Source organism: Dipodomys spectabilis, unplaced genomic scaffold, assembly GCF_019054845.1.
Source record: "Dipodomys spectabilis isolate Male_0828 unplaced genomic scaffold, ASM1905484v1 ptg000173l, whole genome shotgun sequence".
Lineage (NCBI taxonomy): Eukaryota > Metazoa > Chordata > Mammalia > Rodentia > Heteromyidae > Dipodomys > Dipodomys spectabilis.
Window position 1 is genome coordinate 7,686,878 of NW_024870850.1, and position 126,172 is coordinate 7,813,049.

Consider the following 126,172-nt stretch of genomic DNA (forward strand, 5'->3'; position numbering starts at 1 on the left):
AGAAGGGAAAAAAAGTTCTTTGATTTTTTTTGGGAGGGGTGGGGAAAATCCTGTATCTCCCTTGTGTCTGTAACCAGCCTTTTGTTGGAGTCTCTGGTCTGCTTGTGTTCCTGTGGCTTGGTTGGTTTCTTAAGTCAGTTTCTTCCAACAGGCAGAAAAATGCTCTGCTTTACCCAGGATTTTGCGATCCTCCTCCCAGGCTAGCTCAATGGGAGGCAGATCTGCCTTGAGAATCACAAAAGAGGGGGATGCAGTGAGGAGGCTAGGTTCTGGGTAGAGTTGAGGCCTTTCAACAAACAGTAGCTTTTCCTGGGGGCTAGTTTTTGAAAAACTCACAGAGCCCAGCCTGGAGCCATTCAAGGGATTCTATTTGCTGAATTTCAATTGATTGTCAAGGCTGCTAGAGGGAGGGGCAGCCTCTGGCTCTGATTACCCAGTGAAGAAAGCCACTCCTAGGGCTGGGACCTGAGCTGGGTGACTTTTCCCTGGGTGGAGCTGATCTGGCAGGTCAGGCCTCCGTTAAGTTCTTGTGACCTGCTAAATGACTTGTTTTATTCCAAGGCTTGAGTTGGAGCTAGCAGCTCCACAGAGCTTTGTTGGTATCCAAGATGGAGATCTCTGGTACTGGGGGGGGAGGGATGGCCTTCCCTCCTCTGTTCCCTGAGAAGGAGTGAGGATGTTGGGGTTCTACTCACGCCGAGTCTTGGTTCCTGGGTAGTCTCTGGTTTGCGAACTGCAGGATGAAGGTGTCTGCTCCTTGTCAGTTCTTGCTGGTGTTGAGTAGAATCCGCTCGCCTGCTGTGTCTGGCTCCTTCGTCCCGGACTCTGTGTGGCTCAGGTATGCCGCCTGCGATCGCCGCTGGCACTGCTGCCGCTGCTGCGGCAGCTGCTGGCAAGAGCTCAGATGTGTCTCCTTGCCTGGATTTTCCCTCTCTGGCCTGACTCTCTGTCCTGTGATGGCATACTTGGTGTGATTCTCTGGCTTAGGACTGTTCACTGGAACTCTAAAACTGCTTTCTATGGGAGAGCTTGTTTAGGGTCCAGCTTCTCCTCCGTCATCTTCCCGGAACTCTCATGAAATTATCTTGTATTTAAAGAATTCCACGAGGGGGGGGAGAGATTTGGTAGAGGAGGCAAGGGGGGAATGGGAAGGGATGGGAAGGGGAAACAAAGGAGGAGGCTACACTGCTTGATAAGAAATGTACTCATTATCTTGCCCATCTGTACAGTATTTTCATTAAAAAAAATAATCTAATGACTCCAATCCTAATTTACTCGAGCTGACTTAAAACATTGGCAAAGTAGCAGAGTATAAAATTAACCCTCAAAAATCAGTGGCTTTTCTGTATGCCAACAATCAGAAAAGCATGGCTGGAATCAGGAAAGCAACTCCATTTGTAATAGCCCCACAAAAAATAAAATAACTAGGAATTCACCAAAAAAGTGAAGGACCTCTATAATGAAAACTTTAAAAATCTGAAAAAGGAAATCAAAACAGAATTTAGAAAATGGAAACACCTTCCGTGTTCCTGGAATGGAAGGATCAACATCTGAAAATGGTAATACTGGGCCTGGGAAGGTGGCTCAGTAGTAGAGCACTTGCCTTGCATGCATGAGGTTCTGGGGTCGATTCCTCAGCAACACATAAGCAAAAAGAAAAAAGCCAGAAGAAGCACTGTGGCTCAAGTGGTAGAGCGCTAACCTTGAGCTGAAGAGCTGAGGGACAGCGCCCAGGCCCAGAGTTCAAGCCCCAAACCGGACCCTCCGCCCCCAAAAAAAAGAAAATGGCAATGATTCCCAAAGTTATCTACAAATTTAATGTGATACCTATAAATATTCCAACTTCATTCTTTAAGGAAATAGAAGAGGTAATCCAAACATTCATATGGAACAACAAAAGACCCCAAATAGCAAAAATGATACTTAACAGAAAGAACTGTGCTGGAGGAATATAAATACCAAATTTCAAACTCTACTACAAAGCCATAATAATCAAAACAGCTTGGTACATTCACAAGAACAGACCTCAGGACCAATGGAATAGAATTGAAAACCCAGAAATGAACTTACGGACATATAGCCATCTAATCTTAAATAAGGGAGCTAAAAAAAAATAGAAGGGAAGAAAGATAGCCTCTTCAGTAAATGCTGATGGCAAAATTGGTAAACTACTTGTAGAAAACTAAAGGTAAATCCTTATATACCTGCACCAGAATCAACTCCAAATGGATCAAAGACCTCGGAGTCAAAGCAGACACTCTGAAATCATTACAGGATGGAATAGGAGAAACCCTAGGTCTCCTTGGCACAGACCGAAATTTTCTTAATAGAGACCCAGAAACACAACAAATCAAAGAAAGGTTGGACACATGGGATTGTATGAAATTGAAGAGCTTCTGCATGGCAAAGGATGGAAAGCTAGCAAGATCGATAGAAAGCCGACGGAATGTGAGAAAATCTTCACTAGCCACACAATGGACAAAACATACCTAGAACTCAAAAAATTAAATTCCCCAACAACAAATCCTCGAAGAAACAACATCCCAATAAATAAGGGGGCCAAAGATTTAAAGAGAAACTTCTCTGAAGAGGAAAGAAGGATGGCCAATAGACACATGAAGGAATGCTCACCCTCTTTAGCCATAAAAGAAATGCAAATCAAAACAACATTGAGATACCACCTCACCACAGTTAGAATCAAGAACTCTAATAACAACAGATGCTGGAGGGGATGTGGACAGAAGGGAACCTTACTGCATAGTTGGTGGGAGTGTAATCTAGTTAAACCACTTTGGAAAATAGTATGGAGGTTCCTCAAAAGACTCTACATAGAGCTCCCCCATGACCCAGCAATCCCACTTTTGGACATTTACCCAAATGATCACAAACCATACCATACTAAAGTTACCAGTACAACTATGTTTAATGCAGCATTATTTACCATAGAAAAGACATGGAACCAACCCACATGCCAATCAGTTGATGAATGGATCAAGAAAATGTGGTATATATACACAATGGAATTCTATGCCTCCATCAGAAAGAATGGCATTGCCCCATTTGTTAGGAAATGGAAAGACTTGGAAAAAATTATATTAAGTGAGGTAAGCCAGGCCCAAAGAAACATAGGTCCCATGGTTTTTCATATGTGCAATAACTAGGATATGTCTAAGACAAGCAGAAAGGTCAGATAAGTTTATGTTAGGTGAAATGAACCCCAAGATTAGTATTCAAATGTTTTTGCTTTCATGCAATTGTTTCTTAGATATTAATAAAATTATTACTTTGTTGCTTTGTATGTCCCTCCCCCACAGTATAACCCCGGCTTTCACTGTATTTGATGTTGGTATAATTTGTGGGGGGAAAGTAAAAAACAAATCGTTTAAATAGGGATACAAGTGGACTCATTGCAACAATGTGATGTACATGTCGCTATGTCAAAAATGAACTTCACAACTTTAATGGGGGGGAGGAGGGTCGGGTGGGGGACGGGGGGAGGATGGCAAGGGATGGGGAGGGGTAACAAAGGAGGAGGCTACAATGCTTGAAAAGAAATGTACACATTATCTTGCCCAGGTAATTGTAAACCCTCTGGATATTATTTTCACAATATAAAAAAGAAAAAGAACAACGAACTTTACAACTTTGCCAGGAGAGGGGTGGAGACCGGGGGAGTTGGGACATGGGAAGGGATGGGTAGTGGAAGCAAAGGAGGAGGCTACAATTCTTGATACGAAATGGACTCAGTATCTTACCTTTGTAATTGTAACCCCTCTGTATGATAATTTCACCAAAAAGAAAGGAAAGAAAAAGAAAGGAAGCCATTAAAATGAAAAAAAAGAAAGAAAGGAGTCATATTGCTTAAGTTTTGGGGAGCATTTTCTCAGGAAGATATATTTCCTGCTAGACAAATATTAATTCTTGGGGTAAGATATGTACCTCACAGGAAGGAATGCACCCTGTTGTCTCTCTTTGAAGCAAAGATAGTGCTTCTGTATTTCTATGTACCATGTTTCCTCAATTTCTCCTGCCTCATTTTCCCCTAAAATGACTTTCTTACCTTAATATTAAGGGAAGTGGGTGGATTACCATTAAGCTTGAGGGTTTTCTGGTCATGTCTGGTAACCATTTCCCATGCCTAATTTTCCCTGGATTATCTTTCATTTTCCCCTGAAATGACTTTGTTCCCTTAATCATAAAAGATGTAGATGGGTAAAACTCTTCTGTATTAGCTACTAGCTTTTTTGATTACTGTCAATCATTTACCCTGCCACAGTTTTCCAAGGTTATCCTGCCTCACTCCCCTCAAATGACTTTGGTCCCTTAATCTCAAAGGATATTGATTGGTGAAGATCTGTTTCTGTCACTGCATTAGGCTGAGCAGGGACTTTAAAAGTCAAGTCTTGTACTATCTTATCAATGGGTGACATGGGAAGTTCTGTTGTTGAATTGTCAGTTTGGGAAAACATTAGGAGAATTCTTTAATCAAAAACTGGAAAGGAAGTCAAACAAGAAATTCTGAAGCATAATAATCCTCAGAAGCTATATAAGGTGCAGTAGATCAATACAACTCCACCTATTAATGTCATAAAGATAAATAACAAATTTCCCCACAAGTCGTTCCAGAGAACCATTAAGCAAGGCATTTGTTAAAACTAAGAGCAGAGTCAGACTTAGTATCAATTTGAGTGTGTAGAACCAGAGGGTCTGGGGAGATATTTGAGTTGTGTGGAATATACACACAGCATTTAACCTTTACAGTTCTGCAGGTTCCTCCTTGGGCTGCAGGAATGATAGCTAAATTCTTCCTGTTCTGCATAAGTATGAGAGTGCTATTTCCAGAAGAGAGAAGTCTTTGAGCTCAATTGCCCAAGAGTGGAAGTTAGCCAGAAATAACTTCCCTTGTAGAAAATTGGGCTCACTGTCAAAATGGGTTACTTACCAAATCAGCCCAGGAAATAGTAATTAGAAATGGTGATTTCTTATACATCCTAAGCTTAATGAAGGAGCTTTAACAATTGTTCTGAGACTAAAGAATGCTATTTATAACTGAGTTTACAGAAATTTAAAATTGGAAACCTGATCACACCATTCAGGCAATGTGGTTAACTCTCCTCTTATTAATCTTGAAGAGGAATCTCAAGTCTTTTAGAGGTTTACAGGTAGAGAAGTCCTGTGAGTCTTCGTGTCTACCTGAATCTGAAACCTGAGATTGGGGATAAAGATATAAAGTTTTTATTCTAGAAATGTGTATCCAAGAGGTAACAACAGACAATTTCACAGCTGTGGGAGTACTGAGAAGAACTGAACAGGGACACTTCCATTTAGGTAAAAGTTGATCTGAAGAAATTTGAGCATAGAAGGTATCCAAGCCAATCTTGGGTGGGGGTTCTTCTTAAAACTTTTTATTTTATTGTAAAGATGCTGTACAGAGGGGTTACAGTGACATCAGTAAGGTAATGAATACATTTCTAGTCCAACATTATTACCCCTCCTTTGTTTTTCTCCTACCATCCCTTCCCTCTCCCACCTCCCTCACTCCTCTCTCCCCCAAATACGTAAAGTGCATTTCCAACATAGTGTCTTGTGAATACCATTGTTGCAATGGGTCATCCTGTGTCCTTCTTTCAGAATTTTCTTATTCCCACTTCCTCTCCCCAAATTAGATAAATGTATATACAAGATTCAAGGTACTTAAGGTACCATTACACTGCATATCAGCTTTCTGTGAAGCTTCGCAGATATCGTTCAATGGGGACAAGATCTTAGATCCATGATTAATTGGGGTTTTACAATACCAAGAAAGAATATTTAGAATGTATATGAATACTGCTTTACATCTGTGTGTGTGCTCTATTAGAGCCAAATGGCCAGATGTCCTATTTTGGGCTTGTGAGAAGAGGCTTTTGATTTACTAACACTCCAGCCTTACCCTCTTTTTCAGACCGGCTGAATATATGTATCTGCTTCCATATCAGAAATTTACTCCAAACATAGCCTTAAGCAAAGAGTAGAGTCTGCCCTTTTGGATAAATTTAAGCTATTCCCAATTTCACAACCATAGCCTTAAAAGCAAAATTTTTTCTTACATAAAAATAATAGGTAATACATATAAATTCCTGCCCAGTTAGAAGGAAAGCAGATATGGGCATCAAATAGACATACTTTTCAACTATTTTCTTTTAACCTCCCAGCTGTGCTCAGTTATGCAAGGACATGCCCAAAGTGACTCCCTTTAGGATCTGACACCATCCCTCTTATGGGTGCAGTTTTCCACTGGTATCGGGATGATCACTCATCCCCAGGATCCCTCCCCACTAGGACAGACTTTTTGTTCCAGGAGACTGTCTTTTTCCTCAGACAATGTCGTTATGGGTGATGATGATGATGATGATATTATTATTATTGTCGGTAGTGGGGCTTAAACTCTGGTCCTGGGCACTGTCCCTGTGCTCTTCAGCACAAGGCAAGTATTTTACCACTTGTCCCACAGCACCACTTCCGGTTCTCTAGTGGTTTATTGGAGATTAGACTCTCATGGGCTTTTCTGCTCCAGCTGACTTTGAACCGTGATCCTTAGATCCCTGCTGCGTGAGTACCTAGAATGATAGGCGTGAGCCACTGGCACGCAGCTCTAACTGCTGTTTTTGCCGAATAGTATCTCAAACATTCCTTCATTTACTTCAGATACAGACCTAATCTTCATATATTTCATACACAGACCTACTTCAAGGTACTCAATGACTTGGTGAGGGAACTAGACATGCTCTATGGCCCAGATATTAGTGCTTTTCATGTATCTACAAATGACAGACAGGAAAAGCCAGCTCACTCCTTCTCTATCTCAGAACAGCAATCTAGTGTGCATTGATCAAATCCTGGTTCAGGAACTCTCCCAATTCTCATTATCTTCCTAACGATCCAAATTCTAATTTCATCCTCTTTGAAGACAGGGTCCAAAAATATTACTATGTGTACAGAAAACCATTCAATTCAACAAAGTATTGAGATTTCAACTTAATCCTTTGTAATACATGTTTACATACCTGAATCTCTGTGACCTCTGTGCAGGTTCAACTAAGGAAATGCCAATGAGTTCTGGACCTGACTCTCCCAGTTGAGGAAATCAATACAATCCCCATCTGCTACCCAACATGACCCCAGGGTTTGAGATCTATATTTCACATTATGTAGAAACTGATGTGTTAGAGAATCCATTGACCTTGCTGTCTGGGAAAAACTAAAACAGCCCTAATTACACCTGAAGGAGATTCAGCAAAGTTTTAGCAGTACTCACAGGAACTTCAAGCACATCTGTCCCTATCTTGACACTACTGGACCTCTACAAGCTTCCACAGGTGAGTATGGAAGGGGAGGGCAGATGTGAAGCTAAGTCCACCTTGAACCTGTCCTCAATAGGTTGAAGAAATTGAGAAAGAGGTGGTATTATGAGCTTCACATACTGAATGGCCTCAAAGGAAAAAAATCCCCACATTGTGTGGGGCATCTACATTATCTTTGTTGGAAGAGATCAAAGGAGAGCTTATAAGAGAGCAAAGAAAGAGCCCAGGCTTTGATTCTGATCCATACAATTCTACAAAAATCTTGGATCATGAGAGAGGATATTACAAGTGGTATAAGCAAGCCAGGCACTGGTGGCTCACACCTATAATCCTAGCTACTCAGGAGGCTGAGATCTGAGGATTGCGGCTCAAAGCCAGCCAGGGTAAGAAAGACCGTGAGATTCCAATCTCCAAGAAACCACTAGAAAACTGGACATGGTGTGGTAGCTCAAGTGGTAGAGCGCTTGCCTGGAGCTTTAGAGCTGAGGGACAGTGCCCAGGCCCAGAGTCAAGCCCCACAACTGACCAAAAACAAGTGGGATAAGCAAACCTTCACTCCCACCACTGCAAGCGGTTGTTGGCTACTCATCAGGACTGTGACCCTGACAATGACCATCCTCTTCCTGCTGTTGTGATTATTTTTCCCCCTTTAGTTAACTTATGGGTCTTTTGATCCTCTCTTGAGTGGCCATGGACAGTTTGGTGTTGTCAATCAGATAGCTGCCAAGGACTCATCTCTAGCCCTGGCCATGGTCTCCTTGATGCTTCAATTTGGCTTCAATTGGGTGGGACTGCTCATAACCAAAGACAACTATGGTGTGTGGTTCCTCTCAGAATTGAGAGAGGAGATGGACAAGAATGGAGTCTGTCTTGCCTTTGAGAATATGATCCTGGCAAACAGCCCATCAGATTTATCAACTGATCTACCAAGATATCACCAGATCATGGAATCCTCAACCAATGTAATAATCATTTATGGAGAATTTGAATTGCTATTAAGCTTTATTCTTAAATTGGGGATTTTTTTATTACAGAGAAAGTCTGGGTCATGAACTCACTCTATGATAATATTACCCTTAGCAAAAGATACTTCCTGCTACACTCCTTCCACGCACCTCTCATTCTCTCTCACCACCATACATTTCTGGGTTCACCAATTTTGTCCCAAGAGATAACTATTCCAAGGACTCAAGAGATATTTCTCTTCCTAGGTTATGGATTTGGGCTGTTCGCTGCATACTGATTAAGTCTGATTATAGAAAATTTGGGAAGTCTTCATCCAATGCCACTGTGGCTTGGTTGCAGGGACACACTTTAGATAGGGCCATGCCACAAGAAAGTTACAATATTTACACCACCATGTATGCCGTGGCCCACGCCCTCCATGAGGTGCTTTTTCATCACATGGAAGAGCCACCAGCACACCATGAGCCACCAAGGGCATTTCTGTCCTCACAAGTAATGACTTTTATGTTAGGTGATATGTTCCAGGCATAGTACTTTCTAGAATCTTTCATAGGAGATGGAATTAGGTAGTCTGCCTCCTTTAGTGAAAATACAAGATACACTTGCCCTGTCATGCTCTCCATGATGTGACATGAAGAACACAGCATCTGTGATAAGGAAGTGCTATGTCTCCTGTCCTCATCCTCACTTTGTGTGATATAAGCTCTCAACTTTTCAATAGTATAAATCCAAAATATCACTCTGGAGGAAGATGGCTGAGGAGAAGCTGGAGGCTAAATAAGGTCTTTCATAGAAAGCAGTTTTAGTGTTCCAGTGAAGTCTTAGGCTAGAGAATCATACCAAGTGTGCCATCAGACTACAGAGAGGTTGGTCAGAGAGGAAAAATTCAGCTTGGTCAAGAAGACAGATCTGAGCACTTTCCAGTAGCCACATCGGGGCTGCTGGTGGTGATGGTGGTGACAGTTACCACTGCCACCATATCAACAGAGATGATCCAGGACAAAGGCGCCAGATACGGTGTGTGAGCAGATTCTATTCACCAGCAGCAAGAACTGACAAGGAGCAGAAATGTTCATCCTGTTTTTCGCAGACCAGGGAAAGCCCAGGGATAGAATCTGGCATGAGTAGAAACAAGATAAACTCAATCCTTCTCAGAGAGCTGCAGTGGGAAGTTAAGTCCTCCCCAACCACGGGAGAATATGTCCATCGTTGTTACTGACAAATGCCCTGCCACAGTAGCTAACTCCAACTCAGGCCTTGAAAGAAAACCATAGGAGCCATTCAACAGGTCACAGGAACCTGACCTGACTTGCCAGGTTCAGCTCCATTCAGAGAGAGGAAGCTCTACTTCGGGAGGAGTGACATTCTTCACTGGGTAAACAGAGGCAGAGGCTGCCCCTCTCCACTGCAGCCTAGACAGCAGAAGGGGTAAGACACAAAGAGTTGAAACTCTGTACTCATAAACCTTGAGAATGGCTCAAGGCTGGGCTCTATGTGTGTCTTAGGAGTTTGCCCCCCAGGGAAAAGCTACTGATTGCTGATAGGCCTCAACTCTACCAAGAACCTAGCCTCAGCACAGCAACTCCAAGTTAGAGGAAACAGACATCTCCAGCTTTTGTGATAGTCCAAGCAGAACTCCCTCCCACTCAACTAGACTGGGAGGAAGAACACAATGCCCTGGGGGAGGCACACCTTCTTTCTGCTTGCTCTAACAAACTTAAGAAAATAATCAAGCCACAGGAAAACCAAACACCACAAGCAGACCAGAGACTCCACCAAAAGACTACTTACAGACAGAGAGGAAATAAAAGATCTCCCCCTCCACAAACAAAATCAAAGAATTCTTTTTTCTACTTAATTTTTTAATTTTTGAAAAAGTTTGTTTTTTATTATTTTTTCTTTCATAATTTTTATTTCAGGAGTGTGTGTGTGTGAAATCTCTTTTAACCATTGAGTCCTTTATTCTTTCTTTTATTGAGTGATTAATTGCTATTCTGCTGATCCCAAAATATATACCTGTCATTGATTCTTACACCTTATCGCTCATTGTGTACATATTTAATCCAGGAATTTATTCCTTAATTCACAACCTCTTAGGCTTAACTTCTTTAATACTAGTATTATTTCTTTATAATTATATATTTTTAAAGATTTCCATTTTTTAATTTTTTTATTTTTTCAAATTTTCTTATCTCTCTCCTCTTCTCATCCTATCCCTTTCCTCACCAATATCATTTCTTCATCCTTCCATAATTTTAAGTAAGTCAGTTTTTAAATTTAAATTTTTGTTTTCCTTATTTCTTGTTTTTTTTTATCTCTCTCCATTCATTAAGTCCTATCCATTTCCTCTCTGAGATTAGGATTTGGTTAAATTCACTCTTTCCTTTTACCTCACCACATTTCTCTAATCTTATTTTCCTCACAATTCTCCCTAAACCTATTAAGGTCTGGTCATCTGAATCCTTCTTTGATGTCCTTAGCCCATTAATCCATTGTTGTTTGATGATGAATAGATTGTATCTGTTGAACTAGATTGTATCTGTAGCCATTTTAATGTGTAACTACAGGACTCTGGTTGATGCTTGCCTTAAAATAGTGTTCTAGCACAAAATTGGTGTTAATTTCTCACCAAATGGACAGAACAAGCCAGAGAAAGACAAGAAAAATGGCTAGTCAGGGTATCTCAACTCCCACTCATGATAATGAGGTGACAGAAGTGATAGAACATTTAATGAAAAATGCAGAAGGGAATTCCCAAAAAGCTCTACAAACACTACTGGTAAACATGGTGAATGAAAGGTGTGAAAATGTGTAGAGGATTCAGTGTGACCATGATAGGGAGCAAGATGAGGGCAACCAAAGATTAATATGGGAACTTCACGAGCATGATCAGGTTAACCAAACATTAATACAGGAATCTCATGAGCATGAGGAAGCTAATCAAAGATTAATACAGGAATTGCATGGCAGGCTAAGAACAACCAAAGAGAAAGACAGGAATTGCATGAGCAGGCTGAGAACAGTCAAAGAAAAATGCCCGAATTGTATGAGCATGAAGAAGCTAATCAAAGAGTAAGACAGGAATTTTGTGAGCAGAATGAGAATAGTTAAAGATCAATAGAGGTATACATGGAATCCATAAACAGACAGCTGAAGAAATCCAGACAGACCACAAAGGGAATGCTAAATGGAACCCAACAGAAGTCCAAGGAAACCATAACCAATCAACTAAGTGATTTGAGAATAAACACTGAACACCAAATTAAGGAAGTAAAGAAGTTCATACAATATCTAAAACAAAGCTCCAACAAGGAATTTGAAGCCATCAAAGCCAAACAATTAGAAGGAAAGGAAATAAAAAACAAAGTAGAAAGTCTTGACAGTAGGTTAGACCATGCAGAAGATGGAATCTCAGAGATTGGAGACAGCCGAGATATTATAGAGAGAGAGCATACAAATATCCAAGACAAATCCAAGAAATGTGATAGATCGATTCAATATTTGGTAGACACCATCAGAAGTCTGAGAATAATAGATGTAGAGGAGCAACTAGAGACAGAAGTTAATGGTCTAGAAATTTATTTAACAGGATCCCATCAGGGAACTTCCCAAACTTGCAAAAAGATAGGCCTGTTCACATACAAGAAGCTTTTAGAACTCCAAATACACCAGACATGGATTGATCAATTCAGCTCAAGGAAACGATTCTTAAAGCTGTCAAGGTGAAAAGATCAATCACATATAAAGGGAAAGCAATTAGAATCACCTCAGATTTTTCAGCAGAGACAATTAAAGCAAGAAGAGGCTAGAATGATGTATACCACACCCTAGAGACAAACAGCTATCAACCAAGAATACTGTACCCAGCTAAACTCTCCTTCATAATGAAGGTCAAATGAAAATCTTCTGTAGCAAAGAAAAACTCAAACAATAGATCCCCACCAAACCAGCCCTACAAAAGATACTTAAAGATGTCCTACACATAGAAAACCAACCAGACCACAATAAAGGCCAGGAAACTGCACGCAAACTGAGAATCCAAGTACCATGTCAAGAACCAAGTTGTTACAGCACCTAAGAAGGTGGATAACATGGCAGAACTACAAAACACCACTCAGTCCTAACTCTCTACATTAACAGACTTAACTCTACAATTAAGCAACATAGACTGGCTACTTGGTTAAAAATGCAAGATCCTTCTCTATACTGCTTTCAGGTGAAAGTGAAAGGCTAGAATAAAATCTACCAAGCAAAGGCCCCCACAAACATTGGGAGTTGCAATCCTAATATCACATAAAATAGACTTCAAATTATAATTAATTAGAGAAAAAGTAGATCACTACATACTAATTAGGGATCTCTCATTCAGGAGGATATCACAATTCTAAATATCTATTCAACAAACAACAGAGCACCCTAATTTATCCAAGAAACACTACTTTCCCTCAAATCTCACATAGATCCAAAGGCATTAAGGGTTGGGGTCTTTAACACACGATTATCTTCACTAGTTAGATCAACTCAGCAAAAACTCAAAAGTGTAATCGCAAATCTAAACAGCTGCATAGATCAACTAGATTTAACAGATATCTACCGAATATTTCACCCTGCAGCATCAAATAATACATTCTTCTAAGCAGCACACAGAACATTTTCCAAAATACACCACATTTTAGGTTACAAAGCAAACTGGTCCAAATTCAGAAACATTGAAGTTATGGCCTGCATGCTCTCAGACAAGGGAATAAAATTACAACTCAACACCAAAAGCCACCAAAGAAGGTCCTGTAACACATGGAGGCTGAACAACACACTGTTGAATCACCAGTGGATCGTGGAAGAGATGAGAAAGGAAATTCAAATATTCATGATGTTCAACAAAAATGAACACACAAATTAACAGCTCCTCTGGGACACAGCAAAAGCAGTACTCATAGGCAAGTTTATAGCTCTGATTTCCTACATCAACAAATTGGAGACATCTGAAACCAACAATTTAATGAGACATCTGAACTTCCTTGAAAAAGAGCAGCAAGATAAACTCCAATACAGTAGACAGGAAGAAATAATTAAAATTAAATCAAATTAAACTAATTAGAATCAAAAAAACATAGAAAGAATCAACAAAACAATGAGTTGGTTCCTCGAAAAAGTTAAAAAAAATGGACAGACCCTGAGAAATCTTGTCAGAAAAGAACACACCCAAATAAACAAAGTCATAGATGAGAATGGAAGCATCACCACAGAATTGACCAAGATTCAGAACATTATAAGGGAATATTTCTCAAACCAGTTTGAGAATCTGGAAGAAATGGAAAATTTCCTAGCAAAAAGCAATATGCCTGAAACCAAACCAACATGAGTTAAGTCAACTAAAAAGACACAAATCAAGCCTTGAAATAGAAAGAGCAATAAGAGACCTCCTATCAATTAAAAACCCAGGACTGGAAAATTTACAGCAGAATTATATAAGACTTTCAAAGCAGAACTCACACCAATACTGCTTTAACTCTTCAATGAAATTGAAAGAGAAATTTCACTACCGAACTCATTCTATGAAGCCATCATAACCCTCATCTCAAAACCAGGCAGGGACTCATAAAAAAAAGAGAACTATAGAAGTGTTTCTTTGATGAACATCGATGCAAAACTTCTCCACAAAATCTTGGCCAAACGAAATTTTCTTAATACAGACCCAGAAACACAACAAATCAAAGATGGTTCGGACATATGCGATTGCATGAAGTTGCAGAGCTTCTGCATGGCAAAGGACATAGCTAAAAAGATGAATAGAAAGCCCACGGATTGGGAGAAGACCTTCACTAGCCATACAATGGACAAGGGTCTCAAATCTAAAATATACTTGGAATTCAAAAAATTAAATCCCCCAACAACAAATCTTCAAAGAAACAACTGCCCAATAAATAAGTGGGCTAATGACGTAAAGAGAAACTTCTCTGAAGAGGAAAGAAGGATGGCCAATAGACACATGAAGAAATGCTCAACATCCCTAGCCATAAAGGAAATGCTAATCAAAACAACATTGAGATACCACCTCACTCCAGTTAGAATGGCTAAAATCAAGAACTCTAATAACAACAGATGCTGGAGGGGGTGTGGACAGAAGGGAACCTTACTGCATTGTTGGTGGGAGTATAAACTTGTTCAACCACTTTGGAAAATAGTATGGAAGTTCTTCAAAAGACTTAACATAGAGCTCCCTTATGACCCAGCAATCCCACTTTTGGGCATTTACCCAAATGTTTACAAACAAGACCACACTAAAGCTACCAGCACGACTATGTTTATTGCAGCATTATTTATTATAGCTAAGATATGGGACCAAGTCAGATGCCCCTCAGTAGATGAATGGATCAAGAAAATGTGGTATATATACACAATGGAATTCTATGCCTCCATCAGAAAGAATGGCTTTGCCCCATTTGTTAGGAAATGGAAAGACTTGGAAAAAAATTATATTAAGTGAAGTAAGCCAAGCCCAAAGAAACATAGGTCCCATGGTTTCCCTTATTTGCAATATCTAGTATATGTCTGAGTCAAGCAGAAAAGGTCAGATAAGATGATATTAGGGAAATGAACCCTAAGATATGTATTCAAATGATTTTTTCTTTCATGTGTTTTTTCTAAGGCATGTATAAGATTATTTCTTTGTTGCTTTGTATGTCCCTCTCCCACAGTATAACCCCTGCTTTCACTATATTTGATATCGGTATAATCTGTGGAGGAGATGGGGAAAAACAAGTCGTTTAAGGATACAGGTGGACCCGTTGCAACTATGAGAAGTGCAAGTTGTCATGTCGAAAACGAACTTTACAACTTTGGTGAGGGGGGGGGAGAGGGAGATTAGGTGGGGGGGCAGGGGAAGGCTGGGAAGGGATGTGAAGGGTAAACAAAGGAGGAGGCTTCAGTGGTTGATAAGAAATGTACTCATTATCTTCTCCATGTAATTGTAACCCCTCTGTACAGTAGGTTCACAAAAAATTAAAATTAAAATTAAAAAAAAGATTACTTCTTTGTTTCTTTGTATGTCCCTCCCCCACAGGATAACCCATGCTTTCACTGTATTTGATGTCGGTATAATTTGTGGACGGGAAGGGGAAAAACAAGTCGTTTAAATAGGGATACAGGTGGATCCACTGCAACAATGAGGTGTACAAGTCGTTATGTCCAAAACGAACTTTAAGACATCGGTGGTGGGGGAGTGAGGGGGAGGGAGGGGGAGGGGGGGAGGATTGGGGGTAAGAGGAAGGAAAGAAAGGGATGGGAAGGGAAAACAAAGGAAGAGGCTACAATGCTTGATAAGAAATGTACACATAATCTTGCCCATGTAATTGTAACACCTTGTACAGTATTTTCCCAATAAAAAAATAAAAATTAAAAAAAAAATCTTGGCCAATCAACTTCAACAATTCATCCATAAGATCACACACCCAAGGTCAAACAGGATCAATTTCCGGGATGCAAAGATGGTTCAATATATGCAAATCAACTAATTTAATCCATCACATCAACAACAGCAAGGACAAGATCCACATGGTTATTTCAATAGATGCATTTGACAAGATCCAACACCCCTTTATGATGAAGGCTCTGGAAAGACTAGGAATCCAGGGAACATTCCTCAATACAATAAAGGCTGTATATGACAAATCTACAGCCAGAATTATACTTAATGCTGAAAAACTAAAGCCTTTTTCTCTTAACTTAGGAAGGACACAAAGATGTCCACTGTCTCCACTTCTCATCAATTTAGTATTAGAATGCCTAGCTACAGAAATGAGACAAGATGCAATCATAAAAGGGATCCAAATAGGAAAGAAGAAGTAAAACTCTCCCTATTTGCACATGACATGATCCTGTATTTAAAGAATCTCACGGACTTCACTCCCAAATTACTCAAGCTGATTCAAAACTTTAACAAACTAGCAGGGTACATAATTAACCCTCAAAAATCAATGGCTTTTCTGTATGCCAACAATGAGAAGAGTATGGATGAAATCAGGAAAGCAACTCTTTGGTAATATCCCAACACACAAAAAAAATGACTAGGAATTAATTAAAGAAGTGAAGGACCTCTATGACGAAAACTAAAAACCTGAAAAAGGATTCCAAGAAGAACATAGAAAGTGGATAAACCTCCCATGCTCCCATATTGGAAGGATCACCATCTGGAAAAAGGCAATACTTCCCAAGGCTATTTACAAATTCAATGTGATATCTATCAATATTCCAACCTCATTCTTCAAGAAAATAGACGAAGCAATCCAAATATTCATATGGAACAATAAAAGACCCCGAATAGCACAAACAATCCAGAACAGAAAGAACAGTACTGGAGGAATATCAATACCAAATTTCAAACTCTACTACAAAACCATAATATTAAAACAGCTTGGTCAGTACACAAGAAATGACCTGAGGAACAATAGAGTTGAATGGAAATTCAGAAATCAACTCACAAACTTATAGCCACGTAAACTTCGATAAGGGAGCTAAAAATATAGAATAGAAGAAAGACACCCTCTTAAGTAAATTGTGCTGGCAAAATTGGTTAATCACCTACAGAAAACTAAAGCTATATTCTTATATATCACCCTACATCAGAAACAACTCCAAATGGATCAAAGACCTCAAAGTCAAACAGACACCCTGAAAAAATTACAGGATGGAATAGGAGAAACGCTAGGTCTTCTTGGCACAGGCCGAAATTTTCATAATAGAGACCCAGAAATAGAACAAATCAAAGAAAGGTTGGACAAATGGGATCCCATGAAATTACAGGGCTTCTGCATGGCAAAGGACATAGCTAGCAAGGTCAATAGAAAGCCCAGGGATTGGGAGAACATCTTCACTAACCATACAATGGACAAGGGTCTCATATCTAAAATATACTTGGAACTCAAAACCTACATCTCCCCAAAACAAATGCTCAAAGAGACAACTTCCTGATAAATAAGTTGGCTAAAGACTTAAAGAAAAACTTTTCTGAAGAGGAAATAAGAACGCCAATAGACACAGGAAGAAATGCTCAACTGCTCTAGCCATAAAAGAAATACAAATCCAAACAATATTGAGATTCTACCTCACCACAGTTAGAATGGCTATAATCAAGTACTCTACAACACATGCTGGAGGGGATGTGGATATAAAGGAACCCTACTACATTGTTGGTGGGAGTGTAAATTGGTTCAACCACTTTGGAAAATAGTACGGAAGTTCCTCAAAAGACTCCACATAGACCTCCCCTATGACCCAACAATCCCACTTTCGGGCATTTACCTGAATGATCACATACAAGACAATACTAAAGCTACCAGCATAACTATGGCTATTACAGCATTATTTACCACAGCTAAGACATGGAACCAACCGACATGCCTCTCAGTAGATGAATGGAACAAGAAAATGTGGTATATATATACAATGGAATACTATGCCTCTATCGGAAAGAATGACATTGCCCCATTTGTTAGGAAATGGAAAGACTTGGAAAAAATTATATTAATTGAAGTAAGCCAGGCCAAAAAATATGTGTCCCATAGTTTCCCTTATTTGCAATAACTAGTATAGGTCTGGGAGAAGTAGAAAAGATCAAAAGCTTTGTACATATGACCAGATATGATGATGTTAAGCAAAATGAACTCCAAGATAGAGACAAAAGTGTTTCTTTCTTTCTTGCTATTGTTTCTAACATATTTATAAGGTAACATGTGATTTTTTTTGTTGCTTTCTATGTTCTTCCCCCACACTATAACCTCTATTTTCACTTTATTTGACCTTGGTATAATTCACGGAGGGGAAGGGTAAAAACAAAATGTTTAAATAGGGATGTAGGTAGACCCTTTGCAGCAATGAGATGTAGAACACTATGGTGAAAAACAAACTTTACAATTTAGGGGGCGTCGTGGGAGTAGAGGGGTATAGTTGTGGAGATGGGAGGGGAGGGAAGGGATGATAGGGGAAAAACAAAGGAGAAGGCAAAAATACTTGATAAGAAATGTGTTCATTACCTTGCTCATGGGACTGTAACCCCTCTGAACAGTATTTTCACAATAAAAAAACATATTTTAAAAAATCCAAAATGTCCTTGTAACTGATTAAAATAATAGGTCAAGGTGACTACTTGCTTGAAAACCTAAGATTATCTGAGCACAACTGTCCCATACCTGTGAATCATTCCAGGCTAAGTACTTAGGAGGCTGGGATCTGAAGATTTCAGTTCAAAGTCAAGCCAGACAGGGAAGTGTATATGACACTTATCTCCAGTTAAGCACTAAAAAGCCAGAAGTGGAGCTGTGACTCCTATGGAAAAGTGCTAGCCTAGAGAAAGAATAAAATTAAAGGAAGTACCCAGGCCCTCAGTTCAAGCCCCATGACAGACACACACAATAAACTTAGTCTTGCTTGAGATAATCATTCCTCGGTGTCATAATGTTCTGATTCTACTTAGTTTATTGTTTATCTATTTTCAGACTGAGTCTCTGATCACATTCATACAGTAAAAGGTTATGTGTGGTTCATTGAAGAGAGGCAGTTAATGTCTATCTTATCATAATTCATTATTCAGGCGGATATAGCTGGAGTTTTAATTTTTTTTTGTCGGTCCTGGGTCCTAAACTCAGAGCCTGGGTGCTCTTCCTCAGCTCTTCAGCTGTAGACTAGCACTCTACCACTTGGACCACAGTGCCACTTCTGGCTTTTTCTGTTTATATGTTGTGAGGAATCGACCAAGGGCCTCATGAATGCAAGACAAGCACTCTACCACTGAGCCACCTTCCCTGCCCCCAACACTTTATTCTTCTACAGGCTTGCATCTGCTCCACTTGATTGGATTCCTATGCTGTGTGGGCACTGTGTGGTGGGAATGAAAGCTAATCAGATCCTGTCCATGATAATGCATTACTATGGTCACTCTGGAAAGCACTTCAACATAGGGTAATGTGGGTCTTTGAGCTGCATCATTTATGAAGCAGATCCAATTTACCAATCCTGTCAGAGAACCAAAACCAGTGTTTTTGGTTTTTGGGGAAAAGAAATTGGGGGCAGAGTGTGACATTATGAGGTTTTGGAATTTTCCAGAAGGTCTAGGACAAAGGGTGAAAGTTGGCAAGTTTTCTCCATCAAAGCCACATATTCAGTGATTGATGTTGTTTGAAATTCTGATAGAGTGGCCCATAGGAATTACCAAAGTGGGATTTTCCATTTGTTTCGCTGTCTTCTTTTGAAATTTTTATATTATTGAGTAGCTGTAGAAAAAGCTTACAATTCCCTAAATCAGACTGTGAGTACAATGATTGTTGACTATGTCACAGCATCCTTATTTATCGCCCAGAGTTGGTTATTTCTGTATAAAAAAGCAATAATAATCTTAAAGGATGTAGATGAATGAATAACTCTGTATTTGCTGTAGCTTACTATATCTCATTTTCTCCTAATCTATGCTACTCCATTTTCCCCTAAATGATTTCATTCCCTTTTATTAGGGAAGTAGATGGACAAGCTTTAAGCTTGAGTTTTTGAATTGCTGGCATGCATTAACCAGGCCTCATTTCCCCTAGTCTATCATGTCTCAGTACGGAATCCTCAGTCCATTGCAATCAAGACCAAACCGCCAATGCAAATCAAAACATCATTGAGATGTTGACAAAACTTTCCATGCTGCTCTGACACATCCTAGTTCTCAATCCCAATTGTCATGAGTAGGACATGGAAGGAAGATGGTGATATTGTCCCACAGCTTAGTGTGGCCCAGGTGATAGCACCAGACCTGTGCCATGACCCTACCATCCCTTCCCTCCCATCTCCCCAGTTAGAATAGCTACAACCAAGAACTCTAATAACGACATGCTGGAGGGGATGTGGACATAAGGGAACCTTACTGCATTGTTGGTGGGAGGGTTAACTTGTTCCTCCACTTTGGAAAGCAGTATGGAGATTCATCAAAAGACTCCACATAGAGGTCCCCTATGACCCAGCAATCCCACTTTAGGGCATTTACCCAAATATTCACAAACAAGACCACACTAAAGCTACCAGCACAACTATGTTCATTGCAGCATTATTTACCATAGCTAAGATATGGAACCAACCCAGATGCCACTCAGTAGATGAATGGATCAAGAAAATGTGGTATATATACACAATGGAATTCTATGCAACCAAAAGAAAAAATGACATTGCCCATTTGTTAAGAAATGGAAAGAGTTGAAAAAAATTATATTAATTGAAGTAAGCCAGGCCCAAAAAAACATATGTCCCATGGTTTCCGTTATTTGCAATAACTAGTATATGTCTGAGTCAAGCAGAAAAGGTCAGATAAGTTGATGTCAGGGAAATGAACCCTAAGATATGTATTCAAATGTTTTTTTTTCTTTCATGCTATTGTTTCTAACACATTTATAAGATTATTTCTCTGTTGCTTTGTATGCCCCTACCATGGGCATACAAACCCCTGCTTTCACTGTATTTGATGTCTGTATAATTTGTGGAGGGAGGGGGAAAAAAGTCATTTAAATAGGGATACAGATGAACCAATTGCAACAATGAGAGGTACAAGTCATTATGTTCAAAAAGAACTTTACAACTTTGGTTGGGGGAAGAGAATTGGGGGAGCAGGGGGAGGATAGGAAGGCATGGGAAGGGAAAACAACAGAGGAGGCTACAATGCTTGATACGAAATGTACTCATTATCTTGCCCATGTAATTGTAACCCCTCTGTACAGTATTTTCACAATAAAAAAAAAGACCAGTCAGCCCTGGGTGAGCACTAAGATCCTCCCAGGTTGTATGTGGTAGAGGTGGGCTCATGATCCAAGATTGCCCTCACCATATGCAATTAGTGATAGCTAGAGTAGAACTCTGATTGTCTGGTGGTAGATGACTTTCCCAGGTACTGAGATGATTACAGAGCTCTGCCAGAGGCTGCCTTGGCTATGGGGTCATGGCACCGGTGTGATGCTATCACCTGGGCCACACTAAGCTGTGGGACAATATCACCATCTTGCTTTTCTGTCTTACCCATGACAAGTGGGATGGAGAACCAGGATGTGTCACAGAAGCATGGAAAGTTTTGTCAAGGAAGCCACAAGCTTTGCAGTGGTGGCAGAGACCTGTAATCCTAACTAATTGGAAGGCTGAGATCCTATGATTAGGGTTGAAAACCAACCCCGGCAGAAAAACTTTGAGACTTTTATCTCCACAAAAACATAAGAAAACTGGTGGTGGAACTGTGGCTCAAGTGTTAAAGAGCTAGCCTTGACCTGAAGGATTCAGAGTCAAAACCCAGGCCTAGAGTTCAAGCCCCACAACCAACAAAAAAAAGAAACAGGGCCATTTCAGTGAACACCACCAAGCACTCAGGCTTAATATCCCATCCAGAAAGCCCAAACAGTCATGTGGATACACTGAGGCCTCACTATAGCTTGTGCTGCTGTAAGACCAATGCTCACTGGATTCCTAGAGCAACCTAAGTTTCAGCCTGATATCATGTTGAGCACAGTCCTTTTAGGGCAATGGTCCCTGAGATGATTCACTGCCCAACAAGACTGGGACTGAGCCACGTGTTAACAGAGTCACACGGCAACAGTGGTTTTACAAGGCTAAGCAGGAAGACAGGTGTCAGCCTACTCCACCCATGGTGGAAACAGATGCAAATGGCATTTGGTTCTGCCTCAGGGACCTTCCAACACCTCCTGAAAGATTCAATGGAAGCTGGGGTGCCAGAACCAAACAATTCCTCTAGTTTATTCTGGATTATTGGTCCAACCATGACATGCCTGACAAACGGTTCTAAGAAAAAACCTGACCCACTCTTATGCCCTCTTCACTAGGAGGTTGGATCCCGTACCTACTGTCATTCACAAGATAGGAAGAGTGAGGCTGTAGCAGTGTCTTCCTTCTCTGTCCTAAACCAGTTCCAGAGGCACAATCTAAAGGTCTGGACCCAAGAGTAGAGACTATAAGCACTTCCCCAGCACTGGTCTCAGTGTATGGGCATGGTGCTGAGATATAACTTTAATTCTCTCCCTCCCTGCAATGTTGGAGGGTTTCTGTCCATAATGAGCTACTAATGCTGTTGATGGGGAGGACATGGTGATAGCTTCTTCCACTTTTTCTCCTACATTCTTTTCTGTTGGTTTGTTCTACTAGAGAAGTACCCTCCGGTCCACACCAGTTGACTCTCATATGTTCTTTGTTGGGTGGTGCAATCTTTATATTCTCTCTTTGTCAGCTGCCATTTGCTCTGCTTCTGGGGAATCCTCTTGAATGATGACATTCTCTGAGTCAGCTTAGTTTGCCTCTACTGCATGATATGAATTGTATTTCTTTGTTTTGTTTTTTTTGCCAGTTGTGGGGCCTGAACTCTGGGACTGGAAGCTGTCCCTCAGCTCTTCAGCTCAAGGCTAGCGCTCTACCACTTGAGCCACAGCACCAATTCCATCTTTTTCTGCTTATGTGTGCTGAAGAATCCAACCCAGGACCTCATACATGCAAGGCAAGCACTCTACCATTGAGCCACCTTCCCAGCTCTTCTTTGTTTTCTTAACTTTCCTCACAAAAGAAAGATTCACTTCTTTGCAGAAGGGTGTCCCATCGGCAAAAGTGTGGCAAGCGAGCACAGACACAAGGCCACCTGCTTTCCTATTTACTCCTAACACAGTAGGCCCTGCATCTCTGCTGATATTGGTTGAAATCAGGTGGACAATCTGCTCTCAAATTGAATTGTATTTCTTGAGAGTTTCTTCATATGCAAATCTAATTCTTTCCACGCTCCTCTCATCTTCTCTCACCATCATAGAAACACTGCTGGGTTCACCAATTTTATTCCAACAGAGACCTTGTGCAAGAACTCAGGAGAAAATTCCCTTCCCAGGTCATGGATTAAGTCTTTTAATAGCCTGCTGCTTAAGTCTGCAGAGACTTGGGGCACTATTCATACAATGCCACACTGCATTGGTTGCTGAGGCATATTTTTGACATGACCATGTCAAAAGAGAGTTACAACATCTATAACGCTGTGTATGCCATGGCCCATGCCCTCCACCAGATGTTTCTTTGTCACATGGAAGAGCCACCAATGGACACTGGGCAACCAAGGGCATTTCTCTCTTCACAGGTAATGGCATTGCTTTAAGTGACCTGCTGTAGGCATGCAGCTTTTCTATTGAAGGTTTCATAGCAGATAGTACAGGGCATCTGGCTCCATTTTGGAGAATACAAGAGACACTCTAGGCCTATAGTGCTGACCATGAAATGACTGCAGAGCTATGAAGACAAGTTCTTGAAGATCGCTGCATCCAAGATAAGGAAATGCTGTGGCTTCTGTCTTCATCCTCACTCTGTGGGAAAAAAACCATCCCCTTTTCAATAGGATATATCCAAATTCTCCTTGTACATTTTCAAAATAACAGATCAAGGGTGACTAGTTCTTGAAAACCTAAGATTGTCTGGACACAAGTGGCTCACACCTGTGGTTTACTCCTGACTACAATTAACCACCAAATAGATAGAGGTGGAATTGGGGCTCAATGGATGGAATGCTTACTTTGAAAGAAAAAGAAAAACACGTTAAGTTAAGTGCCTTGACCCTTTGGTTGAGGCACAGGGTAGGCACACACACACACACACACACACACACACACACACACACACATACACACCATGAACTAAGTCTTGCTTAAGGTAATCTTTCATAGTTGTCATAAGTATTTTATGATTTTGCATTTGTTTATAGTTTATCTCTTTTTCAGACTGACTCTCTGATCACAATCATAAAATAAGTGATAGGAATTCATTATAAAGAGATGATAGAAGACTGTCCTATAAAATGAATTCTAATATGAATTCTAACCAAATAATGATACTTAATTGGATGTGGCTAGAGTTTCATTCCCTTGAAATTGAGTTTCTCCATCCCATTTTGGATAACCAGGTTTTAGAAACTTCTTAACAAGTTAGTCCACTGTGGGTCTGAATTTGATACAGTTGATTGGATTCCTGTGATGTGTGTGAATCATGTGGTGGGAATGAAGGATAATCTGTGTGCATCCATTATTCTGGGGTTCTGTGATAACTCTGAGAAGCACTTCACCATACTGTAATGTGTCCCTTTTAGATGCATCCCTTTTTGAAGAAGATCAAATTTACCAATCTTGTTGAAGACCAAGTGATTTTGAATGAAGAAAGGAAATGGGAGGCAGATTATGACATTATGAGCTTTTGGAAATTTCCAGAAGGTCTAGGACAAAGGGTGAAAGTTGACCAGTTTTCTCCAACTATGCCACATGGCCAACAACTGATTTTGTTTGAAAATCTGATAAAGTGGCCCACGGGAATTACCAAGGTGGGTCATTTACACATCCCCATTCTCTCCTTTTTTTAATGTATTGTTCAGGATGGAGAAATGGAATCATTTATAAGAAGAGAAAAAGATCCTGAAAGAGAGGACAAAAACATTAGATAGGCCAGACTCCATGTCTTTCAGTGTTCTTTACAATTCTATGAGAACAAGAATGATTCAGAAGAGTCCCTTAAGACATCAAAAGTGTTCAGGAGCTTGAAGTGGGAATATTGTCAGGCCACCACTGCATTATACAGTCAGGAGTCCAAAGGACAAGCAAGCTCATATCTCTGAGTGCAGAGATCTTGACATCATTCAATGCTGTAGCTGTGGCTCAGTGGAGAGATGTCACCCACACATGCATGACAGAAACCCAAACAGTGTTGCCTCTAATTCTGCTGGGCCATTGCTGGAAAACAGAAAAATATCTGCACAGAGGTAGAAATGTCTGGAAGCCCAACAGATTATTCCATTTACAATGACTCAAAGAAGAGAGTGCTCACTGATCTGTAGGTGCTTATGTAATGGCTGCTATTGTTGGACAACTATGTATTCAACACAGGAGAGTTGATGAATTTTTCTACAATAAAATTTCAAGGCGAACCAGAACAGCCTAAGTAAATGAAGTAAATGGGTGTTAGAATGCCATGTCAAATGTCTACATCAAACTTTATGAAGTCTCTGAAAACTTGTCCAAGAGAAAAGGAAACTTCAAATCCAATAAATTTTTGCCCTTTATTGAGAATGAACTTACAATTTGGGACTAATAATTAATAGGTAGTTGCCCTTACACATTCATCATACTCCAATAGTAAAGGAAGTTAGTATTAAGTCATTTCTAAGGAAAGTTTCTAAGGTATAAGGCACCTGTTCTTGGATTCTCAGAAAAATAAAATGTATGTTTACCTTGTCAAAGAGGACAACGTACCAGAATGATTCTGATCTCATGTCTTTTGTCCATAAGCAGTGAGCCCAATGCAAACACAGTTGTAAAAGTTTGTGTTTATACAGTTACAAGTTCCATTAAAATTGCTCACACTTAGCTGAGTACCAGTGCCTTAGGCCTGTAAACTTAGTTCCTCAGAGAGCTGATATGTGAGGATCATGGTTCCAAGCCATCCTGGGAAGGAAAGTTCATGTAAACCAACAAAAGTCAGAATGTATACGTGGTTCAAGTGGCAGAGCACTCACTTTACACAAAAACAATGCTCAGAAACCACACCCAGACCTTGGCTTCAACTATCAGAACCAGCACCAAAAAGACAAAACCCATAAGAACATCAGCTCATTTTCATTTCTTTAGGTGGCCAAGATGGAAATTCACTGTGAAGTACAGAAAGATGAAGCATATGAAATAAAAAGAACAACACAGAAGACAGAGATCATAGCTTGGCAAAAATAGGAAGTTCTGAATAATATCATTGATACTGTTATTGTTTTGTCAGTCTCGGGACTTGAACTCTGGGCCTGGTTGCTGTCCCTGAGTTCTTCAGCTCAAGGAGAGTGTTCTACTACTTAAGCCATAGCAACAATTGTAGTGTTTTTGGTGATTATTTGGAGATAAGAGTTTCAGAGACATTCCTGCCTGGGCTAGCACTGAACCACAATCCTCAGATCTCAGCCTGTGAGTAGCTAGGATTACAGGCAAAAGCCACCAGCACCCCACCATTGATGCTGTTTTGATAACTGAGGTCCAGGCCTTTAATATTGTTGCAACAGTTCCTTTTCAGTACTCAGAAAGAGTTTAGACTCAGAAATAGTTTAGAATAATACATGTATTGTAGTTAGAGGAAGACTTCAACAGGAAACAGAGCCAGTGTTCTGTAGGTAGAAAAAAAACATTGGTTACCCATACTGCTAACCAAACACAACTAAGGACGTATAAAACTTGGTGAACTGTGAACACAAGTATGAAATAATTTTTACTGGCTACCCAAAGCAATTATGTTTTAATGTATGGTAAAGAGGTGATATTTCCAAGACTCTTAATGTATCAATTGCATCATTACTTACTAGGTAGAGCTGCATCTGCCTTTATACACAACTAATGGGTAAAGAATCAAAGATCTTTTCAAGCTTGGAGCCCAGGGAAAGCTCTGCCTCCATCCTCAGGACTGACAAACCAGGAGCTGGCCATTGCCAGCCTCTGTCTCAGAGGATACAAGCGTGGAACCTATACCTGTCCAGGAGACACTCAAGTAAAGGAGAGAAAGGATGGGCTCATCATTGACTTCCATAGGACCTTGGTAAAATCAATTCCCAGAGCTCACAATGAGTCAATTTGTGCATCATATCGAACCAAATCTCTAAGGACACCCAAATAGAAATGGAAGAAGAAGAGAAAAGAGAACAACAGAAACACTAGATTTTTGAGTGGATCTCTTTAGCCATGCTGGCAAAAGATAGTGTGTCCTTTCTTCCACTGCTTTATTTTCTACTTACATTTTTCAGATCCAGTGGTGTTCAATCGCCTCTTGATTGGACTAAATTATACATCATAAATGTGTTACTGTTTCACAATGAAATATGACAAAATAAACAAGACACAAGAAACAAAGATTGGCTTCCTAATTTGTTATATAGTTTCTAGATGACTCTATATACTGGACCGCATATATGGTGCATAAGCATGCACATCTAAGCGAAGCTAAAAGGAGCGAAAAGAACTACAGGAAAATGGGTGAAAAAAGACAACAGAGGGGCCCATCAGCTGCACTGATCATTGATGAAAGTGAACTAAACAACTCACGGCTGGTGATGGGAGGGAGGGAAAGAGAGAGAGAAAGAGGAAACAGCTGATACTGAGTAAAAGGAAAGAAATGTACATATCACCTGATTTGGGAGAAACAGTTTTATTGTTAAAGTCTTCAGAGTTCATAAGCTTTGTAGATCAAGACAATGACAAGATGCATTGTGAAGGTTAAAGTGTGTTAGTGATTTTAGCTAAGTATCACTATGCCACAATACTGTGAAATTTATGTAATTACTCTCAATAAAGAAAAGGTGTTACTGTTTTAAAGTACTGACTAAAACATTGAGTCATCTGTATTAACTTTTTCCATTTTGTGGAAGTCTATTATTAAATTCATTATTAATTTTAATATTATACAAGTAATTTATTCAAGTCAGACACCAATGTCTACTTTAGAAGGCTTAGATCTGAGGATCACACTTCAAAATTTGCCTGGACAGAAAAGTGTATGAGACTCCATCTTTAGCTTATAAGTAAAAATATAGGATGGGAGGTATATATCAAATGGTAAAATGCCACTTGTGAATTACAAAGCCAAGAAAAGGAGTTTCAGTCCTGAATTCCAGGGCTGGCAAACACACACACACACACACACACACACACACACACACACACACACACACACATACACACACATACGATTTTTTCCATAAATTAATTTTTCCCTTATCTTCCCACCAACCTACTCTGAAAACAATCAATCCTGTCTTTAATTTTTTTTAAGGCAAGTGATGTCTTTTCTCATGATGGTCTGTGGATGCCACTGTGGGCAGTGCCAATGATGCCAAAGGCTCAGCAGATACTAGGAAATAAAAGGCTGAGAGAGAAAAAATACCCAATATATTAAATGAAAACCAACCACCTGAGGGAGATGGAGGGTGGGAAGATGGGAGTGCAGGGATGGGAAGGGGAAACAAAGGAGGATGCAACTGCTTGATAAGAAATGTACTCATTACCTTGCTCATGTATTTGCAACTCCTCTGTACGGTATTTTCACAATAAAAAAAAAACATATTTTTTTTAAAAAAAGAAAACCAACCAAATCTTCCTGAGCAGGAAAAAAAGAAAAGAGATGCCCATATGTTGCAAATCAGTCATCTCAACCCGGAGAGGGACCAGAATAGCAGGAATAGGCTATGGATCCCACCCGTGCTCCCTGGACCTGCTGCTCAGGATCTGCCCCGAGTTGGTGTTGCTGAACAAACCCTCAGACATGAGCAAGACCCTAGCCACATGCAGCCCCTCATGCTCAGGGCCCAAGTCTCCTTCCTATGATGCTCACTGCCCCATGCTCCAGCATGCTGTAGTATCCTTCCCCTTCCAGAGCAGGACCCTGAGGCCCATCTTCTCCAGAAGTGCCAAACCATGTGAAGGGGCTAAGCAGCTCAGACATATAGCTTATCATGTCTGGGGAGCGCTTGATGCACCCGGTGAGGCCTGCACCCTAGGTTGGTTGGCCTGGTAGGGGTGGATCTGGAAGCTCCCAGAGGCAGAAGCCGCACTGCTGCACTAACAGGTGGTGAATGGCTCATGGACCAACCAGACTGGGTACTGTGATCCGAAAGTCTCTGAGTATGTTCCCAGGAGGATCTGGCAATGTACTGGTAGCTTCCACCAGCCAAAGGGATAGAAGGTAGAAATTTTCTAACTGGTTTTGAAACCATCCAAAGCTAAGAATATTGCCTTGAGTTTTATGGTTTTCTTATTTTTCTTCTCTTATTTTGCCACTTCTTGCCAATATTAACTCATCCAAACTCATATTTGGCTTCTTTCCCCACCCCCCAGGATTCCTTTGATAAAACAATGGTGCAGTGTGTGTTCAGAGATTTTACTTTCTTATAGATATGGGTCAGATAGATAACGTGCAGTTTGCTCTACATACATATTTTTCCCATTGTGGGTTCCTTTAAGGGACAAAGAAAAAAAGTAGAAATTACGTTTAAATTTTCCTGGCTTTAGTTAGATATTTACTTCAATGTAAAACCTAATTTATGTTACTCGATTCTTTTTTTTTTGTCGGTCATAGGGCTTGAACTCTGAGCCTTGGCTCTGTCCCTAAGTTTTTCAGCTCAAGGCAAGCAATCTACTACTTGAGCCATAGCACCACTCCCAGTTTTCTGAGTGGTTTATTGGAGATAAGAGTCTGATGAAGTTTTTTTGTCCCAGCTGGCTTTGAACCATGATCCTCAAATCTCAGCCTCCTGAGTAGCTAAGATTATGGGTTTGAGCCACTGGCTCCCAGCTATTGCTCAATTCTTTTCTTTTTCTTCTTCTTCTTATTGCTCAATTATTTACACACCAAAAGGCCAATATATGAGTGTTTTTAACTAAAAGTTGCTTTCCTTCAAATATTACCTGAAGAAAGTTACAAGAGTGATATGTAAAGTGATGCAATCAGCTGCATTTTGAAAACACCAAGAGATGGTCTGAGATCCCTCAAGTTTGTTAAGTTTGGACTCCTCATGCAATGTCAGTCTACATGTGATTCTCCTGTTCTCCCCCCTTTAAACCAAATGGGAAATATCAATTTACAACAAGTTTGTCTAAGGATTACGACTTTACATCTTTAAAAATGTCATTTTGAGATCAAATGTTTTCAGAGTTAATTAAACATGTAATTTTTAAAAACTCAGTAAGGAATCCAGATGCCAGTGATTCACACCTGTAATCCTAGCTACTCAGGAGGTTGAGATCTGAGAATCAGGGTACAAAGCCAGCCCAGGCAGGAAACTCCATAGGACTCTTATCTCCAATTAACCACCAGAAAACCAAAAGCGGTGCTGTGGCTCAAGAGGTAGAGCATTCTCCTTGAGCTGAAAACTGAGGGACAGCACCTAGACCTAGAGTTCAAGTCCCATGACCAAGGGAAGTTAGTAAATGAAAGTCTTGAGAAAGTGAATTGCTGAAACAAATTGGTTTCATTTGGATAAAAAGTGATTTCAGAAGCAAAAACTGTCTTCAATTTTTTTGGTGGGTTGTGGAGCTTGAACTCTGGGCCTTGGAATTGTCCCTCAGCTCTTCAGCTCAAGGCTAGCACTCTACCACTTCAGTCACAGCACCACTTCCCGTCTTCAATTTTTATACCCACAAAATGTTCAGGTAAGTAGAAGATGAGTACCTCTTGAGTTTCATAAAATAGAGCTTATTATAAAAATAATTGGCAATAAATAAGTTGATTAATTATCAAGAAAATTAATAATAACAGACACTAATGGGGATATGGCCAAAAGGAATATTATAATACCATTGGTAATATAATATGACAAAAGATATAATATTACATACATATTACACACACACTAGTATGGGTGTTTGTTATGTCTATGTTTACATATGATGAGTGTTTAACATGACACTACTTAGAAGCTGAGTTACAGAACCAGGCTCCATTCCAATCAATACATGAATGGAAAAAGTAAATTGAGTCACACAGACACTAGGAGTCTTGAGTATGCAATTATATGTTTGAGTCAGGAATATGGGAGGAAGTGGAGAACATCGTGTTCAGTTAATCACCCTGGTAAATGCAGCAGTGGTATATACTGGACACCGTTTGAAAAATGAAGCATACAACCTGTGGGTGGGGAAGGGAGGGAAAAACTGGGTAACACTGTAAAAACAGAAATGTACTCAATACCTGATTTACACAATGGTAACTCTTCTGTACAACACATTTACAATACACACAGACAAACAGACATACAGAAAGAAAGCACTCAGTTAGATAGAGGCAACACAGATCCCCAAGTTTTCTCTTATTTTTGAAATGTAGGGAGAAGAAGCCTTAGAGTACTAGAGAAGATATCAGTGATAATGAAGTAGAAATTGTTAGCTTCTCCAGCAAGGAAGCCTGATAAATGGTTCAGGCAGAAAAGGCAAACTGGCCACCCTCAGGAGATGGAGACCCCTGGAGAAGACAGAGGAAGAAGAAAAAGAGGAAAATAAAAAGGGAGAGAAGGGGAGCACAGCGGATGTGGAAGTGACCACAGAGGCTGGGGAACTTATCACTGTCCTACAGAGGTATGACCAGGATGGGCCAGGAAGTGACCTCTGTGGATGAGGAAGTGACCTCAGATTGAGGGGTTCTTTGGTGACTCCCAGTCGGGTGATTGTCAGGTGACTACTGGTTTCAGGCAAGTGAAGAGGAAGTGGGGAGAGCCTGTTCTCTTGGGCAGACTGAACAAAAATTGTTAGAGTAATAGTTGAGGAGAATGGGATAAAAGTTTGTCATCTGAGCCAGGCACAGGTGGCTCATACCGATAATCCAAGGTATAGAAGCAACAAAGTTTTCTACCTAAAAACTCAAGTCAGGCTACGGCTCAGCACTGATGTTCTTGCAAGTTCTTGCTGGCTACCATCACCAAATAGCATTCGCATCCCTACTTTTCCAAATTACATTTGCCAAGACCTTCCTCATAAATATATACAGCCAGTTCACAGAACCAGCCACCATGGTGAAATCTGTGCAGAGCAGGACCCTATGCTGTGACCTTGGTTTTACTTCTAGTATAAGGAAAAAATAGAGAAGACAGGTAGGGAGACATAGACAGAGCTGGCACCACACAGCTGTCCAAGTGGGAACAAGAATTCCCAGAGCACTCAGGACATGATGGAGACACAGCAGAGCAAGACCCATCCATACACCCACAGCTACCAGGATCCTCAGTGTGCAGGCCTGCTATGCTCCCATAAAGTCAAAGATCATAGAACATCTCTGTCTAACAATGGACTGTCAATATATTGATAGGTGCAGTCTGATGGTCAACAACATGCAAGCACTGAAAAAGTTCAAGATTCAGAGGGCAAATGTCTAATTGGATAAGTGCATTGACCTTGAAGTATTGATCTGTAATGGTAGAATTCCAGGACACTGTTGGTAATACCTGCAGCAGTAAATAAATACATTGAGCTCTTCTGGATTCTTGTGCATGTGCAGTTGATATAAAAACCTTAATGGGTCATTTCATCAAACTTCTCCCTTTTCCCTAGGTTGTGAGCCTGCCCATCCTCATCTTTGACGGTGCCTTTGCTGGACATGGTGCTCTATGATCATTTGACCTTCACATGGCATCCTCTGCTGTCATCCATTCCCATGATCCCTAGTAACCCTTGATTCGTTGTGCTTCTTTTGTTTTCAACTTTTTGCTTTTACACAAGTTTTTGAACAACTCAACAAGAAGGAATCGATCCCTGGAGTTTCATTATCTACAGTCTTGGATGAAATCATGGTCCTGATGGTGTGGAGAGGAAGATGGTACACATGTTTTGTAACTTCTGTTTTGACCTTGAAGCTGGGCCTCAGATGCAGAGCCAGAGGGCAGAACGGGCTCTGTATTCCTCTAGGACCGTGGAGGCCTTCCATGTATCAAGAAGCCACAAAAACTGAAGATCCATTTAGAAGCCCACCTGACGCTGCAGGCACAGTCTGCATCCAGAAACACAGCTCCATGTCAAAGCAGCAGCAATGTTCCCTGTGGCTCTGACACTGCTTCTCCTCCAGCATCCTCTCCTGATCACTTTCTCTGAAGATGGCAGATGCATTTGCACAGAGAAATCTGTGGCATGCAGCAGGGGAGATGTGGTCATTGCTGGATTTTACCCCCTCTATTCTTGGGAATTTGTCGTTCACGGCTTGAATGCCCCTATCCTGCAGCAACAGAACATTCCGTAAGTGATTTCTTGGATTTTCTTAAATTTTGAATTTTCTCTTTGAGTTACAGTCAGATGTGGGGGAAGTTTGGACACAATCATTGATGTGCTCTGCATCTTCTACACTGCCCTCACTACAACAGCTCTACTTCATTTCAGGTGTTCCCAATGAATATTTTTCTTTCTTCCAAGGGAACAGAGTTTTCTGTCTGTCTTCCATTCCACTCCCCTTTCCAGAGATATCCCGACCACCCCACCATCACTGTGACTCCTCCACTCATCACTGTTACTCAGGGTCACTGGGGTGACTAAGAGTCCATACGGACACTAATGAGCAATGTCCCCATCCATAGGACAAAGGATAGGGAATCTTCAATCCATACTGTTATTTATACTTTTTCAAAACTTTTTGGACCTCCTTCAGGGCAATGTTTCTTAGGATAGATATGCAGTTTCTGCTTCTTCGGTTATTTCATGTAAGCAAAGCTCTGGGAATGGGGACCTGCTGGACAGATCAGTAATAAGAGATGCATGACATATTTGACTTTTTTCCCCTTAATTAATGTAAATAAGCTTCTGTCCTGCTATCCATGTCTTGGCCTGTCTCCTATGTCATTCCCAGAAACTCTGTTTCCATTCCTTGTTCTCCAACATGTTTCCAGGCTTATTTATATTTCCCTGCTCATAACTTCCTAAACTAGATTTGAATTTTTTTTTCATATATATTGTCAGTAATGGGTCTTGAACTCAAGGCTTGGATGCTGTGCCTGTGCTACTCAGCTTAAGACAAGTGCTGGATTGCTGGCGAAAAGTCCCCTTTCCAATGTTTTAGTGGTTTATTGGTGATAAGAATCTCATGGACACTTCTTCCCTGGCTGACTTTGAACCCTGATCCTCAGATCTCAGCTTCCTGAGTAGATTCGAATACAGGCGTGAGAAAAGGTGCCTGGCTTTTTCATATATTTTATACACACTTTCATTCATGCATTTGACCCAGATGAGCTCACTACTTTCAGAGCTATAGAATTCTCTGTAAAGTAGGGAAGTCATGGATGAATCCTCTCAGACAAGTTGTGTGGAAACACCATGTTTGGTGTTGTTTTAGGAGAGGAATACTTTATTAAATGAGAGGTATGTGAGGGATATTGAAGCCAATTGAACCTGGTGAGGAAGTGAGTGAGAAAGATGGGGTTCATATGTAAACCCAGCATTAGAAACGTACCCCATGGGAGGTGGGAGATGTCAGACTATCTTCTTCTCTGTCCATTCTCAAATGAGCTGTGTGTGTGTGTGTGTGTGTGTGTGTGTGTGTGTGTGTGTGTGTGCATGTTGCATGTTCACATACACTCTAGCACTCAGGCATCATCTCAAGTCCTGATGGCTGTCCCTTAGCATTTTTTCTGTCATGGCTGACACTCTACCACTTGACCTACAGCTCTGCACCAGTTTCTGTGGAGGTGCTTGCACATAAAGAATGTCACAGACATTCCTGCCCAAAGTGACTACAAAACATAATTCTCCTATATCACCCTCCTTAGTAGTTATAACTGCAGGCCTGAGCCACCAGTTCCCAATTCGTATTTAGTATTACTGATATTCTAGATGTCAAGCCTCAGTTACATTGTACACAATGACATCCGCAAACATCCATGAGAGTTCAGATTCTCTCTATGAGAATTTCCCTAAAATGATTATATTGAAAGCTAGGAGAACTCATCACTCTGGAACATTCTTGATTCATATTGGCATGTGATACCATCTGGCCTTTCAAATTTCTCCGAATTATACCAGTCTGACTGGTCTGGTTTTGTGCCTGTCTTTCCGGAAATTCCAGGCAGGCTTCAGTGTTCCTGAGTCTGTAGTGACTTCCACAATGTCAACACTAGAGGGAGCCCAGAGCCTGTGAGAAGTCAGCTGTGAGGTGGTCAACCACTTCAATACCAGAGAAAACTAAAGGCAATTTTGGTGACAAATACTCTGTGGTTCTAAAAACCTCACTAGAACCTCAATGAGTCTTGGGTCCAAATATGCCTTCTGCTGGGTACACAGGGGGCCCATATGCCTCATCCACAGGGAATGGCCTTGTGCGTGGATTCTGCCTAGCAATAGCAAGATCTGTGTGCTGGAACAGGCGTTAGACACAGCTGTGGCCTCCAGAACTCTATTACACCTGGAATACCAAACAGCAGGGTCACCAAAACAGATGACAGTTAATGAAGTTTCTCTCTAAAAGTAGGGACTTGGGATCCTGGACTTTGATCACAGAAGAAGAAATTCTAGACAAGTCACAACAGTAAGAAAATGTGGCAGAGCTTTCTTGAGTAAGGCAGCAAACAAAGAAGCAGGTAGACAAACAGGAAACAGAAGGGCAAAGAGACACTCTAACTGAGGAGAGACACACAGCTCTTGGGCTGCCAGGGGTATTCAGATGGTAAAGGCATGAGGTCTGACTTAAAAGTTACACAAACATAGATTTGTCATCTTTGCTCTAATCATTCCTGGTGCTACACTTTCTGAGTTTCTGCATGTTTTGACCATCCTTTCCAGATGATTATCCTTGAGGGAAGGAAGGTGTACTGTTGTCTATATTTGGCATAGGACGTTGCTTAAGTTTTGGGGGAGCGTCTTAGGGGGAAGGCATTTGCCCTGCAAGACAACTGCTAATTCATATGATGAGAAATGTATCTCTCAAGAAGCAATGCAATTTGTTGCCTCTCTTTGAAGTAAAGACGGTAGCCCTGTGTTTCTAAATCACATGTTACTGAGTTGCCTTCTCTAGGACTCATTTGTTTCCTTAATTTATCTAGCTTCTTTTTGTGAATGACTTTGGTCCCTTAATCTTAAGTTATGTAGATGGATGAATAGCTCTCTGTTTGCTGTGAGCTTCCCATACCTCATTTTTTTACTAATCTATTCTTCTCCATTTTCCCCTAAATGACTTAATTACCTTAATATTAAGGGAAGTAGATGGACAAGCTTTAAGCTGGCATTAACCATGCCTCATTTTCCTCAGTCTATCCTGCCTGAATACAGCATCCTCAGTCCACTGATATCAAGACCAATATAGTCCTGAGTGAGTACTAAGATTGACTCAGATTGAATGTGGTAGAGGTGTGCTCATTAGCCAAGTTGCCCACAACAATAAACATTTAGTGATAGCTAATATAGAATTCAGATTGTCTGGTGGTACATGACTTTCTCAGGTATTGAGGTGATTACAGAGTCTGCCAGAGGCTGTCCTGGCTATATGGTCATGGCACAGTTCTAGTGCTATTCCCTAGCCCACAATAAGCTATGGGAAAATATCACCATCTTACTTCCCTGTCTTACCTATTATAATTGGGATGGAGAACCATGCAATGCTACAGCAGCATGGTAAGTTTTGTAAAGGAAGCCACAAGCTGGGCATAGGTGGCTGACGCCTACAATTCTAGCTACTTAGGAGGCTGAGAGCTGAGTACTGGGGTTCAATGCCAGCCCAAGCAGAAATGTCTGTGAGACTTTTATCTCCAGTAAAACAAAAGAAAGCCAGAAGTGGCGTTGTGCCTCAAGTACTGGAGAGCTAGTCTTAAGCTGAAGATTTTAGGGTCAGATCCCAGGCCTAGAGTTCAAGCCCCACAACCAACCAAAAAAAGAAGCAAGCCCCAGGACCATCTTGGTGAACACCACCATCTACTCAGGCTATCTAGCATCCCCAAAGCCCAAACTGTCATGTGGATACCCTAAAGCCACACTCTAGCTTATGCTGCTGAAGACCAATGCACACTGGATTCCTAGAGAAACTTCAGTTTCTGCCTGGTGCCATCTTGAGCACTGTCCTTCTAGGGCAGTGGTCCCTGAAATTATTTACTGTGCAACGAGGCTGGACTGAGCCAGATGACAACAGAGTCACATAGCCACAGTGGCTTCTTAAGGCTAAGCCAGAAGACAGGTGTCAGCCTACTCCACCCATGGTGGAAACTGATGGAAATGGCATGTTTTTCTGCCTCAGTGACCTTCCAAAACGTCCTGAAAGATTCTAATGGAAGCTGTGGTGCTAGCACCAAACAGTGCCTCTAGTTTATTCTGGATTATTGGTCCGACCATCACATGCCTGACAAAGGGTTCTAAGAACAACTCTGACCCAATATTCTGCCCTGCTCACTAGGAGGTTGTATCCCATACCTGCTGTCGTTCACAAGATTGGAGGAGGGAGGTTGTGGCAGTGACTTCCTTCTCTGTCCTAAACCAGTTCTAGAGGCACAATCTAAAGGTCCTGACCCAAGAGTACAGACCATAAGCACATCCCCAGCACTGGTCTCAGTGTATGGGGATGGTGCTGAGGTTTAACTTTAATTCTCTAATCCCTGCAATGTAGGAGGGTTTCTCTCCATAATGAGCTACTAGGGCTGGTAATAGGGAGGAACATGGAGATGGATTCTTCTCCCTTTTCTCACACATCCTTTTCTGTTGTTTGTTCTACTAGAGAAGTATCTTCCAGTCCACACTCCCTGACTCTCATCTGTTCTTTGTTGGGTGAGGCAATCTTCATGTTCTAGCTTCCTGGGCTGCCATCTTGCTCTGCTTCTTGGGAATCCCCTTGAATGATGACATTCTCTCAGTCAGCTTAGTGTGCCTCTACCACATCAAATGGATTTTGTACTTCTGTGATTTCTTTACTTTCCTCACAAGGCAAGATTCACTTCTTTGCAGAAGGATGCACCATTGGCAAATGTGTGGCAAGTGAGCACAGACACAAAACAGCCTGCTTTCCTATTTACTCCTAACACAGCAGGCCCTGCCTCTCTGTTCATACTGGTTAAACTCAGGTGGACAATCTGCTCCCAATTGGAATTGGATTTCTTAAGATTTTTTCCATATGCACAGCTAATTTAAGGTACTAAATGATTTGGGATGTGAGCTGGGCCTGCTCCTATGTCACAGTAGACAGCAGTGTTTTTCACAGATCCATACGGGGCAGAGAGGAAAGGTCAGTTGCCAACTCCCCCCACCCTCTCTTTCTCTCTGAAATCTCAGAAGAATAGTCATCTCATGTATGCTGATCAACACCTGTTCAGGAATCTCCCAATTCTAAAAACTTTTCTTATACTCCAAATTGGAATGCCATCCCTTTGGATCTACACATATTACTGCATGTACAAATAAGCATTTGATTCAACAAAGTCATGAGATTTGTAGTTATTCATTTGTAAAACTTGTATACCTACCCAAATTTTGTGATTTCTGTGCAGGATCAACTTAAAGAAATACCAATTGCTTCTCCCCCTGCTGCTGGCTGTGGAGGAGATCAACAAGAATCCCGATCTGCTACCCAACATGACTCTGGGGTTTGAGATCTATACTGCACATTACTCAGGTACTGATCTGTTAGAGGATCCACTCACCTGGCTGTCTGGGAAGAATAAAAACATCCCTAATTACACCTGCAGAAGAGACAGCAAAGCTATAGCAGCACTCACAGGAACCTCAAGCACAGTTGTCCCTATAGGGACACTGCTGGGCCTCTACAAACTTCCACAGGTGAGGCTGGGAGAGGTGAGCAGATGTGAAGCCATATCCACAGTGACTCTGCCCTCAACAGGCTGAAGAGGATGTGGTATCACAAACCCTTACAAATGCATAATCTCACAGGGAGAAGCCTCCAAAAGTGGGTGGGACATACACATTTTCATTGCTGCAAATAAAAGGAAGGGTTGTTAAGAGAGGAAAAGATGACCCAAAACTCTGAGCCTTATCTGTACATGTCGACAAAGAGTTCAGAACATGGGAGATGACTTTGCAAATGGGATAAGCTAACTTTTGTTTCCACCACTGTACTACCAGTTGTTGTGTCGTTCACATCAGGCCTGGATTTGCCTATGACCATACTCTTCCTGATGTTGTTTCCATTTGTTCCTTGTAGTTCACCTTTGGGACTTTTGATCCTCTCCTGAGTGACCATGGAAAGTTTAGTACTGTCTATCAGATGGCTGCCAAGGACTCAGGTCTAGCCCTGGCCATGGTCTCCTTGATGCTTCATTTCAGCTGGAACTGGGTGGGACTATTCATTACGGAAGACAATTATGGAATGTGGTTCCTCTCAGAATTGAGGGAAGAGATGAGCAAGAGTAGAGTCTGCTTTGCCTTTGAGAACATGATCCCTTACCTTGTCCTTTCAGATTTATCAAATGATCTATTGGTGCAGCACCAGCTAATGGACTTATCAACCAATGTGATTATCATTTATGGGGACAGTAAATTTCTACTAAGCTTTATTCTTAAATGTAGGCACTTTTTAATTACAGGCAAAGTCTGGGTCCTGAACTCACCCTATGATGATGTGACTATTGCTAAAAGACATTTTCTGATTGACTCTTTCCATGCACCTCTTATCTTCTCTCACCATCATAGAAACACTGCTGGGTTCACCAATTTTATTCTGACAGAGACCTTCTCCAAGAACTCAGCAAATAACTCCCTTCCCAGGTCATGGATTCAGTCTGTTTATAGCCTTCTGATTAAGTCTGACTGCAGAGACTTGGGGCACTGTTCATACAATGCCACACTGCATTGGTTGCTGAGGCACATTTTTGACATGACCATGTCAGATGAGAGTTACAACATCTACAATGCTGTGCATGCTGTGGCCCATGCCCTCCACCAGATGTTTCTTCATTACATGGAAGAGCCAAGAGTACACAATGGGCAACCCAGGGAATTTCTCTCTTCACAGGTAATGGCTTTGCTTTTGAGTGACCTACTCTAGGCATGCAGAACTTCTATATAAGCTTTCATAGCAGATGCAACTAGGTTGTCTGGCACCATTTTGGCAAATACAAGAGAGTCTGGGCCTGTTGTACTCTCCATGAAGCGGCGAAAAAGCTATGAAGACAATGTTCTTGAAGAACGCTGCATCAGTGACAAGGAAGTGCTGTGTCTTCTGTCCCCATCCTTACTATGCGTGGAAAAAGCCGTCCCCTTTTCAATAGGATATATTCAAATTCTCCTTGTACCTTTTTAAAATAACAGATTAAGGGTGACTAGTTCTTTTTTATTGTGAAAATACTGTACAGAGGGGTTACAATTACATGGGGAAGATAATGAGTACATTTCTTATAAAGCATTGTAGCCTCCTCCTTTTTTCCCCTTCCCATCCCTTCCCATCCTCCCCCCGCCCTCCCCACCCAATCCACCCGGGCTCCCCCCAGCTCCCACCCCTGCATCAAAGCCTTGAAGTTCATTTTAGACATAACCACTTGTACATTTCATTGTTGCAATGGGTCCACTTATATCCCGACTTAAACGATTTATTTTTCCCCTTTCCCACCACAAATTATACCGACATCAAATACAGTGAAAGTAGGGGTTATACTGTGGGGGAGGGACATACAAAGAAACAAAGAAATAATGTTATAAATGTGCTAGAAACAATCACATGAAGGAAAAAAAAAAACATTTGAACACATATCTTAGGATTCATTTCCCTAACATCACCTTATCTGACCTTTTCTGCTTGACTCAGACATATACTAGCTATTGCAAATAAGGGAAACCATGGGACCTATGTGTCTTTGGGCCTGGCTTACTTCACTTAATATAATTTTTTCCAAGCCTTTCCATTTCCTAACAAATTGGACAATGTCATTCTTTCTGATGGAGGCATAGAGTTCCATTTTGTATATATAATACATTTTCTTGATCCATTCATCTGCTGAGGGGCATCTGGGTTGGTTCCATAGATTAGCTATAGTAAATAATGCTGCAATAAATAGAGTCATGCTAGTAGCTTTAGTGTGGTCTTGTTTGTAAACATTTGGGTAAATGCCCAAAAGTGGGACTGCTGGCTCATAGGGGAGCTCTATGTGGAGTCTTTTGAGGAACCTCCATACTACTTTCCAAAGTGGGTGAACATGTTTACACTCCCACCAACAATGCAGTAAGGTTCCCTTCTGTCCACATCCCCTTCAGCATCTGTTGTTATTAGAGTTCTTGATTTTAGCCATTCTAACTGGAGTGAGGTGGTATCTCAATGTTGTTTTGATTTGCATTTCTTTTATGGCTAGGGAGGTTGAGCATTTCTTCATGTGTCTATTGGCCATCCTTCTTTCTTCTTCAGAGAAGTTTCTCTTTAAGTCTTTAGCCCAATCATTTATTGGACAGTTGTTTCTTTGAGGATTTGTTGTTGGGGCATTTAATTTTTTGAGTTCCAAGTATATTTTAGGTAAGATATCCTTGTCTGTTGTATGGCTAGTGAAGATCTTCTCTAAGGGTGACTAGTTCTTGAAAACCTAATATTGCCTAGACAAGTGGCTCACACCTGTGGCTCACTCGTGACTACAATTAATCACCAAAAAGCCAGATGGGGAGCTGTGGTTCAATGGACAAAATGATTACTTTGAAAAGAACAAAAAAAAAAGTTGAGTCCTAAGCTGTGAGGTGACACCACAGGGCAGGCATACACACACACACACACACACACACACACACACACACACCCACACCCACACCCACACACACACACACACACACACACACACACACACACACACACACACATGCAGTGAACTCAGTCTTGCTTAAGGTAATCTTTCATAGTTGTCAAAAATATTCTATGATTCTACTTAGTTTATTATTTACCTATATTTCATACTGATTCTGTGATCAGAATCACAAAATAAGTGATTGGAATGCACTTTAGAGAGTCTGTTGAGTTCTATCACATGATAACTAATTATTTTGTTAGATGTGGCTGAGTTTCATTCCCTTGAAATTTAGTTTCTGCATCCTATCCTGGATACCCAGGTTTTAGAACTTGGAAACACTTTACTCTGCTGTGGGCCTGCATTTGATACAGTTGGTTGGATTCCTGTGGTGTGTGTGAATCAGAGGATGGGAATGAAAAGTAATCCACTGTTCTGGGGTTCTGTGATAACACTGGGAAGCACTTCACCATACTGTAATGTGTCTCTTTTAGCTGAATCCCTTTTTGAAGAAGATCCAATTTACCAATCCTGTTGGAGACCAAGTGGTTTTGAATGAGGAAAGGAAATTGGAGGCAGAGTATGACATTCTGAGCTTTTGGAATTTTCCAGAAGGTCTGGGACAAAAGGTGAAAGTTGGCAAGTTTTCTCCATCTAGGCCACAAGGTCAACAACTGGTTTTGTTTGAAAATCTGATAGAGTGGCCCATAGGAATTACCAAGGTGGGTCATTTCTACTTTTGTTACTCTCTCCTTTTAAAAAAATGTATTGTTATAAGGAAGTAGTTGTAGAAAGACCTTACAATTTCCTAAGTCAGATTATGATCACAATGCTTGTAGACAATGTCACCACATCCTTATTTCTCCCCCGGGTCAGTCATTTCTAACCATAATTGAATGATCTATGTATAAATGAGCAATAAGCTTATCCTGTTTTAAAGTTTGTTTAATAAAACTATGGCTCAGTGGTGTACATTTCAAAACTTTCTGTTTCTGGAAGTTTCTTACTAACAGATTCATGGAGGGAACATGGGAACATATCATGACCAATATGTTGTTCTATTGTTCTATGTTTGTGTAGTGAATATCATAAAAGTTAAATGACACCTGTGAATCATCATTCCAGCACTGTGACAAAATATCTGAGGGAATCAAATGAGAAGGCAGAAGGGCTTGCTTTGCTTCTGCCTGGAGATTTCAGAGCATGGTTGGATAGATTGCTACTTCTTAGTCTAGTGAGACAGGATGTAATGAAAGGAGTATCTGCCAGTATAATACACCCACTTTGTGACAGCTAGGAAGCCAAGAGAGATGTGAATGGCGCTGGGTAGAGCAGCACCCCCAAAGCAATTAGCCATGCTTTAGAGTGTGGGTTTCAAATTTCCCTGAGTGATCTTCCTCTCATGCTTTTCTTTATCTGTAAACATATCACCTGAATTCAAGAATAGGATGCAGGATTTACTCCCATTTCCTAATTTCGTAGAATTAACATCCAACACTTCAAGGCTCCATGACTTCCCCATAGTATGAGTGCTGGGTGTTGAGGCCCCACATATTCTTCAGCGCATGTCAGATGAAAATGTAAGAAGGTTCAGAAAATTCATTTGGTGTGTGCATATAAAGATTATGTGTTTTGATGATCATTTCCCCTAAATCGCTGGAGTGTCTCAGATGTCAGGTAAAAGGATAAATGGTCACTAACTTTCATCTGAATATTCTCAGACTCCTCAGTCTGTGTGCAGTGAGAGCTGTGGTCCTGGATTCAGGAAGGCCTCTCTGGAGGGAAATGCTACCTGTTGCTTTGATTGCACTCCTTGCCCAGAGAATGAGATTTCTAATGAGACAGGTGAGTCTGTTATTTAGAGAAATTCCCCATCTCTCCTTCCTAACTTTCAGTCCATCCAAGCCAGTGGAGTGATCTATAGTAACATGGCAGGAACACACATGCACCTTCATGCAGAGTTCCAGGGCTACCGTTAACCGTACTTCTCCTTAGAAGAAACACCCACTGCCCCTCCCTTAAGTCTCTGGTTGTATTTTCTAATCTATTACAGGCTTCATCTTGAGAATACCCATGTTCCCCTCTCCTCAATTGCATTTTTTGTATTTAAAGAAAATGTTTACCCATTGTTTCCATTTTTTGTAATAACTACTATATGTCTAGGACAAGCAGAAAAGGTCAAAAGCTATGTACTTATTACGATATAAGTTGAAGTTAAGTGAATGGAACGCCAAGACAGGAACACAAGTGGTTTTTTCTTTCTTTTTTAATGTATTCATAATGACCATGTGACTTTTTGTTTCTTTGGTATGTTCCACCCACATGGAATAACCCCTGTTTTCAATGTGTTGGATTCTGTTGCCCTGCATCTTGTATGTACATTTTCCTAATTTGGGGAGGGCAAGGAAGAAACAAACTGCTTAAATAAGGATACAGGTTGACCTATTTTAGCCAGGAGATGTTCAATACACTATATTGAAAAAGAACTTTACAACTTTGCAATTGTCAGGGGAGTACTTGGGGAGGTGGACAAGGAAGTGATGGTAAGGGAAAAACAAAGGTGGAGGCAACAATGCTAGATAGGAAATGTACACTTTACTTACTCATATAATTGTAACTACTCTGTACAGTATTTTTCCAATTAAAAAAAAACATGAAAAAGGGGGAACAATGCTCGATAGGAAAAGTACTCATTACCTTAATCATGTAACTGTAACCACTTTGTACAGAATCTTTTCAATAAAAACATATATTTAATAAACAAGGGAGAAATGGAGAAAATAAGAGCTAAAGACTGAAAAAAGTAAATATCAAGGACCAGTTATTGATCTTTGAAATGATAGGCAAATCATCATGGAATTGTGGATCTAACACAGCCTTTCATTTCTGCGTGCCTATTGCTGCTCATTTCTAATTAAATTTTATTTTCTATTTAGCATCCACTAATAATACAAGGGGCTTTGTTATGATCACTCCATGTCTGACACTGGCACTGGGTTGACTAGCAATTTTTCAAGTATAAATGATTCAGAAGTAGTTTATCATCTCCATTTCAGTTCTTTTCTCCCTTCTCCAGCTGATCTTTCCCAGACCTTATCTTATCAGTGGAGGATCACTGTTCTTGATAGAGATCAAATGCTCAAAAAGTTTGTGTTTAGTGTAATGAGGAGATTGAGGTTTGGATTAGGTCCTCTTGTACAAAGTGAAGTGGTTTGGCTGAGTCTCTATTCTCCATTATGTCTTGAGTGAGTAGCAGAGAGCCAGAGTGGTATGACCTGTCAAGAATGCAGTACATAATTATATGTGCTGCATTACATATAATTACATATATGTAATTATATGTTACACCTGTAATCCAAGTGATTCAGGCAGTTGAGATTTGAGGATGGAGCTTCGATGAAATGATGTATAGGAAACTTAGTAAGATTCTTTCTCGGCATTAAGCACTCAAAAAGCTGTAATTTGAGCTGTGCCTCAAGTGGTAGAGTGGTAGTTTTGAGCATGAATACTCTGGAAAACAAACCATGGCCATAGTTCAAGCACTGGAGGAAAGACAGACAGATGGAAGGAAGGAAGGAGCTAGAGAAGGAAGGAGGGAGGGAGAGAAAGAGGGAGGGAGGGAGGGAGAGAGGAAAGGAAGGAAGGAAAGGAAGGAAGGAAGGAAGGAAGAAATGAAGAAAGAAAGAAAGGAAGGAAGGAAGGAAGGAAGGAAGGAAGGAAGGAAGGAAGGAAGGAAGGAAGGAAGGAAGGAAGAAAAGAAAAGAAAGGGAGAAAGGAAGAAAGAAAGAGAAAAGAAAAGAAAACATAAACGTAAAAACAGAAAAAGGAGGAGGAAAAGAAGAAGAAATATGAGAAAGATTTGATGTGAAAGCATTTTGATATAGAGTTACTCTATTGGTATTGAACTCAATACAGGTCAACTGGTGAATCAGGGGAAATGAGATAGCTACTTGAATGAAGGGGGTTGAGAGGAAAGACAAATACTGAACACAAACTAATAGTGATTTTCACACCTCACCAGACATGGAGCAGTGTGTCAGGTGTGCAGATCATCAGTTTGCCAACACCCAGAGAAATCACTGCCTGAGGAAAACTGAGGGCTTCCTGGCTTATGAAGACCCCTTGGGTATGGCTCTGACTTGCACAGCTCTTTGCTGCTCTGCACTCACAGCTGCTGTTCTTGGGGTGTTTATCAAGCACCAAGACACCCCCATTGTCAAGGCCAATAACTGGGCCCTCAGCTATATCCTGCTCATCTCCCTCATCTGCTGCTTCCTCTGCTCCTTGCTATTCCTTGGCCGTCCCCACACAGCCTCCTGCATCCTACAGCACACCACATTCGCAGTGGTCTTCACTGTGGCTGTCTCCACAGTCCTGGCCAAGACCATCACTGTGGTTCTGGCCTTCACGCTCACTGCTCCAGGGAGAAGCACGAGGCAGTGGCTGCTGTTCTGGGTTCCTAACGTCCTCATCTCCACCTGCACTCTCATCCAGGTGACCCTCTGTGGCCTCTGGCTGCGAATCTCTCCTCCCTTTATGGACAAAGATGCACACTCTGAACATGGCTACATCATCATCCTGTGCAACATGGGCTCTCTCACTGCCTTCTACTGTGTCCTGGGATACCTTGGCTCTCTGGCCCTGGCCAGCTTCACTGTAGCTTTTCTAGCCAGAAACCTGCCTGACACCTTCAATGAGGCCAAGTTCCTGACCTTCAGCATGCTGGTGTTCTGCAGTGTGTGGCTCACCTTCCTGCCTGTCTACCACAGCACCAAGGGGAAGGCCATGGTGGCCGTGGAGGTCTTCTCCATTTTGGCCTCCAGTGCAGGTCTCCTAGGCTGCATCTTTGTCCCCAAGTGCTACATCATCCTGATAAGACCTGAGAGAAATTCTTTCTCCAGGTTCAGGGAGAGATCACGTTGTGAAAGAAACAAACATTAAGATAAACATAGATGTTGCCTAGAGTTTAGAGGCTCTGAGATCAATCTGTATCACATTTTAGTTTAATGTGAGGACTTCTTTGAACAAACAAGTTACTCTTATTCATTTCTCTGTTATGTTAAAGACATAGCACATGCCCAACAAGACCTCCTAAATTTGCATTCTAACTTGGATATTTTATGATTCCTCCAGTGTAATCTGTCCTTTATGCTATTATACTTCCTGATGAGTACATTATCTACTGTGCTTTTTCCTTTCTCTTTCCTGTCTCAATCATTTTCCTACCTATCCTATATCACTGATTCAATATCACTATATTGCTAAGCTACTAGTATAGGAAGTTACGCTGTTAACATTTCCATGCTTTCATTATGGTAACTCAAGTCCATTCTCTGACCTCGCTGTATATTTCTTTTCACATATTTTCTATTTTGCTATATTACTGAGTGTATTTTACTGGAAAATCTCTCATTCTCTCTCTTCTTTCTTTAAGAATTTTAGAGCAGGATGTTAATCTGTTGCAGTTTCCAATAGGAATCTATGAATGTATTTTTTAGGGAAGAAACACGAGTGCACCAAAACAGCTACAGTTGTCCAAATGAGCAGCTGCAGCAATAGTTTGCTTATTGGTCATTATTTCTTATTGAAATCCAAAAATAAAGAGTACACAATTGGCCAAGCAGAGCCTTGTCATCCCAGTCCCTTAGAATCATTAATATTAATGGATGGAGAAATAGAATCATTTGTAAGAAGAGAAAAAGCTCCCCAAGTGAGGACAAAAACATCAGACATGTTCAGACTTCAAAACTCTCAATGATCTTTACAATTGTATGGGAACAAGAATGATTCAGAAGAGTCCCTCAGAAATCAAAGTGTTGAGGAGCTTGAAGTAGGAATATTGTCAGGCCACCACCACATTGTACAGCCAAGAAGAGTCCAATGGACAAACAAGCACATGTCTTTGAGTCCAAAGATCTTGATGTTATTCAATGCTGTAGCTGTGACTCAGTGGAGTGACGTCAGCCACACATGCATGACAGAGACAGACATAGTGCTGTCTCTAATTCTGCTGGGCCATGGATGGAAAACAAAAGCATCTGCACAGAGACAGAAATGTCTGGAAGCCAAACAGATTATCCCACTTACAATGGCTCAAACAAGAGAATGCTCACTGTTCTGTTTTTTTGTTTTGTTTTGTTTTGTTTTTGGGTCTGGTCGTGGGACCTTAACTCTGGGCTTGGGCGGTGTCCCTCAGCTCTTCAGCTCAAGGCTAGCACTCTCCCACTTGAGCCACAGCGCCACTTCCAGCTTTTTTTTTTTTTGCTTATGTGGTGCTGAGGAATCGAACCCAGGGCCTCATGCATCCAAGGCAACTGCTCTACCACCTAGCCACCTTCCCAGCCCTAACTGTTCTGCATAGGTGCTCATTCAATGATTGCCACTTCTGGTTTTCAGTGGTCCATTGGAGAAAAGAGTTTTATGGAATTCCCTGCCTGGGATGGCTTTGAACGCCAAGCCTCTGATATCAGCATCCTGAGTAGCTAGGATCACAGGCATGAGGCACCAGCACCCTGACATTCATGCTGTTTTGGTAACTGAGGTCCAGACCTTCAATATGATTGTGATAGTCCCTCTGCAGTACTCAGAAAGAATTTAGAATAATACAGGTATTGTAATTTGGGGAAGACCTTAACAGGATCAGAGCCAGTACTGTATAGGTAGAAAGAAAAAAATTTTTGGTTACCCATTCTGGAAACAAAACACAACTATAGGAATGTATAAAACATAGGGAACTGTAGCATTCCCACAAGTAGTGAAATAATTTTTACTGTGCTGTCCTACCTTCTGGCTACCCAAAACAATTATATTGATATTTATGATTAAGAGGTGGTATTTCCAAGACTCTTCATGTATCAAATACATCAGTACTTACTGGTTAGAGAGGCTTGTGTCTTTAGACACAACCAAGGGGTAAAGAACCAAGGATCTCTTCAATCCTGGTGCATAAGGAAAGCTCAGCCTCCATCCTCAGGACTGACAGACCAGGAGCGGGCTAGTGGCAGCCTCTGTTCCAGAGGACCGCAGCTGTCCAGGAGATGCTCAAGTGAAGGTGGGAAAGGATGGATTCCTCATTGACCTTAGGAAAATCAATCTCCAGAACTCACAATTAACCAATTTGTGTGTCTTATTGGACCAAATCACTAAGGACTTCCAAACAGAAATAGAAGAATAGAAAAGAGACGAATAGCCACACTCAATTTTTGGAGGAGATCTCGTTAGCTATGCTGGCAAAAGATAGAGTGTCCTTTCTTCCATTGCTTCATTTTCTGCTTTTTTTCTTAAGATCTAGTGATGTTCAATCTCCATTTGATTGGACTAAATTACATGTCATAAACATATTTTACATTGAGATATGAAAAAGTAAACAAGACCAACGAAATAAAAGACCTCTTCTTACTTTCCATATAATTTCTAAAGCACTCTATGTTCTTGTCCCCATATATGCTGCATAAGCATGCACATCTGAGGGAAGCCAGGAGGAGGGCAAAGAAGTGGAGGAAAATGGGTGAAAAAAATACAGCAGAGGGCCCATCAGCGGCAATGGTCATTGATGAAAGTGAACTAAGTAACTCAACAGTGATGATGGGAGGTAGGGAATGAGAGAGGAGGAGGAAACAGCTGATACTGAGCAAAAGGAAAGAAATGTACATATCACCCAATTTGTAAGAAACAGTTTTATTGTTAAAGTCTGTAGAGTTCATAAGCTTTGTAGATCAAGACAATGACAAGATGCATTGTGAAGGTTAAAATGTGTTAGTGACTTTAGCTAAGTATCATTATGCCACAATAGTGTGAAATTTATGTAATTACATAATATCAAAAAAGGAAAAGTGCTACTCTTAAAATATGGACTAAAACCTTGGGTAATGTGTATTAAATTTTCACATTCTTGTGGAAATGTATTATTAATTTCATTTTGAATTTCAATATTAGACACGTAATTTTTGTGAGCCATACAACAGTGGCTCTCTTAAAAGGCTTGGATCTGAGGATTACAGTTCAAAATTAGCCTATACAGAAAAGTCTATGAGACTCCATCTCTAACTTACAAGTAAATATACAGGACAGAGGGGTATTTGTCAAATCCTAAAATGCCACATGTGTATTACAAAGCCAAGAGAGGGAGCTTGGGGCCCTGACTTGCAGGGCTGATACCCTCACTCACACACAGACGTTTTACATATTGAAAACATAAATTCATATTTAATTCCCTTAAATTTTGCCACCCAACTCCAAAAATCCTAAATCCTGTATTTTAATCTTTTAAAGAAAAAGCAAGTGGTGTCATTTCTTATGAGGGTCTGTGGATGCCACAGTGAGCAGTGCCATTTATGGCAAAGGCTCAACAGAAACACGGAGAAAAAAAAGAGTGAAGACTGACAGAAAGCCAGACAGAATAGCCAATATATTAAAGCCATACAATCATTAAATGAAAATCATCCCAAACTCTGAGAGCAGAAGAAAAGAGAAACCCACGCATGGCCGGTGAGACACCTCAACCCAGAGAGGGGCCAGAATAGCAGCAATAGACTATGGATCCCACCCTTGCCCCCTGGGCTTGTTGCTCAGGATCTGCCCCGTGTTGTTGCTGAATCTGCACCCAGACACGGGCAAGGCCCTACAGTATTCCAGAACAACATGCAGTCCCACATGCTCAAGGCCCAGGTCTCCTTCCTATGATGCTCACTGCTCCATGCCCCAGGGCATGCTGGGAGTATCCTTCCATTTCCAGAGCAGGACCCTGAACCCCATCTTCCCCCAGAGGCGCCAAACCATGCGCAGGAGCTGGGCAGCTCAGACACCCACACACGCTGCTTGTCATGTCTGAGGACCGCTTGATGCTCGCGGTGAGGCTTGTGTCCTAGGTTGGTTGGCCTGGTAGGGGTGGATCAGGAAGCTCCAGAGGCAGAAGCCACACTCTTGCTATAACACGTGGTGAACGGCTCATGAATCAACTAGACTGGGATACTGCGATCCGGAAGTCTCTTGGGAATGCACTGGTACCTTCCACCAGCCAAAGGGATAGGAAGTAGAAATTCTCTAACTGGCTGTGAGAACATCCAATGGTAAGAATATTGGCTTGTGTTTTACAGTTTTCTTATTTTTCTTCTCCTATTTTGCAACTTCTTGGCAATACTAACCCATTCAAACTCATATTTGCCTTCTTTTTTCCCACAGGATTCCTTTGATAAAACAATTCTGGAGTGTGTGTTCAGATTTTCTATTTTCTTATAGACATCTTTCAGATAGATAATGTGCATAATGTGCAATTTAATTTGCATACATATTTTTCCCATTGTGGTTTCCTTTAAGGAAAAAGAAAAACAGCACCTAATTTAAGTTTTCCTGGCTTTGGTTAGATATTTACTTCAATGTAAAACCTAATTTATGTTACTCAATTCTTTTTTTTGTTGGTCACAATGCTTAAAATCTGAGCCTAGGCTCTGTCCCTCTGTTCTTCAGCTCAAGGCAGGCACTTTACCACTTGAGCCACAGCACCATTCTCAGTTTTTCTGAGTGGTTTATTGGAGATAAGAATCTCACCGAATTTTTTGCACAAGCTGGCTTTGAACGTTCCTCATATTTCAGCCTCCTGAGTAGCTAGGATTATCAGTTTGAGCCACTGGCTCCCAGGTATTGCTCAATTCATTTTTTATTATTGTTGCTCAATTCTCAGGGAACAGAGGAGGGAAGGCCACCCCACCCCCACCCCACTGGAGTTCTCCAACTTGATACTGACAAAGGCCTGGCTGAGCAGCTAGCTTCAACAGAGGCCTTGGAAGGAAACAATTGGAGCCATTAGCAGGTCCCAGAACACTGACCTGACCTGCCAAGCTCAGCTCCACCCAGATGAAAGTCACCCCTCCCAGGCAGTAGTCGCTCCACCCCCAGAGGAGTGACTTTCTTCACTGAGTAAACAGAGCCAGGGGATGCACCTCCCTACAGCAGCTTAGAGAAGCAATTGAAACTCAGTAAATATAAACCATGAGAATGGCTCCAGGCTGGGCTCAGTGAGTTTCTCTGTGAGTTTTCCACTCAGGGAAAAGCTACTGTTTGCTCAAAGGCTTCAACCCTACCCAGAACCTAGGCTCAACACAGCATCTCCAAACTAGATGAAACAGCCATCTCCCACTTTTGTGATACTCAAAGCAGATCTCCCTCCCACTTAACTAGACTGAGAGGAGGATCACACAATTCAGGGTAAAGCAGAGCATTTTTCTGTCTGCTCCAACAAACTGGCTTAAGAAACCAATCAAGCCACAGGAAAAACAAACACCTCAAGCAGACCAGAGATTCTACCAAGACACTGGATACAGACACAAGGGAGATACAGGATCTTCCCATCACCCCCCCCCCCCAAAAAAAAAAGCAGGAACTCTTTCTTTGACCTTTTATTAAATTTTTAATTTTTAAAAAATAAACAATATTTTTAATATCTTTTTTCTTTTATAGTTTTTATTTAGGTATATATGTGTGTGTGTGCTTTTTTTAATCTCTTTTGACATTTTGGTCCTTTTTTCCTTCATATTTTCTTTTTGTTCTCTTTCTTTTTTGACTTAATTGTTGTTCTGGTCATCCTCAGATATATACCCCTCATCAATTATTAGACCTTATCCCCCATGTGTACATATTTAATCCAGAAATTTATTACTCAATTCAATACTTCTTAGCCATCAATTCTTTAATAGCAGATTTATCTCTTAAACATATATAATTTTATAAAATTTTTATTGTTTACTTTTTCATGTCTCCTTTCTATCCCTCCACTCTTCTCATTCTATCCCTTTCTTCTCACAATTTCACTTAGATACTTTTTAAGTTTCACTTTTTAAATTTACATTTTTGTTTTTCCAGTTTCTCTTGTCTACCTTTTTTTCTTTTTTTTTAAATTTTATTTTATTTTATTTGAGAAGATACTGTACAGAGGGGTTACAATTATGTGGGCAGGATAATGCATACATTTCTTACCAAGCATTGCAGCCTCCTCCTTTGTTTACCCTTCACATCCCTTCCCAGCCTCCCCCCTCCCAATCCCAATCCCAATCCCAATCCGTCCCCACCTCCCCCACGCCCTCCCCCCCCCCAACCCCCCCCCCCCCCCCGCCCCGCACCGACGACATTGTAAAGCTCATTTTGGACATGACATGACAACTTGTACTTCTCATTGTTGCAACAGGTCCACCTGGATCCTTAAATGACTTGTTTTTCCCCATCTCCTTCACAAGTTATACTGACATCAAATATAGTGAAAGAAGGGGTTATACTCTGGGGGAAGGACATACAAAGCAACAAAGACTTAATCTTATAAATGCGTTAGAAACACATGCATGAAAGAAAAAAAACATTAAAATCCATATCTAAGGGTTCATTTTCTTAACATCACACTATCTGACCTTTTCCGCTTGACTCATACATATACTAGATATTGCAAATGAGGGAAACCATGGGACCTATGTTTCTTTGGGCCTGGCTTACTTCACTTAATATAATTCTTTCCAAATTTTTCCATTACCTAACAAATGGGGCAATGTCATTCTTTCTGATGGAGGCATAGAATTCCATTGTGTATATATACCACATTTTCTTGATCCATTCATCTGCTGAGGGGCATCTGGGTTGGTTCCATATCTTAGCTATGGTAAATAAGGCTGCAATAAACACAGTTGTGCTGGTAGCTTTAGTGTGGTCTTGTTTGTAAACATTTGGGTAAATGCCCAAAAGTGGGATTGCTGGGTCATAGGGGAGTTGTATGTGAAGTCTTTTGAGGAACCTCCATACTGCTTTCCAAATTGGTTGAACAAGTTTACATTCCCACCAACAATGAAGTAAGGTTCCTTTCTGTCCACATCCCCTCCAGCATCTGTTGTTGTTAGAGTTCTTGATTTTTGCCATTCTAACTGGGGTGAGGTGGTATCTCAATGTTGTTTTGATTTGCATTTCTTTTATGGCTAGGGATGTTGAACATTTCTTCATGTGTCTATTGGCCATCCTTCTTTCTTCTTCAGAGAAGTTTCTCTTTAAGTCTTTCGCCCACTTATTTAATGGGCAGTTGTTTCTTTGAGGATTTGTTATTGGGGGGTTTAATTTTTTGAGTTCCAAGTATATTTTAGATATGAGACCCTTGTCCGTTGTATGGCTAGTAAAGATCTTCTCCCAATCCGTGGGCTTTCTATTGATCTTGCTAGCTATGTCCTTTGCCATGCAGAAGCTCTGCAACTTCATGCAATCCCATTTGTCCAACCTTTCTTTGATTTGTTGTGTTTCCGGGTCTCTATTCAGAAAATTTCGGCCTGAGCCAAGGAGACCTAGGGTTTCTCCTATTCCATCCTGTAATGTTTTCAGAGTGTCTGCTTTGACTTCGAGGTGTTCGATCCATTAGGAGTTGATTCTGGTGCAGGGTGATATATAAGGATCTAGCTTTAGTTTTCTACAATTAATTAACCAATTTTGCCAGCACCATTTACTGAAGAGGCTGTCTTTCTTCCATTCTATTGTTTTAGCTCCCTTATCAAAGATTAGATGGCTATAGGTCTGTAGGTTCATTTCTGGGTTTTCAATTCTATTCCATTGGTCCTGAGGTCTGTTCTTATGCCAATACCAAGCTGTCTTGATTACTATGGCTTTATAGTAGAGTTTGAAATTTGGTATTGATATTCCTCCAGCAGTGTTCTTTCCGTTGAGGAGCGTTTTTGCTATTTGGGGTCATTTATTGTTCCATATGAATTTTTGGATTGCCTCTACTATTTCCTTGAAGAATGAGGTTGGAATTTTTATAGGTATTGCGTTGAATTTGTAGATAGCCTTGGGAAGTATTGCCATTTTCACAATGTTAGTCTTTCCAATCCAGGAGCATAGGAGGCTTTGCCATTTTTTTAGTTCTGTGTTGATTTCCTTTTTCAAGATTTTAAAGTTTTCATCATAGAGGTCCTTCACTTCTTTAGTTAAGTTAATTCCTAGGTATTTTATTTTTTGTGGGGCTATTACAAATGGAGTTGCTTTCCTAATTTTAGCCACACTTTTCTCATTGTTGGCATACAGAAAAGCCATTGATTTTTGGGGGTTAATTTTATAACCTGCTACTATGCCAAAGTTTTGAATCAGCTTGAGTAATTTGGGAGTGGAGTCTATGGGATTCTTTAAATACAAGATCATGTCTTCTGCAAAGAGGGAGAGTTTTATTTCTTCTTTCCCTATTTGGATCCCCTTTATGTCTGCATCTTGTCTTATTGCTGTAGCTAGGCATTCTAATACGAGATTGAAGAGAAGTGGAGAGAGTGGGCATCCTTGTCTTGTTCCTGAGTTAAGAGGAAATGGCTTTAGTTTTTCACCATTGAGTATAATGCTGGCTGTAGGTTTGTCATATACAGCCTTTATTGTATTGAGGAATGTTCCATGGATTCCTAATTTTTCCAAAACCTTCATCAGGAAGGGGTGTTGGATCTTGTCGAATGCTTTTTCTGCGTCTATTGAGATAACCATGTGGTTCTTATTCTTGCTCCTGTTGATGTGATGAATAATATTAATTGATTTGCGTATATTGAACCAGCTTTGCATCCCTGAAATGAATCCTGTTTGATCGTGGTGTATGATTTTTTGGATGAATTGTTGAAGTCGGTTGGCCAAAATTTTGTTGAGAAGTTTTGCATCAATGTTCATCAAAGAAATGGGTCTATAGTTCTCTTTCTTTGATGAGTCCCTGCCTGGTTTTGGGACGAGGTTTATGATGGCTTCATAGAATGTGTTCGGTATTGAGCTTTCTCTTTCAATTTCATTGAAGAGGTGGAGGAGAATTGGTGTGAGCTCTGCTTTGAAGGCCTTGTAAAATTCCGCTGTAAAACCATCTGGTCCTGGACTTTTCTTAGCTGGGAGGTATCTTATTGCTGTTTCTATTTCAATGCTTGATATGGGCCTGTTAAGATAGTTTAACTCATCTTGATTTAGTTTTGGCATGTCAATATTTGCTAGGAAGAGGTCCATTTCTGTCAAGTTCTCAAAATTATTAGCATAAAGTTTTGAGAAGTATTCCCTTATAATGTTCTGAATCTTGCTTGTTTCCGTGGTGATGTTTCCATTCTCATCTCTGAGTTTATTAATTCGGGTGTGTTCTCTTCTTTTTCTGATAAGATTTGCTAAGGGTCTGTCAATTTTGTTAAGTTTTTCGAAGAACCAACTCTTTGTTTTGTTGATTCTTTCTATAGTTTTTTTGGATTCTAATTCATTTAATTCTGATTTAATTTTGATTATTTCTTTCCGTCTACTGGATTGGGGTTTATCTTGCTGCTCTTTTTCAAGGAGGTTTAGATGTGTCATTAAATTGCTAGTTTCAGATCTCTCCAATTTGTTGATGTAGGAGCTCAGAGCTATAAACTTGCCTCTGAGTACTGCCTTTGCTGTGTCCCAGAGGAGCTGGTATTTTGTGTGTTCATTTTTGTTGAATAGCATGAACATTTGAATTTCCTTTCTAATCTCTTCCCTGACCCACTCATGATTCAGCAGTGTGTTGTTCAGCCTCCATGTGATGCCGGACTTTCTTTGGTGGCTTTTGGTGTTGAGTTCTAATTTTATTCCCTTGTGGTCAGAGAGGATGCAAGGTATAACCTCAATGTTTCTGAATTTAGACAAGTTTGCTTTGTGGCCTAAAATGTGGTCTATTTTAGAAAACGTTCCATGTGCTGCTGAGAAAAACGTGTATTCTGATGCTGCTGGGTGAAATGTTCGGTAAATGTCTGTTAAGTCTAGTTGATCTATGCAGCTGTTTAGATCTGCGGTTTCTCTGTTGAGTTTTTGCCGAGTTGATCTATCTAGTGGGGAGAGTGGTGTGTTAAAATCCCCAACGATTAATGTCTTTGGATCTATATGGGATTTGAGGGAAAGTAGTGTTTCTTTGATAAATTTGGGTGCTCCATTGTTTGGCGAATAGATATTTAGAATTGTAATATCCTCCTGAAGGAGAGATCCTTTAATTAGTATGTAGCGACCTTCTTTATCTCTTTTCACGAATTTTAATTTGAAGTCTATTTTATCTGATATTAGGATTGCAACTCCCGCCTGTTTATGCGGTCCGTTTGCTTGGTAGATTTTGTTCCAGCCTTTAACATTGAAAATATGTTTGTTTTTACGGGCAAGATGTGACTCCTGCAGGCAGCAGATAGAAGGGTCTTGTTTTTTAATCCAACTTGACAGTCTATTTCGCTTAATTGGAGAGTTCAGTCCGTTAACATTAAGAGATAGGACTGAGAGGTATTTGGGAGTTCCTGCCATGTTATCTACCTTCTTGGGGGCTGCGAAAACTGGGTTCTTCCTATGGTTCTTGGATTCTCAGTTTGGGTGCAGTTTCTTGGCCTTTATTGCGGTCTTGTTGGTTTTCTATGTGTAGGACATCTTTAAGAATCTTTTGTAGGGCTGGTTTGGTGGAGATGTATTGTTTCAATTTTTCTTTGCTATGGAAGGTTTTTATTTGGCCTTCAGTTATGAAGGAGAGTTTAGCTGGGTACAGTATTCTTGGTTGATAGTTGTTTGTTTTTAGGGCATGGCATACATCATTCCAGGCTCTTCTTGCTTTGATTGTCTCTGCTGAGAAATCTGAGGTGATTCTAATTGGTTTCCCTTTATAAGTGATTACCCTTTTCTCTCTGACAGCTTTAAGGATCTTTTCCTTGTTCTGAGTTGATTTTGTGTGGATTATAATGTGATGGTGGGATGTCCTATTCTGGTCTGGTCTATTTGGGGTTCTAAAGGCTTCTTGTATCTGGACAGGCTTATCTTTATGCATGTTTGGGAAGTTCTCTGCTAGGATCCTGTTAAACAGATTTCCTAGACCATTAACTTCTGTTTCTAGGTGTTCCTCTACACCCATTATCCTTAGATTAGGCCTTCTGATGGTGTCTTCCAGGTGTTGGATAGATCTATCATATTTCTTGGACTTGTCTTGGATGGTTGTATGTTCTTTCTCTATAATATCTAGGCTGTCTTCAATCCCTGAGATTCGATCTTCTGCATGGTCTAACCTGCTGTCAAGACTCTCTACTTTGTTTTTTATCTCTTTTCCTTCTAGTTGGTCAGCTTTGATGGCTTCAAGTTCTTTGTTGAAGCTCTGTTTTAGGTCTTGTATGAATTTCTTTATTTCTTTAATTTGGTGTTCAGTGTTTGTCCTCAAATCACTTAGTTGATTGGTTATGGTTTCTTTGGGCTCCCATTCCTTCTGTTGGTTTCCATTCAGCATTCCCTTTGTGGTCTCCCTGACTTCCTTCAGCTCTTTGTTAATGGATTCCATGAATGCCTTTAGTGATCTTTGTGTGTTCTCTACCTGGTCTCTCAATTCCTGTATTACTCTTTGATTAGCTTCCTCCCGTTCATGGGATTCCTGCAGATCTCTTTGAGTGTTCTCAGCCTGCTCACGCCATTCCTCCCTTTCTCTTTGAGTATTCTCAAGTTGTTCATGCAAATCCTGTATCAGTTTTTGAGTAGCTTCCTCACGCTTATGATATTCCTGTATAAACTTCTGGGATGCCTCCTCTCTCTCCCTATCACGCTCATACAGAGTCCTTTGTACATTGTCAAACTTTTCATTTATCATGTTTGCCAGCAGTGTTTGTAGAGCTGTTTGGGAACTCTCCTCTGGATTATTCATTATCTGTTCTAACCCCTGATTATCAGGATTGGGAATTGAGATACCCGAATTTGCCATTTTTCTTGTGTTTTTCCGGCTTACTCTGCCCATTTGAGATGAAGATAGCACCAGTTTTGTGCTAGAACACTATCTTAAGGCAACCATCAACCAAAGTTTGCATTTGTACAGTCAATAGTCTACAGTTACAATCTAGTTCAAGAGATACATCTATTCAACATCAAACAACTATATGTTAAAGGACTTCGAACCGCCGAGAAGAATTTGGAAACCAAAAATTATTAGGGTTAGGGAGAGATGTGGGTAAAAAATAGGAATAGATTGGTGTGGGGAGGCACAGGGAGAGTTAACTATGTCCTAATCACAATGCAGGAAATAGGTTGGGTAGGATGTAAGTAGAGAGAGAGAGAAAAAGAAGAAAGGGAAAGGGGAATGTAAGGAGACCGGAAAAAAAAATAGAAGCGTAAAAATTAATGTTATTTTAGAGATTAAAAGACCATCTATTTATAGAGGAATATAGAGGACATAGAGGAGATGAGAAAAACTTTAAAAAAATGCTTAAAATATTATATAGGTATAAAGAGGTAGTACTGCTATTAATGAATTTAAGTCTCAGAGGTTTTGAATTGAGTAATAAGTTTGTGGATTAAGTGTGTACACAATGGGGGATAGGGTCTACTGGTTAACTACGGGTTTATCTGAGGATGTGCAGGACAAGAGTTAAGTCACATAAAGATGAACAAAGAGGAAAAGATGGAAAGGATAGGAAAGTGAGAAGAAAAGATCAGAAGTTCAGTAGAGCTAGAAAAAAAAAACAAAAAGATAATTAAGAATGAAAGAAAAAGAGAAAGAAGACAAGAAAAGAAAAGAAAACACACATTCACGTATTCCTAAAATAAAAATTATAAGAGGAGAAAAAAAAAATTTAATGGAAAACAATTATTTTTTCAGAAGAGGCAAAAATTAAAGATTAATAAAAGTTTTAGAAAAGCAAAAAAATTTTTATATATATATATAAGGTAACAAAAAATGAAAAAAAAACAAAACAAGAAAAAGAAAAGAAGAAGAAGAAAAAACAAAGTTCTTTGATTTTTTTTTTTTTTGGGAGGGGTGGGAAGAGTCCTGTATCTCCCTTTTGTCTGTAACCAGAGTCTGGTTGGAGTCTCTGGTCAGCTTGAGGTCCTGTGGCTTGATTGGTTTCTTAAGTCAGTTTGTTGGAACAGGCAGAAAAATGCTCTGCTTTACCCAAGATTTTGAGATCCCCCTCCCAGGTTAGTTTACTGGGAGGGTGATCTGCTTTGAGAATCACAAAAGAGGGGGATGCAGTGATGAGGCTAGGTTTTGGGTAGAGTTGAGGCCTTTCAACGAACAGTAGCTTTTCCCTGGGGCTATTTTGTGAAAAAAAAAACTCACAGCACCCAGCCTGGAGCCATTCTCAGGGTTTCTGTTTTTCAATTGATTGTGGTGGCTGCTAAAGGGAGGGGCAGCCTCTGGCTCTGGTTACCCAGTGAGGAGAGCCACTCCAATGGCTGGCGCCTGAGCTGGGTGACTTTTCCCTGGATGGAACTGAGTCTGTGAGGTCACTTCGCCGTTGAGTTCTTGTGACCTGCTAAATGACTAGTTTTATTCCAAGGCCTGAGCTGGAGCTAGCCGCTCCTCCGAGCTTTGTTGGTATCCAAGATGGAGATCACCGGTGCTGGGGGGCGAGGGGTGGCCTTCCCTCCTCTGCTCCCAGAAAAGGAGTGAGGAAGTGGGGCTTCTACTCACGCGGAGTCTTGGATCCCGGGTCGTCTCTGGTCTGCAAAGTGCAGGATGAAGTTGTCCGCTCCTTGTCGGTTCTTGCTGGTGTTGAGTAGAATCCGCTCGTCCGCTGCGTCTGGCTCCTACGTCCCGGACTGCGTCTCAGGTATGCCTCCGCGGCGGTGGTCGCCGCTGCGACCCTGCCGACGCAGCGACAGCTGCTCAGATGTGTCTGCTTGGCTTCCCCTCTCTTGACTAACTCTCTGTCCTGTGATGGCACACTTGGTGTGATTCTCTGGCTTGGGACTGTTCACTGGAACTCTGAAACTGTTTTCTATGCAAGAGCTTGTTCAGATTCCAGCTTCTCCTCCGCCATCTTCCCGGAATTCTCCCGATACAGTCGAGCTCTCTCAATTCTAAGACTCCAATTTAGAATACCATCCTGTTGGAAGATAGGATCTACACATACTACTGTGGGTAGAGATAAGCACTTGATTCAAAAAAAAGTCATGAGATTTGCAGTTAATCATTTGTGATAAGCATATACCTACCCAAAATTTGTGACCTTTGTGCAGGATCAACTTAAAGAAATACCAATTGCTTCTCACCCTGGTGCTGGCTGTGGAGGAGATCAACAAGAATCCCCATCTGCTACCGAACATGACTCTGGGGTTTGAGATCTATACAGCACATTACTTAGGTACTGATCTGTTAGAGGATCCTCTCATCTGGCTGTCTGGGAAAAATAAAAACAGCACCAATTACACCTGCAGAAGAGACAGCAAAGCTTTAGCAGGACTCACAGGAACCTCAAGCACATCTGTTCCAATCGGGACACTGCTGGACCTCTACCAACTTCCACAGGTGAGGCTGGGAGAGGTGGGCAGATGTGAAACTATGTCCACATGGACTCTGTCCTGGACAGGCTGAAGAGGTATTATCATGAACCCTTCCAAATGCATAATCTCACAGGGAAAAGACTCCAAAAGTTGGTGGAACATACACATTTTCTTTGCTCTAAATAAAAGGAGAGGTTTTAAGAAAGGAAAGGATGACCCAAAGCTCTGAGCCTTAACCATACATGTATGCAAAGTGCTTGGAACATGGGAGATGACTTTGCAAATGAGATAAGCAAACTTTTGCTCCCACCCTTCCCAGTTTTTGTTTAGCTTACATCAGGACTGAGACTTGCCTATTACCATCCTCTTCCTGGTGTTGTGTTCATTTTTTCCCTGTAGTTCACTTATGGGGATTTTGATCCTCTCCTGAGTGATCATGGAAAGTTTGGGACTGTCTATCAGATGGCAGCCAAAGACTCAGATCTAGCCCTGGCCATGGTCTCTTTGATGCTTCATTTCGGCTGGACCTGGGTGGGACTGTTCATCACTGAAGACAACTATGGTGTGTGGTTCCTCTCAGAATTGAGAGAAGAGATGGGCAACAGTAGAGTCTGTTTTGCCTTTGAGAACATGATCCCTTACAATGCCTTTACAGATTACTCAGATGATCTATCCACATATTGCCAGCTAATGGACTCATCAACCAATGTGATTATCTTTTATGGGGACAGTAAATTTCTACTAAGCTTTATTGTTAAATTTGGGCACATTTTAATTACAAGGAAAGTGTGGGTCATGAACTCACCCTATGATGACATCACCATTGGTAAAAGATATTTTCTTTTTTTTTTTTTTTTTTTTTGGGTCCGGTTGCAGGGCCTGAACTCTGGGCCTGGGCACTGTCCCTCAGCTCTTCAGCTCAAAGCTAGCGTTCTACCACTTGAGCCACAGCGCCACTTCCGGCTTTTTTCTTTTTGCTTATGTGGTGCTGAGGAATCGAACCCAGGGCCTCAAGCATGCAAGGCAATTGCTCTACCACTGAGCCACCTTCCCAGCCCCCGGTAAAAGATATTTTCTGATCCACTCCTTCCACGCGTCTCTCACCTTCTCTCATCATCATAGAAACACTTCTCTGTTCACCAATTTTATTCTGAAAGGTACCTTGTCAAATAACTTAGGAAATAATTCCCTCCTTAGGTCATGGATTCAGTCTGTTTATAGCCTACTGATTAAGTCTGACTGCAGAGACTTGGGGCACTGCTCATACAATGGCACACTCCATTGGTTGCTGAGGTATATTTTTGACATGACCATGTCAGAAGAGAATTACAACATCTATAATGCTGTGTGTGCCTTGGCCCACGCCCTCCACCAGATGTTTCTTTGTCACATGGAGGAGCCACTAGGGCACAATGGTCAATCAAGGGCATTTCTCTCTTCACAGGTAATGGCTTTGGTTTTGGGTGACCTACTCTAGGCATATAGACTTTCTATAGAAAATTTCATAGCAGATGGAACTAGGTCATCTGGCTCCATTTTGGAAAATATAAGAAACATTGGGCCTGTCATACTCTACATGAGTGAATGTAGAGCTGTGAAGACAATGTTCTTGAAGAACGCTGCATCCATGAAAAGGAAGTGCTGTGTCTTCTGTCCCCATCCACACTATGTGTGGAAAAAGCCGTCCCCTTTTCAATATATCCAAGTTGTCCTTGTAACTTTTTAAAATAACAGATCAAGGTGACTAATTCTTGAAAACCTAATATTGTCTGGACACAAGTGGCTCACACCTATGGCTTACTCCTGACTATAGTTAACTATCAAAAGCCAGAAGTGGAGCTTTGGCTCAATGGATAGAATGCATTCTTTGAAAAGAAATTAAAACCACCTCGATTTGAGTGTCTAAGCCCTGAGTTTGTGTCACAGGATAAACACACACACACACACACACACACCACAATGAACTAAGTCTTGCTTAAAGTAGTCTTTCATAATTGTCATAAATATTTTACTATCCTACTTAGTTTATTATTCCCCTTATTTCAGACTGACTCTCTGATCACAATCATAAAATAAGTGATTGGAATGCAATTGAGAGTCTTTGAGGTCTGTCATATGATAATTCATTATTTTGTTAGATGTAGCTGGAGTTGCATTCCCTTGAAATTGAGTTTCTGCATCCCATCCTGGATACCCAGGTTTTAGAACTTGGTAACGCTTTAGTCTGCTGTGGGCCTGCAATTGATACAGTTGGTTGGATTCCTGTGGTGTGTATGAATCAGGGGATGGGAATGAAGTGTAATCCATTGTTCTGGGGTTCTGTGATAACACTGGGAAGCACTTCACCATACTGTAATGAGTCCCTTTTAGCTGCATCCCTTTTTGAAGAAGATCCAATTTACCAATCCTGTTGGAGACCAAGTGGTTTTGAATGAGGAAAGGAAATTGGAGGCAGAATATGACATTAAGAGCTTTTGGAATTTTCCAGAAGGTCTGGGACAAAGGGTGAAAGTTGGCGAGTTTTCTCCATCTAGGCCATATGGTCAACAACTGATTTTGTTTGAAAATCTGATAGAGTGGCCCATAGGAATTACCAAGGTGGGTCATTTCTACTTTTTTTACTCTCTCCTTTTTAAAAAAAAGGATTGTTATTAGGAACTAGTTGTAGAAAGAGCTTACAATTTCCTTAGTCAGGTTACAATCACAATGCTTGTAGACACTGTCACCACATCCTATTTCTCCCCCAGAGTTGGTTGTTTCTAAGCATAATGTCATAATCTATGTATAAATAAGCAATAAGCTTACCCTTTTTTTAAAGCTTGTTCAATAAAACTATGGTTCAATCGTGTACATTTCACCACTTCCTGTTTCTGGAAGTTTCTTACTAACAGATTCATGTAGGGAATAGGGGAACATTTCATTATCAATATGTTATTCTATGTTTGCATATTGAATATCATAAAAGCTAAATGCCACTTGTGAATCATCTTTCCAACACTGTGACCAAATACCTGAGGGAATCAAATGAGAAGGCAGAAGGGCTTGCTTTGCTTCTGCCTGGAGATTTCAGACCATGCTTGGGTAGATTGATGCTTTTGGATCCGTGTTGACACAGGTTGTAATGAAAGGAGCAACTGCCAGTGAAGTTCACCCACCTCATGGCAGCTGGGAAGTCAAGGGAGTGAGATGTGAATAACCCTGGATACAACAGCACCTTCAAAGCACTTAGCCATGCTTTAGAGTGTTGATTTAAAGTTTCCCCTAGTGATGTTCTTCTTATGAGAGAAAACACATCATCACCTGATACAAGAATGGGATGTAGGGTTAACTCCCATTTCCTAATTTCCTAGAATTAACATCCACCTCTTCAAGGCTCCATGACTTCCTGATAGCGTGAGGGGCTGGATGTCGATTCTCCATATATTCTTCAGGTCATGTTACATGAAACTGTAAGAAGGCTCAATCAATTCATTGGTTGTATGTATTTAAAGATTTTGTTTTTGATGATCTTTTTCCTTAAAGTACTGGAGTGTCTGGGATTTCAGGTAAAAGGATGAATAGTACTACCCTTCATCTGAATGTTCCCAGACTCCTCAGTCTGTCTGCACTGAGAACTGTGGTTCTGGATACAGGAAGGCCTCTGTGGAAGGAAATGCTACCTGTTGCTTTGACTGCATTCTTTGTCCAGAGAATGAGATTTCTAATGCAGACAGGTGAGTCTGTGACTTATAGAGAAATTCCCCATCTCACCTTCTTAACCTTCAGTCCATCCAAACCAGTGGAGTGATATACAATAAAACAGCAGGAACACACATGCACCTTCACCCAAAGTTCTATGACTATCATTAACCATACTTCTCCTTAGAAGAAACAACCCACTGCCCCTCCATTACAATACCCTGTTCCCCTCTCCTCAGTCACATGTTTTTGTATGTAAAGAAAGTATATAAAAAAGAAAATATCAAGGATTAGTTGTTGATGGTTGAAATGACATGCAAATCTAAATGGAATTGTGGATGTAACAGAATTTCATTTGTGAATACTCATTGCCACTCTTTCCTAATTAAATGTTATTTTCTATTTAGCACACCTAATAATACAAGGGGCTTTTGGGCTTTTTTGTTTTTTTTTTTTTGTTATGATCACTCCATATCTGACACTGGCACTAGGTTGACTAACAATTACTCAAATACCATTGATTCAGAAGTAGTTCACCATCTCCATTTCGTGTCTCTTCTCCTTCCTCAAGCTGAGCTTTCTGAGATCCTCTCATATCAGTGGAGGAGCATTGTTCTTTCTTTAATACATTTTTAGTGTTAAAATCCTGTACAGAGTGGTTACATTTACATCGGTAAGGAAATGAGTACATTTCTTATTGAGTATTGTTGCCTCCTCCTTTGTTTTTCTCTTACCATCTCTTCCTTCCAACCTCCCCAACTCCTCCTCCCATAGATCAAATGCTCAGAAAGTTTGTTTGGGGTAAGTAGTAGGTTGAGTTTAGGATTAAAACTTCTTTTTAAATTGAAGTGCTTGGGCTGATTCTATATTTTCCATTATTTCTTGAATGAGTAGCAGAGAGCCAGAGTGGTATGGCCTGTCAAGAATGCAGCAGGATGGCTAGGTAATTATACATTGCACCTGTAATCCAAGTGACTCAGGCAATTGAGATTTGAGGATGGAGCTTCATTGCAATGATGAGCAGGAAACTCAGTAAAAATATTTTCCACAATTAAGCACCAAAAGAGCTGGAATTTGAGCTGCTAGTCAAGTGGTAGAGGGGTAGTTTTGAGAATGAATACTCTGGAAAAATTCCTAGGGGCAGAGTTCAAGCACTGGATGAAAGACAAACAGACAGACAGACAGACAGAAAAAGAAAGAAAAAAGAAAGAAAGAAAGAGAGAGAGACGAGGGTGATGTGAGGGAGTGAGGGAGGGAAGGAAGGAAGCGAAATAAACAGAAAAAAGAGAAAGGGAAGAAGAAAAGAAGAAGAAATGTGTGAAAGAAAGAGAATTCAGGTGAACGTATTTTGATACAGAGAGTTATACTAGTTGGTATTGAGAGCAATACAGGTTAACTGGTGAATCAGGGGAAATGAGCTGCTTAAGTAGAGGAGGATGTGAGGAAAGAGAAATATGGAAACCAGACTAATAGTGATTCTCACTCCTCATCAGACATGGAGCAGTGTGTCAGGTGTGCAGATCATCAATTTGCCAACACCCAGAGAAACCACTGCCTCATGAAAACTGAGGGCTTCCTGGCTTATGAAGACTCCTTGGGCCTGTCCCTGGTCTGCATGGCTCTCTGCTGCTCTGCACTAACAGCTTCTGTTCTTGGGGGGTTTATCAAGCACCAAGACACCCCTATTGTCAAGGCCAATAACCAGGCACTCAGCTACATCCTGCTCATCTCCCTCACCTGCTGCTTCCTCTGCTCCTTGCTCTTCCTTGGCCGTCCCAACACAGCCACCTGCATCCTGCAGCACACCACATTCGCAGTGGTCTTCACCGTGGCTGTCTCCACGGTCCCAGCAAAGATCATCACTGTGCTTCTGGCCTTCACACTCACTGATCCAGGGAGAAGCATGAGACTGTGGCTGTTGTTCGGGGCTCCTAACCTCATCATCACCATCTGCACTCTCATCCAAGTGACTCTCTGTGGTCTCTGGCTGGGAATCTCTCCTCCTTTTGTGGACATAGATGCACACTCTGAACATGGCCACATCATCATCCTGTGCAACATGAGCTCTCTCACCGCTTTCTTCTCTGTCCTGGGATACCTGGGTGCCCTGGCCCTGGCCAGCTTCACTGTGGCTTTTCTGGTCAGGAACCTGCCTGACACCTTCAATGAGGCCAAGTTCCTGACCTTCAGCATGCTGATGTTCTGCAGTATGTGGCTCACCTTCCTGCCTGTCTACCATAGCACCAAGGTGAAGGTCATGGTGGCCGTGGAGGTCTTCATCTTGGCCCCCAGTGGAGGCCTCCTGAGCTGCATCTTTGCCCCCAAGTGTTACATCGTCTTGATAAGACCTGAGAGAAATTCACTGCACAGGTGTAGGGAGAGTACAACTGAAAGAAATAAATCTTAAGATGGACATAAATTTTGTCTAGAATGCTTGGAGGTTCTGAGACAAATCCATACAATTTGGGCAGTCAATAACCATTTGAACTCATTCATTTTGTGGGTTGTGTTAGAGTTAGAGCAAGATTCCAACTAGACTGTCTAAATTTGTATTTCCTCCTGGATATCCTTTGTTTCCTCCAATGTAATCTTCCTTTTATGCTATCAGTCGTCCTTTTAATTACAAATCTACTGTGATTCTTCCTTTCCCTATATGCAGGCTATAATGATGCTTTAATATCACTATATTGCTCAGTTCACTGATATATGAACATTCATTTTGATGAAAGTTTCCATACTTTGATTACAGTTACTTGAGAATATTTTCTGAGCTAGTTGTGTATTTCTGTTCAAATATTTACTGTTCTGCAATATTACTGAGTGTATTTTCCTAGGAAATACCTCTCCCTCTCTCCCTCACCCCCTCTGTACATCTTTCTCTCTCCCTCTCCTCCTCCATACCTTCCTCCCTCCCTCCCTCCCTCTCTCCCTCTCTCTTTCTCTCTCTCTCTCTCTCTCTCTCTCTCTCTCTCTCTCTCTCTGTCTCTCTCTCTTTCACATTCTCTTTCACCTCCTTCAGAAATTTAGATCAGGGTATTAAGCAGCACTAGTTTCCCATGGGAATCTCTATGAGTACTTTTTTCTGGCAAAAAGGGCCAGGGCATCAACGTGACTTAAGATGAACCACTGGAGGAATAGTTTGATTATTGGTCATTATTCCTCACGGGAAGTTGAAGGTATCTAGTGCATGATGGTCTGAGTTTAGCCTTGTCACCTCAGTCTCTAAGGATCCTAAATATTAATAGATAGCAAAAAGAAAGGGATCCCCAAAGAGGGGGAAATACATTAGATCATGCTCAGACTCAATATATGGCCATGATCTTTAAATAGTACAAGAGAAGGAACAGTTCAACCATTCAGAAGGCTCCTTGAAGAAATCAGAATCTGTTGCCTCCTTGTTTGGAGTTGAGGCTCCTTCACTTGCCATTTATCTTGTGTTTCTATGGCTTGTTCTATCCCACTTGGAATTGGCAACAGAGCAGCCAATGAAAAACCTAGAGGATAGTTCTCAAAATGCTCTAGAAACACTACTGGCAATCATGCTGAATGAAAAGGGACCGTTTGGTGACAGAGTGCAAGGGAAAGTCTATAAGGGAAAAAAATGGGAATCCAGAGGTGAAAGAAGTTAAAGAAGGCCAAGAAGGGCCAGATGCTCTTCGTTGGACAGAGACAGGTGGTAATTGAGGAGGTCCTGAATTGTGCAGGGAGGTATAGCTCATCCCTGATGAGAAATAATGATCCCTAGGTGTGACTAAAATCTGGCACAACTGAGTAGAGTATTTCAAGGCTCTGTAGCCCCAAGAAGCAAGAGGGTTAAGAAGGGGAGTGGAATGCTTGGTATTTACTTTTTTATTAATTCTTAAAAGGTATTTATTACTTTTGTCAACTTAAAAAATGTTTATGGTTATTACAAAGGGGATATACAGGGGGTTACAGTTACAGAAGTCAGGTAAAAATACATTTCTTTATCTTTTTTTGTAGATTTTAACAGTAGTCATGATCATCTTTCATCTTTTATTGATTTTTATAAACAGCGAATAGATTACATTTATGCTCCATATTTCTTCCCAATATACTTATAGCACAACTCACCACAGTTCTTCAATAAATATTCATGAAATCATTTTGTGGAGGCATTGGGGCTAAATCTCTTTTGAGTGAGATTTCAAAACAAATATTCAGAGACCTAAATATCTGGCAATTATTTCCTTCATGATAAAGAAAACATCCATCAGGTTTGTCATTTGGAACTATTTTAAAAGTGCAGTCCAAACAATTTAATTGAAAATAAGTCATGTAAAATATATCTGCACATCACGCTTCCCTATCTAGGCACATTCAGAGTCACATTTTTATGTTTCTTAAATAATTCTTTTTAAATGATAACTATCAATATCAAATATCAAACGGTTGAACTGATACCTTTTACAGATTCCAATTTATTTATTCATTAGTATTCATTGGGAATAATGTCCTTAGAGAATAAGGCGTGTGTGTGTGTGTGTGTGTGTGTGTGTGTGTGTGTGTGTGTGTGTGTGTGTGTGTGTGTAAGATGGTAATCTTATTCTTCCTGCTATTTAGTCCATCACTGCCATGCAGCTGATGGAGCAGATTTTTTCCCCCCATTTAAACAAAGCCCTATATTATGAGCCAACATTGAAGAATGAGTCACTTGGCAAGCAAGCCACCATCTTTACATTATTGGTATTGCTTGGCTATCCCTTGGTGCTTAGCATCAGGATGTTAAGCTCAGTGGATCTCTCTGAGTGGATAGGGGCACTATGAGACAAAAGGAGTGCGTCCAGGCCCCGACACCGTGTCCCTGGACCAGTATCTGATATTTCGAGCATGAGGTAAAATGGTGGTACTCATGGCATCTTCCATGTGGCTGCTTCACCAGCAGTACACACCAGGCTGATTTTTAATGCTGATTTTAGGGGGCTGTGTGCAGATTACTTTCCCTTGTTAAAGATCTTCATGAAAACCCGGCCATAGCCTAGTCAGCCTTGGAAGACGCTCCCTGGCGTCCACCGTCACGCTCACCGTTGCTCTCCACGGAGCCGTTGCACTTCCTTCTGCCATCTTGCCAAGTCTTGGATCCTGGGTCGTCTCAAAAATACATTTCTTTTTGGACAATGTCACCTCTTTCCTTGCTCTTTCCCAGTTTCTCCCTCTTTTCCCACACACAAGTTATATAGTTCCTTTGCCACAACTGCTGCATTTGTTCACTTTGTCCCTCCATTTCCTAATCAAATTGGAAAGGCCTCACCTCTTAATACTGCCATATTGGAGAAGACACATTCAAACCACAGCAAGGAAAAAGCTGGAGGAAAAGCTGTAGATCTGAAGAAAGAAAAGTTCAGGTGATAGAAAATCATTACTTTTTTAAAATCAGGTGATAAGAGAAATCAAAGCAATGCTTTAGAAAGACTGATTTAACACTGTAATGCTGGAGGGGAGAATGAAATGAGAACAAACTGAAGAATAATTAAATTGAAGTAGAGATTTTGTATCTTTGCATATTTATTACAAACAATATGTGTTATATATGTAACAGTATGGCAGATTTTGCTAGTTTCTAGAATTTAAGTCTAACTATAAACATACAAATAATTAACTAAAGATGGTACACTTAGGGGAGGATTCAGAGGATATAGAACCTTTGAACAACTAATGATCAGGTTGTTTGATATTTGGCTCAGCTGAAAGGCTGAAAAGAAGGAGGTCATATTGAAGAAGAAAACTAGGGGACAGGTTGTAATTGGTCAAGTCCTATTGTAGGGTTTGGTCAATATAATGGTGGCGGTCTCTAAATCCTTGAGGCAATACTGTCTGGGTTATTTGCTGAGCCTGCAGAGTATCTGGGTCTTTCCTAGGTGAAGGCAAAGATGGGCCTTGAGGTGATGTGTCAGGGGATAATAAAGAAGGTGTCGTTTAAATCAAAAACTGAAAAGACTGGGGAGTTGGAGAAGATGTGGAACACAAGGATAGGATAAATGAGAACAGATGAGATGACTCTGATTATTTTTTCAGGGTCCTGAAGCAAGCAGTAGGAGCCATTAGGGTTTTTTTTATTCCTAATATGGGGTTTTGTGGGAGAGTGAATGGGAATTAGGAGAGAGGCAGAAAGAAGCTGAAGGATAATGGACTTTAGCCCTCAGCAGGTAGCAGGAAAGAGGAGATACTCATTTGGGGTTAAAAAAGGTATGTGAGAAGCTTTAAGGGAAATAAGAATTTGGTCATTGTGGGAGGGAATGGGGAGGAGGTTCTTGAAATGTGCCAAACTAAGGGGATTTACTTCTAGAAGGGGACTTGGGGGAGCAGAGGATTGGGTTCATTTCACCTAACATCAAATCACCTGACCAATTCTGCTTTTCTCAGACATATACTAGTTATTGCAAATAAGGGAAACCCTGTGACTATGTTTCTTTGAGCCTGCCTTACTTCAATTAATATAATTTTTCCAAGTCTTTCCATTTCCTAACAAACAGGGCAATGCCATTTGTTCTAATGGAGGCATATAATTCCACTGTGTATATATATAACATATTTACATACATATATATGTATGTATATATTACATATATACATACATATATATGTATATATAACATATATATGTATATGTATATATGTATGTATATATATGTATGTATATATGTGTATATATATTTTCTTGATCCTTTCATCTACAGAGGGGCATCTGGGTTGGTTCAATACCTTAGCTATGTAAATAAAGCTGCAATAAACATTGTTCTGCTAGTCGCTTTAGTATGGTCTTGTTTGTGATCATTCGGATAAATACCCAAAAGTGGCATCGCTGTGTCATAGGGAAGCTCTATGTGGAGTCTTTTGAGGAACCTACATACTACTTTCCAAAGTAGTTGAATAAGCTTACACTCCCACCAATAATGCAGTAGGGTCCCCTTCTGTCCACATCCCCTCCAGCATCTGTTGTTATTAGAGTTCTTGATTATAGCCATTCTAACTAGGGTGAGGTAGAAACTTAATGTTGTATTGATTTGCATTTTATGGATAGGGAGGTTGAGCATTTCTTCATGTGTCTATTAGCCATCCTTCTTTCCTCTTCAGAGAAGTTTCTCTGTAAGACTCTAGCCCACTTATTTATTCGGCCGTTGTTTCTTTGAGGATTGTTGTTGGGGGCTTTAATGTTTTAAGTTCAGGAATATTTTAGGTATGAGACCCTTGTCTATGGCTAGTGAAGATCTTTCTGTATTACTCTTTGAATAGCTTCCTCACATTCACACAATTCCTGTAATTCTCTGACTGTTGTCAGCTTGATCACACAATTCCTGTGTTTCTCTTTGACTATTCTCAGCCTACTCAGGCAATTCCTGTCTTTCTCTTTGTTCTCAGACTGCTCAGGCAATTCCTGTATTTCTGTTTGACTGTTCTCAACCTGCTAACGCAATTCCTATACTAATCTTTGAGTAGCTTCCTCATGCTCACGAGATTCCTGTTAATCTTTGGTTTGCCTCCTCTTGCTCCCTATCATGCTCACACTGAGTCCTTTCCAGGTTTTCAATCTTTTCATTCACCATGTTTACCAGTAGTGTTTGTAGAGCTTTTTGGAAAATCTCTTCTGGATTATTTATTAACTGTTCTGTCAGGTCATTATCATGAGTGGGAGTTGAGATACCTGGACTTGCCATTCTTCATGTGTTTCTCTGACTTGTTCTACCTATTTGGTATGGAAGTAACTCCAATTTTATGCTAGAACACTATTTCAAGGCAAGCATCAACCAAGTCCTGTAGTGGCACAGTCAAAAATCTGCAGATACAATCTAGTTCAACAGATACAATCTTTTCAACATCAAACAACTATGGGTAAATGGGCTAAGAACAGCACAGAAGGATTTGGCAAAGTAGAAATTATTAGATTTATGGAGAAATATGGGGAAACATAGGATGTGGAGAGGTAACAGGAGAGTGAATTTAACCAAATCCTAATCTCAGAGAGGGAAATGGATTGGACAGATCATAGGAGAGAGATTTAAAAAAAGAAAGAAAAAAATGGAAAAACAAAAATTTAAATTTAAAAAGTGAAACACTTAAAATTATTTAAGTTTAAAGAAATGATATTTGAGAAGAAAAGGATAGGATGAAAGGAAGGGAGGGATAGAAAAGAAACATGAAAAACTAAAAAATAAAATTCTTAAAATTGGTTACTTGAAAATTGTATAGGTTAAAGAGATAATACTGCTGTTAAAGGAGTTAAGCCTAAGAGGTTGTGAAATGAGCACTAAATTTCTGGATTAGCTATGTACATAATGGGGAATAAGGTCTAATAATTGATGACAGGTAAATATCTGGGGGTGAGCAGAACAGCAATTAAGTCACAGAAAAAAGAAAGAAAGAGAGTTAAAAAAATGAAAAGAATTTTAAAAAGGACTAAAAGGTTAAAAGAGATTTTAAGAAAGCACACACACACACACACAAACACACACACACACACACACACACATACACACACACACACACACACACACACACCTAAAATAAAAATTATGAGAAAAAAAGATTAATAGAAAAAGTTATAAAAATAAAAATTAAAAATTAGGTAGAAAAAAGAGTTCTTTGGGGTTTTTTTTTTGGGGGGGGGTGAGGAATGGGAAGATCCTGTATCTCCCCTGTGTCCATAACCAGTCTCTTGGTGGAATCTCTGGTCTGCTTGTGGTGTTTGGTTTTCCTGTGGCTTGATTAGTTTCATGTCAGTTTGTTTGAACAGGCAGAAAAATGCTCTGCTTTACCCAGGATTTTGTGATCCTCCACCCAGGCTAGTTCAGAGGGAAGGAGATCTACTTTGAGTATCACAAAAGAGGGAGATGGCTGTTTCCTCTAGTTTGGAGATGCTGTGATGAGGCTAGGTTCTGGGTAGGGTTGAGGTCTTTCAGCAAACAGTCGCTTTTCCCAGATGGGCTAGCTCCTGAGACACTCACAGAGCCCAGCCTGGAGCCATTCTCAGGGTTTATGTGTACTGAGTTTCAATTGTTTGTCTAGGCTGCTGTAGGGAGGGACAGCTTCTGCCTCTGTTTACCCAGTGAAGAAAGTCACTCTTCCGGGGGCAGAGCTGCCTCTGCTTGGGCAGCATGACTTTCCCTTAGGTGGAGCTGAGTCTGGCAGGTCAGGTCAGTGTCCTGAGACCTGCTAATGGCTCCCATTGTTTCCTTCCAAGGCTACTCAGCCAGGCCTTTGTCAGTATCAAAGATGGAGATCTCCGGTGGTAAGGAGGGGTGGCCTTCCTTCCTGTTCCCTGAGAAGGAGTGAGTATGTCAGGGTTCTACTCATGCCACAGTCTTGGTTCCTGGGCGGTCTCTGGTCTGTGATCTGCAAGATGAAGATATCTGTTTCTTGTCACTTGTTACTGGTGGTGAGTAGAATCCGCTCACCCACTGCATCTGGAGCCTTTGTCCCAAAATCTCTCTGATGGTATGTTAGCTACTGCCGCTGCCACCGCTGCCACTGCTGCAGCCACAGCCACAGATACAAGCAAGTGCCCAGATATGTCTCCTTGCCTGGACTTTCCCACTCTCGCCAAACTCTCTGTACTGTAATGGCACACTTGGTGCGATTCTCTAGCCAAGGACTGTTCACTGGAACACTAAAACTGTTTACTATGTGAGAGCTTGTTTAGCCTCTAGCTTCCCCTCTGACATCTTCCTCTGAATCCTCAACATATTGTCTTTTGAAGGAGTAGTCAGGAGAAGATAGCAGATTAGAAGCACCAACACTTTTTTTTTGGGGGGGGGGATATCGGTCATGGGTCTTAAACTATGGGTTTTGGCGCAGTCTCTGCACTCTTCAGCTCAAGGCGAGGGCTCTACCACTTGAACCACAGAGCCAAATGTGGTTTTCTAGTGGTTTATTGGAGTTAAAAGTCTCACAAACTTTCCTTCCCTGGCTGGCTTTGAACTGCAAGCCTCAGAGCTCAGCCTCCTGAGTAGCTAAGATTACAGGTGTGAGCAACGGTGCCCAGCTGCACCAACACTTTTGTCCCCATGAATGTGAAGAATCAATATACACAAGAAAGAAAGTAGAGCTGTGGTTCAAGTGTTAGAATGTATTCAGCAGAAAAGTTCAGGGACAGGCCCCAAGCACCCAGTTCAAGCCCCAGAACCAGCTCAAAAATAAAAAAAAAAAAGACAAAAAAACAGGAAAGTCTATGCTGTAGGGAAAAAATAGAGGAAGAGCATTGGCAATCTGAACAAGAGCAAGCATAAGATCCACATGGTTATCTCAATAGATGCAGAAAAAGCCTTTGACAAGATCCAACACCAATTTATGATGAAGGCTCTGCAAAAACTAGGAATCCAGGGAGCATTCCTCATTATAATAAAGGCTATATATGGCAAACCTACAGCCAGCATTATACTCAATGGTGAAAAACTAAAGCCATTTTCTCTTAATTCAGGAATGAGACAAAGATGTCCAATCTCCACTGCTCTTCAATTGAGTATTAGAATTCCTAGCTACAGCAATAAGACAAGATGCAAACATAAAAGGACCCAAACAAGGAAAGATGAAATAAAACTCTCCCTCTTTGGAGATGAAATTATCTCCTTTTTTAAAAAAAATTTTATTTTATTTCATTTTTTTGTGAACATATTGTACAGAGGGGTTACAATTACATGGGCAGGATAATGCATACATTTATTATCAAGCATTGCAGCCTCCTCCTTTGTTTACCCTTCACATCCCTTCCCAGCCTCCCCCCCCCCCACCCTCTCACCCAATCCTCCCCCCCTGCCCCCCGCACCAACGTTTGTAAAGCTCGTTTTTGACATGACAACTTGTACTTCTCATTGTCGCAACAGGACCACCTGTATCCTTAAACGACTTGTTTTCCCCATCTCCTCCACAAGTTATAATGACAAGAAATATCTTGAAAGCAGGGGTTATACTGTGGGTGAGGGACATACAAAGCAACAAAGAGACAATCTTATAAATGTGTTAGAAACTAATGCATGGAAGAAAAAAACATTAGAATACATATCTAAGAGTTCATTTTCCTAACATCACATTATATGACCTTTTCCGCTTGACTCATACATATACTAGATATTGCAAATAAGGGATACCATGGTACCTATGTTTCTTTGGGCCTGGCTTACTTCACTTAATATAATTTTTTCCAAGTTTTTCCATTTCCTAACAAATGGGCCAATGTCATTCTTTCTGGTGGAGGCATAGAATTCAATTGAGTATACATACCACATTTTCTTGATCCATTCATCTACTGAGGGGCATGTGGGTTGGTTCCATATCTTAGCTATGGTAAATAATGCTGCAGTAAACATAGTTGTGCTGGTAGCTTTAGTGTGGTCCTGTTTGTAAACATTTGGGTAAATGCCCAAAAGTGGGATTGCTGGGTCATAGGGGAGCTCTATGTCAAGTCTTTTGAGGAACCTCCATACCGCTTTCCAAAGTGGTTGAACAAGTTTACATTCCCACCAACAATGAAGTAAGGTTCCCTTCTGTCCACATCCCCTCCAGCATCTGTTGTTGTTAGTCTTCGTGATTTTTGCCATTCTAACTGGGGTGAGGTGGTATCTCAATGTTGTTTTGATTTGCATTTCTTTTATGGCTAGGGATGTTGAGCATTTCTTCATGTGTCTATTGGCCATCCTTTTTTCTTCTTCAGAGAAGTTTCTCTTTATGTCTTTAGCCCACTTATTTATTGGGCAGTTGTTTCTTTGAGGATTTGTTGTTGGGGGATTTAATTTTTTGAGTTCCAAGTATATTTTAGATATGAGACCCTTGTCTGTTGTATGGTTAGTGAAGATCTTCTCTCAATCCGTGGGCTTTCTATTCATCTTGATAGCTATATTCTATGCCATGCAGAAGCTCTGCAACTTCGTGCAATCCCATTTGTGCAACCTTTCTTTGATTTGTTGTTTCCGGGTCTCTATTCAGAAAATTTCGGCCTGAGCCAAGGAGACCTAGGGTTTCTCCTATTCCATCTTGTAATGTTTTCAGAGTGTCTGCTTTGACTTCAAGGTCTTTGATCCATTTGGAGTTGATTCTGGTGCAGGGTGATATATAAGGATCTAGCTTTAGTTTTCTACAAGTAGTTAACCAATTTTGCCAGCACCATTTACTGAAGAGGCTGTCTTTCTTCCATTCTATTGTTTTAGCTTTCTTATCGAAGATTAGATGGCTATAGGTCTGTATGTTCATTTCTGGGTTTTCAATTCTATTCCATTGGTCCTGAGGTATGTTCTCATGCCTGTACCAAGCTGTTTTGATTACTATGGCTTTATAGTAGAGTTTGAAATTTGGTATTGATATTCCTCCAGCAGTGTTCTTTCCGTTGAAGAGCGTTTTTGCTATTCGGGGTCTTTTATTGTTCCATATGAATGTTTGGATTGCCTCTTTATTTCCTTGAAGAAAGAGGTTGGAATTTTGATAGGTATCGCGTTGAATTTGTAGATAGCCTTGGGAAGTATTGCCATTTTCACGATGTTAATCTTTCCAATCCAGGAGCATGGGAGGTTTTGCCATTTTCAAAGTTCTGTTTTGATTTCCTTTTTCAAGATTTTAAAGTTTTCATCATAAAGGTCCTTCACTTCTTTGGTTAAGTTAATTCCTGGGAATTTTATTTTTTGTGGGGCTATTACAAATGGAGTTGCTTTCCTAATTTCAGCCACACTTTTCTCATTGTTGGCATGCAGAAAAGCCATTGATTTTTAAGGGTTAATTTTATACCCTGCTATTTGCCAAAGTTTTGAATCACCTTGAGTAATTTGGGAGTGGAGTCTATGGGATTCTTTAAATACAAGATCATGTCATCTGCAAAGAGGGAGAGTTTTATTTCTTCTTTCCCTATTTGGATCCCCTTTATGTCTGCATCTTGTCTTATTGCTGTAGCTAGGCATTCTAATACTAGATTGAAGAGAAGTGGAGAGAGTGGGCATCCTTGTCTTGTTCCTGAGTTAAGAGGAAATGGCTTTAGTTTTTCACCATTGAGTATAATGCTGGCTGTAGGTTTGTCATATACAGCCTTTATTGTATTGAGGAATGTCCCATGGATTCCTAATTTTTCCAAAACCTTCATCAGGAAGGGGTGTTGGATCTTGTCGAATGCTTTTTCTGCATCTATTGAGATAACCATGTGGTTCTTATTCTTGCTCCTGTTGATGTGATGAATAATATTAATTGATTTGCGTATATTGAACCAGATTTGCATCCCTGAAATGAATCCTGTTTGATGGTGGTGTATGATTTTTTGGATGAATTGTTGAAGTCGATTGGCCAAAATTTTGTTGAGAAGTTTTGCATCAATGTTCATCAAGGAAATGGGTCTATAGTTCTCTTTCTTTGATGAGTCCCTGCCTGGTTTGGGGATGAGGGTTATGATGGCTTCATAGAATGTGTTCGGTAGTGAGCTTTCTCTTTCAATTTCATTGAAGAGTTGGAGGAGTATTGGTGTGAGCTCTGCTTTGAAGGCCTTGTAAAATTTGGCTGTAAAACCATCTGGTCCTGGACTTTTCTTAGCTGGGAGGTCTCTTATTGCTGTTTCTATTTCAATGCTTGATATGGGCCTGTTAAGCTGGTTTAACTCATCTTGGTTTAGTTTTGGCATGTCAATATTTGCTAGGAAAAGGTCCATTTCTGTCAAGTTCTCAAACTTATTAGCATAAAGTTTTGAGAAGTATTCCCTTATAATGTTCTGAATCTTGCTTGTTTCCGTGGTGATGTTTCCATTCTCCTCTCTGAGTTTATTAATTTGGGTGTGTTCTCTTCTTTTTCTGATAAGATTTGCTAAGGGTCTGTCAATTTTGTTAAGTTTTTCGAAGAACCAACTCTTTGTTTTGTTGATTCTTTCTATAGTTTTTTTGGATTCTAATTCATTTAATTCTGATTTAATTTTGATTATTTCTTTCCGTCTACTGGATTGGGGTTTATCTTGCTGCTCTTTTTCAAGGAGGTTTAGATGTGTCATTAAATTGCTAGTTTCAGATCTCTCCACTTTGTTGATGTAGGAGCTCAGAGCTATAAACTTGCCTCTGAGTATTGCCTTTGCTGTGTCCCAGAGGAGCTGGTATTTTGTGTGTTCATTTTTGTTGAATAGCATGAACATTTGAATTTCCTTTCTAATCTCTTCTATGACCCACTCTTGATTCAGCAGTGTGTTGTTCAGCCTCCATGTGATACCGGACTTTCTTTGGTGGCTTTTGGTGTTGAGTTCTAATTTTATTCCCTTGTGGTCAGAGAGAATGCAAGGTATAACTCAATGTTTCTAAATTTAGACAAGTTTGCTTTGTGGCCTAAAATGTGGTCTATTTTAGAAAACGTTCCATGTGCTGCTGAGAAAAACGTGTATTCTGATGCTGCTGGGTGAAATGTTCGGTAGATGCCTGTTAAGTCTAGTTGATCTATGCAGCTGTTTAGATCTGCGGTTTCTCTGTTGAGTTTTTGCCGAGTTGATCTATCTAGTGGGGAGAGTGGTGTGTTAAAATCCCCAACAATTAATGTCTTTGCATGTATATGGGATTTGAGGGAAAGTAGTGTTTCTTTTATAAATTTGGGTGCTCCATTGTTTGGCGAATAGATATTTAGAATTGTAATATCCTCCTGAAGGAGAGATCTTTAATTAGTATGTAGCGACCTTCTTTACCTCTTCTCACGAATTTTAATTTGAAGTCTATTTTATCTGATATTAAGGTTGCAACTCCCGCCTGTTTATGGGGGCCGTTTGCTTGGTAGATTTTGCTCCAGCCTTTAACATTGAAAATGTGTTTGTTTTTCCAGGCAAGATGTGACTCCTGCAGGCAGCAGATAGAAGGGTCTTGTTTTTTAATCCAACTAGACAGTCTATGTCGCTTAATTGGAGAGTTCAGTCCGTTAACGTTAAGAGATAGGACTGAGAGGTATTTGGGAGTTCCTGCCATGTTATCCACCTTCTTGGGGGCTGCGAAAACTGGGTTCTTCCTATGGTTCTTGGATTCTCAGTTTGGGTGCCGTTATTAGGCCTTTGTTGCGGTCTTATTGGTTTTCTTTGTGTAGGACATTTTTAAGAATCTTTTGTAGGGCTGTTTGGTGGAGATGTATTGTTTCAATTTTGCTTTGCTATGGAAGGTTTTTATTTGGCCTTCAGTTATGAAGGAGAGTTTAGCTGGGTACAGTATCCTTGGTTGATAGTTGTTTGTTTTTAGGGCATGGCATACATCATTCCAGCCTCTTCTTGCTTTGATTGTCCCTGCTGAGAAATCTGAGGTGATTCTAATTGGTTTCCCTTTATAGGTGATTAACCTTTTCTCCTTGACAGCTTTAAGGATCTTTTCCTTGTTCTGAGTTGATCCTGTGTGGATTATAATGTGACAGTGGTATGTCCTATTCTGGTCTGGTCTATTTGGGGTTCTAAAAGCTTCTTGTATCTGAATAGGCCTATCTTTTTGTATGTTTGGGAAGTTCTCTGCTAGGATCCTGTTAAACAAATTTCCTAGACCATTAACTTCTGTTTCTAGGTGTTCCTCTACACCCATTATCCTTAGATTAGGCCTTCTGATGGTGTCTTCCAGGTGTTGGATAGATCTATCATATTTCTTGGACTTGTCTTGGATGGTTGTATGTTCTTTCTCTATAATATCTAGGCTGTCTTCAATCCCTGAGATTCGATCTTCTGCATGGTCTAACCTGCTGTCAAGACTCTCTACTTTGTTTTTTATCTCTTTTCCTTCTAGTTGGTCAGCTTTGATGGCTTCAAGTTCTTTGTTGAAGCTCTGTTTTAGGTCTTGTATGAATTTCTTTACTTCCTTAATTTGGTGTTCAGTGTTTGTTCTCAAATCACTTAGTTGATTGGTTATGGTTTCTTTGGACTCTCATTCCTTCTGTTGGGTTCCAATCAGCATTCCCTTTGTGGTCTCCCTGACTTCCTTCAGCTCTTTGTTAATGGATTCCATGAATGCCTTTAGTGATCTTTTTGTGTTCTCTACCTGGTCTCTCAATTCCTGAATTACTCTTTGATTAGCTTCCTCCTGTTTGTGGGATTCCTGCAGTTCTCTTTCCTCCCGTTCGTGGGATTCCTGCAGTTCTCTTTGAGTGTTCTCAGCCTGCTCATGACATTCCTCCCTTTCTCTTTGAGTATTCTCAAGTTGTTCACGCAAATCCTGTATCAGTTTTTGAGTAGCTTCCTCACGCTTATGATATTCCTGTATAAACTTTTGGGATGCCTCCTCTCTCTCCCTATCACGCTCATACAGAGTCCTTTGTAAGTTGTCAGACTTCTCATTTATCATGTTTGCTACCAGTGTTTGTAGAGCTATTTGGGAACTCTCCTCTGGATTGTTCATTATCTGATCTGACCCCTGATTATCAAGATTGTGAATTGTGATTCCCGAATTTGCCATTTTTCTTGTGTTATTTCGGCTTACTCTGCCCATTTGAGATGAAAATAGCACCAGTTTTGTGCTAGAACACTATCTTAAGGCAACCATCAACCAACGTTTGCATTTATACAGTCAATAGTCTACAGATACAATCTAGTTCAACAGATACATCTATTCAACATGAAACAACTATATGTTAATGGGCTTCGAACCGCAGAGAAGAATTTGGAAAACCAGAAATTTTTAGGGTTAGGGAGAGATGTGGGTAAAAATTAGGAATAGATTGGTGTGGGGAGGCACAGGGAGAGTTAACTATATCCTAATCTCAATGCAGGAAATAGGTTGGGGAGGATGCAAGTAGAGAGGGAGAGAAAAAGAAGAAAGGGAAAGGGAAATGAAAAGAGAACAGAAAAAAAATTAGAACGTAAAAATTAATATAGTTATGGAGATTGAAAGACCATCTATATAGAAAGGAATGTGAATATAATGAGAAAACAGGAGGGAGATAGAGGAGATGTGAAAAACTTAAAAAATGCTTAAAATATTATATAGGTATAAAGAGGTAGTACTGCTATTAAGGAATTTAAGTCTCAGAGGTTTTGGATTGAGTAATAAATTTGTGGATTAAGTGTGTACACAATGGGGGATAGGGTCTACTAGTTAACTATGGGTTTATCTGAGGATGTGCAGGACAAGAGTTAAGTCACATACAGAAGAACAAAAGAAAGGAAAAGGTGAAAAGGATAAGAAAGGGAGAAAAAAAAAGATCAGAAGTTCAGTAGAGCTAGACAAAAAACACAATTAAGAAAGAAAGAAAAGAGAGAGAAGACAAGAAAAGAAAGGAAAACGTACATCCACGTATTCCTAAAATAAAAATTATAAGAGGGAAAAAAAGTTACTGGAAAACAATTATTTTTTCAAAAAAGGCAAAAATTAAAGATTAATAAAAGTTTTAGAAAAGGAAAAATTTTTTTTATATATATAAGGTACCAAAAAAAAAAAAGGAAAAAAGAAAAGAAGAAAATAAAGTTCTTTGATTTTTTTTTTATTTTTTTGGGAGGGGGGGGAAGAATCCTGTATCTCCCTTTTGTCTGTAACCAGCCTCTTGTTGGAGTCTCTGGTCAGCTTGAGGTCCTGTGGCTTGATTGGTTTCTTAAGTCAGTTTGTTCAAACAGGCAGAAAAATGCTCTGCTTTACCCAAGATTTTGAGATCCCCCTCCCAGGTTAGTTTAATGGGAGGGTGATCTGCATTGAGAATCACAAAAGAGGGGTCATGAGGCTAGGTTCTGGTAGAGTTGAGGCCTTTCAATAAACAGTAGCTTTTCCCTGGGGCTATTTTGTGAAAAATTCACAGAGCCCACCCTGGAGCCATTCTCAGGGTTTCTGTTTTTCAATTGATTGTGGAGGCTGCTAAAGGGAGGGGCAGCCTCTGGCTCTGGTTACCCAGTGAGGAAAGCCACTCCAATGGCTGGTGCCTGGGCTGGGTGACTTTTCCCTGGATGGAGTTGAGTCTGGCAGGTCAGTTTGCCGTTAAGTTCTTGTGGCCTGCTAAATGACTCGTTTTGTTCCAAGGCCTGAGTTGGATTAAGCAGCTCCTCCGAGCTTTGAAGGTATCCAAGATGGAGATCACCGGTGCTGGGGGGGGGGAGGGGTGGCCTTCCCTCCTCTGCTCCCTGAGAAGGAGTGAGGACGTCAGGCTACTACTCACGCCGAGTCTTGGTTCCTGGGTAGTCTCTGGTCTGCAGACTGTAGGATGAAGATGTCCGCTCCTTGTCGGTTCTGGCTGGTGCCGAGTAGAATCCGCTTGCCCGCTGCGTCTGGCTCCTTCATCCCGGACTCACTGTCATTAACTTCTGTTTCTATGTGCTCCTCTACACCCGTTATCCTTAGATTAGGCCTTCTGATGGTGTCTTCCAAGTGTTGGATAGATCTATCATATTTCTTGGATTTGTCTTGGATGGTTGTATGTTCTTTCTCTATAATGTCTAGGCTGTCTTCAATCCCCAAGATTTGATCTTCTGCATGGTCTAACCTGCTGTCAAGACTTTCTACTTTGTTTTTTATTTCTTTTCCTTCTAGTTGGTTAGCTTTGATGGCTTCAAATTCTTTGTTGAAGCTTTGTTTTAGATCTTGTATGAACTTCTTTACTTCCTTAATTTGGTGTTCAGTGTTTATTCTCAAATCACTTAGTTGATTGGTTATGATTTCCTTGGACTCCCATTCCTTCTGTTGGGTTCCATTCAGCATTCCCTTTGTGGTCTCCCTGACTTCCTTCAGCTCTTTGTTAATGGATTCCATGAATGCCTTTAGTGATCTTTGTGTATTATCTTCCTGCTCTCTCAATTCCTGTATTACTCTTTGATTAGCTTCCTCCTGTTCATGGGATTCCTGTAGTTCTCTTTGAGTGTTCACAGTCTGTTCACACCATTCCTGCCTTTCTCTTAGAGTATTCTCAAGCTTCTCACGCAAATCCTGTATCAGTTTTTGAGTAGCTTTCTCACACTTATGATATTCCTGTATAAACTTTTGGATTGCCTCCTCTCTCTCCCTATCACGCTCATACAGAGTCCTTTGTATGTTTTCAATCTTTTTATTTATCATGTTTGCCAGCAGTGTTTGTAGAGCTATTTGGGAACTCTCCTCTGGATTATTCATTATCTGTTCTGTCCCCTGATTATCAAGATTGGGAATTGAGATACCCGGATTTGTCATTTTTCTTGTGTTTTTCCGGCTTACTCTGCCCATTTGAGATGAAAATAGCACCAGTTTTGTGCTAGAACACTATCTTAAGTCAAGCATCAACCAAAGTCTGAATTTGCACAGTCAATAGTCTACAGATACAATCTAGGTCAACAGATACATCTATTCAACATCAAACAACTATATGTTAGTGGGCTACGAACTGCAAAGAAGAATTTGGAAAACCAGAAATTATTAGGGTTAGGGAAAGATGTGGGTAAAAAATAGGAATAGAGTGATGTGGGAAGGCACAGGGAGAGTTAACTAAGTCTTAATCTCAAAGCAGGAAATAGCTTGGGAAGGATGAAAGTAGAGAGAGGGAGAAAAAGTCGAAAGGAAAGTGAAAAGAAAAGAGACCAGAAAAAAATAGAAAAGTAAAAATTAATAATATTATCAGGAAACCAAAACAATCTATTTAGAGAAGAACGTGAATATAATGAGAGAAGGGGAGGGATATAAAGAGATGTGAAAAACTTAAAAATAAAAATGCTTAAAATATTATACAGGTATAAAGAGGTAGTACTGCTATTAAGGTGCGACAGACCAGCTCAGCCAGAGCACTGGGACCGACGGGACAGGGATCTTGGGATAGGTGGGCAAAAGAGTCGGCGAAGTGACAGACAGACACAGACTCAAAAGAGTTGCATCTGAGTGTATCTTTATTGAGGAGAATTAACATTTTTATACAGTGTGTGATTGTGACATAGATTCTTTATTTTTTAAGCACATAATCAATTTTTTTAAGGCAAAGCATTGATGAATTACATGAAAATTAATGACTATCCCACCAACTGTTTAAGCTAAGTGGCGCGAAACAAGTCTAGCATATTGTTTAATAGAATACGTCATCTATTCAGCCTTTTTTTATGTTTAATAATTAACAAACCTAAGACAGGGCTGTACTTACATTGTACTCTTTTTAATTTTATTTTTATCCAACTAATTTCATCTTTATAAGCTCCTGTATAAGGAAATGGTTCTTGGTTGGTTCAGGAAACATGTTACTAACTTTATATTTTGTGTGAAAACACCATCTATTCCCTATAACGTAAGTTGGACTAAACTTAATCATAACTGTTGGGAGAATCTTTCTTTTTCTTATATAATCAGAGGTCCCTTCTTTTTTAGAACTCTCTAAACTACTAGGATAACTCTTTCTAACTTAGTTTAATTTATTGATTTTGTCTGTTGGACATATCTAGAAATTTTAAGTCTCTATATTTACTATTCATGAGCTGCAAAACCGCTTGTGAAGTTGTAGGAGTTTCTGGAGGCAACGTCACATCAGATGATAGATTGATTGGGGCATTGCCCACATTTAATCTTTGGCCTTAGTCTTTATTACTTAGAGAAGCCGTCTCTATTGGACTGGAAAAATACAACATGCTCTGTTCGCGGATCAATAGAAAAATAGCCAAAATGAGAATAAAGGCAACGAATGTACAGCCAAGAAGAATGTAGTAAGAATAAAGGTAGAGGCTATAAAGGTGCAGCCAAGTGTATGGGAAGCCTTAAACCAACAACGTGATCTCTCACGCAGACTCCGCAGAAGGTGGCGTGACACCCACTGGTCACAGAAAGATGTCCACTCAGGTGGAGATACTAGGAACCACTGGAAGTGAAGAAACTTAAGCATTTGAACTTGTTTCTCTGGCCAGAGACTATTCATTGAACTTGCAGTTCCTTATTCTGTTGTCGATGTCAAATCAGAAGCCATCTATCCACCACAGGCAGCTTTATGGAAGTGCTCCACTCACCTGCGCTGGCCTCTCTTTGCTGAACCCAGCTAAGAACTCCTTGCAGACACATCTTCATGGCTGCTTTGCCTGCTGTGATCTCTGCTCCTTTCCAAACGCTTGCTTCGGCAGCTTCCTCTCCATTGTGCCTCTTGGACTGGGTTCCCATGGTGGTTGGATACTGTGCTGCTTGTTAGAGGAGGAAACAAGGGTTGTTGTATACAATGGCAGGCCTGAATTGGCCTGGAGGCAGGACAGATGCTCTCCCAGGTGGGACTTGTCAGGGCACAGGGCAGGCATCCTGCCACTGGGCCCTGGGTCACTGTGGTGAGCAGCAGTCACACTGGAACTTCTCTTTCTCAGAGAACAACGGGTTAAGTCTGACCAGATTGTCTTTTTTAGGGAATCCAGTTCTCCACCAACTGCTGGGGGATGCCTGGAGCTTGAGTCTATGCCAGGCTCCACTCCTGTCCAGAACCTTTCATGCCAAAAGTTTCAACCAAGTGTATGTGGCGTGGCATTTCTTCCCTTTTTATTTTTTAATTGAAGCTCATGAATGTCCTGGCGCACAAAAGAGACAGATTTAAAGATCAGCCGGAAAATGATTGGAAATATAAGAATAAGAATTAAGAGAATTGATCCGACAATAGCAATTATAATTATTACATGAATCCAATCCAGAGGATTGAGGGCCTCCAAGTTATGCTTAATTGACTCTGCCAAAGACTGTAAATTTTTTACATCTAAATGAACTTTACTAACTGCTGCAATTTTGTCCTGTAAAGCCTTCATATCATGAGAAATATTGTTATCTCTCCATACTCCTAACAGATGATTTTTGGTGGCATTTTAATTAAAAGAAGAATTATATTTTAAAGGAGTAACGCAGATATAATTAAAACTAGCATGACATTTAACTGAAAGTTGTATTTTTAAATTTTGAACTTCCTGACCTATCGCCAGAACTGCTTCCTCCAGAGCATTTATTTTTATTTCTAACTTTTTATCTATAATTTGTTGTTCTGCTAGGGCTAATGTAACATTTTTGCTTAAATCATTAACAAAATGAGCAGTATTTACTTTATTTACTAAGGCTGCTGTAGAAATTACTAAAGAGGTAATTATTGTTATTAAAGCACTTATTTTTAAAATTAAGGCTGCAACAAAGCGTTTTGGTCACAACATAACATCCAAAGTTTTTAACATTTGTAAAGGGGAATTTTTAAACCAAGGATCATTTTGTAGATCTACAGGTAACAATACATACGAAGGTCTTTTTAAGATCAAAATTACAGTATATGTTTTATCCAAAGAAGAAGTAAGACAATTAGTAAAAATACAATTTTTACAACTAATATAGTATGGTTTTTTTTGATTAATAATGATTACATTATCTGGTTTTCCAGCTATAATCCCCATAGGATAACCCACACATGCTCTTACCCCAATTGCAGTACTCTTAGTTTCTTTGGGCTTTTTTTAATAAAATCATGTTTGTTGCTGCAAAAAGTCTGAACAAAGCCGGCTGAACACCCGTTTTATTGTGTATGGGGGAGTGACTCACCAAAATGGGAGCCACCCATCCTGGAGTGAACCATCTTTTTAAAGGTTCCCCGTATGTATCAGGAACATAGCCATTAAACTTTTGTGAATTTTGTTTTAAGTAGGTAGTATAATCATAATAGGGATTAGCAATAGAAAAATCAAAAATAGTATCTGGTGCCCCGTAGGGTTGTAATAAAGAGGCCTTTTGAAATCCACATTCTAACCTTTTTGGTGAGGTAATTAATGCATCCCAAAATTGATCTTTATCATGATATTTTTGTAAACAGTTATCTAAATGTATATTTTTGGGGGGAATAACAAAGGATTTATTATACGTATGAAAGCCTAATGTCATCATACCAATTTCCCACATCAGTCTTTTTTGGAACTTTTTATCACAAAATCGATCAGGGGTGTCACACATCAATCCTTTTTTGAGCTTTTTATTATTGGATTGATTAGGGGCATCAGTCAAAAATGTTCTGTAGTTTATAGGCAAACACCCGGGGAGATTTTTTCCTGATAGCGTTATACAAATTGGAGTGGTATCTGTCATTCATTCATCGTTAATTGTTTGAGAAGTCATATGAAAATCAGAATAGTCCTCCAACCCCCCTAGCAGGTCATTATTATTTGTCATTACTTTTATTACATCCTCATCCCCCCATCCCACGGGATGTAGAAGAGGAGGATTAGGAACATATGCCCAGTATTGTTCTCCTGAAACAGACATAATGGTAGGCATAGCAAGAAACATATTTTTAACAGTGATAGTCTTTCCTGTAGACACCACAATCTCCTCTGCAGAATGGGTGAGCTTCTTAATTTGTCCCCAGGTTGGTGGTTGGACTTCTTTTGTTGTCTTCGCCTGTTGAAGAGAAAGGTGAAGCCTTTTGAGCTTCTGTATCGCCTTCTTCTTCTGCTTTGTTTTCTTGGTTTCTGTTATTATTGTAGGGGCGCACGAGTCGGTCAGGAATCCAGATAGGTGACTCGGCATCCTGTGGAAACACACATGCATACCCTCTTCCCGAGATGATTAATATATCGGGTCCTTTCCATGTGCCTGTAAGCAAATCTTTCCATTTAACTTTTGGATGAACTTTTAATCCAATTTCGCCCCAATGTTTTTGCATAGGTGTAAGATTTTGTTTATTAGAATTAAGGTGATTTATTACAAATAAAGCATGTTGTAATGCTTGATGGGGGGAGTAATATTGATTGCTTTCTTTTTGTCTCTGTAACTGGATTCTTAGTATTTGGTGACTTTTTTCAATTATTGCTTGACCTTGAGGGTTATAAGGAATCCCTGTAATATGTTTTATATTCCACATTACACAAAATTTTTTAAAGGCTTGTGATGTATAAGCAGGTGCATTATCAGTTTTTAGTCTTTTGGGAAGCCCCATAACTTGAAAGCAAGTCATTAGATGTTGTATAACATCTTTTACTGCTTCTCCTGTACGAGCTGAAGCATGCATTACGTGAGAAAAGGTATCTACTGTTACATGTACATAAGACAATTTTCCAAATTCTGGGATGTGAGTAACGTCCATTTGCCAGAGAACCTGAGGTTTAAGCCCTCGAGGATTAACTCCTAATTTTAATGGATGGTAAACATCTGGACAATAATCACAAGTTTTTACAATTTGTCTAGCCTGTTCTCTAGTTAGGCTAAACATTCTTCTTAAGGCTAATGCATTTTGATGATGCATTGCATGACTCTTTTGTGCTACTTCTAATGCATTACAGATGATGGTTTTTTTAGTTAATAAATTAGCCATCATATTTCCAAATGCAAGAGGACCTGGTAAATTTGTATGTCCTCTTATATGTCTAATAAATATTTTTTCTTTTTTAAGTTGAATTAATTTTTGTAACTGTTGTAACAGTCTATAATTTTTGATTGTCCTGATAAAAGAGCTGTCTCTATAGCTGGAAATAAGTTAACCACATACTTAGAATCTGTGTAAATATTAAGCTGCTGGGGAAATGTGTTTAAGGCTAAAATTACAGCAATAATTTTTGCCTGTTGCGCTGATATATCAGATGCCCTTTTAATAATAGGGGGGTGGTCTGGAATGTATACCACCGAAGTTCCATTTGAGGACCCATCAGTAAAAACTGTTAGAGCATCTTCTAAAGGTGTTGTAGTTACCACTATTGGAAAAATGATTTCTACTTCTTTCACAAATTTTAATAAAGGATGTTGAGGAACATGAAATTTTATTTGTCCTGTATAATTTAATAATGCTAATCCCCAATTATCATCATTTTGTAATAATATTTCTAATTGTTGTTTATTATAAGGTATAATTATATTATGCATTTTTTTCCCAAATAACTCTCGGGACCTACTCCTTGCCTTGACAATGAGTTGACTGCACAAGTATACATAAGAAGCTACCATTTTTGTTTGAGTGTGAGGCAAGTGAAGCCATTCCAGAACTCCATCTTGCCACAAACATCCAGTAGGAGTATAGGATGTCTTTAATATTATAAAATCCCAATCTTTATTATAGTCCAATTGGACCACTTTTGCTTGTTGTAACTTTTTTTTCACCAATGAAATTTTTTCTAATATTATTGGAGTCAATTGTCTCTTAGATTTAGGATTAGAATCTCCTTTTAGGGCTTTAAACAATGGGTGTAATTCTCCTGTGGTAATTTTTAAATAGGGTCTAACCCAATTTATATTTTCTAATAATTTTTGAAAATCATTTAATGTTTTTAATTTATCTAGCCTAATACTCATTTTTTGTGACATGATGTAATCATCATGTATTATTTTTCTTAAATAATTTAAAGGTTTATTATGTTGAATTTTATCTGGAGCAATAAGCAAACCAAAGTTGGTTAATTGTTCAATCATATGTTTTAAAATTTGTTCTGTTAAATGTTTACTTTCAGCAGCTATTAATATATCGTCCATATAATGAATAATATAAGCATTAGAAAACTCTTCCCTAGTTTCTTGTAAAGCTTTATCCGCAAATTTTTGACACAATGTAGGAGAATTTTTTATGCCTTGTGGCAAGACCTTCCACTGATATCTCTGCCAGGGCCTTTTTAAATTACATGAGGGCACACTAAATACAAATCTTTGAGAATTATTAGGATCCAATTTTATTGTAAAAAAGCAATCCTGTAAGTTGATGACTATTATATAATGTCCTTTAGGAACAGCCACAGGAGATGGAAGTCCTGGCTGAAGAGCCCCCATGTCATGCATGGTGTTATTAATGGCTCTGAGGTATTGTAACAACCTCCATTTCCCAGATTTCTTTTTAATTACAAAAATTAGAGTATTCCAAGGACTATTGGATTCCTCCAAATGTCCTTTTTGTAATTGTTCATTTACCAATTGTTTTACAGCCTGTATCTTTTCTTGTGTTAGGGGCTGATCATTTTTCCATGATATTGCATCAGCAAACTTTTTATCAGTGGCCCCTATGAAAAATTTTGTACACTAAAAGAATCTGAAGTAACTAATTTTAATTCCATGTTTTGTATGATGTCTCTGCCCCATAATGTAAAGGGCAAAGAAGATATAAAATAAGGTTGAAAGTTTCCAAATCTATTTTCACACTCCCACTTTAAAATTTTTGAACTTTGGGCAACATTGTTAGCCATACCCAATCCCATTAATGTAGATTCTGTTTTCATAATTGGCCAAGATGAGGGCCAGTCTTTTCCTGCAATACATGTTCGGTCTGCCTCGGTATCCAAAAGACCTTTAATAGGTTTTCCATCTATTTTTATAGTTTTCATGGGTCGATCCTTAGAAATAGATTGTACCCAGGCCACAGTTTCTGTGGAACTGAAACCTCCTGTGCCTCGATCTTGTTTTAGGATTTGCTTTGGAAGATTTAAAATTAAGATTTGAGCTATTCTTTGATTTTTATGTATTTGTATATTTTCTTTTAAAGACCTTACCATTACTTTAATTTCCCCTTGATAATCTGCATCAACTACTCCTGGTAATACCTCAAAATTTTTCTTATAATTTGAGCTTCTACCAATTATCAAGCCCACAGTTCCTTCAATTAAAGGATCATAAACTTGAGTGTCTATTAACTGAATACCATCCATGATAGAGATAATGTAATCTCTTTTTGCTGCCAGATCTAACCCTGCACTTCCTGGAGTAGCTCTTGGCAAATCTCATACTGTAAAAGGAGGAGCCAAGGGATTTAATGAAACTGATCCCTTAGGGAAATTTTGTGTAAGAGTAAGTGTTTCCCCTCTTTCATTTACGGGGCTGAGGGAGCGCCCCTCTTCCCGTTTTTTGTCTCCTTTTCTTCCGCTGTTAGGGGAGTTCCATCCTTATGATATTTTGATCTACACTCATTTTTCCAATGATTGCCTTTCTTACATCGTGGACAAAGTCCAGGCGCTTTACCCTTCTTACTGTTACTAGGTTTACTTTGCTTTTGTTGACAATCTTTACTCATGTGTCCTGACTGGCCACATGAGAAACAGACCCCATTTCCGGCCTGGGGTTGTGTCTTATGTAATTTTTGTACATAAGCACTGAATGATTCTCCTTTCATTGCTGCAGCATATGCCATTCCTTGAATGACTGCTGGTGAGGCATCTATGCATGCTTTAACAAAATCTTGCAATGATCCCGTCTTTCTTTTGGGTCTTATGAGTTCTTTACATAGTGAGTTTGCATTTTCCCATGCCAATTGTTTGAGCAATAGCTCTATTCCTTCAGAGGGGGGAAGCATTCTCTGCAAGGCTTCTTCTAGTCTAGCCACAAATTCTTCATATGGCTCATCTACTTTTTGCTGAATACCAGCTAAAACTGTGGTTTTGCCTTCAGCTGGTGGTAACCTTTTCCAGGCTGCTACTGCTAATTTTGATATTTCTATAAGCATTTCTTTAGGTATACCTGTTTGACTAGAGAGAGTAGTATATTCACCTCTTCCCATCAACATGCCCATGGTTGGTTTAATGCCTCCCCTTTTAACAATTGATTTTTGTACTATTTCTCTAGCTCTATCCTCATAATCAGTTTTCCACAAGATATATTGTCCTGGGCTGAGGACAGATTTTGTGGTTTGGAGCCAGTCATAAGGCGTTAACCACATGCTTCCTACCATGTCTAAAATTTGAAGAGTATAAGGAGAAGATGGTCCCATAGTCTTGACAGCTGTTTGAAGCTCCTTAATAGTCTTTAGCGGAAGAGGCTCCCAATCAGGAGGAGCATCATCATACAAAACTGGAAAGCAAAAAGAGGAATCACCTTGCTGATGAGCCTCTTGTATTGCTCCCATAAATCCTGGCGATAAAGCTCTGGGGTGAGCTCTATTTCTTACTTCCTTGTTAGAGGGAGGAGGGGCAGAAGGAGTAGAGGGAAACACCATAGGACCTCTTTTTATTTTATTTTTCCTAAAACAATCCTCTCTTTCATCATAATCAATTTGCCCTTCATATGTTTCCCAACAAGTAACGTTATCTTCATAGCAATCATCATCAGGTAAAGCTTCTTACAAATTGACACCACCTCCTGCCTCATTCTTGTTTATAGTATTATAATTTTTGTCATTTTTCCCTTTACCAGATGTTAAAGGGGCAGTCTCATCATTATTTTCAGACGGAGCTTGTTCAGGTAAGAGTTCCATCTCGGTCTCATCTGTAAGCATGTCCTTTACCTGTAACCAGATTGAAAAAGCAGGTGGGGGGACTTCTTCAGGGCCATGTTTTTTTATAGTACCTTTTTATTTCCACTCCAACTTTCTTCCAGTCTTGCAGAGACAAGCTTCCCACCTCAGGAAACCAGGGTGAAACCCTTAAAACAAACTCATAAAACTCCACAAGAGCCTTTTTAGAAACATGATTACCCCTACTTTCCAACATATGTTTTAGCACAGAGAGAAATAATTCCTTATTTCTTGACTGGGAATGCCCAATGATATTAAATACCCGCTCGTCGTCTTATCCTGATCAGCCTTCATCAGGGAGCCTGCAGCGCTCTGACGAGGTCCTATCCTTTGCCTGAAAAATAATGAGAGAAAGAGAAGAGACAGCTTACCTTCCAGAGAACTGTCTGTACAGTTTCAAGCTGCATGTGCTTTCGTGCCCCACGTTGGGCGCCACCTGCGACAGACCAGCTCGGCCGGAGCACTGGGACCGACGGGACAGGGATCTCGGGATAGGTGGGCAAAGGAGTCGGCGAAGTGACAAACAGACACAGACTCAAAAGAGGTGCATCTGAGTGTATCTTTATTGAGGAGAATTAACATTTTTATACAGTGTGTGATTGTGACATAGATTATTTATTTAAGCACGTAATCAATTTTTTTTAAAGGCAAAGCATTGATGAATTACATGAAAGTTAATGACGATCCCACCAACTGTTTAAGCTAAGTGATGCGAAACAAGTCTAGCATATTGTTTAATAGAATACGTCATCTATTCAGCCTTTTTTATGTTTAATAATTAACAAACCTAAGACAGGGCTGTACTTACATTGTACTCTTTTTAATTTTATTTTTATCCAACTAATTTCATCTTTATAAGCTCCTGTATAAGGAAATGGTTCTTGGTTGGTTCAGGAAACATGTTACTAACTTTATATTTTGTGTGAAAACACCATCTATTCCCTATAACGTAAGTTGGACTAAACTTAATCATAACTGTTGGGAGAATCTTTCTTTTTCTTATATAATCAGAGGTCCCTTCTTTTTTAGAACTCTCTAAACTACTAGGATAACTCTTTCTAACTTAGTTTAATTTATTGATTTTGTCTGTTGGACATATCTAGAAATTTTAAGTCTCTATATTTACTACTCATGAGCTGCAAAACCGCTTGTGAAGTTGTAGGAGTTTCTGGAGGCAACGTCACATCAGATGATAGATTGATTGGGGCATTGCCCACATTTAATCTTTGGCCTTAGTCTTTATTACTTAGAGAAGCCGTCTCTATTGGACTGGAAAAATACAACATGCTCTGTTCGCGGATCAATAGAAAAATAGCCAAAATGAGAATAAAGGCAACGAATGTTCAGCCAAGAAGAATGTAGTAAGAATGTAAGAATAAAGGTAGAGGCTATAAAGGTGCAGCCAAGTGTATGGGAAGCCTTGAACCAACAACGTGATCTCTCACGCAGACTCCGCAGAAGGTGGCGTGACACCCACTGGTCACAGAAAGATGTCCACTCAGCTGGAGATACTAGGAACCACTGGAAGTGAAGAAACTTAAGCATTTGACCTTGTTTCTCTGGCCAGAGATTATTCATTGAACTTGCAGTCCCTTATTCTGTTGTCGATGTCAAATCAGAAGCCATCTATCCACCACAGGCAGCTTTATGGAAGTGCTCCACTCACCTGCGCTGGCCTCTCTTTGCTGAACCCAGCTAAGAACTCCTTGCAGACACATCTTCATGGCTGCTTTGCCTGCTGTGATCTCTGCTCCTTTCCAAACGCTTGCTTCGGCAGCTTCCTCTCCATTGTGCCTCTTGGACTGGGTTCCCATGGTGGTTGGATACTGTGCTGCTTGTTAGAGGAGGAAACAAGGGTTGTTGTATACAATGGCAGGCCTGAATTGGCCTGGAGGCAGGACAGACGCTCTCCCAGGTGGGACTTGTCAGGGCACAGGGCAGGCATCCTGCCACTGGGCCCTGGGTCACTGTGGTGAGCAGCAGTCACACTGGAACTTCTCTTTCTCAGAGAACAACGGGTTAAGTCTGACCAGATTGTCTTTTTTAGGGAATCCAGTTCTCCACCAACTGCTGGGGGATGCCTGGAGCTTGAGTCTATGCCAGGCTCCACTCCTGTCCAGAACGTTTCATGCCAAAAGTTTCAACCAACTGTATGTGGCGTGGCATTAAGGAATTTAAGTCTCAGAGGTTTTGAATTGAGTAATAAATTTGTGGATTAAGTGTGTACACAATGGGGGATAGGGTCTAATAGTCAACTACGGGTTTATCTGAGGATGTGCAGGACAAGAGTTAAGTCACATAAAGAAGAATGAAAGAGAGGAAAAGGTGAAAAGGATAGGAAAGGAAGAAAAAAAGATCAGAAGTTCAGTAGAGCTAAACAAAAAACAAAAAGATAATTGAAAAAAAAAGAGAAAGAAAACAAAAAAAAGAAAGAAAAATGCACACTCACATATCCCTAAAATAAAAATTATAAGAGGAAAAAAAAGTTATTGGAAAACAATTTTTTTTCAAAACAAGGCAAAAATTAAAGATTAAAAAAAGTTTTAGAAAAAGAAATTTTTTTATATAAGGTATCAAAAAAAAGAAGAAGAAGAAGAAGAAGAAGAAGAAAAGTTCTTTGATTTTTTTTTGGGAGGGGTGGGAAAAATCCTATATCTCCTTTGTGTCTGTAACCAGCCTCTTGTTGGAGTCTCTGGTCTGCTTGTGGTCTTGTGGCTTGGTTGGTTTCTTAAGTCAGTTTGTTGAAACAGGCAGAAAAATGCTCTGCTTTACCCAGGATTTTGCGATCCTCCTCCCAGGCTAGTTCAATGGGAGGCAGATCTGCCTTGAGAATCAAAAAAGAGGGGGATGCAGTGATGAGGCTAGGTTCTGGGTACAATTGAGGCCTTTCAACAAACAGTAGCTTTTCCCGGGGGCTAGTTTTTGAAAAACTCCCAGAGCCCAGCCTGGAGCCATTCAAGGGATTCTATTTACTGAATTTCAATTGATTGTCAAGGCTGCTAGAGGGAGGGGCAACCTCTGGCTCTGATTACCCAGTGAAGAAAGCCACTCCTACGGCTGGCACCCGAGCTGGGTGACTATTCCCTGGGTTGAGCTGAGTCTGGCAGGTCACGCCACTGTTAAGTTCTTGTGACCTGCTAAATGACTTGTTTTATTCCAAGGCTTGAGTTGGAGCTAGCAGCTCCACCGAGCTTTGTCGGTATCCAAGATGGAGATCTCTGGTACTGGGCGGGGAGGGGTGGCCTTACCTCCTCTGTTCCCTGAGAAGGAGTGAGGACATCAGGGTTCTACTCACGCCGAGTCTTGGTTCCTGGGTAGTCTCTGGTGTGGGAACTGCAGGATGAAGATGTCTGCTCCTTGTCGGTTCTTGCTGGTGTTGAGTAGAATCCGCTCGCCTGCTGTGTCTGGCTCCTTCGTCCCGGATTCTGTGTGGCTCAGGTATGGTGCCTGCGATCGCCGCTGGCACTGCTGCTGCCGCTGCGGCAGCTGCTGGCAAGAGCTCAGATGTGTCTCCTTGCCTGGATTTTCCCTCTCTGGCCTGACTCTCTGTCCTGTGATGGCATACTTGGTGTGATTCTCTGGCTTAGGACTGTTCACTGGAACTCTAAAACTGCTTTCTATGGGAGAGCTTGTTTAGAGTCCAGCTTCTCCTCCGCCATCTTCCCGGAACTCTCATGAAATTATCTTCTATTTAAAGAATTCCACGAGGGGGGGGAGAGATTTGGTAGAGGAGGCAAGGGGGGGATGGGAAGGGATGGGAAGGGGAAACAAAGGAGGAAGCTACACTGCTTGATAAGAAATGTACTCATTATCTTGCCCATCTGTACAGTATTTTCACAATAAAAAAAAATAATCTAACGACTCCAATCTTAATTTACTCAAGCTGACTTAAAACATTGGCAAAGCAGCAGAGTATAAAATTAAACCTCAAAAATCAAAGGCTTTTCTGTATGCCAACAATCAGAAAAGCATGGCTGGAATCAGGAAAGCAACTCCATTTGTAATAGCCCCACAAAAAATAAAATAACTAGGAATTCACCAAAAAAGTGAAGGACCTCTATAATGAAAACTTTAAAAATCTGAAAAAGGAAATCAAAACAGAATTTAGAAAGTGGAAACACCTTCCGTGTTCCTGGATTGGAAGGATCAACATCTGAAAATGGCAATACTGGGGCTGGGAAGGTGGCTCAGTAGTAGAGCACTTGCCATGCATGCATGAGGCCCTGGGTTCGATTCCTCAGCAACACATAAGCAAAAAGAAAAAAGCCGGAAGAAGCGCTGTGGCTCAAGTGGTAGAGCGCTAGCCTAGAGCTGAAGAGCTGAGGGACAGCGCCCAGGCCCAGAGTTCAAGCCCCAAGCCGGACCCTCCCCCCCCAAAGAAAAAAGAAAATGGCAATAATTCCCAAAGCTATCTACAAATTTAATGTGATACCTATAAATATTCCAACCTCATTCTTTAACGATATAGAAGAGGCAATCCAAACATTCATATGGAACAACAAAAGACACCAAATAGCAAAAATGATACTTAACAGAAAGAACTGTGCTGGAGGAATATCAATACCAAATTTCAAACTCTACTACAAAGCCATAATAATCAAAACAGCTTGGTACATTCACAAGAACAGACCTCAGGACCAATGGAATAGAATTGAAAACCCAGAAATGAACCTACGGACATATAGCCATCTAATCTTCAATAAGGGAGCTAAAAAAAAAATAGAAGGGAAGAAAGATAGTCTCTTCAGTAAATGCTGATGGCAAAAATTGGTAAACTACTCGTAGAAAACTAAAGGTAAATCCTTATATGCCTGCACCAGAATCAACTCCAAATGGATCAAAGACCTTGGAGTCAAAGGAGACGCTCTGAAAACATTACAGGATGGAATAGGAGAAACCCTAGGTCTCCTTGGCACAGACCAAAATTTTCTTAATAGAGACCCAGAAACACAACAAATCAAAGAAAGGTTGGACACATGGGATTGTATGAAATTGCAGAGCTTCTGCATGGCAATGGATGGAAAGCTAGCAAGATCAATGGAAAGCCCACAGATTGGGAGAAAATCTTCACTAGCCACACAATGGACAAAGGTCTTATATCTAAAACATACCTGGAACTCAAAAAATTAAATTCCCCAACAACAAATCCTCCAAGAAACAACATCCCAATAAATAAGTGGGCTAAAGATTTAAAAAGAAACTTCTCTGAAGAGGAAAGGATGGCCAATAGACTCATGAAGAAATGCCCACCCTCTTTAGCCATAAAACAAATGCACATCAAAACAACATTGAGATACCACCTCACACAGTTAGAATCAAGAACTCTAATAACAACAGATGCTGGAGGGGATGTGGACAGAAGGGAACCTTACTGCATTGTTGGTGGGAGTGTAATCTTGCTCAACCACTTTGGAAAGCAGTATGGAGGTTCCTCAAAAGACTCTACATAGAGCTCCCCTACGACCCAGCAATCCCACTTTTGGGCATTTACCCAAATGATCACAAACAATATCATACTAAAGTTACCAGTACAACTATGTTTATTGCAGCATTATTTACCATAGCAAAGTCATGCCCCTCAGTTGATGAATGGATCAAGAAAATGTGGTATATTTACACAATGGAATTCTATGCCTCCATCAGAAAGAATGGCATTGCCCCATTTGTTAGGAAATGGAAAGACTTGGAAAATTTATATTACGTGAGGTAAGCCAGGCCCAAAGAAACATAGGTCCCATGGTTTTCCTTATGTGCAATAACTAGTATATGTCTAAGACAAGCAGAAACGTCAGATAAGTTTATGTTAGGTGAAATGAACCCCAAGATTAGTATTCAAATATTTTTGCTGTCATGCAGTTGTTTCTTAGATATTTATAAAATTATTACTTTGTTGCTTTGTATGTCCCGCCCCCATGGTATAACCCCGGCTTTCACTGTATTTGATGTTGGCATAATTTGTGGAGGGGAAGGTAAAAAACAAATCGTTTAAATAGGGATACAAGTGGACCCATTGCAATAATGAGATGTACATGTCGCTATGTCAAAAATGAACTTCACAACTTTAATGGGAGGGAGGAGGATCGGGTGGGGGACGGGGGGAGGATGGCAAGGGATGCTGAGGGGTAACAAAGGAGGAGGCTACAATGCTTGGAAAGAAATGTACTCATTATCTTGCCCAGGTAATTGTAAACCCTCTGGATATTATTTTCACAATATAAAAAAGAAAAAGAAAAACGAACTTTACAACTTTGCCAGGAGAGGGGTGTAGACGGGGGGAGATGGGACATGGGAAGGGATGGGTAGTGGAAGCAAAGGAGGAGGCTACAATTCTTGATACGAAATGGACTCATTATCTTACCTATGTAATTGTAACCCCTCTGTATGATATTTTCACCAAAAAGAAAGAAAAGAAAAAGAAAGGAAGCCATTAAAATGAAAAAAAAGAAAGAAAGGAGTCATATTGCTTAAGTTTTGGGGAGCATTTTCTCAGGAAGATATATTTCCTGCCAGACAAATATTAATTCTTAGGGTGAGATATGTACCTCACAGGAAGGAATGCACCCTGTTGTCTCTCTTTGAAGCAAAGATAGTGCTTCTGTATTTCTATGTACCATGTTTCCTCAATTTCTCCTGCCTCATTTTCCCCTAAAATGACTTTCTTACCTTAATATTAAGGGAAGTGGATGGATTACCTTTAAGCTTGAGGGTTTTCTGGTCATGTCTGGTAACCATTTCCCATGCCTCATTTTCCCTGGATTATCTTTCATTTTCCCCTGAAATGACTTTGTTCCCTTAATCATAAAAGATGTAGATGGGTAAAACTCTTCTGTATTAGCTACTAGCTTTTTTGATTACTGTCAATCATTTACCCTGCCACAGTTTTCCAAGGTTATCCTGCCTCACTCCCCTCAAATGACTTTGGTCCCTTAATCTCAAAGGACATTGATTGGTGAAGATCTGTTTCTGTCACTGCATTAGGCTGAGCAGGGACATTAACAGTCAAGTCTTGTCCTATCTTATCAATGGGTGACATGGGAAGTTCTGTTATTGAATTGTCAGTTTGGGACAACATTAGGAGCATTCTTTAACCAAAAACTGGAAAGGAAGCCAAACAAGAAATTCTGAAGCATAATAATCCTCAGAAGCTATATAAGGTGCAATAGATCAATACACCCCCACCTATTAATGTCATAAAGATAAATAACAAATTTCCCCACAAGTCGTTCCAGAGAACCATTAAGCAAGGCATTTGTTAAAACTAAGAGCAGAGTCAGACTTAGTATCAATTTGAGTGTGTAGAACCAGAGGGGCTGGGGAGATATTTGAGTTGTCTGGAATATACACACAGCATTTAACCTTTACAGTTCTGCAGGTTCCTCCTTAGGCTGCAGGAATGATAGCTAAAGTCTTCCTGTTCTGCAGGAGAGTTTTTCCCATCCCATTTACAATAAGTATGAGAGTGCTATTTCCAGAAGAGAGAAGTCTTTGAGCTGAATTGCCCAAGAGTGGAAGGTAGCCAGAAATAACCTCCCTTGTAGAAAATTGGGCCCACTGTCAAAATGGGTTACTTTCCAAATCAGCCCAGGAAATAGTAATTAGAAAAGGTGATTTCTTATACATCCTAAGCTTAATGCAGGAGCTTTAACAATTGTTCTGAGACTAAAGAATGCTATTTATAATTGAGTTTACAGAAATTTAAAATTGGAAACTTGATCACAACATTCAGGCAATGTGGTTAACTCTCCTTTTATTAATCTTGAAGAGGAATCTCAAGTCTTTTTAGAGATTTACAGGTAGAGAAGTCCTGTGAGACTTCGTGTCTACCTGAATCTGAAACCTGAGATTGGGGATAAAGATATAAAGTTTTTATGCTATAAATGTGTATCCAAGAGTTAACAACAGACAATTTCACAGCTGTGGAAGTACTGAGAAGAACTGAACAGGGACAGTCCCATTTAGGTAAAAGTTGATCGGAAGAAATTTGAGCATAGAAGGTATCCAAGCCATTCTTGGGTGGGGGTTCTTCTTAAAACTTTTTATTTTATTGTAAAGATGCTGTACAGATGGGCTACAGTGACATCAGTAAGGTAATGAATACATTTCTAGTCCAACATTATTACCCCTCCTTTGTTTTTCTCCTACCATCCCTTCCCTCTCCCACCTCCCTCACTCCTCTCTCCCCCAAATACGTAAAGTGCATTTCCAACATAGTGTCTTGTGAATATCATTGTTGCAATGGGTCATCCTGTGTCCTTCTTTCAGAATTTTCTTATTCCCACTTCCTCTCCCCAAATTAGATAAAGGTATATACAAGATTCAAGGTACTTAAATCAAATACAGTGACAACAGGGATATGCCATAGGAGAAAGAACATACAAAAGGAACAAAAAATCACATAGTACATTAAAAACAACAACAAAGAAAATCCTCATGTGTCTGTACCTTGGGGTTCATTTTGCTGAGCATCATTTTATATGGTCATATGTACATAACTTTTGAGCTTTTCAGGTCATCTGATAAGATTAGCCTAGACATATACCAAAATTACAATTAAGGGAAACAATGGGCCCTATATTTCTTTGGGTCTGGCATACTTTACTTAATATGATTTTTTCCAAGTCTTTCCATTTTTTAGAAAATTGGGCAGTGTCATTCTTCCTGATGGAGGCATAAAATTCCAGTGTGTGTGTGTGTGTGTGTGTGTGTGTGTGTGTGTTGTGTGTGTGTGTGTGTGTGTGTGTGTCACATTTTCTTGATCCATTAATCTACTGAGGGGCATCTGGATAGGTTTCATATCTTAGCTGTGGTGAATAATGCTTCTATAAGCATAGTTGTGCTGGTAGTCAAGCCATTTTCCTACAGCAGAGCATTACAGCCTGCTTAGCACTCTGGTGTGCAAAAGCATTTCCCTGGTTGACTGGAGATCCTGAACTGTGGTGACCATTACACTGCATATCAGCTTTCTGTGAAGCTTCCCAGATATCGTTCAATGGGGACAAGATCTTAGATCCATGATTAATTGGGGTTTTACAATACCAAGAAAGAATATTTAGAATGTATATGAATATTGCTTTACATCTGTGTTGTGCTCTATTAGAGCCAAATGGCCAGATGTCCTATTTTGGGCTTGTGAGAAGAGGCTTTTGATTTACCAACACTCCAGCCTTACCCTCTTTTTCAGACTGGCTGAATATATGTATCTGCTTCCATATCAGAAATTTACTCCAAACATAGCCTTAAGCAAAGAGTAGAGTCTGCCCTTTTGGATAAATTTAAGCTATCCCCAATTTCACAACCATAGCCTTAAAAACAAAATTTTACCTTACATAAAAATAATAGGTAATGCATATAAATTCCTGCCCAGTTAGAACGAAAGCAGATATGGGCATCAAATAGACATACTTTTCAACTATTTTCTTTTGACCTCCCAGCTGTGCTCAGTTATGCAAGGACAAGCACAAAGTGACTCCCTTTAGGATCTGACACCATCCCTCTTATGGATGCAGTTTTCCACTGGTATCGGGATGATCACTCATCCCCAGGATCCCTCCCCACTAGGACAGACTTTTTGTTCCAGGAGACTGTCTTTTTCCTCAGATAATGTCGTTATGGGTGATGATGATGATGATGATAATGATGATGATGATGATGATGATGATATTATTATTATTATTATTATTATTGTCGGTAGTGGGGCTTAAACTCTGGTCCTGGGCACTGTCCCTGTGCTCTTCAGCACAAGGCAAGTATTTTACCACTTGTCCCACAGCACCACTTCCGGTTCTCTAGTGGTTTATTGGAGATTAGACTCTCATGGGCTTTTCTGCTCCAGCTGACGTTGAACCGTGATACTTAGATCCCAGCTGCGTGAGTACCTAGAATTATAGGCGTGAGCCACTGGCACGCGGCTCTAACTGCTGTTTTTGCCGAATAGTATCTCAAACATTCCTTCATTGACTTCAGATACAGATCTAATCTTCATATATTTCATACACAGACCTACTTCAAGGTACTCAATGACTTGGTGTGGGAACTAGACACACGCTATGGCCCAGATATTAGTGCTTTTCATGTATCTACAAATGACAGACAGGAAAAGCCAGCTCACTCTTTCTCTATCTCAGAACAGCAATCTAGTGTTCATTGATCAACTCCTGGTTCAGGAGCTCTCCCAATTCTCATTATCTTCCTAACGATCCAAATTCTAATTTCATCCTCTTTGAAGACAGGATCCAAACATATTACTGTGTGTACAGAAAACCATTCAATTCAGCGAAGTATTGAGATTTCAACTTAATCCTTTGTAATACATGTTTACATACCTGAATCTCTGTGTCCTCTGTGCAAGTTCAACTAAGGAAATACCAATTAGTTCTGTCCCTGACCCTCCCAGTTGAGGAAATCAACACAATCCCCATCTGTTACCCAACAGGACCCTAGGGTTTGAGATCTATATTTCACATTATGTAGAAACTGATGTGTTAGAGAATCCATTGACCTCGCTGTCTGGGAAAAACTAAAACAGCCCTAATTACACCTGAAGGAGATTCAGCAGTTTTAGCAGTACTCACAGGAACTTCAAGCACATCTGTCCCAATCTTGACACTACTGGACCTCTACAAGCTTCCACAGGTGAGTATGGAAGGGGAGGGCAGATGTGAAGCTAAGTCCACCTTGAACCTGTCCTCAATAGGTTGAAGAAGTTGAGAAGAGAGGTGGTATTATGAGCCTCACATACTGAATGGCCTCAAAGAAAAAAAATCCCCACATTGTGTGGGGCATCTACATTATCTTTGTTGGAAGAGATCAAAGGAGAGCTTATAAGAGAGCAAAGAATGAGCCCAGGCTCTGATTCTGATCCATACAATTCTACAAAAATCTTGGAGCATGAGAGATGATATTACAAGTGGTATAAGCAAGCCAGGCACTGGTGGCTCACACCTGTAATCCTAGCTACTCAGGAGGCTGAGATCTGAGGATTGTGGCTCAAAGCCAGCCAGGGCAAGAAAGACCATGAGATTCCTATCTCCAAGAAACCACTAGAAAACTGGACATGGTGTGGTAGCTCAAGTGGTAGAGTGCTTGCCTGGAGCTTTAGAGCTGAGGGACAGTGCCCAGGCCCAGAGTCAAGCCCCACAACTGACCAAAAACAAGTGGGATAAGCAAACCTTCACTCCCAACACTGCAAGCGGTTGTTGGCTACTCATCAGGACAGTGACCCTGACAATGACCATCCTCTTCCTGCTGTTGTGATTATTTTTCCCCCTTTAGTTAACTTATGGGTCTTTTGATCCTCTCCTGAGTGACCATGGACAGTTTGGTGCTGTCAATCAGATAGCTGCCAAGGACTCAGCTCTAGCCCTGGCCATGGTCTCCTTGATGCTTCAATTTGGCTTCAATTTGGTGGGACTGCTCATAACCAAAGACAACTATGGTGTGTGGTTCCTCTCAGAATTGAGAGAGGCGATGGACAAGCATGGAGTCTGTCTTGCCTTTGAGAATATGATCCTGGCAAACAGCCCATCAGATTTATCAACTGATCAGCCAAGATATCACCAGATCATGGAATCCTCAACCAATGTAATAATCATTTACGGAGAAATTGAATTGCTATTAAGCTTTATTCTTAAATTGGGGATTTTTTAATTACAGAGAAAGTCTGGGTCATGAACTCACCCTATGATAACAATACCCTTAGTAAAAGATACTTCCTGTTACAATCCTTCCACGCACCTCTCATCCTCTCTCACCACCATACATTTCTGTGTTCACCAATTTTGTCCCAAGAGATAACTATTCCAAGGACTCAAGAGATATTTCTCTTCCTAGGTTATGGATTTGGGTTGTTCGCTGCATACTGATTAAGTCTGATTATAGAAAATTGGGGCAGTCTTCATCCAATGCCACTGTGGCTTGGTTGCAGGGACACACTTTTGATAGGGCAGTGCCACAAGAAAGTTATAATATTTACACCACCATGTATGCCGTGGCCCACGCCCTCCACGAGGTGCTTCTTCATTACATGGAAGAGCCACCAGCACACCATGAGCCACCAAGGGCATTTCTGTCCTCACAAGTAATGACTTTTATGTTAAGTGATATGTTCCAGGCATAGTGACTTTCTAGAATCTTTCATAGCAAATGGAATTAGGTAGTCTGCCTCCTTTAGGGAAAATACAAGATACACTTGCCCTGTCATGCTCTCCATGACGTGACTTCAAGAACACAGCATCTGTGATAAGGAAGTGCTATGTCTCCTGTCCTCATCCTCACTTTGTGTGATATGAGCTCTCAACTTTTCAATAGTACAAATCCAAAATATCACTCTGGAGGAAGATGGCTGAGGAGAAGCTGGAGGCTAAATAAGGTCTTTCATAGAAAGCAGTTTTAGTGTTCCAGTGAAGTCTTAGGCTAGAGAATCATACCAAGTGTGCCATCAGACTACAGAGCTTGGTCAGAGAGGAAAAATTCAGCTTGGTCAAGAAGACAGATCTGAGCACTTTCCAGTAGCCACATTGGGGCTGCTGGTGGTGATGGCGGTGACAGTTACTGCCACCATATCAACAGAGACGATCCAGGACAAAGGCGCCAGACACGGTGTGTGAGCAGATTCTATTCACCAGCAGCAAGAACTGACAAGGAGCAGAAATGTTCATCCTGTTTTTCGCAGACCAGGGACAGCCCAGGAACAGAATCTGGCATGAGTAGAAACAAGCTAACCTCAATCCTTCTCATAGAGCTGCAGTGGGAAGTTAAGTCCTCCCCAACCACCGGAGAATATGTCCATCTTTGTTACTGACAAATGCCCTGCCACAGTAGCTAACTCCAGCTCAGGCCTTGAAAGAAAACCATAGGAGCCATTCAACAGGTCACAGGAACCTGACCTGATTTGCCAGGTTCAGCTCCATTCAGAGAGAGGAAGCTCTACTTCGGGAGGAGTGACATTCTTCACTGGGTAAACAGAGGTAGAGGCTGCCCCTCTCCATTGCAGCCTAGACAGCAAAAGGGGTAAAACACAAAGAGTTGAAACTCAGTACTCATAAACCTTGAGAATGGCTCAAGGCTGGGCTCTATGTGTGTCTTAGGAGTTAGCCCCTCAGGGAAAAGCTACTGATTGCTGATAGGCCTCAATCCTACCCAGAACCTAGCCTCAGCACAGCAACTCCAAGTTAGAGGAAACAGACATCTCCAGCTTTTGTGATATTCCAAGCAGAACTCCCTCCCACTCAACTAGACTGGGAGGAGGACCACAAAGGCCTGGGGGAGGCATACCTTCTTTCTGCTTGCTCTAACAAACTTAAGAAAGCAATCAAGCCACAGGAAAACCAAACACCACAAGCAGACCAGAGACTCCACCAAGAGACTACTTACAGACAGAGAGGAAATAAAAGATCTCCCAATCCACAAACAAAATCAAAGAATTCTTTTTTCTACTTAATTTTTTAATTTTTGAAAAAGTTTGTTTTTTATTATTTTTTTCTTTCATAATTTTTATTTCAGGTGTGTGTGTGTGTGAAATCTCTTGTAACCATTGAGTCCTTTATGCTTTCTTTTATTGAGTGATTAATTGCTCTTCTGCTCATCCCCAAATATATACCTGTCATTGATTCTTACACCTTATCCCTCATTGTGTACTTATTTAATCCAGGAATTTATTACTTAATTCACAACCTCTTAGGCTTAAGTTCTTTAATACTTGTATTATTTCTTTATAATTATATAATTTTTAAGATTTCCATTTTTAAAATTTTTTATTTTTTCATATTTTCTTACCTCTCTCCTCTTCTCATCCTATCCCTTTCTTCACCAATATCATTTCTTCATTCTTCCATAATTTTAAGTAAGTCAGTTTTTAAATTTAAATTTTTGTTTTTCTTATTTCTTGTTTTTTTATCTCTCCCATTCATTAAGTCCTATCCATTCCCTCTCTGAGATTAGGATTTGGTTAAATTCACTCTTTCCTTTTACCTCACCACATTCCACTAATCCTATTTTTCCTTACAATTCTCCCTAAACCTATTAAGGTCTGGTCATCTGAATCCTTCTTTGATGTCCTTAGCCCATTAATCCATTGTTTTTTGATGATGAATAGATTGTATCTGTTGAACTAGATTGTATCTGAAGCCATTTTAATGTGTAACTACAGGACTCTGGTTGATGCTTGCCTTAAAATAGTGTTCTAGCACAAAATTGGTGTTAATTTCTTACCAAATGGACAGAACAAGCCGGAGAAAGACAAGAAAAATGGCTAGTCAGGGTATCTCAACTCCCACTCATGATAATGAGGTGACAGAACATTTAATGAAAAATCCAGAAGAGAATTCCCAAAAAGCTCTACAAACACTACTGGTAAACATGGTGAATGAAAGGTATGAAAATGTGTAGAGGATTCAGTGTGACAATGATAGGAAGCAAGATGAGGGCAACCAAAGATTAATATGGGAACTTCACGAGCATGATCAGGTTAACCAAACATTAATACAGGAATCTCATGAGCATGAGGAAGCTAATCAAAGATTAATAAAGGAATTGCATGGCAGGCTAAGAACAACCAAAGAGAAAGACAGGAATTGCATGAGCAGGATGAGAACAGTCAAAGAAAAATACACGAATTGTATGAGCATGAAGAAGCTAATCAAAGAGTAAGACAGGAATTGTGTGAGCAGGATGAGAATAACAAAGATCAGTAGAGGTATACATGGAATCCATAAACAGACAGCTGAAGAAATCCAGACAGACCACAAAGGGAATGCTAAATGGAACCTAACAGAAGTCCAAGGAAACCATAACCAATCAACTAAGTGATTTGAGAATAAACACTGAACACCAAATTAAGGAAGTAAAGAAGTTCATACAATATCTAAAACAAAGCCCCAACAAGGAATTTGAAGCCATCAAAGCCAAACAATTAGAAGGAAAGGAAATAAAAAACAAAGTAGAAAGTCTTGACAGTAGGTTAGACCATGCAGAAGATGGAATCTCAGAGATTGGAGACAGCCGAGATATTATAGAGGGAGAGCATACAATTATCCAAGACAAATCCAAGAAATGTGATAGATCGATTCAATATTTGGTAGACACCATCAGAAGTCTGAAAATAATAGATGTACAGGAGCAACAAGAGACAGAAGTTAATGGTCTAGAAATTTATTTAACAGGATCCCATCAGGGAACTTCCCAAACTTGCAAAAAGATAGGCCTGTTCACATACAAGAAGCTTTTAGAACCCCAAATACACCAGACCTGAATTGATCAATTCAGCTAAAGGAAACCATTCTTAAAGCTGTCAAGGTGAAAAGATCAATCACATATAAAGGGAAAGCAATTAGAATCACCTCAGATTTTTCAGCAGAGACAATTAAAGCAAGAAGAGGCTAGAATGATGTATACCACACCCTAGAGACAAACAGCTATCAACCAAGAATACTGTACCCAGCTAAACTCTCCTTCATAATGAAGGTCAAATGAAAACCTTCTATAGCAAAGAAAAACTCAAACAATAGATCCCCACCAAACCAGCCCTACAAAAGATACTTAAAGATGTCCTACACATAGAAAACCAACAAGACCACAATAAAGGCCAAGAAACTGCACCCAAACTGAGAATCCAAGTACCATGTGAAGAACCAAGTTGTTACAGCACCTAAGAAGGTGGATAACATGGCAGAACTACAAAACACCACTCAGTCCTAACTCTCTACATTAACAGACTTAACTCTACAATTAAGCAACATAGACTGGCTACTTGGATTAAAAATGCAAGATCCTTTTCTATACTGCTTTCAGGTGTCACACCTTCCCGATTAAAACAAACATATTATGAAAGTGAAAGGCTGGAATAAAATCTACCAAGCAAAGGCCCCCATAAACATGTGGGAGTTTCAATCCTAATATCACATAAAATAGACTTCAAATTAAAATTACTGAGGAGAGAAAAAGTAGATCACTACATACTAATTAGGGATCTCTCATTCAGGAGGATATCACAATTCTAAATATCTATTCACCAAACACACAGAGCACCCTAATTTATCCAAGAAACACTACTTTCCCTCAAATCTCACATAGATCCAAAGGCATTAAGGGTTGAATTCTTTAACACACCACCATCTTCACTAGTTAGATCAACTCAGCAAAAACTCAAAAGTGTAATCGCAAATCTAAACAGCTGCATAGATCAACTAGATTTAACAGATATCTACCAAATATTTCATCCTGCAGCATCAGATTATACGTTCTTCTCAGCAGCACACGGAACATTTTCCAAAATACACCACATTTTAGGTCACAAAGCAAACTGGTCCAAATTCAGAAACATTGAAGTTATGGCCTGCATGCCCTCAGACAAGGGAATAAAATTACAACTCAACACCAAAAGCCACCAAAGAAGGTCCTGTAACTCATGGAGGCTGAACAACACACTGTTGAATCACCAGTGGATCGTGGAAGAGATGAGAAAGGAAATTCAAATGTTCATGATATTCAACAAAAATGAACACACAAATTAACAGCTCCTCTGGGACACAGCAAAAGCAGTACTCATAGGCAAGTTTATAGCTCTGATTTCCTACATCAACAAATTGGAGACATCTGAAACCAACAATTTAATGAGACATCTGAACTTCCTTGAAAAAGCAGCAAGATAAACTCCAATCCAGTAGACAAGAAGAAATAATTAAAATTAAATCAAATTAAACTAATTAGAATCAAAAAAACATAGAAAGAATCAACAAAACAATGAGTTGGTTCCTCAAAAAAGTTAAAAAAAAAATGGACAGACCCTGAGAAATCTTGTCAGAAAAAGAACACACCCAAATAAACAAACTCAGAGATGAGAATGGAAGCATCACCACAGAAATGACCAAGATTCAGAACATTATAAGGGAATATTTCTCAAACCAGTTTGAGAATCTGGAAGAAATGGAAAATTTCCTAGCAAAAAGCAATATGCCTGAAACCAAACCAGCATGAGTAAGGCCTACTAAAAAGACACAAATCAAGCCTTGAAATAGAAAGAGCAATAAGAGACTTCCTATCAATGAAAAACCCAGGACTGGAAAATTTACAGCAGAATTATATAAGGCTTTCAAAGCAGAACTCACACCAATACTGCTTTAACTCTTCAATGAAATTGAAAGAGAAATTTCACTACCGAACTCATTCTATGAAGCCATCATAACTCTCATCTCAAAACCAGGCAGGAACTCATTAAAAAAAAGAGAACTATAGAAGTGTTTCTTTGATGAACACCAATGCAAAACTTCTCCACAAAATCTTGGCCAAACGAAATTTTCTTAATACAGACAAAGAAACACAACAAATCAAAGATGGTTCGGACATATGCGATTGCATGAAGTTGCAGAGCTTCTGCATGGCAAAGGACATAGCTAGCAAGACGAATAGAAAGCCCACGGATTGGGAGAACACCTTCACTAGCCATACAATGGACAAGGGTCTCAAATCTAAAATATACTTGGAATTCAAAAAATTAAATCCCCCAACAACAAATCTTCAAAGAAACAACTGCCCAATAAATAAGTGGGCTAATGACTTAAAGAGAAACTTCCCTGAAGAGGAAAGAAGGATGGCCAATAGACACATGAAGAAATGCTCAACCTCCCTAGTCATAAAAGAAATGCAAATCAAAACAACATTGAGATACCACCTCACCCCAGTTAGAATGACAAAAATCAAGAACTCTAATAACAACAGATGCTGGAGGGGGTGTGGACAGAAGGGAACCTTACTGCATTGTTGGTGGGAGTATAAACTTGTTCAACCACTTTGGAAAATAGTATGGAGGTTCTTCAAAAGACTCAACATAGAGCTCCCTTATGACCCAGCAATCCCACTTTTGGGCATTTACCCAAATGTTTACAAACAAGACCACACTAAAGCTACCAGCACGACTATGTTTATTGCAGCATTATTTATTATAGCTAAGGTATGGGACCAACCCAGATGCCCCTCAGTAGATGAATGCATAAAGAAAATGTGGTATATATACACAATGGAATTCTATGCCTCCATCAGAAAGAATATCATTGCCCCTTTTGTTAGCAAATGGAAAGGCTTGGAAAAAATTATATTAAGTGAAGTAAGCCAAGCCCAAAGAAACATAGGTCCCATGGTTTCCCTTATTTGCAATATCTAGTATATGTCTGAGTCAAGCAGAAAAGGTCAGATAAGGTGATGTTAGGGAAATGAACTCTAAGATATATATTCAAATGTTTTTTTCTCTCATGCGATTGTTTCTAAGACATGTATAAGATTATTTCTTTGTTGCTTTGTATGTCCCTCCCCCACAGTATAGCCCCTGCTTTCACTATATTTGATGTCGGTTTAATCTGTGGAGGAGATGGGGAAAAACAAGTCGTTTAATGATACAGGTGGACCCGTTGCAACTATGAGAAGTACAAGTTGCCATGTCGAAAACGAACTTTAAAACTTTGGTGCGGGGGTAAGGGGGAGATTAGGTGGGGGGGCAGGGGAAGGCTGGGAAGGGATGTGAAGGGTAAACAAAAGAGGAAGCTTCAATGCTTGATAAGAAATGTACTCATTATCTTCTCCATGTAATTGTAACCCCTCTGTAAAGTAGGTTCACAAAAAATTAAAATTAAAATTGAAAAAAAGATTACTTCATTACTTCTTTGTTTCTTTGTATGTCCATCCCCCACAGGATAACCCGTGATTTCACTGTATTTGATGTCGGTATAATTTGTGGATGGGAAGGGGAAAAACAAGTCGTTTAAATAGGGATACAGGTGGATCCACTGCAACAATGAGATGTACAAGTCGTTATGTCCAAAACGAACTTTAAAACATCGGTGGCGGAGGAGGGAGGGGGAAGGAGGGGGAGAGGGGGAGGATTGGGGGTAGGAGGAAGGAAAGAAAGGGATGGGAAGGGAAAACAAAGGAGGAGGCTACAATGCTTGATAAGAAATGTACTCATTATCTTGCCCATGTAATTGTAACCCCTCTGTACAGTATTTTCACAATAAAAGAATAAAAATTAAAAAAAAAATCTTGGCCAATCAACTTCAACAATTCATCCATAAGATCACATACCCAAGGTCAAACAGGATCAATTTCAGGGATGCAAAGATGGTTCAATAAATGCAAATCAACTAATTTAATCCATCACATCAACAAGAGCAAGGACAAGATCCACATGGTTATTTCAATAGATGCATTTGACAAGATCCAACACCCCTTTATGAAAAGGCTCAGGAAAGACTAGGAATCCAGGGAACATTCCTCAATAAAATAAAGGCTGTATATGACAAATCTACAGCCAGAATTATACTTAATGCTGAAAAACTAAAGCCTTTTTCTCTTACCTTAGGAAGGACACAAAGATGTCCACTCTCTCCACTTCTCTTCAATTTAGTATTAGAATGCCTAGCTACAGCAATGAGACAAGATGCAATTTTAAAAGGGATCCAAATAGGAAAGAAGAAGTAAAACTCTCCCTCTTTGCACATGACATGATCTTGTATTTAAAGAATCTCACGGACTTCACTCCCAAATTACTCAAGCTGATTCGAAACTTTAACAAACTAGCAGGGTACATAATTAACCCTCAAAAATCAATGGTTTTTCTGTATGCCAACAATGAGAAGAGTATGGCTGAAATCAGGAAAGCATCTCCTTTGGTAATATCCCAACACACAAAAAAATTGACTAGGAATTAATAAAAGAAGTGAAGGACCTCTATGATGAAAACTAAAAACCTGAAAAAGGATTCCAAGAAGAACTTAGAGATTGGATAAACCTCCCATGCTCCCATATTGGAAGGATCACCATCTTGAAAAAGGCAATACTTCCCAAGGCTATTTACAAATTCAATGTGATACCTATCAATATTCCAACCTCATTCTTCAAGGAAATAGAAGAAGAAATCCAAATATTCATATGGAACAATAAAAGACCCCTAATAGCACAAACAATCCTGAACAGAAAGAACAGTGCTGGAGGAATATCAATACCAAATTTCAAACACTACTACAAAACCATAATATTAAAACAGCTTGGTACTGGCACAAGAAATGACCTGAGGATAAATAGAATTGAATGGAAATTCAGAAATCAACTCACAAACCTATAGCCACCTAAACTTCGATAACTTAGCTAAAAAAAATAGAATGGAAGAAAGACACCCTACCAAGTAAATGGTGCTGGCAAAATTGGTTAATCACCTACAGAAAACTAAAGCTATATTCTTATATATCACCCTGCATCAGAATCAACTCCAAATGGATCAAAGACCTTAAAGTCAAACAGACACCCTGAAAACATTACAGGATGGAATAGGAGAAACTCTAGGTCTTCTTGGCACAGGCCGAAATTTTCATAATAGAGACCCAGAAATACAACAAATCAAAGAAAGGTTGGACAAATGGGATCCCATGAAATTGCAGGGCTTCTGCATGGCAAAGGACATAGCTAGCAAGGTCAATAGAAAGCCCAGGGATTGGGAGAACATCTTCACTAGCCATACAATGGACAAGGGTCTCATATCTAAAATATACTTGGAACTCAAAACCTACATCTCCCCACAACAAATGCTCAAAGAAACAACTTCCTGATAAATAAGTTGGCTAAAGACTTAAAGAAAAACTTTTCTGAACAGGAAATAAGAATGCCAATAGACACAGGAAGAAATGCTCAACCTCTCTAGCCATAAAAGAAATACAAATCCAAACAACATTGAGATTCTACCTCACCAAAGTTAGAATGGCTATAATCAAGAACTCTAATAACAACAGATGCTGGAGGGGATGTGGATATAAAGGAACCCTAATACATTGTTGGTGGGAGTGTAAATTGGTTCAACCACTTTGGAAAGTAGTACGGAAGTTCCTCAAAAGACTCCACATAGAGCTCCCCTATGGCCCAGCAATCCCACTTTCGGGCATTTACCTGAATGATCACATACAAGACAATACTAAAGCTACCAGCACAACTATGTTTATTGCAACAATATTTACCATAGCTAAGACATGGAACCAACCCACATGCCTCTCAGTAGATGAATGGAACAAGAAAATGTGGTATATATACACAATGGAATACTATGCCTCCATCAGAAAGAATGACATTGCCCCATTTGTTAGGAAATGGAAAGACTTGGAAAAATTATATTAATTTAAGTAAGCCAGGCCAAAAAAAATGTGTCCCATAGTTTCCCTTATTTGCAATAACTAGTATAGGTCTGGGAGAAGTAGAAAAGATCAAAAGCTTTGTACATATGACCAGATATGATGATGTTAAGCAAAATTAACTCCAAGATAGAGACAAAAGTGGTTTTTTCTTTCTTGCTATTGTTTCTAACATATTTATAAAGTATCATGTGATTTTTTTGTTGCTTTCTATGTTCTTCCCCCACACTATAACCTCTATTTTCACTTTATTTGACCTTGGTATAATTCACGGAGGGGAAGGGTAAAAACAAAATGTTTAAATAGGGATGTAGGTTGACCCTTTGCAGCAATGAGATATAGAACACTATGGTGAAAAACAAACTTTACTATTTAGGGGGCGTCGTGGGAGTAGAGGGGTATAGTTGTGGAGATGGGAGGGGAGGGCAGGGATGATAGGGGAAAAACAAAGGAGAAGGCAAAAATACTTGATAAGAAATGTGTTCATTACCTTGCTCATGTGACTGTAACCCCTCTGAACAGTATTTTCACAATAAAAAAACATATTTTAAAAAATCCAAAATGTCCTTGTAACTGATTAAAATAATAGGTCAAGGTGGACTACTTGCTTGAAAACCTAAGATTATCTGAGCACAACTGTCCCATACCTGTGGATCATTCCAGGCTAAGTACTTAGGAGGCTGGGATCTGAAGATTTCAGTTCAAAGCCAAGCCAGACAGGGAAGTGTATATGACACTTATCTCCAGTTAAGCACTAAAAAGCCAGAAGTGGAACTGTGACTCCTATGGAAAAGTGCTAGCCTAGAGAAAGAATAAAATTAAAGCAAGTAACCAGGCCCTCAGTTCAATCCCCATGACAGGCACACACAATAAACTTAGTCTTGCTTGAGATAATCATTCCTCGGTGTCATAATGTTCTGATTCTACTTAGTTTATTGTTTATCTATTTTCAGACTGAGTCTCTGATCACATTCATACAGTAAAAGGTTATGTGTGGTTCATTGGAGAGAGGCAGTTAATGTCTATCTTATCATAATTCATTATTCAGGCGGATATAGCTGGAGTTTTAATTTTTTTTGTCGGTCGTGGGTCCTAAACTCAGAGCCTGGGTGCTCTTCCTCAGCTCTTCAGCTGTAGACTAGCACTCTACCACTTGGACCACAGTGCCACTTCCGGCTTTTTCTGTTTATGTGTTGTGAGGAATCGACCAAGGGCCTCATGAATGCAAGACAAGCACTCTACCACTGAGCCACCTTCCCTGCCCCCAACACTTTAGTCTTCTACAGGGTTGCATCTGCTCCACTTGATTGGATTCCTATGCTGTGTGGGCACTGTGTGGTGGGAATGAAAGCTAATCAGAACCTGTCCATGATATTGCATTACTGTGGTCACTCTGGAAAGCACTTCAACATAGGGTAATGTGTGTCTTTTGGCTGCATCCTTTTTGAAGCAGATCCAATTTACCAATCCTGTCAGAGAACCAGTGGTTTTGGTTTTGGGGGAAAAGAAATTGGGAGCAGAGTGAGACATTATGAGGTTTTGGAATTTTGCAGAAGGTCTAGGACAAAGGGTGAAAGTTGGCAGTTTTCTCCATCAAAGCCACATGTTCAGTGATTGATGTTGTTTGAAATTCTGATAGAGTGGCCCATAGGAATTACCAAAGTGGGATTTTCCATTTGTTTCGCTGTCTTCTTTTGAAATTTTTATTATTATTGAGTAGCTGTAGAAAAAGCTTACAATTCCCTAAATCAGACTGTGAGTACAATGATTGTTGACAATGTCACAGCATCCTTATTTATCGCCCAGAGTTGGTTATTTCTGTATAAAAAAGCAATAATAATCTTAAAGGATGTAGATGAATGAATAACTCGGTATTTGCTGTAGCTTACTATATCTCATTTTCTCCTAATCTAAGCTACTCCATTTTCCCCTAAATGACTTCATTCCCTTTCTATTAGGGAAGTAGATGGACAAGCTTTAAGCTTGAGTTTTTGAATTGCTGGCATGCATTAACCAGGCCTCATTTTCCCCTAGTCTATCATGTCTCAGTACGGCATCCTCAGTCCATTGCAATCAAGACCAAACCGCCAATGCAAATCAAAACATCATTGAGATGTTGACAAAGCTTTCCATGCTGCTGTGACACATCCTGGTTCTCCATCCCACTTGTTCTAGGTAGGACATGGAAGCAAGATGGTGATATTGTCCCACAGCTTAGTGTGGCCCTGGTGATAGCACCAGACCTGTGCCATGACCCTACCATCCCTTCCCTCCCATCTCCCCAGTTAGAATAGCTACAACCAAGAACTCAAATAACGACATGCTGGAGGGGATGTGGACATAAGGGAACCTTACTGCATTGTTGGTGGGAGTGTAAACTTGTTCAACCACTTTGGAAAGCAGTATGGAGGTTCATCGAAAGACTCCACATAGAGGTCCCCTATGACCCAGTAATCCCACTTTTGGGCATTTACCCAAACGTTCACAAACAAGACCACACTAAAGCTACCAGCACAACTATGTTCATTGCAGCATTATTTACCATAGCTAAGATATGGAACCAACCCAGATGCCACTCAGTAGATGAATGGATCAAGAAAATGTGGTATATATACACAATGGAATTCTATGCATCCACCAGAAAAAAAGACATTGACCATTTGTTAAGAAATGGAAAGAGTTGAAAAGAAATTATATTAAATGAAGTAAGCCAGGCCCAAAGAAACATATGTCCCATGGTTTCCGTTATTTGCAATAACTAGTATATGTCTGAGTGAAGCAGAAAAGGTCAGATAAGTTGATGTCAGGGAAATGAACCCTAAGATATGTATTCAGATGTGTTTTTTTCTTTCATGCTATTGTTTCTGACACAATTATAAGATTATTTCTTTGTTGTTTTGTATGCCCCTCCCCCATGGTATAACCCCTGCTTTCACTGTATTTGATGTCCGTATAATTTGTGGAGGGAGGGGGAAAAAAGTCATTTAAATAGGGATACAGGTGAACCAATTGCAACAATGAGAGGTACAAGTCATTATGTTCAAAAAGAACTTTACGGAGGTTCCGGGAAGATGGCGGAGGAGAAGCTGGAATCTGAACAAGCTCTCGAATAGAAAGCAGTTTTAGAGTTCCAATGAACAGTCCTAAGCCAGAGAATCAGACCAAGTGTGCCATCACAGGACAGAGAGTTAGACAAGAGAGGGACAGCCAAGGCAAGAAGACACATCAGAGCGCTTGCCAGCAGCCGCCGCGGCAGCGGTGGCAGGGTTCCGGCAGAGACCGCAGCCGGGGCCATACCTGAGCGCTCACACAGAGAGTCCAGGAGGAAGGAGCCAGACGCAGCGGGCGAGAGGATACTCAACACCAGCAAGAACCGACAAGGAGCGAACATCTTCATCCTGCAGTTTGCAGACCAGAGACGACCCAGGATCCAAGACTCGGCGTGAGTAGAAGCCCGACGTCCTCACTCCTTCTTAGGGAGCAGAGGAGGGAAGGCCACCCCTCCCGCCCCCAGCACCGGTGATCTCCATCTTGGATACCGACAAAGCTCAGAGGAGCTGCCAGCTCCAACTCAGGCCTTGGAATAAAACGAGTCATTTAGCAGGTCACAAGAACTTAACGGCGAAGTGACCTGCCAGACTCAGCTCCATCCAGGGAAAAGTCACCCAGCTCAGGCGCCAGCCATTGGAGTGGCTTTCCTCACTGGGTAACCAGAGCCAGAGGCTGCCCCTCCCTCTAGCAGCCTCCACAATCAATTGAAAAACAGAAACCCTGAGAATGGCTTCAGGCTGGGCTCTGTGAGTTTTTTCACAAAATAGCCCCAGGGAAAAGCTACTGATTGTTGAAAGGCCTCAACTCTACCCAGAACCTAGCCTCACCACTGCATCCCCCTCTTTTGTGATTCTCAAAGCAGATCACCCTCCCATTAAACTAATCTGGGAGGGGGATCTCAAAATCTTGGGTAAAGCAGAGCATTTTTCTGCCTGTTCGAACAAACTGACTTAAGAAACCATCAAGCCACAGGACCTCAAGCTGACCAGAGACCCCCAACAAGAGGCTGGTTAAAGACAAAAGGGAGATACAGGATTCTTCCCACCCCTCCAAAAAAATAAAAAAAAAAAATCAAAGGACTTTTTTTTTTCTTCTTCTTCTTTTTTTTTTTTTTTTCTTTTTTTTTGGTACCTTATATATATAAAAAAATTTTTTTCCTTTTCTAAAAATTTTATTAATCTTTAATTTTTGCCTTTTTTGAAAAAATAATTGTTTTCCAGTAACTTTTTTTTCCTCTTATAATTTTTATTTTAGGAATACGTGAATGTGCGTTTTGCTTTCTTTTCTTGCCTTCTTTCTCTTTTTCTTTCTTTCTTAACTATCTTTTTGTTTTTTGTCTAGCTCTACTGAACTTCTGATCTTTTTTTCTCCCTTTCTTATCCTTTCCACCTTTCCTCTCTTTTGATCTTTTTATGTGACTTAACTCTTGTCCTTCACATCCTCAGATAAACCCGTAGTTAACTAGTAGACCCTATCCCCCATTGTGTACACACTTAATCCACAAATTTATTACTCAATTCCAAACCTCTGAGACTTAAATTCCTTAATAGCTGTACTACCTCTTTATACCTGTATACTATTTTAAGCATTTTTTTAACTTTTTCACTTCTCCTCTATGTTCCTTCCCCTCTCTTAATATACTCATGTTCCTCTCTAAATAGATGGTCTTTTATACTCCATAATAATATTAATTTTTACGTTTCTATTTTTTTCTGGTCTCTTTTCATTCCCCTTTCCCTTTCTTCTTTTTCTCTCTCTCTCTACTTGCATCCTACCCAACCTATTTCCTGCATTGGGATTAGGACATAGTTAACTCTCCCTGTGCCTCCCCACACCAATCTATTCCTATTTTTTACCCACATCTCTCCCTAACCCTAATAATTTCCGGTTTTCCAAATTCTTCTCTGCCGTTCGAAGCCCATTAACATTTAGTTGTTTGATGTTGAATAGATGTATCTGTTGAACTAGATTGTATCTGTAGACTATTGACTGTACAAATGCAAACTTTGATTGATGGTTGCCTTATGATAGTGTTCTAGCACAAAACTGGTGCTATTTTCATCTCAAATGGGCAGAGTAAGCCGGAAAAACACAAGAAAAATTGCAAATCCGGATATCTCAATTCCCAATCTTGATAATCAGGGGTCAGAACAGATAATGAATAATCCAGAGGAGAGTTCCCAAATAGCTCTACAAACACTGCTGGCAAACATGATAAATGAGAATTTTGACAACTTACAAAGGACTCTGTATGAGCGTGAAAGGGAGAGAGAGGAGGCATCCCAAAAGCTTATACAGGAATATCATAAGCGTGAGGAAGCTACTCAAAAACTGATACAGGATTTGCGTGAACAACTTGAGAATACTCAAAGAGAAAGGGAGGAATGGTGTGAGCAGGCTGAGAACACTCAAAGAGAACTGCAGGAATCCCACAAACGGGAGGAAGCTAATCAAAGAGTAATACAGGAATTGAGAGACCAGGTAGAGAATACACAAAGATCACTAAAGGCATTCATGGAATCCATTAACAAAGAGCTGAAGGAAGTCAGGGAGACCACAAAGGGAATGCTGAATGGAACCCAACAGAAGGAATGAGAGTCCAAAGAAACCATAACCAATCAACTAAGTGATTTGAGAACAAACACTGAACACCAAATTAAGGAAGTAAAGAAATTCATACAAGACCTAAAACAGAGCTTCAACAAAGAACTTGAAGCCATCAAAGCTGACCAACTAGAAGGAAAAGAGATAAAAAACAAAGTAGAGAGTCTTGACAGCAGGTTAGACCATGCAGAATATCGAATCTCAGGGATTGAAGACAGCCTAGATATTATAGAGAAAGAACATACAACCATCCAAGACAAGTCCAAGAAATATGATAGATCTATCCAACACCTGGAAGACACCATCAGAAGGCCTAATCTAAAGATAATGGGTGTAGAGGAACACCTAGAAACAGAAGTTAATGGTCTAGGAAATTTGTTTAACAGGATCCTAGCAGAGAACTTCCCAAACATACAAAAAGATAGGCCTATTCAGATACAAGAAGCTTTTAGAACCCCAAATAGACCAGACCAGAATAGGACATACCACTGTCACATTATAATCCACACAGGATCAACTCAGACCAAGGAAAAGATCCTTAAAGCTGTCAGGGAGAAAAGGTTAATCACCTATAAAGGGAAACCAATTAGAATCACCTCAGATTTCTCAGCAGAGACAATCAAAGCAAGCAGAGGCTGGAATGATGTATGCCATGCCCTAAAAACAAACAACTATCAACCAAGAATACTGTACCCAGCTAAACTCTCCTTCATAACTGAAGGCCAAATAAAAACCTTCCATAGCAAAGAAAAATTGAAACAATACATCTCCACCAAACCAGCCCTACAAAAGATTCTTAAAGATGTCCTACACATAGAAAACCAACAAGACCACAATAAAGGCCAAGAAACTGCACCCAAACTGAGAATCCAAGAACCATAGGAAGAACCCAGTTTTCGCAGCACCCAAGAAGGTGGATAACATGGCAGGAACTCCCAAATACCTCTCAGTCCTATCTCTTAATGTTAACGGACTGAACTCTCCAATTAAATGACACAGACTGTCTAGTTGGATTAAAAAACAAGACCCTTCTATCTGCTGCCTGCAGGAGTCACACCTTGCCCGAAAAAACAAACACATTTTCAATGTTAAAGGCTGGAACAAAATCTACCAAGCAAACGGCCCCCATAAACAGGCGGAGTTGCAATCCTAATATCAGATAAAATAGACTTCAAATTAAAATTCGTGAGAAGAGATAAAGAAGGTCACTACATACTAATTAAAGGATCTCTAATTCAGGAGGATATTACAATTCTAAATATCTATTCGCCAAACAATGGAGCACCCAAATTTATCAAAGAAACACTACTTTCCCTCAAATCCCATATACATCCATAGACATTAATTGTTGGGGATTTTAACACACCACTCTCCCCACTAGATAGATCAACTCGGCAAAAACTCAACAGAGAAACCACAGATCTAAACAGCTGCATAGATCAACTAGACTTAACAGACATCTACCGAACATTTCACCCAGCAGCATCAGAATACACGTTTTTCTCAGCAGCACATGGAATGTTTTCTAAAATAGACCATATTTTGGGCCACAAAGCAAACTTGTCTAAATTCAGAAACATTGAAGTTATACCTTGCATCCTCTCTGACCACAAGGGAATAAAATTAGAACTCAACACCAAAAGCCACCAAAGAAAGTCCGGCATCACATGGAGGCTGAACAACACACTGCTGAATCATGAGTGGGTCATGGAAGAGATTAGAAAGGAAATTCAAATGTTCATGCTATTCAACAAAAATGAACACACAAATTACCAGCTCCTCTGCGACACAGCAAAGGCAGTACTCAGAGGCAAGTTTATAGCTCTGAGCTCCTACATCAACAAATTGGAGAGATCTGAAACTAACAATTTAATGACACATCTAAACCTCCTTGAAAAAGAGCAGCGAGATAAACCCCAATCCAGTAGACGGAAAGAAATAATCAAAATTAAATCAGAATTAAATGAATTAGAATCCAAAAAAACTATAGAAAGAATCAACAAAACAAAGAGTTGGTTCTTCGAAAAACTTAACAAACTTGACAGACCCTCAGCAAATCTTATCAGAAAATTAATAAACTCAGAGATGAGAATGGAAACATCACCACGGAAACAACCAAGATTCAGAACATTATAAGGGAATACTTCTCAAAACTCTATGCTAATAAGTTTGAGAACTTGACAGAAATGGACCTTTTCCTAGCAAATATTGACATGCCAAAACTAAACCAAGATGAGTTAAACTATCTTAACAGGCCCATATCAAGCACTGAAATAGAAACAGCAATAAGAGACCTCCCAGCTAAGAAAAGTCCAAGACCAGATGGTTTTACAGCCGAATTTTACAAGGCCTTCAAAGCAGAGCTCACACCAATACTCCTCCAACTCTTTAATGAAATTGAAAGAGAAAGCTCACTACCGAACACATTCTATGAAGCCATCAAAACCCTCATCCCAAAACCAGGCAGGGACTCATCAAAGAAAGAGAACTATAGACCCATTTTTTTGATGAATATTGATGCAAAACTTCTCAACAAAATTTTGGCCAATCGACTTCAACAATTCATCCAAAAAATCATACACCACGATCAAACAGGATTCATTTCAGGGATGCAAAGCTGGTTCAATATACGCAAATCAATTAATATTATTCATCACATCAACAGGAGCAAGAGTAAGAACCACATGGTTATCTCATTAGACGCAGAAAAAGCATTCGACAAGATCCAACACCCCTTCATGAGGAAGGTTTTGGAAAAATTAGGAATCCATGGAACATTCCTCAATACAATAAAGGCTGTATATGACAAACCTACAGCCAACATTATACTCAATGGTGAAAAACTAAAGCCATTTCCTCTTAACTCAGGGACAAGACAAGGATGCCAACTCTCTCCACTTCTCTTCAATCTAATATTAGAATGCCTAGCTACAGCAATAAGACAAGATGCAGACATAAAGGGGATCCAAATAAGGAAAGAAGAAATAAAACTCTCCCTCTTTGCAGATGACATGATCTTGTATTTAAAGAATCCCATAGACTCCACTCCCAAATTACTCAAGCTGATTCAAAACTTTGGCAAATAGCAGGGTATAAAATTAACCCTTAAAAATCAATGGCTTTTCTGCATGCCAACAATGAGAAAAGTGTGGCTGAAATTAGGAAAGCAACTCCATTTGTAATAGCCCACAAAAAATAAAATTCCTAGGAATTAACTTAACCAAAGAAGTGAAGGACCTCTATGATGAAAACTTTAAAATCTTGAAAAAGGAAATCAAAACAGAACTTTGAAAATGGCAAAACCTCCCATGCTCCTGGATTGGAAAGATTAACATCGTGAAAATGGCAATACTTCCCAAGGCTATCTACAAATTCAACGTAATACCTATCAAAATTCCAACCTCATTCTTCAAAGAAATAGAAGAGGCAATCCAAAAATTCATATGGAACAATAAAAGACCCCGAATAGCAAACACGCTCCTCAATGGAAAGAACACTGCTGGAGGAATATCAATACCAAATTTCAAACCCTACTATAAAGCCATAGTAATCAAAACAGCTTGGTATTGGCATAAGAAGAGACCTCAGGACCAATGGAATAGAATTGAAAACCCAGAAATGAACCTACAGACCTATAGCCATCTAATCTTCGATAAGGGAGCTAAAACAATAGAATGGAAGAAAGACAGCCTCTTCAGTAAATGGTGCTGGCAAAATTGGTTAACTACATGTAGAAAACTAAAGCTAGATCGTTATATATCACCCTGCACCAGAATCAACTCCAAGTGGATCAAAGACCTTGAAGTCAAAGCAGACACTCTGAAAACATTACAGGACGGAATAGGAGAAACCCTAGGTCTCCTTGGCTCAGGCCGAAATTTTCTGAATAGAGACCCGGAAACACAACAAATCAAAGAAAGGTTGGACAAATGGGATTGCATAAAGTTGCAGAGCTTCTGCGGGGCAAATGACATAGCTAGCAAGATCAATAGAAAGCCCACGGATTGGGAGAAGATCTTTACTAGTCATACAACGGACAAGGGTCTCATATCTAAAATATACTTGGAACACAAAAAATTAAATCCCCCAACAACAAATCCTCAAAGAAACAACTGCCCAATAAATAAGTGGGCAAAAGACTTAAAGAGAAACTTCTCTGAAGAAGAAAGAAGGATGGCCAATAGACACATGAAGAAATGTTCAACATCCCTAGCCATAAAAGAAATGCAAATCAAAACAACATTGAGATATCACCTCACCCCAGTTAGAACGGCAAAAATCAAGAAATCTAACAACAACAGATGCTGGAGGGGATGTGGACAGAAAGGAACCTTACTTCATTGTTGGTGGGAATGTAAACTTGTTCAACCACTTTGGAAAGCAGTATGGAGGTTCCTCAAAAGACTTCACATAGAACTCCCCTATGACCCAGCAATCCCACTTTTGGGCATTTACCCAAATGTTTACAAACAAGACCACACTAAAGCTACCAGCACAACTATGTTTATTGCAGCATTATTTACCATAGCTAAGATATGGAACCAATCCAGATGCCCCTCAGTAGATGAATGGATCAAGAAAATGTGGTATATATACACAATGGAATTCTATGCCTCCAGCAGAAAGAATGACATTGCCCCATTTGTTAGGAAATGGAAAAACTTGCAAAAAATTATATTAAGTGAAGTAAGCCAAGCCCAAAGAAACATAAGTCCCATGGTTTTCCTTATTTGCAATATCTAGTATATGTATGAGTCAAGCGGAAAAGGTCAGATAATGTGATGTCAGGAAAATGAACCCTTAGATATGTATTTTAATGTTTTTTTCTTTTATGCATGTGTTTCTAACGCATTTATAATATTATCTCTTTGTTGCTTTGTATGTCCCTCCCCCACAGTATAACCCCTTCTTTCACTATATTAGATGTCAGTATAACTTGTGGAGGAGATGGGGAAAAACCAGTTGTTTAAGGATACAGGTGGACCTGTTGCAACAATGAGAAGTACAAGTTGTCATGTCCAAAACGAGCTTTACAATGTCGGTACGGGGGGGGGAAGGGGGAGAAGGAGAAGGATTGGTATTCGGGGAGAGGGGGGAGGCTGGGAAGGGATGTGAAGGGTAAACCAAAGGAGGAGGCTGCAATGCTTGGTAAGAAATGTACGCATTATCTTGCCCATGTAATTGTAACCCCTCTGAACAGTATTTTCACAATAAAAAAAAGACCAGACAGCCCTGGGTGAGCACTAAGATCCTCCCAGGTTTTATGTGGTAGAGGTGGGCTCATTGTCCAAGATTGGGCCCACCATATGCAATTAGTGATAGCTAGAGTAGAACTCTGATTGTCTGGTGGTAGATGACTTTCTCAGGTACTGAGATGATTACAGAGCTCTGCCAGAGGCTGTCTTGGCTATGGGGTCATGGCACCGGTGTGATGCTATCACCTGGGCCACACTAAGCTGTGGGACAATATCACCATCTTGCTTTTCTGTCTTATCCATGACAAGTGGGATGGAGAACCAGGATGTGTCACAGAAGCATGGAAAGTTTTGTCAAGGAAGCCACAAGCTTTGCAGTGTTGGCAGAGACCTGTAATCCTAACTAATTAGAAGGCTGAGATCAGAGGATTAGGGTTGAAAACCAGCCCAGGCAGAAAATACTTTGAGACTTTTATCTCCACAAAAACATAAGAAAACTGGTGGTGGAACTGTGGCTCAAGTGTTAAAGAGCTAGCCTTGACCTGAAGGATTCAGAGTCAAAACCCAGGCCTAGAGTTCAAGCCCCACAACCAACAAAAAAAACCCCACAGGGCCATTTCAGTGACCACCACCATGCACTCAGGCTTAATATCCCATCCAGAAAGCCCAAACAGTCATGTGGATACACTGAGACCTCACTATAGCTTGTGCTGCTGTAAGACCAATGCACACTGGATTCCTAGAGCAACCTAAGTTTCAGCCTGATATCATGTTGAGCACAGTCCTTTTAGGGCAATGGTCCCTGAGATGATTCACTGCCCAACAAGACTGGGACTGAGCCACGTGTTAACGGAGTCACACAGCAACAGTGGTTTTACAAGGCTAAGCAGGAAGACAGGTGTCAGCCTACTCCACCCATGGTGGAAACTGATGCAAATGGCATTTGGTTCTGCCTCAGGGACCTTCCAACACCTCCTGAAAGATTCCAATGAAAGCTGGGGTGGCAGAACCAAACAGTGACTCTAGTTTATTCTGGATTAGTGGTTCAACCATGACATGCCTGACAAACGGTTCTAAGAAAAACCCTGACCCACTCTTATGCCCTCTTCACTAGGAGGTTGTATCCCGTACCTGCTATCATTCACAAGATAGGAGGAGTAAGGCTGTAGCAGTGTCTTTCTTCTCTGTGCTAAACCAGTTCCAGAGGCACAATCTAAAGGTTTGGACACAACAGTAGAGACTACAACCACTTCCCCAGCACTGGACTCAGTGTATGGGCAGGGTGCTGAGATTTAACTTTAATTCTCTCCCTCCCTGCAATGTTGGAGGGTTTCTGTCCATAATGAGCTACTAATGCTGTTGATAGGGAGGACATGGTGATAGCTTCTTCCACCTTTTCTCCTACATCCTTTTCTGTTGCTTTGTTCTACTAGAGAAGTACCCTCCGGTCCACACCACTTGACTCTCATATGTTCTTTGTTGGGTGGTGCAATCTTTATATTCTCTCTTTGTCAGCTGCCATCTTGCTCTGCTTCTGGGGAATCCTCTTGAATGATGACATTCTCTGAGTCAGCTTAGTTTGCCTCTACTGCATGATATGAATTGTATTTCTTTGTTTTGTTTTGTTTTTTTTTTTTGCCAGTTGTGGGGCCTGAACTCTGGGATTGGAAGCTGTCCCTCAGCTCTTCAGCTCAAGGCTAGCGCTCTACC

The 126,172-nt window shown here is 40.2% G+C and overlaps 2 protein-coding genes and 1 non-coding gene across 3 annotated transcripts; all 3 read left to right on the forward strand.

Annotated features, from left to right (window-relative positions):
- Positions 1 to 28,144: 28,144 nt before the first annotated feature.
- LOC122119990 lies at positions 28,145 to 28,230 on the forward strand. Its single transcript, XR_006149612.1, has one exon. It is a non-coding gene; the product is annotated as a small nucleolar RNA SNORD35 (small nucleolar RNA).
- A 9,723-nt stretch (positions 28,231 to 37,953) lies between these two features.
- Positions 37,954 to 46,470, forward strand: LOC122119587 (vomeronasal type-2 receptor 116-like). Its single transcript, XM_042693601.1, has 6 exons — positions 37,954 to 38,039; positions 38,302 to 38,590; positions 38,973 to 39,782; positions 42,024 to 42,251; positions 43,251 to 43,374; positions 45,551 to 46,470. Exons 1-6 carry the CDS (start codon positions 37,954 to 37,956, stop codon positions 46,468 to 46,470), a joined length of 2,457 nt encoding a protein of 818 aa, XP_042549535.1.
- A 14,089-nt stretch (positions 46,471 to 60,559) lies between these two features.
- Positions 60,560 to 66,823, forward strand: LOC122119588 (vomeronasal type-2 receptor 116-like). Its single transcript, XM_042693602.1, has 6 exons — positions 60,560 to 60,763; positions 61,138 to 61,564; positions 61,896 to 62,182; positions 63,127 to 63,336; positions 64,327 to 64,451; positions 65,890 to 66,823. The coding sequence occupies exons 1-6, from the start codon at positions 60,560 to 60,562 to the stop codon at positions 66,821 to 66,823; spliced, it is 2,187 nt and encodes a 728-aa protein (XP_042549536.1).
- The last annotated feature ends 59,349 nt before the right edge of the window (positions 66,824 to 126,172 follow it).

Coding starts and splice junctions, on each gene's coding strand:
- LOC122119588 (XM_042693602.1), top strand. CDS start 60,560: ATGACTCTGGGGTTTGAGATCTATACAGCACATTACTTAGGTACTGAT. Junction 60,764..61,137: donor ACCTCTACCAACTTCCACAG/GTGAGGCTGGGA, acceptor TTTTCCCTGTAG/TTCACTTATGGGGATTTTGA. Junction 63,337..64,326: donor GGCCCATAGGAATTACCAAG/GTGGGTCATTTC, acceptor GAATGTTCCCAG/ACTCCTCAGTCTGTCTGCAC.
- LOC122119587 (XM_042693601.1), top strand. CDS start 37,954: ATGATTTGGGATGTGAGCTGGGCCTGCTCCTATGTCACAGTAGACAGC. Junction 38,591..38,972: donor GCCTCTACAAACTTCCACAG/GTGAGGCTGGGA, acceptor TGTTCCTTGTAG/TTCACCTTTGGGACTTTTGA. Junction 39,783..42,023: donor GGGAATTTCTCTCTTCACAG/GTAATGGCTTTG, acceptor TGTCTCTTTTAG/CTGAATCCCTTTTTGAAGAA.